Below are 135,345 nucleotides of genomic sequence, written 5' to 3'. Positions count from 1 at the left end.
ACACACTCTATCAGATTCTCTGTGGAGGAGAGACACACACCTCACTAACACACACCTCCACACACAATAACAACACTCTGTGGAGGAGAGACACACACCTCACTAACACACACCTCCACACACAATAAACACACTCTGTGGAGGAGAGACACACACCTCACTAACACACACCTCCACTCACACAATAACACACTCTGTGGAGGAGAGACACACACCTCACTAACACACACCTCCACACACAATAACACACTCTGTGGAGGACGAGACACACACCTCACTAACACACACCCCCACACACACAATAACACACTCTGTGGAGGAGAGACACACACCTCACTAACACACACCCCACACACACAATAACACACTCTGTGGAGGAGAGACACACACCTCACTAACACACACCTCCACTCACACAATAACACACTCTGTGGAGGAGAGACACACACCTCACTAACACACACCTCCACACACAATAACACACTCTTTGGAGGAGAGACACACACCTCACTAACACATACCTCCACACACAATAACACACTCTGTGGAGGAGAGACAAAAACCTCACTAACACACACCTCCACACACAATAACACACTCTGTGGAGAAGAGACACACACCTCACTAACACACACCTCCACACACAATAACACACTCTTTGGAGGAGAGACACACACCTCACTAACACACACCTCCACACACAATAACACACTCTGTGGAGAAGAGACACACACCTCACTAACACAAACCTCCACACACAATAACACACTCTTTGGAGAGAGACACACACCTCACTAACACACACTCCACACACAATAACACACTCTGTGGAGGAGAGACACACCCCTCACTAACACACACCTCCGCACACAATATAACACACTCTGTGGAGGAGAGACACACACCTCACTAACACACACCTCCACACACAATAACACTCTGTGGAGGAGAGACACACACCTCACTAACACACACCTCCACACACAATAACACACTCTTTGGAGGAGAGACACACACCTCACTAACACACACCTCCACACACAATAACACACTCTGTGGAGGAGAGACACACCCCTCACTAACACACACCTCCACACACACAATAACACACTCTGTGGAGGAGAGACACACACCTCACTAACACACACCTCACACACAATAACACACTCTGTGGAGAAGAGACACACACCTCACTAACACACACCTCCACACACAATAACACACTCTTGGAGGAGAGACACACACCTCACTAACACACACCTCCACACACACAATAACACACTCTGTGGAGGAGACACACACCTCACTAACACACACCTCCACACACAATAACACACTCTGTGGAGAAGAGACACACACCTCACTAACACACACCTCCACACACAATAACACACTCTGTGGAGGAGAGACACACACCTCACTAACACACACCTCCACACACAATAACACACTCTTTGGAGAGAGACACACACTCACTAACACACACCTCCACACACACAATAACACACTCTGTGGAGGAGAGACACACACCTCACTAACACACACCTCCACACACAATAACACACTCTGTGGAGGAGAGACACACACCTCACTAACACACACCTCCACACACAATAACACACTCTGTGGAGAAGAGACACACACCTCACTAACACACACCTCCACACACAATACACACTCTGTGGAGGAGAGACACACACCTCACTAACACACACCTCCACACACAATAACACACTCTGTGGAGGAGAGACACACACCTCACTAACACACACCTCCACACACAATAACACACTCTTTGGAGGAGAGACACACACCTCACTAACACACACCTCCACACACAATAACACACTCTGTGGAGGAGAGACACACACCTCACTAACACACACCTCCAGACACAATAACACACTCTGTGGAGGAGAGACACACGCCTCACTACACACACCTCCACACACAATAACACACTCTGTGGAGGAGAGACACACCCCTCACTAACACACACCTCCACACACACAATAACACACTCTGTGGAGAGAGACACACACCTCACTAACACACACCTCACACACAATAACACACTCTGTGGAGGAGAGACACACACCTCACTAACACACACCTCCACACACAATAACACACTCTGTGAAGGAGAGACACACACCTCACTAACACACACCTCCACACACACAATAACACACTCTGTGGAGGAGAGACACACACCTCACTAACACACACCTCCACACACAATAACACACTCTGTGGAGGAGAGACACACACCTCACTAACACACACCTCCACACACAATAACACACTCTGTGGAGGAGAGACACACACCTCACTAACACACACCTCCACTCACACAATAACACACTCTGTGGAGGAGAGACACACACCTCACTAACACACACCTCCACACACAATAACACACTCTGTGGAGGACAGACACACACCTCACTAACACACACCCCACACACACAATAACACACTCTGTGAGGAGAGACACACACCTCACTAACACACACCCCACACACACAATAACACACTCTGTGGAGGAGAGACACACACCTCACTAACACACACCTCCACACACACAATAACACACTCTGTGGAGGAGAGACACACACCTCACTAACACACACCCCACACACACAATAACACACTCTGTGGAGGAGAGACACACACCTCACTAACACACACCTCCACACACACAATAACACACTCTGTGGAGGAGAGACACACACCTCACTAACACATACCTCCACACACAATAACACACTCTGTGGAGGAGAGACAAAAACCTCACTAACACACACCTCCACACACAATAACACACTCTGTGGAGAGAGACACACACCTCACTAACACACACCTCCACACACAATAACACACTCTTTGGAGGAGAGACACACACCTCACTAACACACACCTCCACACACAATAACACACTCTGTGGAGAAGAGACACACACCTCACTAACACAAACCTCCACACACAATAACACACTCTTTGGAGGAGAGACACACACCTCACTAACACACACCTCCACACACAATAACACACTCTGTGGAGGAGAGACACACCCCTCACTAACACACACCTCCGCCACAATATAACACACTCTGTGGAGGAGAGACACACACCTCACTAACACACACCTCCACACACATAACACACTCTGTGGAGGAGAGACACACACCTCACTAACACACACCTCCACACACAATAACACACTCTTTGGAGGAGAGACACACACCTCACTAACACACACCTCCACACACAATAACACACTCTGTGGAGGAGAGACACACCCCTCACTAACACACACCTCCACAACACAATAACACACTCTGTGGAGGAGAGACACACACCTCACTAACACACACCTCCACACACAATAACACACTCTGTGGAGAAGAGACACACACCTCACTAACACACACTCCACACACAATAACACACTCTGTGGAGGAGAGACACACACCTCACTAACACACACCTCCACACACAATAACACACTCTTTGGAGGGAGACAAAAACCTCACTAACACACACCTCCACACACAATAACACACTCTGTGGAGAAGAGACACACACCTCACTAACACACACCTCCACACACAATAACACACTCTGTGGAGGAGAGACACACACCTCACTAACACACACCTCCACACACAATAACACACTCTGTGGAGGAGAGACACACACCTCCACTAACACACACCTCCACACACAATAACACACTCTGTGGAGGAGAGACACACACCTCCACACACAATAACACACTCTGTGAGGAGAGACACACACCTCACTAACACACACCTCCACACACAATAACCACTCTGTGGAGGAGAGACACACACCTCACTAACACACACCTCCACACACAATAACACACTCTGTGGAGGAGAGACACACACCTCACTAACACACACCTCCACGACACACAATAACACACTCTGTGGAGGAGAGACACACACCTCACTAACACACACCTCCACACACAATAACACACTCTGTGGAGGAGAGACACACACCTCACTAACACACACCTCCACACACAATGAACACACTCTGTGGAGGAGAGACACACACCTCACTAACACACACCCCCACACACAAATAACACACTCTGTGGAGGAGAGACACACACCTCACTAACACACACCTCCACACACAATAACACACTCTGTGAGGAGAGACACACACCTCACTAACACACACCTCACACACAATAACACACTCTGTGGAGAGAGACACACACCTCACTAACACACACCTCCAGCACACAATAACACACTCTGTGGAGGAGAGACACACACCTCACTAACACACACCTCCACACACAATAACACACTCTGTGGAGGAGAGACACACCCTCACTAACACACACCTCCACACACAATACACACTCTGTGGAGGAGAGACACACACCTCACTAACACACACCTCCACACACAATAACACACTCTGTGGAGGAGAGACACACACCTCACTAACACACACCTCCACACACAATAACACACTCTGTGGAGGAGAGACACACACCTCACTAACACACACCTCCACACACACAATAACACACTCTGTGGAGGAGAGACACACACCTCACTAACACACACCTCCACACACAATAACACACTCTGTGGAGGAGAGACACACACCTCACTAACACACACCTCCACACACAATAACACACTCTGTGGAGGAGAGACACACACCTCACTAACACACACCTCCACTCACACAATAACACACTCTGTGGAGGAGAGACACACACCTCACTAACACACACCTCCACACACAATAACACACTCTGTGGAGGAGAGACACACACCTCACTAACACACACCTCCACACACAATAACACACTCTGTGGAGGAGAGACACACACCTCACTAACACACACCCCACACACACAATAACACACTCTGTGGAGGAGAGACACACACCTCACTAACACACACCCCACACACACAATAACACACTCTGTGGAGGAGAGACCACACCTCACTAACACACACCTCCACACACAATAACACACTCTGTGGAGGAGAGACACACACCTCACTAACACACACCCCCACACACACAATAACACACTCTGTGGAGGAGAGACACACACCTCACTAACACACACCTCCACACACAATAACACACTCTGTGGAGGAGAGACACACACCTCACTAACACACACCTCCACACACAATAACACACTCTTTGAGGAGAGACACACACCTCACTAACACATACCTCCACACACAATAACACACTCTGTGGAGGAGAGACAAACACCTCACTAACACACCTCCACACACAACACACTGAAGAGGACACCACCTCACTAACACAACACCTCCACACACAATAACACACTCATTCTGAGGAGAGACACACACCTCACTAACACAACCTCCACACACAATAACACACTCTGTGGAGAGAGACACACACCTCACTAACACACACCCTCCACACACAATAACACACTCTTTGGAGGAGAGAACACACACACACCCCTCCCACACAATATAACACACTCTGTGACCCCCCCACACCACCCCACCACACAAGACAAACCAGACACTATAACACACCCCCACACCAATACAGACACCTCCACACACACAATAACACACTCTGTGGAGGAGAGACACACACCTCACTAACACACACCTCCCCACAACACTATGGAGACGAGACACACACCCTCCAACTAACACAACTCTGTGGAGGAGAGACACACACCTCACTAACACACACCTCCACACACAATAACACACTCTGTGAGGAGAGACACACCACCTCACTAACACACACCTCCACACACAATAACACACTCTGTGGAGGAGAGACACACACCTCACTAACACACACCTCCACACACAATAACACACTCTGTGGAGAGAGACACACACCTCACTAACACACACCTCCACACACAATAACACACTCTGTGGAGGAGAGACACACACCTCACTAACACACACCTCCACACACAATAACACACTCTGTGGAGAAGAGACACACACCTCACTAACACACACCTCCACACACAATAACACACTCTGTGGAGGAGAGACACACACCTCACTAACACACACCTCCACACACACAATAACACACTCTGTGGAGGAGAGACACACACCTCACTAACACACACCTCCACACACAATAACACACTCTGTGGAGGAGTGACACACACCTCACTAACACACACAATAACACACTCTGTGGAGGAGAGAAACACACCTCACTAACACACACCTCCACACACAATAACACACTCTGTGGAGGAGAGACACACACCTCACTAACACACACCTCCACACACAATAACACACTCTGTGGAGGAGAGACACACACACCTCACTAACACACACCCCACACACAATAACACACTCTGTGGAGGAGAGACACACACCTCACTAACACACACCTCCACACACAATAACACACTCTGTGGAGGAGAGACACACACCTCACTAACACACACCTCCACACACAATAACACACTCTGTGGAGGAGAGACACACACCTCACTAACACACACCTCCACACACAATAACACACTCTGTGGAGGAGAGACACACACCTCACTAACACACACCTCCACACACAATAACACACTCTGTGGAGGAGAGACACACACCTCACTAACACACACCTCCACACACAATAACACACTCTGTGGAGGAGAGACACACACCTCACTAACACACACCTCCACACACAATAACACACTCTGTGGAGGAGAGACACACACCTCACTAACACACACCTCCACACACAATAACACACTCTGTGGAGGAGAGACACACACCTCACTAACACACACCTCCACACACAATAACACACTCTGTGGAGGAGAGACACACACCTCACTAACACACACCTCCACACACAATAACACACTCTGTGGAGGAGAGACACACACCTCACTAACACACACCTCCACACACACAATAACACACTCTGTGGAGGAGAGACACACACCTCACTAACACACACCTCCACACACAATAACACACTCTGTGGAGGAGAGACACACACCTCACTAACACACACCTCCACACACAATAACACACTCTGTGGAGGAGAGACACACCCCTCACTAACACACACCTCCACACACAATAACACACTCTGTGGAGGAGAGACACACACCTCACTAACACACACCTCCACACACAATAACACACTCTGTGGAGGACAGACACACACCTCACTAACACACACCCCCACACACACAATAACACACTCTGTGGAGGAGAGACACACACCTCACTAACACACACCCCCACACACACAATAACACACTCTGTGGAGGAGAGACACACACCTCACTAACACACACCTCCACACACACAATAACACACTCTGTGGAGGAGAGACACACACCTCACTAACACACACCTCCACACACACAATAACACACTCTGTGGAGGAGAGACACACACCTCACTAACACACACCTCCACACACACAATAACACACTCTGTGGAGGAGAGACACACACCTCACTAACACATACCTCCACACACAATAACACACTCTGTGGAGGAGAGACAAAAACCTCACTAACACACACCTCCACACACAATAACACACTCTGTGGAGAAGAGACACACACCTCACTAACACACACCTCCACACACAATAACACACTCTTTGGAGGAGAGACACACACCTCACTAACACACACCTCCACACACAATAACACACTCTGTGGAGAAGAGACACACACCTCACTAACACAAACCTCCACACACAATAACACACTCTTTGGAGGAGAGACACACACCTCACTAACACACACCTCCACACACAATAACACACTCTGTGGAGGAGAGACACACCCCTCACTAACACACACCTCCGCACACAATATAACACACTCTGTGGAGGAGAGACACACACCTCACTAACACACACCTCCACACACAATAACACACTCTGTGGAGGAGAGACACACACCTCACTAACACACACCTCCACACACAATAACACACTCTTTGGAGGAGAGACACACACCTCACTAACACACACCTCCACACACAATAACACACTCTGTGGAGGAGAGACACACCCCTCACTAACACACACCTCCACACACACAATAACACACTCTGTGGAGGAGAGACACACACCTCACTAACACACACCTCCACACACAATAACACACTCTGTGGAGAAGAGACACACACCTCACTAACACACACCTCCACACACAATAACACACTCTGTGGAGGAGAGACACACACCTCACTAACACACACCTCCACACACAATAACACACTCTGTGGAGAAGAGACACACACCTCACTAACACACACCTCCACACACAATAACACACTCTGTGGAGGAGAGACACACACCTCACTAACACACACCTCCACACACAATAACACACTCTGTGGAGGAGAGACACACACCTCACTAACACACACCTCCACACACAATAACACACTCTGTGGAGGAGAGACACACACCTCCACACACAATAACACACTCTGTGGAGGAGAGACACACACCTCACTAACACACACCTCCACACACAATAACACACTCTGTGGAGGAGAGACACACACCTCACTAACACACACCTCCACACACAATAACACACTCTGTGGAGGAGAGACACACACACCTCACTAACACACACCTCCACACACACAATAACACACTCTGTGGAGGAGAGACACACACCTCACTAACACACACCTCCACACACAATAACACACTCTGTGGAGGAGAGACACACACCTCACTAACACACACCTCCACACACAATGACACACTCTGTGGAGGAGAGACACACACCTCACTAACACACACCCCCACACACACAATAACACACTCTGTGGAGGAGAGACACACACCTCACTAACACACCTCCACACACAATAACACACTCTGTGAAGGAGAGACACACACCTCACTAACACACACCTCCACACACAATAACACACTCTGTGGAGAAGAGACACACACCTCACTAACACACACCTCCACACACAATAACACACTCTTTGGAGGAGAGACACACACCTCACTAACACACACCTCCACACACAATAACACACTCTGTGGAGGAGAGACACACCCCTCACTAACACACACCTCCACACACACAATAACACACTCTGTGGAGGAGAGACACACACCTCACTAACACACACCTCCACACACAATAACACACTCTGTGGAGGAGAGACACACACCTCACTAACACACACCTCCACACACAATAACACACTCTGTGGAGGAGAGACACACACCTCACTAACACACACCTCCACACACACAATAACACACTCTGTGGAGGAGAGACACACACCTCACTAAAACACACCTCCACACACAATAACACACTCTGTGGAGGAGAGACACACACCTCACTAACACACACCTCCACACACAATAACACACTCTGTGGAGGAGAGACACACACCTCACTAACACACACCTCCACTCACACAATAACACACTCTGTGGAGGAGAGACACACACCTCACTAACACACACCTCCACACACAATAACACACTCTGTGGAGGACAGACACACACCTCACTAACACACACCTCCACACACAATAACACACTCTGTGGAGGAGAGACACACACCTCACTAACACACACCCCCACACACACAATAACACACTCTGTGGAGGAGAGACACACACCTCACTAACACACACCCCCACACACACAATAACACACTCTGTGGAGGAGAGACACACACCTCACTAACACACACCTCCACACACACAATAACACACTCTGTGGAGGAGAGACACACACCTCACTAACACACACCCCCACACACACAATAACACACTCTGTGGAGGAGAGACACACACCTCACTAACACACACCTCCACACACACAATAACACACTCTGTGGAGGAGAGACACACACCTCACTAACACACACCTCCACACACAATAACACACTCTTTGGAGGAGAGACACACACCTCACTAACACATACCTCCACACACAATAACACACTCTGTGGAGGAGAGACAAAAACCTCACTAACACACACCTCCACACACAATAACACACTCTGTGGAGAAGAGACACACACCTCACTAACACACACCTCCACACACAATAACACACTCTTTGGAGGAGAGACACACACCTCACTAACACACACCTCCACACACAATAACACACTCTGTGGAGAAGAGACACACACCTCACTAACACAAACCTCCACACACAATAACACACTCTTTGGAGGAGAGACACACACCTCACTAACACACACCTCCACACACAATAACACACTCTGTGGAGGAGAGACACACCCCTCACTAACACACACCTCCGCACACAATATAACACACTCTGTGGAGGAGAGACACACACCTCACTAACACACACCTCCACACACAATAACACACTCTGTGGAGGAGAGACACACACCTCACTAACACACACCTCCACACACAATAACACACTCTTTGGAGGAGAGACACACACCTCACTAACACACACCTCCACACACAATAACACACTCTGTGGAGGAGAGACACACCCCTCACTAACACACACCTCCACACACACAATAACACACTCTGTGGAGGAGAGACACACACCTCACTAACACACACCTCCACACACAATAACACACTCTGTGGAGAAGAGACACACACCTCACTAACACACACCTCCACACACAATGACACACTCTTTGGAGGAGAGACACACACCTCACTAACACACACCTCCACACACACAATAACACACTCTGTGGAGGAGAGACACACACCTCACTAACACACACCTCCACACACAATAACACACTCTGTGGAGAAGAGACACACACCTCACTAACACACACCTCCACACACAATAACACACTCTGTGGAGGAGAGACACACACCTCACTAACACACACCTCCACACACACAATAACACACTCTGTGGAGGAGAGACACACACCTCACTAACACACACCTCCACACACAATAACACACTCTGTGGAGGAGAGACACACACCTCACTAACACACACCTCCACACACAATAACACACTCTGTGGAGGAGTGACACACACCTCACTAACACACACAATAACACACTCTGTGGAGGAGAGAAACACACCTCACTAACACACACCTCCACACACAATAACACACTCTGTGGAGGAGAGACACACACCTCACTAACACACACCTCCACACACAATAACACACTCTGTGGAGGAGAGACACACACACCTCACTAACACACACCTCCACACACACAATAACACACTCTGTGGAGGAGAGACACACACCTCACTAACACACACCTCCACACACAATAGCACACTCTGTGGAGGAGAGACACACACCTCACTAACACACACCTCCACACACAATAACACACTCTGTGGAGGAGAGACACACACCTCACTAACACACACCTCCACACACAATGACACACTCTGTGGAGGAGAGACACACACCTCACTAACACACACCCCCACACACACAATAACACACTCTGTGGAGGAGAGACACACACCTCACTAACACACACCTCCACACACAATAACACACTCTGTGAAGGAGAGACACACACCTCACTAACACACACCTCCACACACAATAACACACTCTGTGGAGAAGAGACACACACCTCACTAACACACACCTCCACACACAATAACACACTCTTTGGAGGAGAGACACACACCTCACTAACACACACCTCCACACACAATAACACACTCTGTGGAGGAGAGACACACCCCTCACTAACACACACCTCCACACACACAATAACACACTCTGTGGAGGAGAGACACACACCTCACTAACACACACACACACACACGCACACACACACACACACACGCACGCACGTTTAAAATAGTTATTTTTTGTAGTCTATATTTAATTATATGTAAACAGTGTTCTGTCCTAATAATTCAATTATATTTTTAACATTCCCCTCATGATACACTAAAATAGAGGAAATACATTAATTTCCATAGAGAGGGTCCACTTTGCATCATGAGCCCATGCTTCAGTGCTCTGCTAGTGTTTATAGTCCTGTGAGTTTAACACTTCATGACTGAGAGCTGCTGCCCCACAAACTTCACCCACAGCAACCATGACTTTGGTCTCCATCTTCATCTGGACACTGGTTCTCTGGACGAGAGGTAGAAATGTGGGGTTGTATTTCAGTTTTGAAGATCAACATTGAAACCCTTTCTTGAATTATTTCATTTTAAAATTACAATAGATTGAATTGCTTTATTTTTGTGTGTATACAATTTAACATTAATATTTATCTCTCTCTCTCTATTAGGTTCCTTTGGAGATATAATAATGACTCAGTCTCCAGGATCTCAGTCTGTTTCTCCAGGAAACACTGTTATTATCAACTGTAAATCCAGTCAGAGCATTAGCAGCTGGCTCGCCTGGTATCAGCAGAAACCTGGAGAAGCTCCTAAACTCCTGATCTATGGAGCATCCACCCGTCAGTCTGGAGTCTCAGATCGTTTCAGTGGGAGTGGATCTGGTACAGACTTCACTCTAAAAATCACTGGAGTAAAGCCTGAAGATGCAGGAGATTATTACTGTCAGCAGGGTTACACTCCGCTCACACAGTGTTAGAGCGTCGTACAAAAACCTCCTTCAGCTGTAGAGGAACTGCTCTGAGTCAGAAACACTCACTGATCTGTGAACAGCTGCTAAAGCTGCACTCAACTGAACTCATCAGCTCCAGAACACTACAGTAGTGAAGAGTGTTCTCTCTTTGGGGAGTTTTCCTCACTGTGGAACAGGGATTTACATCAGGAGATGGAGTATCTCACTAGGAGCAGCAGCAGATAAACACTACACACTGTACACACTACACACAATCTTCACAAGCTCTACACACCGTTACTAATTACATTAGAGCTTGACTTTCAGCTTCATTCTTTAATCTATTCTCACTGCATCATGTAAATATACTGAATTAAATGTTAATATTAACTTAACCAAATAATGTAATGATGTTACACCACTGACCTACAGTGACCTTTGCTCTGGTCTAACATTATGTCAGTTCTTCTACAGTTAGATCTTCTTAATCTGTGTGTTTTTGTATAATATTAGAAACATTGTTCTTCCAAAACCTGTCCATTTCTATCCATCCTTAAAGCCGTCTGTCTGGGGTTCATGATGATTCTGCATCTGTCCAAAAATGTTCAGCTTGTTTCAGTCAGTCACACTCAAGCACATCACTCAGCACCGCACTGAATCTACAGCTACTCCCAATTTTAACAACAGAGATTGTACTTTTTAGTGAACTGTATGATGAAGAATCACTGAGATTTTATTCCTCACCAAGACACTGCTCAAGATTAAAGCACAGTTCAGATTATTGAGCTTTTAACTACACAATAATACTGTGTTTCTATGTGATGTCACTATATGAACAAACAATGATCAGGGGGTCCTGACCACTGAAGAGCAGGGTGAAAGGGGGCTAACAAAGTATACAGAGCAACAGCTGGACTACAGTCTGTGTGTGCACTGCATTCATACATCTGCACAGATCTGATTGGTCTGTGAGTTTACTGCACTACAAAGCCTTTACTATAAAAACAGGAAAAGTTCTGCCACTGAAAATGAACACTGTTAAAGTTAAATCATTCTCATAGTTTATCTGTAGGGGTCCACATTGGACAACGTCTGGGTCCAGACCAGGACCATGGTCTGCCTTTTAGTGACCTCTGCCTTAAAGATAAAAACCCTGCTCAGAACATACACAAATGTAGCAGAGGAGGTCTTTTAGGGATCAGGGTGGACATTCAGGACATTAGACCAGGGCTGGACAACCCGAGACTCTGTGTCTGTACAAGTGTGACCCTTATATTCATAATTAAATTATAGCTATATGTTTGTTGGGTCTGTGTACCTTTTCTCCATTTGATTTTCATTTTTAAATGGAAAATGGAAAATGGAAATCAACCCGTGATCTGAGCTCTGATTTGTAAACAGAAAATCTTAATAAGAATCAGGAGAATGCTTCGTCTGTTTCTGGGGCTGTGGTCACTCCTCGCTCTGTTCACAGAGCTGCTGCTAAGAAGGACAGCTCTAGAGTCACAGTCTGAAATCATTTTACACACAGCACAAAGACCCAGCCCCAGTGTGTTGAAGGATTATGGGGAAGAAACAGGGTTTTCTTTTAGGAGTGTGAGGAGATTCTGCTCTTAAACGTCTGGAGTCAACTCTTCATTTCTGTCGACTAAACCCCTCTTTCTAACGACATGGGGCAGATACTGCTCTGAAATATCCACAATTATATTCAGATTATTGTTCTAAAGCCGTCCTGCTGAGTAGTGTCTCTGTACACAGTGAGAGTGGTGGAATAGAGTCAAAATGAACAGATTTAATGAAGAGGAATCGACTCCCAAAGAATCAATCCTACAAGTGTCTGGGAGTCAGGATCAAATCTTGGTGAATCACTCAGAGAATCTGAACTCTTGGAGTCGACTCAGTCTCTGTTTGTGATTGACGTGAGAAGGTGTAGTTGCTGTAGGACTGGTAGCTGTGTGCAGACAGATTTGTGTAAATGCACAGCCTGTGGCTCTGGTAGTAAATGTATTTCAGAACAGAGGGAAGCAGACTTTTGAACTGATATCTGTTCATTTATATCACTATTATTTTCTGGTCTTTGGCTTTTGATCATATTTCTCACTTTTGATGGTTAAGGAACATTCAGGAATTCTGAACTTTCATTAATTAGTGAATTATTGAAATAACTTTATCAGTCTCCTCCTTCTGTCAGTTCAAAGTGGACGTTAACACTCACCTGTTTCAGTAAAAGTTTAAAGAGGAGTTCAAAATGAAAAATCACACATTTTGTGTTGATTTAAATGCTTTATTTTCATAAAAGAATGTAGCATTATTTTGTTAAAAAGCAAAATTAATGATTGCAGATAAAGACAGACAATAATCAACAAACAGTGTAAGAGTGTGTATATAGAGAGTGTAACTCTGTACTGAGCTGCTCCAGAAGCTGATGTGAAGATCTGAGCATTAATCAGAGACATGTTTGAACACACTGAAGATGAAGAGGAGCTCTATCAGCTCCAACACAGGTGTGGACCCTCACTGTCCAGTGCACTGATCTCTCTTCAGTGTTTCACTGACAGTAGTCTGGCCTCCTTTGGTGGCCTCACAGGTCACTGTCTTCTTCATCCACTCGTCCTCCTGGAGGGTCAGGGTGCTGCTCCAGCTGTAGAGGCCAGTGTCCTTCTGCAGAAGCCCAGGACTCTGACTAAACCCAGAGGTCAGAGGGTTTCCACCCACCTTCCAGCTCAGCTTCCAGTCTGAGGGGAAGCCCTTGTTGGCCAAACACACCAGTGTGGTCTCCCCCTGCCCCAGACTGGAGGAGGGCAGGACTGTGAGGGTGGGGCGGGTCGGAGCTAAGACACACACACACACACACGCACAGTTTCATTTCCCTTATTTCTAACACAGCACAAATGGCTTCAGTGATGCAGTAAAAATCACAATCTAATTACAACCTTCAACTCAACCACTTTCACATATAAACTCATATTTACAATTACATTCAGAGGAGGATTTCAGTTTCATTAAATATTACAGAGTTTTCACTTACAAACATCTACAGAACATTATGATTTCACCAGGCGTCCCCAAACATTTGCATATAACTGTTTTTCTAACAGAGCAGAACTGAGTTCAGTGAAGCATTAAAATAACGCTCTAATTATAACCTTAAACTGAACCGCTTCAAATATGAACTAATATTTACAATTACATTAATAGATACATTTCATTCAGAATACTTTTAAAACTATTTCTTTCATTTAATTCATTATAATTGTAACATTACACACATCCCATGATGTGAAAGTTTAAAACATGATTTGATTTCCTCCAAAACAGTGAATAATCAATAACTAAATCAAGCTGCAGTCTCCATGTACTACGTCTTCAAAGCTTTAGAACAGAAAACACTGCTCATAATAACCTCCACATTGTGGCGTCCAGATGGAGACAGAACGGCTCTAATCACCCAACACTGACTCTACAATCCAGCTTTACATTTGATCTTTTTAAAAAGAAATGTCATCACTGAACACTTCACAGGAAACCTTTAGGAAATATTTGTATTTTAAAGAAAAGAAATCCAGTTCAGAAACAGGAGCTGGTGGTGAAACCTAAAGCTCCACACTCTCCACACTTCAGAGCAGTTCTAATTAAATACATTCACATTTGGATTATCATTTATTCAGAAGATCATCAAGTGCATCTCTACTGTTGTCCAGAATCATTTTAATTAAAGATTCCTTTTGAATAAAGAGTAAAAGTGGACTTACTTCCAACATCCAGTTTTGTTCCTCCACCAAAAGTGTACCACAGTGATACAAACTCGTTTACTGGCGTACAAAAACCTCCTGCTCTAAACACACTGCTCTCTTCAGCCTTTACACACACTATTTCTGAACTAGAACACAATATTAATGGATTCTGCAGCTATTAATAATGGAAAACACTCCCAAACTGTAGAAGCTACAGATTCTCAACAAGGATTATTTTATAAACTTTAAAATATCTAAACCCAGGACACACTTTGTCCTTTTGTATTTCCACAACAGACAAACACTTGATATAAAAGTATAAAACTACATGTAGAAACATGTTTTCATCTCAGATTCCAATTACAATCACAGATACAATCATATCAACTAATATTAAAACCAGATCCAATTAATGACAATAATAAAAACATGCTCCACTCTCTGTGTTGGTGATTATATGTTCACTTTCATCAGAAGTGTTCATAAATAATTCAATCAGTAAAAAGTAGAGCTGCTGTTGGAAACTGTTCAACATTCATTAATAGTTTAAAAGATTCTTACTGTTATCATTGTGTTTCCTCCACCCAAAAGTCCTCCAGCCCTGATCCAGACAGATGGAGCCGCAGTAGCAGCTGCAGAAAACCTCAAATGAAAGGCAGAGACAGTTAGAGTTTAGGATTTTAAACATGAGACTCCACACTGAGCAGAAATGTTTGATCAAACAATATCAAATAAATATGATGATCTTTCCTCAGTGTTGTTAGAAAGATGATTTCCATAGAGAGGGTCCACTTTGCATCATGAGCCCATGCTTCAGTGCTCTGCTAGTGTTTATAGTCCTGTGAGTTTAACACTTCATGACTGAGAGCTGCTGCCCCACAAACTTCACCCACAGCAACCATGACTTTGGTCTCCATCTTCATCTGGACACTGGCGCTGTGGACGAGAGGTGAGACACATGTTTTGTGGAGATATTATATGTCTAATATGAGGATAATAGTTGTAATTTAAATCTGTCTTTTGATTTCATTTAAACCAACTTCAATACAAGTAATTAAACTTAAAAAGAAATCCTAAACCCTACATAATTTAAATAATTTAATTATCTTAAAAATCATACAAAATATCTTTATTGTGATCATTTATTCATGTCACTAATATTTAACTTTTCTATTAGGGTCCAGTGGTCAGGTGACTGTTACTCAGACTCCTTCAGTGAAAACTGTTTCTACAGGACAATCAGTCACCATCAACTGTAGAACCAGCCCTGCCGTGCATCGCTGGAGTGGTGGAGAAGAAGGGATGTTCTGGTATCAGCAGAAACCTGGAGAAGCTCCTAAACTCCTGATCTACTATGTTAACAGGAGACAGTCAGGTATTTCAGATCGTTTCAGTGGCAGTGGATCTGGATCTGACTTCACTCTGACCATCAGTAACGTCCAGACTGAAGATGCAGGAGATTATTACTGTCAGAGTGCACACAGTGGCTATGTGTTCACACAGTGAAATAGAGTCGTACAAAAACCTCCCTCAGTCAGAGACTGCACTGCTGCAGCTGCACCCTACTGCAGGTGCTGAGGAGGAGGATGATACACACAATAACACACTCTGTGGAGGAGAGACACACACCTCACTAACACACACCTCCACATAACAATAACACACTCTGTGGAGGAGAGACACACACCTCACTAACACACACCTCCACACACAATAACACACTCTGTGGAGGAGAGACACACACCTCACTAACACACACCTCCATACACACAATAACACACTCTGTGGAGGAGAGACACACACCTCACTAACACACACCTCCACACACAATAACACACTCTGTGGAGGAGAGACACACACCTCACTAACACACACCTCCACACACAATAACACACTCTGTGGAGGAGAGACACACACCTCCACACACAATAACACACTCTGTGGAGGAGAGACACACCTCACTAACACACACCTCCACACACAATAACACACTCTTTCATATATGTATACTGACAAAGTCTAAGCAATAAACAATAACACATCAGAAACACTTACCTCCAACACTCACACAGAGACAAAATCGAAAGTAAGTATTCATTGTCCCCAAGGGGGAATTCACAGTCACTGTGTCACAGACTTACACCGCTCAGACATAAATAAAACTCAACAATAACACGTACAGCACCACTCACCACAGTTACACTAGCAGACAACTCATCAGTACTGTACACTGCATAACATATTATAAGCAAAATAGCCTCCAATCTATCCAAGCATCTTTATTCAGTTGAAAAACCAACACATGTAGTCATGAATGTAATAGTATTTGTACAAACTGCAGACTGTGAGACACAGATTGGGACGTATTCATTTGTGAATAGTGAAATATATTTGTGACTTGTGTTTAATTTGTGGATTAACATTTACGCATTTGTAAAGCATTAGTAGCAGAGCAAACTCCTGATACTGGATGTGTGTGGAGTCATCTAAAATGTTCATTGCCTCCCTAAATATTGACTTTTCATAGAGAGACTATATGTGGCCCTGGTCTGGGTGACCTACAATCTTTAGTGCAGTTTTGACCAAACACTTGGACTTTAATTCAACTGTCAGATTACCAGACCAGGTCTGCATGACATACTGTATCACACTGTCTAAGATCATTTAAAAAAATAACAGAAGCCTGCTACTGACACCTTACAGTCTCAATATTTTTAAAAAACACATTCTGCTGAAGCTTAGTGCAAAGGCATTCTATAAGGATGTGTCCATAAAACACTTAAATATTTATATGCAGAGACCTGACATATGGGAGTATTATGAATACACACAGCACTCAGAAACCGCTCTAGGGTCAAATATAATTTTACATTGACAACAAGATGATAAACATCACACCAGTCTACAAACTGTTTAATTTCTGAATGGTAAGATGCTGTGTCCTGGTCCCTATGTAATAGGCCCAAGATGGCAGTGTCATCTGAAAATGTAACAATATAATTATGTGGGTGTTTACTCACACTTCTGTGGCAGTTATAGGCAAACTGCCAAGGATCTAATTTTTGGTTTACCTGAATTTTTAAGAGACACCATATACTTTTCAAAATATTCCATAACTATTGATGTCAAAGCTATAGGTCTAAATTCATTATTTTCAGCAGAGCAACAATTAATAGTTCATGGGAAACACTGGTATACCCAAGAAAGATTAACTTAGAATGCATAAAGTAGATATTTACAAATCTGATTCATCATTTTATAACACGTATATGGTGTTTAATAAGTTATCTTATCTACACTGTAATATGTAGCATTTTTTCCTCAGCTTGGACAAGGAGGCCATCATGTTGGGGGACATTACATATAATATAGTGGAATGAGCTAAATGTATGTCCCATTGTGGATAAAATATTTCAGATTTCCGATCACTGGGAGCCTCAGTGTGAAATATCTGAACAAGTTCAAAGACAGAGAGAGAGAGAGAGAGAGAGAGAGAGAGAGAATAGGGAGAGGGGAAAAAACTAAACCAGTGTCTCAGTTGCTGCTGATCCTGACCTTGACGCTGCCCCTCCGAAGAGACCAGCGCCAGTGAGAGACCAGAACCCAGCTGAAGCAGCACACGAACAAGCGGCTGTGAACCAACCTCCTTCTCCCTACATCCAACCATTGGGACATGATGAAACGGACGACTTTCCTCCACTTCCACCACCCCCATCGCCTGAACTCTACCCTGATGTTCAGCAGCTATTCAGGGAACTGGACCATAGGCTGAAAGGAAACATCCCACTCACATATTAAATATTAGCTCGCCCTTCAGCAACCCACCCAACCAAGGAGAGACTGTTCAGGACTATCTGGTTCACTTGACCAGAGTTCACACAGACTTCAACAGACTGGTCGCACCTGCAGCAAGAGCGGTTGATGTAGAACATGTGACCACGTGGGAAGCACATTTGCACATTAGCTTCCTACTGGGTCTAAAGCCAGAACTTTCCAGCGCTATTAAACAACATTGGGTGGGGTATTCCAGACAACCCCTCAGAGTTATAGAAGACCACACCAAGCATCACAAACGACTTCTCAACACCCAAACGAAGAAGAAAGACAAAATGGGGCAGACACTTTGGATCAAGCCATGACAAGGGAGGGGTCGAGGGTGAAGCGGAGGCAGGGGGAGAGGATTTGCAGGCAATGGGCCAGCTTTCCAGCCCAAACATGGATCAGAGAGATACATGGTGGAATCGATGCTTCAATTGTGGCAAACGGGGGCATTTTGTCAAGGATTGCACAGGACAGTATGCTCAGGGGGAAGAAAAGCCAGAAGCAGCACACTGCAAGAAGTGACGGACGGCGGAGGGGCAGGACGGTGAAAAGGGACCCACTGACACAGCAAAAAGGGAAGTGCCCACTTTTTCTCCCCTATTTTTCATTAGTGCAACAACTTACAACATGCCCATTAATAAATAAATAACTAATAACTAATAAACAACTAATAACAACTAATAAATAATAAATAACTTTAACTGTAGGAGGGTAAAACCTTGGAATTTTTTGGTAGATAGCAGGGCCTTTCAGTAATCAGAACTAAGGAATTTTATTGTGAAACTCAAGAGGAAAAGAATCTCAAGCATTAATAGGAGTAGGGGGAGAAGTGGTCAGGAAAAAAAAAGTGTCCAGGGTACGTTTACACAGTGTTGATGAACAGGGGAAAATTGTAAGACATCTTCTATCAGAAGCAGAGAAAATGGTGTCAACTACAGCACTCATATGGAGTGTGAAGGGACATTTTGAATGTATCAAGGACATTTTTTCTGTTTTAACAAGCACAAGATGCAGCTGGTTCATAGAACTTTGTTTCTGTATGGAACTGTTATGTTTTTCTCCCTGACAAGTGGCTCAGCTAAGAGGGTCTCAGAGCAGAGTAGAGGGTTAGTGCATGCTTTTAGCTGCTCACAATAAAGGTTACTCAAAGACCATTTTCAGTCTCATTTATTATTAGTCGATAATTTCCATGACAAACTTGGCGTAGAAAACATTTCTCCCCCTCAGTTTGCAAAGTATCTCAGCAGAATTATATGCGCTGTTAGGCATAACAGGAACTGTCGAAGTGGACAGTTTGGTATACAACGGTATAGCCGTGTGGGGCAGACCACTCGTTAACAACGGTCTTCTAGTATTAGACGTATGCTAGAATAACAGAAGCAGTTTCTCCTGGTCTGTGTATGCATGTTCAGTAAATGGGTTGAAGCTGTTCCCACAGGTACCCAGGATGGCAAAGCTGTAGCTAGAGCATTGCTCAGGCAAATAATCCCCAGGTGGGGCCTGCCACAGCACTTCTCGAGTGATAATGGCAGCTACCACCCTGTTAGCGCTGGGGCGGTAGAAAGGGTTAATGGAATTAAAAATGGGCTTGCACAAAAGCAAACAAACAGGCATTAATTGTGTTAAATGCCTCCCTCTGATTCTCTGGCAAAGCAGAACCAGACCACAGAAAAGAACTGGTCTCAGTGCCTTTGAGATAGTGTTTGAGATGCATATGAGACGCTTCTGCCTGTGTCTAAGCAGGTAAAAGCTGTGCTGCCGCAACCAGCCGATCAGCCCTTCCATGACCATAAACCAGGTGACTGGGTGCTGATACGGGACCTCCGCAGAAGAAGGTGGAACCAGCCCAAGTGGACCAAACCCCACCAGGTGCTCTTAGTAACCCACATGGCTGTGAAGGTGGAAGGACGTGGGTACACCACACTCACTGCAAGAAGGCTCCAACCTCAACTGAAGAAACAACGACTTAAGAATAATGATAATGATGGTCAAACTCCAAAGGGCTAGTGATGATGACAGCAGGACTGGGCTGTCTGCTGGCCATCATAGGCACATTTGTTTGATGAAAATAATCTGTAGATATGATTGATTAGAATCAAAGGGGGAATGTGATTAATACAAGAGGGAATTTTTAATGATAACTACCCATTTCCATCCATCCATTATCTGTAACCCTTATCCAATTTAGGGTCGCGGGGGGTCCAGAGCCTACCTGGAATCATTGGGCGCAAGGCGGGAATACACCCTGGAGGGGACACCAGTCCTTCACAGGGTAACACAGACACACACACATTCACTCACACCTACGAGTCGCCAATCCACCTGCAACGTGTGTTTTTGGACTGTGGGAGGAAACCGGAGCAAACCCATGCGGACACGGGTAGAACACACCAACTCCTCACAGACAGTCACCCGGAGCGGGAATCGAACCCACAACCTCCAGGCCCCTGGAGCTGTGTGACTGCGACACTACCTGCTGTGCCACCGTGCCGCCCATGATAACTACCCTTAATTCTTAAATGCTCTATAGTTTATCCCAGCAATACAACTCAAAACCAACCTCTGAGTTATGAAATTAACCATGACCTTACTTCGTCCCTGGAGATGAGAAGAGATGCAAAGGACTTCAAAGATGACATAGCGGCCATCTTCCATTACTCTTCATTCCTTGGGTTTTGCTCAGAGACACAGCCTTAGCAGGTGACAACTCTAAGGGGGAAAGGGCCTTTACCATTGTGATGGAATTCGTTCATTGAAATGATTCATAATAAATTAAAAGGGTTGTTAGTTTCACCTTTATCAGCAAAAGCCATATATGCTTGTGATAGAACGGACAATACAAGACTACTAGATAAATATTTCTGTTCCCCTCTTATTCCTCATAGCCCTTTCTGTCCCTGTTTTATCTCCCAGTAGCCCACACACACATTATTCTTTTTTCAATTTTACATCCATATAGCTAGCTTGGTAAACAATCTCACCCTTTCAGTTAAAATATACTACTGAGTTGTAAAACAGGTATTTCATACTTACATAGGACTTACTGCACCTTCCTGTTAAATAGTGCCTGAGCAAATTCAGACCTGCCTGTTGGAGCCAGGTTGGGTTGGTCCAGTTGAGTGGGGGCGGGGGGGGGGGGTTGTATGATTGGAAATATTTTTCTTTTATTTTCATTTTAGATTTAACCTTGTTCATGATGTGTGTTTGTAGTTTGATTAGTATCAAGTAGTCACCTTTTCAACAAGGGTTTTGCAGAGTACAATTGCATGGTTTTTATTTTTTTATTTTTTTTTTTTCTTTGATTGTAGCTGTCTCCCCCTGTAGAAGAGGAGGAGTTGTACATACTGAATTAGTTAAGCCACTAGGAGTCTATATAAAGACTCATTTTGAGGACAGAAGGGGGGAGCGAAGGTTGGAGAGTTGGCTGAATAATTGTGCCGAGAAAGTATCTTTATATTGGAAGAGAAAAGATTGTTCTCTCTAATCTCCTGTATGTAATTTGTAACTAGTTTTTTTTTTTCTTCCTCACATTTCACTAAATAAAGCACCCTTGCACTGAAGGTGCTATTGTGGTTTGCCATCATTTAAGTAATTTATAGTTATTTATTTTCTTAACCCATAACCTTGTCGAGACACACTACCCTCACCAGTGAGCAAGGTGTGACTAACGTTGTTTTCCCTTCTTTAACACCCTGTGAAGGCAGCAGGCTTATGTGTGTATGTGTGTCAGATAACGGTGTGCTGGCACATCTTGACCTTCAGTTCCCTTCCTCTCTGTACTGAGTTGAGATAACTGAAGCTAGTTGAAACAGTCTGGAAGGGGACTCTGGGAGCGGAATACATCAGAACATCACAGATAGTTAGAGACAGAGTGAACACCTGCGTAATGTACCTTTGTTCATGGCCATATGAGACAATAGACTGATAGTTGTTGTATAATTAGGGAGGGGCTAGGGGTATAAAGGCTTTGTGAGAAACTGTTCCAGTGGAGAAGGAGATTAGAAGGGTCTATGCATTGCATTTCCTTACTCCAATAAATTTGTTACTCACTTTGATACAGACTCAGAGACTCAGTTTTTCATTTCTGTCACAATCGATGACCACCACACCATCGATGATTTGTCAAAGGAAACAGACAATAGAAATAGAATATTGATAATAGACAATAGAAGTAAGACTTCTCCTGGAATTTCTATTGTCTTGAGGCAATGGCTCTTTTAGCTGAACTGAACATTTTCTTTCTCAGTTCTGGGATCTCCGAGTAACTGCGCCTATTTTCTCAGTCTTCAGAACTGCAATTCATTTCGTTTCAGGAACTAAAGGCCTCACTTGACTGACTGCAAAAACTGCTAAGACTGCTTGACTGACTGAATGCTTCAGCACCAATGGTTTAAAACCAGGCCTCAGAACCCATGCATTGAATTATTGATTTCTTTGTACAACTTTGCACTTTGATTTTTTATTTATTTTTTTGCTGAAATATGTGGATGATGGAAAAGTCAGAAAATTAATTATGGAAAACAATACACATGGCAAATGTGGCAAGGTGGAATGTTGGTGAATAAGTAATTTAAACATAAAACGTTGATTCATTGTTTATCTATTTTGTTGAGATTTTAACTGCTAGACCAACACAAAGTATCACGTAATTGTGGTGTCAAATAAAAATCTGAAAAGTGTGACATCCAAAAGTATTCAGCCCCCTTCACTCTGATTTCCCTAAATAACATCCAGTCCAATCAATAGTCTTCAGAAGTCCAGCTGTGTGTAATTTAGACTCAGTATAAATACATCTGTTCTGGGAAGGCCTCAGTGGTTTGTTAGAGAACACTAGTGAACAAACAGCATCATGAAGACCAAGGAACAAGGAGCTTTGAGCATCCCAAGGAGCACTGTTCAATCTGTCATCCAAACCTGGAAAAAGTATTCTACAACTGCAAACCTACCCAGACATGGCCATGCACCCAAACTGATAGATTAAGCAAGGAGAGCACTAGTCAAAGAAGCAGCCAAGAGGAGCTGCAGAAATCCACAGCTCAGGTGGAAGAATCTGTCCACAGGACGACTAAGTCATGCACTCCACATATCTGGCCTTTATGGAAAAATGGGAAAAAGAAAACCATTGTTGAAAGAAAGCCATAAGTAGTGCCATTTGCAGTTTTCCACAAACCATGTAAGGCACACAGCAAACATGTGGAAGAAGGTGCTCTGGTCAGATGAGACCAAAGTAGAATTTTGGCCAAAATGCAAAGTGCTATGTGTGGCGGAAAATAATACTGCTCACCACCTTGAACACACCGTGCCCACTGTGAAACATGGTGGTGGCAGCATCATGCTGTGGGGATGGTTTTCTTTGCAGAGAAAGCTGGTCAGAGTTGATGGGAAGATCGATGGAGTACAGGTCAATCCTGGATTAAAACATGTTAGAGTCTGCAAAAAAACTTGAGACTGGGAAGGAGATTCACTTTCCAGCAAGACAATGACCCTAAACATACAACCAGAGCTACAGTGGAATGGTTTAGATCTAAGAATATTCGTTCAAGGTGGCTCTACAAAGTATTATGATACTTTTGCACATCACACTTTTCAGTTTTTATTTGATTAAAACTTTGAAAGCCATGTATCGTTTTTGTTCCACTTCACAATTATGTGCTACTTTGTGTTGGTCTATCACTTAAAAGCTCAGTAAAATACATTTACATTTGTGGCTGTAAGGTGACAAAATGTTCAGCACTTGTGTTTACTGTGATATTTACTCTATGTCATTAGCCTTAACCTGTAAGTATAAAATTAGTTTAATTATGTAATTATGTAACATTGTCAAATGGAAAATCCTACTTGAGCTCATTAAGTTAATTTAACTGCAGTCACCATTAGTTAGTCCCATTAGTCTTTGTATAGCTATTAATAGAGCAATGGTGTTGAAAATTGTTGTAAACTTCAGAAATATTTCCTTATGTTAAAAGTTAAAAGCTTTTTTAAAACTTGTGAATTGTGTGCTGCAAACTCTAGCTGCACTTCTAAGACAGACATTTGATCCAGGTTTTTACCCACAGTTTTACAATGGTCAGAGTGTATGACACAATAAATCTCTAAGCAGGAGCTTTAGCAATTGCATCCAGATACCTGTTTTATCATTTCTTTGATTGCATTTTTATGGTGAAAAACTTTGGTTGAAAATCACTGTCTTTTAAATGTGGTATATAAATGAAGCTGCTTTGTCTTGTCCATTATTATTAATATTATTATTGTTACTATTATATCATTTTAACTCTATATTTTTTGTTATTGTTATGAATTTACAAACCTCTTGATGCCATACAAAAAAATAAAAATAAAAAAAATAAAAATCTCCATCTATCTGAAGAAACTTATCATCATGCAAAGAAAACTTTAAAGCATGCAAATGGTTCTGAGTGTTAATGGTTCTATATAGAACCCCTGACCTCAATATAGATTGACATACACTTGAATGATATTAAGACTGTACACAATTGGATATTTAATTACAGTGTGGTGGGGAAAGAGCTGAGGAGCTCACAGGGAAGCTTCCTGCATGATCAGTGGCCATCGTTTTTGTTGTTTAGGGGGCAATTGAACGTTGTTTAAATGTTGTTTTCAGGTTTTTTTGTGTGTTTGGGCTTGGTGTTTGGTGTTTGGTGTTGTGGGGGTTCACCATCCTGAAGAATGAGACCACTTGCATCTCGCTGCATACACACCATCCTGGCAGCACAGATGCGATGAAGTGGGGTGGGAACAACAGAAGACATGCCAACAGGTAGCAGTCTCCTGGCCCACATATAGCCCAATAGTATCCAGGCGGCCAATGAAACAGCCTACACACAAATTGGCCCCAACTGCCAACAGTCAGGTGAACCAAACAAGGCCACAATCTAACCCTGCTTTTGTATTATAGACCATAATTTTTTTTAAAAAAAGAAGAAAATCCTAATGTCAATGTTGAAACAACACAGCCTGAACACTTGACACAAGACCGGATGGAGGAACTGTTCTGGAACCCAAAGACAGAACATGAAAGGTGATATATATTTTTATGCTGTCCTGTTGTGGACAATGCATTCAGCTGCACTACTGACTGATTAGAACTAGACTGATCCACCACCACTGAAGGATAAACTTCAGATTACAAAGTCCCCGGACTTGCTGGACTCCCCATGCCAGACTCAGCCTCTACTGGACAACTCTCAAGGAAGGGGCTGCACAGCATCTGAATAAACTACAGGAGGTGTTGCATCTGAGCATTACTACAGGAGGGGATGCAGAAGACCCAGAGAACCACCAATCAACCCCCTCACTGGAGCCAGCATCCTCCACTGGCAATACTGCAGGGGAAGACCTAGAAAGGCTCACTGGAGGCTCTGCACAAACCTGAGCCTTTAACAGCTCATGATACACATGCTTAAACCTCTGGAGTCGGTTCTCCCACTGACAGGATAAATCAAAACTTATGCAAAAACACTAATGCAACTCATCAAGTTGTTGTCCTAGAAACATAATAAACATACCCCAAGAAACCTTAAAGGGTCTACTTTTAAAGAAAAAAATAATAATTTTAGCTTGTTTTTATTATAGAATGTTAAGTAACAAGAGGCATGTATCTCTCTGGGACTCGTGACCCTTAATAGCCCACACATTCATATTCATATGATAATCTGGCCGCTCTTATTGGAGAATTATGACCGCAAAACTACATGTGGAAATGCCCATTTTAGTCATGTAAACATTGCCATGTTTTCCCACTGAGCGCCAAGCTTCAAGACGGCATAGTCATGCTTTTCAGCTGCCTGCGGAGGAATGGCTTAAATTTGTGATGAGTAATTGAAATATATTTGAGTCAATATTCTAAAGCATGTTTGGTGCTGATTAGCATTGATGCTACATTAGTTCAGTATATAATCCAGCAATGGAATTTGTAAAGCTGGTGGTAAATGTTTTGTAATTGTGCAGAGTGCAGCTGATAGAGGGGAAAAATGCTTATAGTATAATTTGGATGCTCCCTGCTGCTTTCAAGCACTGAAGCTCATATTTATGGCTTTGTTGCTCCAAAGCAGTCTGTGTCGTTGTTAAACTAAAATATCAATTTTCAATTTACAAACAAACAATTCAGTTGGTCTCACTGATGGGGTGGAGGCTAATGGGCCATTATCTCTGACAGCAGGGAGGGATTTCTCACCTGTGTTTCACACCTATCTCATGGATAGTCAATATATGAGTTGCAGGGGACAGAGAGTCTGAGCTTCTTTGCTCGCCCTGTTGCCACCGCGACCCTGAAATGGATAAGCAGAAAAGATAATGGTGATAATTATGTCAGATTACCTCAGACAGAGCTGAAAACCGTAGACTCCAAAGGTTAAAGGTGCATTGTACATTCTCTGGTTATGCCGTTCTTTCTGGCATCCTGCATCCTCCAAAAACAGCTCTCACACCATCAAAGGCCATTTAAAGGTGTGCCTTATGCTCATCTATCCACTTTCATACATCTCCCAGAACTGGGTCATAAACCTGACCAAGCAGGAAATCCACAGGGGGACTTGGCAACCACCCAAACAGAAAGGAGATTCTCCCATGCTCTGATGAGGGGTACTATTATAACAAAAATCCTGTGGTAGGTTAGAAGCCCAGTCTTGTTCCCATGATGAGAAGCATAATGAAGAGCCCAGTATTGGAGTATTAGCTACATGTTCTTATGTAAATGAGGCAGAGCAGAGATGAAAGTGCTTTCAGAGAGAGAAAGATATATAAAAAATATATACAAGAGTAATATATATATATATATATATATATATATATATATATATATATATTTATATATATATATATATATATATTTATATATATATATATATATCACAGTAAGGAACAAATATGCTGATTTGTCAATATGTGCTGTCTAAAATACACGCAAGCCCGTTTAACATATGAAACTTTTTTTTTACAGATGAAAATATTGGTCCCTATAAAGATGTTTTTAATTTTCTGAGCCATATTGTGTATAAACTGCATTATCCGTGGTTTATTTTTACCCTTATGTGTTTTTAATTGGACAGCAATGTACCGCTCATCATTATTGGCACCCATAACATTTAAGTAGATAATGTGGAATTTCTCATAGGAAAAAAAATTATTAAGTGTAACAGCTTGTATGTCTATAGAGAAATAACCTTTGATACAAAAGAGCAAATGAAAAACATTTTGAAAAAACTATGGGATGGTGAAAAATAGAAAAACCTAACGCTTGATGTGGCATCCTTTACAGTAAATCAGTATGGAAACATATTTTGACTCAGAACATCAGAAGTGCTATTATTAACAAAACAAAAAGACCTCCAAAGGGTATAAATCCATCTCCAAAGACCTTGGTATCCCTGTTTCAACAGTGTCCAATATTATTAAGAAGTTTGCCAAGCATGGAACTGTCAAGAACCTCACTGGAGGTGGAGGGAATAGATAGACTGATGAGAGATATCTTCAAAGGCTGGTGGGAATGGTTGTAAAAAACACATAGATAAAACACAGTCTTTCTGGGAAAATGTTCTGTGACTGATGAAATGAAAACAGAGCTTTTTGGTGCAATAATTGCTTGCTTAATTGCTTGTTTAATTGCTAAGATGCAATGAAATGTATGATGAAAAGAACACCTTACCTCCAGTTAAGCAGTTAAGTATGGTGGAGGATCCATAATGCTGTGGGGCTGCTTTGATACGTCTGGTAATGGAGGCCTTAACTGTATCACAGGAATCATGAAATGAAAGAATTACAAAGACATTTTAGAGTGAAATGTCCTACCCAGTGTAAGATAACTTGGTGTGAGTCTAAGATCATGGGTACTCTAGCAAGACAAAGACCTAAATCACACACCCAAAAGCACTCAGGAAGGGTTGGAATGGAAAAAATTAACTGTTTTAAAATGGCCAGCAATGAGTCCTGATCTCAATCCCATTGAAAATCTTTGGGGTGAGCTGAAATATGCCACAGGGAAAAAGAACCCTGCAAACATTCAAGAACTCGACCAGACTGCAAAGAAAGAGTAAAAGAAAATACCAGCTGAGAAGTGCAAGTGCAAGCTTATAGATGGCTACAATATGGAATTTTATTGATGGAATCAATAAAAAAGTAAATATGGAGAAAACATCTCAGACATAATTTATATGGCATAGTGTAAAAGAAGAAAAAAAAATCTAACAAATCTAAAGTGACACCAAGGCCTTACTTAATCCTCTTTTAGATTTTGTACCAGCCAATTCTGCCATCAAATTCAGCAAAGGACCTGACATTGCATGTCCCCATACATTATTTGCATCAAACTCTGAAAGGTACTGGGAGCATTGCAAAAACCAACAGGCAGCAGATTACACTCAAAATTTCCAAACAGCATACAGAAGACTAGGTTTGTCTCACTCTGAAACTGGCACTTGGTTATAACCACTGGCCAAGTCCAAATTAGAGAATCAACAAGCTCCAGCCAAAGCATCCAAACATTCATGAATGTGTGGTAAGGGAAAAGCATCCTTCCTTGTTTTGCTATTAGGCTGACAACCAACACACATCCTCAAGCTTATATCTTTCTTCAAAGAACAATTTGAGCAGCATATGAGTTTCAACATATCTTTTGTTCCCACCAAACGGGCAAAATAATTTATTACACGGCTTATTGCTGTAACAAAATTTAAGAGTAGCATCAGACAGACTTACTTTTCTTGATAATCTCATCTCTAGGATCCATGACTGATAACCCTCTGATAGCAGGCCAAGCCTTTGAGAATTGGTTCAGGGCCAATATGCCGATCAGCAGTAAATAATAATAATATGTTTCATTATTGCTAGTACCATGGACTCGGACTTGGAGGTGCTGATCCTCATTCCTACTGCTTCACACTCGGCTGCAAACTGGTCCAGCAAGAGCTGGAGGTCCCGGCTCGATGAAGCCAACAAGACCACATCATCTGCAAAAAGCAGACATGGAATCCTGAGACCACCAAACCGGACACCCTCTGCCACTTGGCTACGCCGAGAAATTCTGTCCATAAAAATTGTGAACAGAACCGGTCACAACGGGCAGCCCTGACGGAGTCCAACTCCGACTGGTAACCTTACTGCCTTACTGCCAGCCATACGAACCAGACTCCTGCTCTGTTTGTTTAGTGCAAAGAAATTGCATTTTGAAGGAGCACTTATTTTGTTAGGATTACATGCTGATGCTTTGCCACACTGTGATGACAGTGCTATTTTGTAGAAATGGTATGTTCTGCCATTTCTAAGCATATGTGCATTTCAACAATGTTTTGAGGCATTCCTGAGAAGACAATGTGTGCTATTACCCCACAAAATGCAGGTTAACAAAATAGACCAACATATATAAATGAAAAGAACAAAAGAACAAAAAACCGAAGAAATACAATTGCACCATCAGGAGGGAGGGCACATCAAAAAGGGAGAAGAGAGAGAGGTGAACTTGACGTTCCTCCATCCTTTACCACCCTGCCATCCAGAGTCACCATCCAACAACAAGGGAGCAGAAGCTGCAACAGGACGAGGCAACATCCACAAATCTCAGCCTCTCACTTTTAAATGGAAGATGACTGAATGCAAAGACTCTCCTAAAAGGGGATGTCTATGATTGTGGGGAAATGCAGTTCTATGGTTTGTTTATATTCCAGAGCTTTACACTTTTCAAGGTGAAACGAGGTGTTTGGGAATAAAATTAACTGTTGTTTGAACTTGGCTGAAGTTTAACTTGTCTGTAAGTTTTTATTCACTGTTTGAATTACCACAGTTAGCCATCTCCTTAGTTTGGAAACAGTGCCACTTCAAGTAATCTGAAACAGGAAAAATTAGTCAGTATTACCCTCCTATGGAACAGGAATAGAGCAACATCATCATCTTGGTCCATTCATTCATTCATTATCTGTAACCCTTATCCAATTCAGGGTCGCGGTGGGTCTAGAGCCTACCTGGAATCATTGGGCGCAAGGTGGGAATACACACTGGAGGGGGCACCAGTCCTTCACAGGGCAACACAGACACATTCACTCACACCTACGGACACTTTTGAGTCGCCAATCCACCTACCAACGTGTGTTTTTGGACTGTGGGAGGAAACCCATGCGGACACACCAACTCCTCACTGTCACGGGGGCGTGATGAGTGGATATACGGAGGCGGACACACTCGCTACAACACAGAGTTTAATAATGAAATAACAAAACAAATGAACTAGACCAGAAACACGAAATAACATGACTTATAAACATAGGAAAGAGCAGGAAACAACACTACAGGACTGGGGCAGGCAACAGGCAGGAGACCGAACAAGGAACGAGAAACGATATATCTTGGATATATGGAGTCTCTTCATTGTCTACAAACAATGACAGATGCATTTTCTGTGCCATGACCAGAGAGAGAAAGAAAGCCTAGCATACCGGACTGAGAGTTTTATAAATAATTACCTGACAACAGGGCATTGTAAAAACATTAGACCAGTTTCGAGTACATATACAAATGGTGAGGAATCATCTTCTAAATTTATAAAATAAGCTGAGGCACAAATCACACGATCACTGAGAATGCTGAGGAATGAAACTCAGTCTGATTATGCCAAGCTACCTACCATGCTGGCAGCACAGAACATGCCATGAAGGGGGTGGGAACAACAGAAGACACTCCCACAGCTAGGAGTCATTTGGCCCATATATTGTTCAGCCAGCTAATCAAACCTACACACAAATAATAATAATAATAATAATAAAACAATTCTGCCACACATACACCTAGTACACAGCAACATTTTGTTTGGTCAGTAAAGAGTGAGACATTCAGACATTTAAAAGCAGCTGGGTAAAACTCAAATTTGCATGAAAAGGCATCCTCTTTCTCCAAGAATAGGGCAGCATCTTCAACAGATGTTCAACTTAATTTACTCAAACTCACCCAAGCACAACACACAGCACTGCACTGAATCTACAACTATGCACTCTTTCTAGCAACACCAAGGCACGCGGTTATTCACTGTGTGATGTAAAAAAACTACTTGAAATACTGGGCAATTATTGCTCACCTCTGTGACTGTCAAGATAACACATTCAACACTCCTTACCCTGCAACAATCCACACACCTAAGTTTTACGTTTGCCTGATGTTAATTAAAAAATGTTTCCCAACATAGTTGAGGAGAAATCTGTACATCTTTCATCTCATGAAGCTTAGTAGATAAAGGTTAATACATCAGAAACACTGACTTCAAACACACTTGCACACAAACAAGTAAAAAATGCTATAGACAAGATTATGATTAGTAACAGCTTTTAGCTACATTAGGATGTCTTTATTGTACTGTATTTCAACTTGTATAGGTTAAAATAATGCAGGTGTATCTTTATATAAAGTTGCAAGTATAGACCACATGGTCATGCACTTAAAACTTAAAGAAGGTTTTAATATACAAGTGTTTACAGGATTTAACTGGACTAGATGTTAGTTATAGTACAACAATGATAGCAACCACAGCAGACCTGGGTAGGAACAGAAAGAAAAAGTCAAAATCCAGGAGAACAAAACACACAAATTACCAAACCAGAGCTAAAACCAAGAGGGAGAAACGAAGCAACAAGCCAATATTAAAGCAAAAGAAAACAGTCAAATACAAAACACCCAGTAAATAATGTGTAAAGATGGAAAAACTCCACAAGGTTAGACTGAAACAAACAGTGTTTATATACACAAGGGATAATGATTCACAGGTTGTTCATTCAAAACTCAGGTCAGGAACATCTGAAAAACGTGGCCAAGAACTTTCTACTGCTGCACAAAAAGGAATTTGACTGACACATATAGAGGCAGTCTTTCATGTTGGACAAATATCAGAATCAGTACAAAAGGACACACAGAAGTGTGTATATGCCGAGCTACATATAGCCAATCAAAATACAACTGGCAGAATCCAGACAGTGAGGTCAGATACGTGTACGGAAGGTAGCAGACTCTCATTTAACTCGAGTGTCTGTGGCTGAGACTACTTGATCAATGACTTATCATTCCCTAGCAAGGACCTGGAAACACTTTAGCAACCACTTCAAAAGCCAAAGCAACCACATGAGAATTGGTCTGCAGTGTGCTGTTACTCTGTATGACTCATAATTAAATGTACTTTATTATGTAATTATTTTCACATAAAATTATATAGAAAGTTCACAAAACAAACAATCCATTTTTGTTGTTTAAAACTTTATTCTTAGAACAGTAAAGAGAATTATAGAGCTTTTTGTTACATAATAAATGCAAATTTAAGTAAAGAAACAGAAGCAACAAACAGTGTAAGAGTGTATATAGAGAGTGTAACTCTGTACTGAGCTGCTCCAGGAGCTGATGTGAAGATCTGAGCATTAATCAGAGACATGTTTGAACACACTGAAGATGAAGAGGAGCTCTATCAGCTCCAACACAGGTGTGGACCCTCACTGTCCAGTGCACTGATCTCTCTTCAGTGTTTCACTGACAGTAGTCTGGCCTCCTTTGATGGCCTCACAGGTCACTGTCTTCTTCATCCACTCGTCCTCCTGGAGGGTCAGGGTGCTGCTCCAGCTGTAGAGGCCAGTGTCCTTCTGCAGAAGCCCAGGACTCTGACTAAACCCAGAGGTCAGAGGGGTTCCATCCACCTTCCAGCTCAGCTTCCAGTCTGAGGGGAAGCCCTTGTTGGCCAAACACACTAGTGTGGTCTCCCCCTGCCCCAGACTGGAGGAGGGCAGGACTGTGAGGGTGGGGCGGGTCACAGCTAGGACACACACACACACACACACACACACACACACACAGTTTCATTTCCCTTATTTCTAACACAGCACAAATGACTTCAGTGATGCAGTAAAAATCACACTCTAATTACAACCTTCAACTCAACCACTTTCACATATAAACTCATATTTACAATTACATTCAGAGGAGGATTTCAGTTTCATTAAATATTACAGAGTTTTCACTTACAAACATCTACAGAACATTATGATTTCACCAGGCGTCCCCAAACATTTGCATATAACTGTTTTTCTAACAGAGCAGAACTGAGTTCAGTGAAGCATTAAAATAACGCTCTAATTATAACCTTAAACTGAACCGCTTCAAATATGAACTAATATTTACAATTACATTAATAGATACATTTCATTCAGAATACTTTTAAAACTATTTCTTTCATTTAATTCATTATAATTGTAACATTACACACATCCCATGATGTGAAAGTTTAAAACATGATTTGATTTTCTCCAAAACAGTAAATAATCAATAACTAAATCAAGCTGCAGTCTCCATGTACTACGTCTTCAAAGCTTTAGAACAGAAAACACTGCTCATAATAACCTCCACATTGTGGCGTCCAGATGGAGACAGAACGGCTCTAATCACCCAACACTGACTCTACAATCCAGCTTTACATTTGATCTTTTTAAAAAGAAATGTCATCACTGAACACTTCACAGGAAACCTTTAGGAAATATTTGTATTTTAAAGAAAAGAAATCCAGTTCAGAAACAGGAGCTGGTGGTGAAACCTAAAGCTCCACACTCTCCACACTTCAGAGCAGTTCTAATTAAATACATTCACATTTGGATTATCATTTATTCAGAAGATCATCAAGTGCATCTCTACTGTTGTCCAGAATCATTTTAATGAAAGATTCCTTTTGAATAAAGAGTAAAAGTGGACTTACTTCCAACATCCAGTTTTGTTCCTCCACCAAAAGTCCACCACAGTGATACAAACTCGTTTACTGGCCGTACAAAAACCTCCTGCTCTAAACACACCGCTCTCTTCAGTCTTTACACACACTATTTCTGAACTAGAACACAATATTAATGGATTCTGCAGCTATTAATAATGGAAAACACTCCCAAACTGTAGAAGCTACAGATTCTCAACAAGGATTATTTTATAAACATTAAAATATCTAAACCCAGGACACACTTTGTTCTTTTGTATTTCCACAACAGACAAACACTTGATATAAAAGTATAAAACTACATGTAGAAAGATGTTTTCATCTCAGATTCCAATTACAATCACAGATACAATCATATCAACTAATATTAAAACCAGATCCAATTAATGACAATAATAAAAACATGCTCCACTCTCTGTGTTGGTGATTATATGTTCACTTTCATCAGAAGTGTTCATAAATAATTCAATCAGTAAAAATTAGAGCTGCTGTTGAAAACTGTTCAACATTCATTAATAGTTTAAAAGATTCTTACTGTTATCATTGTGTTTCCTCCACCCAAAAGTCCTCCAGCCCTGATCCAGACAGATGGAGCCGCAGTAGCAGCTGCAGAAAACCTCAAATGAAAGGCAGAGACAGTTAGAGTTTAGGATTTTAAACATGAGACTCCACACTGAGCAGAAATGTTTGATCAAACAATATCAAATAAATATGATATCTTTCCTCAGTGTTGTTAGAAAGATGATTTCCATAGAGAGGGTCCACTTTGCATCATGAGCCCATGCTTCAGTGCTCTGCTAGTGTTTATAGTCCTGTGAGTTTAACACTTCATGACTGAGAGCTGCTGCCCCACAAACTTCACCCACAGCAACCATGACTTTGGTCTCCATCTTCATCTGGACACTGGCGCTCTGGACGAGAGGTAACACACATGATTAATTCCATTTCAGACTAATTATGAGTAATATGAAAATGTAAGTAAAACAAACCAATACATTATGGCATCTCTCTAACTAAATTACAGGACTAACATCAATTAATATATAATTAATTAAAGAACTAACAGATCATATTTAAGTTTTTACAGCATAATTTCATCCATTATTTTATTTTAATGTTTAATTTTATTTTTTATTGTTCAGGATCCAGTGGTCAGGTGACTGTAACTCAGACTCCTTCAGTGAAAACTGTTTCTACAGGACAATCAGTCACCGTCAACTGTAAAACCAGCCCTGCAGTGTATCGCTGGAGTAATGGAAAAGAAGAATTACATTGGTATCAGCAGAAACCTGGAGAAGCTCCTAAACTTCTGATCTACTACGCTAACACTAGACAGTCAGGTATTTCAGATCGTTTCAGTGGCAGTGGATCTGGATCTGACTTCACTCTGACCATCAGTAACGTCCAGGCTGAAGATGCAGGAGATTATTACTGTCAGAGTTTACACCAGATCAGTGGTAGCTGGTTGTTCACACAGTGAAATAGAGTCGTACAAAAACCTCTCTCAGTCAGAGACTGCACAGAGACTGCACTGCTGCAGCTGCACCCTACTGCAGGTGCTGAGGGGGAGGATGATACACACAATAACACACTCTGTGGAGGAGAGACACACACCTCATTAACACACACCTCCACAGGTCCATTCCCTCCAGGTTGGTGTCCATGCTGTCCACTCCAGTCCAGGTCGACACAGGGGACGTCAAATGGCTGATCAGTTCATTATTTTTCAGATGTCTATCACCACCTACTGGTGCACTGTCCTTTAATCAGTGTACAGAACTTACACAGCTCCAACACCTGGGCTCCACACCTGAGCACCACAGCTACTGATAATTAATCTAACTTCATGTCACACTGCTCTCTAATAAGAGGAGACTGATCAACATTTCCTCTCACTCTCTAAACTTACATAAGAATTTACAATATAATCAACTCAATCAGAATCAAACAGTCCATGTCCCTGTCCCATCTGACCTTTTCTGATCCCTCATCACCACCTATAGGTTGTTTGCAGATGACATCATGTCACTGCCTGATCTGCAGATGGAGGACAGGAAGTGATGTCATACACAGGGAGCTGTACGATCACTAATAAAACTGATAAATCAATAATCATTGTTACTTTTACCGATAAATCATGAGGAACATAAATTAAATACCAACATTGTTGTTGAAGAGGGACAAATAAAAGTAATAATGTGACTGAAAAAGGCTTATGAGCCAAAGTCTGTGTTCAGGACGAGACTGAGACAGCTTCCTGTTCTGAAACTTCTTGTTGGAATTTAGTTGTGTTTTGTCTATGTTTTAAATCTCTCACCAGCGCAGACCCAGCACCAACACAACTGTGTACAACACACACTCACTTCTCACACCTGCATGAGGCTGCAGTCAGCTTTTAATTCACCTGTGTCCCGTTCCACCTTAAACACTAGAGCATACACCATACACCTGCTGCATCATTTAAGGTGGAATGGAAAGCTTCTTTAATTGTGGGATCTGTGAGGAGCGAGTGTTTTATTTTGCTGAGTTCTGTGGCAGCTGTGTGTCACTGGTGAAGGACTGAATACCTAAAGTTACTTTAAGTAAACAACCATAACATTAATGTTGAGAGGTGATGCAGCACGGGTTGTTTTTGTTGCTCCTTTAATCCACTGGATGATAAAAGAGAACCACACCACAGTCATTGTGGAGTGACCGAACTTCTAAAACCAAGTTGTGTGTCTAAATACTTCAGTGATCTTTCATTAGTGTTTTTGAGTTAAACGACGTCTGGAGAAGAAGACAATAGCTGCTAATCTCACAGTTCAGTTTAAATCTGTCTCCATCATCATCTCCAACATGTGTTATGTTGTTTTGTTTGTACATTTCTCTCGTAATATGGTCTACATCATCACAATACAGGCTCCATTCTGGTTCTCTCGTCCTACCCTCGAGATTTCACACATCATCAGAACCATGAGACTGAAAACAACCTGGACTTCAGCTGAGGGTTTCTCCCTTCAGATTCTCAGCAGGTCTGGTGTCTAATTTCTTTAGGGGGGTTGTACAGCAATGGTAAAAGTCCAAGTGCAGACTGTTACACCTAAGTACTCAGTCTGACGCTCAGAAGGCATTTCTACAGATTGGTCACTAGTTCATCAGCTTCTGTCAAACTGAATATTTAACTAATGGTTCATCATCTGATGCTAAATCATCACACATCTCCCATAACGGTAGTTTAGTTTACTGAGGAATAGCAAACAAATATTTAGGCACTGATTATTTATGAATAAAAAAGAATAAATTTGTCAGTGACCAAGCCTCTGTAGGGAGGAGGACTCTGGGGGCAGCAGCAGTTTGTCTGAATGGTCTTTTATTTACACACCAGAATGGCACACTGTAACACACCCCAAATGACCAGCTTTTCTTCTCAACGCAAAACAAACAACAGTCACTTTCAGTCCCTCTTCTTCTCTTCCTGCTCTCAGTGCTGGCCCTCCTTTGTTCTCATCAGCACATCCTTCACTAGGAGTATATCACTGGTGTGATGGAAACAGGTCATCAGGGAGCGAGAGAGAGAGAGAGAGAGAGAGAGAGAGAGAGAGAGAGAGAGAGAGAGGAAGGATGGATGGATGAGTTGCATGGATTAATTCACATTTCTGGTAGAGGACATGGGTTTGAAAAGCAACGTTCATTATTTTATTCAATTCATTTTATTGGACCAATTCTAAAGTGGGCTTTCATCCGTGAGTCATCATCAGTGAGTGCAGATGGATACACGCACCTCCACACAAAATAACACACTCTGTGGAGGAGAGACACACACCTCCACACACAATAACACACTCTGTGGAGGAGAGACACACACCTCACTAACACGCACCTCCACACACAATAACACACACTCCACCAAAGCTGGAGCTGGAGCGCTACACACAGTGACCTTATACCCAGTCGACTAGCCAGGTGTTCAGCATTACTGAGCTCAGGTCAAGCGAGCCTCACCTGCTGTTGTAGTATGGTGACACCAGCCTCAATTAGGGTTCTAAACAGGACACAGGGTTATGGCTTCGTGAGTATAAGCCTGCTCCATGGATCAGACCCCCCACTGTTTGCAGTATTCCACCTAAAACTGGCCTCCAAACCACATCCTCAGGGCCAGTGAGCAGTCACTGGATGAGCTGGAGCCAAAAGGCAGCAGTTCTACTGACCAGATGGACAAGACCTTACCCACCTTCCTCCTTTGAGAGGTGAAGGATTCCTAGCAGAAACCAGTGTAGTTTGTCCCCCAAGAAATCCACCAGGTTCGCTTGGATAACCGCTAGCATATTCGAGGGGGGGTGGTGAGCAATCTGTTTTATGCCATAAGGGAGAAGCAGCGAGGTCATTTACAATTAAGACCCATCCTTTACATGACATTTTAGGGGCCAGCCGTTTCCATTTCGATAATTGACATTTCATTTTCTCTAGAATGTCCTCCCAATTCTTCTTCATAAACTCACTAGCCCCAAGTTAAACCCCTCACTTTCAGTTGAGGGCATCTGTAAAAACAGGTTCTTTACCTTCCCCCTCACCCACTAAAATCGCCTCGCTCTTCTGCCAGTTGACCTTTGCTGAAGTTAAGAACTTAAAATCATTGAAAAGTTCAGTTAGCACATTTACCTCTTCCTGTGACTTAATAAGAACTAAAAAGTTATCGGCATATGCTGAAAATAGTGGTTCTATAGCAATGGAGAAACAGAAAGAAAGAGCATCCCTCTCTGATGCCCCTGGAAACCTTAAAATCACTCTCAATGTACTCTCACAGTACAACCTTGATCATGGCTATAAAGACAGAGTTGGACCCAATGTTTTCCAGTATTTCCCATAAATATTCATGTTCAACTCTGTCAATGGCTTTTTCCTAGTCTAAGAATAACAACCCAGGTCAAAAGTTTCTCAAATTAACTGTATATTACCAAACATCGACCTTCCAGGAACACAGTACGTCTAGTCAACATGAATGACCTGTCCCATCACCTTCCCCAGTCTTACAGCCAATGATTTTGAGAGCAGGTTGTAAGTCAGTGCACAGAAGGGACATGGGGCTACAGTTCTTCAGTTCAGTGAGGTCTCCTTTCTTAAACAGGGAAAGGGCGGCTCTTCTGCAGCTCAGGGGAGCTTCCCCTCCTTCAGCATGTCCAGCCATCAATGCCAGGAACTCTTCCATTTCCTATGGCCTGTAGGGCAGTGTCTCCAATGGCATCTCACTGTCAAGCTTTTTTGCTGATTCTGGTGTCATCTTTGGCATTTGCCAAAAACAATTCTCAGCTTAGTAAACAGCTTGGAGAAAAGCAGACTATGCGCTCACAAACTGCAGTGGGCTCCAGTAAAAGAGCATGTATGAACATTTTCTGTTCATTTTCTGTTCAAGACCATAAAGAAATTAGGGGCATCCATATCAGGCACAGTTTTAAAGCGCAAGTGGACCAGCACCCCCTGCACTGTGACCCCCTGCAGGTCATCCAATGTATAGTTTTATTTGCACTTTGGCTATGTCCCACCACTGTTGTAATGAGGAGAATGCAGATTTTTGTGCTCTAAAAACCTCCAAAAATAATATAAAGCATTCTCTAAAATGTGCATCACCTGTAAGTGAGTTGAAATGTCAATGAGAGCTCTTGGGTTTCACACATGACTTTTTAAAATTGTACTGGACAATACAATGATCAGTACTACTAACCAAAACACTGTTACATTTAATTTTGAATAATTAACACTTTTCATATTCTGTAACATTGCTGTAACACAGTGGTGTCACCCACGAAAGACATGATCATCACCTGCTGAACAATGAATTAACAAATGAAACACTAGGACTATGACACTGTGACAGTTCTCATCAGCACTATTCACATATTCTGAAAAATGCTATAACAACCATTAAAGACTTGATCATCACCTGCTGAACAATAAATTAACAGGACTATGACACTGTGACAGTTCTCACCAGCACTAAGGAACTGAAACCAAGCTCCAAACAACTGAACTCAACACAACACTTTACACAAACCAGTAAAGAGAGAGAGAGAGAGAGAGAGAGAGAGAGAGAGAGAGAGAGCAGTGAGGTGAAACTCAGATTTAGATGAACAGTCCTGAGTCGTTCTCTTTCTCCCAGAATAGAGGAGCACCTTCACCAGATGTTCAGCTTCATTTAGTCAACTTGTCTGACTTGAGGGTTCTCTATGGTCGACTCTATGGTCCTCCACCGTGTCTGACAATGTCTTTTTATGGACTAATATAGGTCAGGCCAGACTGGACCTGTACTCAATGTCTTGGGACGTGTCTGGTCCATTCGTGGTCACTGGGAGAACTTTCCTAACTCTTAATTTAACTATCATCAGATGAAGAGTTTTTAAAACTGTTTCAGAACTGTTTTAAAACTGTAATTAAAACATGTCAATGTCTTCATACGGAGGAATCAAACTGTCCCCAAACAAGCTGCCCATCATGATCTGAATCAGTGCTGGGGATATTTCTCTCAGCACAAATCAGTGGGAATTTGAAAGGAGTTTATTACTGAATATCAATGTTTATAAAATCCAGACTCTTACTGTGACACAAGCACTAATTTTAATGTTATATGTAATGAACCCGTCTGTTCATTTACATTATGTTTTATATAAATGTGACATTGTTTGAATTACAAACTAAAACAATGAATCACATATTTAACTTTAAAACTCTTAAAATACAATTGTAACACAGTGTTAGTCTGAATTTACTGTATGTGGGTCTTTTTCAGTAAAAGTGATGAGAAAGATTAAATAAGTCTCATGTTTAAACAGAATAAAAGTCCCTTCATTTTCAGACTGAGTTTTGCTCCTTCACTGAATGTGTGACACAGTGCTACATTTCAGTGAAGAGTCATTGTCCATAAACCTACATCACTCATCACACTGTTAGTGATAACACTGTAAAATCTGTGTGTGAGGGGTTTACACACTTTACCCTCAAAACTTATTCATAAAACTCTAACATTTCTAAATGAAGATCTATCTCTGAACTAAACCTTGTTTTCTAAACAATCTAAACATTTTTATGTGTTTATTATGGAGGTGTTTAATGGAGGCATTTCCATAGAGAGGGTCCACTTTGCATCATGAGCCCATGCTTCAGTGCTCTGCTAGTGTTTATAGTCCTGTGAGTTTAACACTTCATGACTGAGAGCTGCTGCCCCACAAACTTCACCCACAGCAACCATGACTTTGGTCTCCATCTTCATCTGGACACTGGTGCTCTGGACAAGAGGTGAGACACTCATTTACCTTTTCAAGAGATGTATACATCTGAAATAGTATATGTATTTACCATTAGAAATTACAGTAAACACACCTTAGAAATAATTAATAATTATTTATTAATAAATAATTAAAAAAATTAAATTCTACTTCACCTAAAGTACCCAACTTGTATATTATTATAAATATTATAAATATATTATATTATATAATATATGTTATATCATTAATATACTTTTACTATTTTTAATTAAATAAATATATTACTTATACTATTGTAAATAGTTTTATTATTATTATTTTATTTTATTTTCCTTTAGGATCCAGTGGTCAGGTGACTGTGACTCAGACTCCTTCAGTGAAAACTGTTTCTACAGGACAATCAGTCACCATCAACTGTAGAACCAGCCCTAATGTCTACACTAATTCTAATGGTGAACATCTTGCCTGGTATCAGCAGAAACCTGGTGAAGCTCCTAAACTCCTGATCTACTACGCTAACAGGAGACAGTCAGGTATTTCAGATCGTTTCAGTGGCAGTGGATCTGGATCTGACTTCACTCTGACCATCAGTAACGTCCAGACTGAAGATGCAGGAGATTATTACTGTCAGAGTTGGCATAGCATCACTGGTAGCTTGTTCACACAGTGAAATAAAGTCGTACAAAAACCTCCCTCAGTCAGAGACTGCACAGAGACTGCACTGCTGCAGCTTCACCCTACTGCAGGTGCTGAGGGGGAGGATGATACACACAATAACACACTCTGTGGAGGAGAGACACACACCTCACTAACACACACCTCCACACACAATAACACACTCTGTGGAGGAGACACACACACACCTCACTAACACACACCTCCACACACAATAACACACTCTGTGGAGGAGAGACACACACCTCACTAACACACACCTCCACACACAATAACACACTCTGTGGAGGAGAGACACACACACCTCACTAACACACACCTCCACACACAATAACACACTCTGTGGAGGAGAGACACACACCTCACTAACACACACCTCCACACACAATAACACACTCTGTGGAGGAGACAAATGCAGGCCGGTGGGAGAGAGCGACTGTAGCTGTGTTATCTCATGGCTCCAACTACTGGTTTCATAAACACTGCTTTAAGAGTTATTCAAGGCAGAATGTCCACTCAGAAAGTTCTGCAATTTAAAAATTATGTCTTTCATGAATTTTGAGAAACCTCAGATGGAGAAACTCTACAGATGTAGAAGTTAAATTTATTATTCAAGTATGTGATCACATCCATCATAATTACAGCAGTCCCAGACCCGTATTCTCTCAGCAGGGACAGTTCCTCCACAGTGACCCTGCCTATCCAGGCATCAGTGATGGTCTGTGTGTGCCTGACAAACCTCTGCCCCAGCCTGGACATCCCCAAAACAAGGCCCACCAAGACCTTCAGTGTCACTGTTCTTGTAGTCCCATCACCAGACACGTCCAGTCGAGCCCCTCTTACCAGAGGCTCTTCCAGCTGCCAGTGGAGGGAGGAGTAATCCAGCTTTTCAGTCCTAAAAAGTCCCCATACTTTAAAAAGTCCATGATAAAAAACAGTTAATCCAGTACAATTTAGCAACTTGTAATCCATAAAAATCTAGCCCCAGTCCATCAACAGAGTGCAGAATGCTGCTAGCCACAGCTCTCCACACTACATCAGCAGAACCAGTTAAATACTTCTGCAGAAACTGCAGTCTAAAAGCTGAAAGCCTGCTCACGAGGTGCAAACTTCTGCCACCTTCCATCCTGGGCAGGATCAGCACAGCCTGGGGGACCCAGTGGATGTGGTCCCAAAAGAGGTCCACAAAAGTGGTGGACAACTGAGAGAGTATATCAAAAGAAGGGTCCACACAGGAGAACCAATGCCACAGAGATGACACAACCAAGTTATTTACACAGCCAAGATATTAACGGGCTATCAACATCCATCTGGTTCCTCACCATTACCTTCACATCATCAGCATGAGAAGAAATCTTGTTATTCTCCAGTTGTACATAAACACATCAAACTCTGAGCAAAGTTTGTTTTGTGATGTCTGTTTCTCTGCCATGTGTAGCAGAGGTTCAATGGCAATGACGTACAGTGTACCAGACAGTGCACAGCCTTGTTGTATACCCCTTAGAACCTTAAAAGGAGCATTCAGTCCACCATTCATTTTCAGCACATTTTCGCTGTCACAGTACAATACTATCTACATGCTAGTAAACACAGAGCCCAACTTTAATTCTTCTAGAGCCAAAGGTAGGCATACTGCACTCGATCAAAATCCTTTTCTTGATCAATGGAAATGAGGCCAAAGTCAAGCCCATGAGTCCTGGAAATCTCAGACACATCCCTAACAAGATAAACATTATCTCTAATGGACCTGCCAAGGACAGCGTAAGGTCCTGGTGGATGACCTGCTCCATCACATCCTTCAGTCTGTTAGTCAGAGCTTTAGAAAAGATCTTAGGATCTGTCCACAGGAGATTCACTGACCTCCAGTTCTTAATCTCCTGCATGTCGCCTTTCCTGGGCAGCAGGGCAATGACTGCATCCTGCAGCTCAAATGTAGGGAACCAACAGCCAGACTCTCATTCAGAACAGCCAGTAGGTCAGCACCTAGCTCTGTCCAAAAGGTCATAGAATACAACCGGAAGTTGTATAGGTAGAATACAACCGGAAGGCCACCTAGACCCGGGGCAGTCCCTCCTCCCATGCCCTGTAAAGCAGCTTAGAGCTCCTGCTCACCCAGAGGCCCACTCCACCAGTGCTGCACTGGAGCATTCTGCAACCCTCAATATTCCTGTGTAAAACCCAGCACCCAGTTCTCTGTGCTCCCTGTGTTCACTTCTGTACAGCTTAGTGTAGAACTATACAGCCCGTTTACAGATGTCTGTTGGCTATGTGAGCTCCTGCCCATCCTCAGAGTGCAGAGAGTGAATGGCTCTGACAGCATTAGAATAAAGAATAACTTAGACAGGGCATCCACCTGTGACAGGCTCTGGAACCAAGACCAGACCAGAGCTCCTTGTGCCCTGATGTCCAACAGATAATGAAGAGCAGAGGATTTAGTTCTAAGGACCCTGACTTGACTATGGTGTCCAGTGGATTCTGTGTGACTCTTGTCATATTCAGGTCTTTCATGGACGGCGTGATGTGCTGAGAGACTTTAGAAGTGTACTGCTGACAAAATTGTTTAATTTGTACTTTTGTAATCCCACCATTCTCGCAGGTTACAAAAACAGTGAATCACAACTATTCCTGTCCAGAGAGTCATCCTCCTTGTTAAAATCACACCCCATGAACAGAAAGTCCTCAGAACTGCAGTTAGAAGATAACCCCCTGTTAGCATATTCACAGGAGCATAAATGCTATAAAAGAACCACTTTAAAGAAGTCAAACTGAGCATTCACGATGCACCTCCCCTCCACCACCTGCTCAGCCTCGAAGGAGATTGGGAATAAGTGAGTATCAAACAGGATCGCTACCCCACCTCTAGCTGAACACGTGACTTAAAAACACCTCCCCGTCAAATTCTTTCTTACAGTCAGCCTTATTATCCCTGTCACTGTGTGTGCTCCTAGTGACCCACAAGGCCGTGAAGGTGGAAGGACGAGGGACGTGGGTACACCATACTCACTGCAATGCTCCAACCTCACCTGAAGAAACAATGACTTAAGAATAATGATAATGATGGTCAAACCCAGTTCTCTGTGCTCCCTGTGTTCACTTCTGTACAGCTCAGTGTAGAACTATACAGCCCGTTTACAGATGTCTGTTATGTGAACTCCTGCCAATCCTCAGAGTGCAGAGAGTGAATGGCTCTGACAGTTCCTCCTCTCTAGACTAAAGAATAACTTAGACGGGGCAGCCACCTGTGACAGGCTCTGGAACCAAGACCGGACCAGAGCCCCTTGTGCCCTGATGTCCAACAGATAATGAAGAGCAGAGGATTTAGTTCTAAGGACCCTGACTTGACTTTGGTGTCCAGTGGATTCTGTTTGACTCTTTTCATATTCAGGTCTTTTCATGGACTGAGTAATGTGCTGAGAGACTTTAGAAGTGTACTGCTGACAAAACTGTTTAATTTGTACTTTTATATTCCCACCATTCTCGCAGGTTACAAAAACGGTGAATCACAACTATTCCTGTCCAGAGAGTCATCCTCCTTGTTAAAATCACACCCCATGAACAGAAAGTCCTCAGAGCTACAGTTAGAAGATCCCCCTGTTAGCATATTCACAGGAGCATAAATGTTAAAAAAGAACAACTTTACAAAAGTCAAACTGAGCATTCACGATTATGCACCTCCCCTCCACCACCTGCTCAGCCTCGAAGGAGATTGGGAAGAAGTGAGTATCAAACAGGATCGCTACCCCACCTCTAGCTGAACACGTGACTTAAAAACACCTCCCCGTCAAATTATTTCTTCCAGTCAGCCTTATTATCCCTGTCACTGTGTTTCTCCCGAAGAAGCATAATGTCAGTAACTTTCTGTGTCAGAAAGGAGAAATAGTACAACAGGAGCAGCAGCAGAGTGAGGAACAGAAAGAGGCTAGGAGCTTTCAAAACCATCCTCACTGTGGAGCTCATTGAGGTTCTGGACTGAATTACCAAAGAGACCCATCAGGAAAAGTGCTCTTTCACTACAACACATTTCATGTTCTCAGTCTTATGAAGAAAAAGACAGAATCTTCTCAAAACCATAAGCTCTGGGACTGCTTTTAGCAGCTGGCAGATCACTCTCAGAGTCATCCAGGGTACCAGAGCCAGAACCAGGGTTCTCTTTATGGTGCTCACTCTGTGCTCCTGATGCCCTCTGAGTCTTCCCTTTATTATCATTTGTTTTAGTCCACTTCATTTTTTGTTTACCAAAAGGAACCCTGACAAAAACCTCCCCAGGAACAGTTCAACAGCACCAGCCTCTTCCTCAGCCAGCTCAGCTCCAGAAATAGTACCAGTCTGACTGTCCCCCTGAGAGTCCCCAACCTCATGCTCAGCAGCTGCACCCCCCTCCACAACCTGAGAGTCAAAGATTCCTCCTCCTTCACATTATCAGCCCCAGCATCAACCTCACTACCCCCATATTAACCAGTCCCAGCCTCAACCAGAGATAGAGAGAGAGAATAGGAGAGAGAGGGGCCCACATAGAGATCACACTCAGAAATGCTGCATACAAGAAAATACCCAATAACATTGCAAAGGTGAATAAGGCCTTGTACTTGCATATGTAAGCACAATTTACACACAGACTGTGAGGAGCCCGTAAATCACAGCTTGTGGCTACATTATGATGTGTTTCTCTGAGACTGAAATACATCAGTGCAAACTAATACATTCATCATGGACCTTACACATGATCTGTTTCTATAAACTTCTCAACTCCTAACAGCAGCAGTACCATGTTCTAAAATTAAAAACCATGTCTGTTATCTCTAAACTAAACTCTGACACAGCAACAGGACACTTCATCTGTGTTTGGTTATTTCTACCCACTCTGAGCCAGTCTTGGACAGACATTTGATCTGACCCCATCTCTCAGTTTATTCTCTAAGATTCACTCAGAGCTGTTTTAAGCTTTATCTTGGACACTGAAGGCTTTTCATATTCTGTAACATTGCTGTAACACAGTGGTGTCACCCACGAAAGACTTGATCACCACCTGCTGAACAATGAATTAACAAATGAAACACTAGGACTATGACACTGTGACAGTTCTCATCAGCACTAAGGAACTGAAACAAGCTCCAAACAACTGAACTCAACACAGCATTTTACACACAACAGTAAAGAGAGAGAGAGAGAGAGAGAGAGAGAGAGAGAGAGGGAGCAGTGAGGTGAAACTCAGATTTACATGAACAGTCCTGAGTCATCCTCTTTCTCCCAGAATAGAGCAGCACCTTCACCAGATGTTCAGCTTCATTTAGTCAACTTGTCCGACTTGAGGGTTCTCAGACCTGTCCGACTCAACACTTCTCCAACATGTCCGACTCTATGGTCCTCCACCGTGTCTGACAATGTCTTTTTATGGACTAATATAGGTCAGGCCAGCCTGGACCAGTGCTGAACGTCTTGGGACGTGACTGGTCCATTCGTGGTCACTGGGAGAACTTTCCTAACTCTTAATTTAACTATCATCAGATGAAGAGTTTTTAAAACTGTTTCAGAACTGTTTAAAAACTGTAATTAAAACATGTTAATGTCTTCATACGGAGGAATCAAACTGACCCCAAACAAGCTGCCCATCATGATCTGAATCAGTGCTGGGGATCTTTCTCTCAGCACAAATCAGTGTGAATTTGAAAGGAGTTTATTACTGAATATCAATGTTTATAAAATCCAGACTCTTATTGTGACACAAGCACTAATTTTAATGTTATATGTAATAAACCTGTCTGTTCATTTACATTATTTTTTACATAAATGTGACATCCAGTCAGGGCATCAGCAGTGAGTTTTCCTCACTGTGGAACAGGGATTTACATCAGGAGGTGGAGTATCTCAATAGGAGCAGATAAACACACATCATACACACTACACACAATCTCTACACAAACTTGCAAATTGCAAAAACGTCACCCAACACTGAATGAACAGCTAAACTCACTGTTCAAGGGTAAAGCGTCTCCTTTTAAGAACTGTATGATGTAAAAGCATTAAGTTTGTATTTCTCACAAACACAGTTCTCAGGACTGTAGAACAGTTCAGTTCTTTGAGCTTTTAACTGCATACAGTCATGTCTTTGTGTGTGAAATCACTCTGAACAAACACATCTTTCGTCTCATCAGGAGAATCCACATATTCTCTTCGGTAAAGCAGGTGCCACAGGTCTGGATTCTTCAGGGGAAAAGCCTACAGAATGCCATGTCTCATTTCTAAACACACAGTACGCTTGGAGCATGGAAATAAACCGATTTGAGCAAAGGGTTTCAGACCAAAAAATCCTACCATCAGTTAAAAAGCTACAAATGTTGATGAAATGTTGATGGATCCTGCAACAAAACAATGAATGAGGCCATAAAGAAAAGTCCCCTGAAGCATGGTTAAAACGAGGGTGTGAAGTTTTGCCATGGCCTTCCCAGTCTGCAGGTTTGAGGAAGGCAGTTCCTGTGACAGTCCGTCAGTGCAGTAGAACTGGAGCAAATGTGTAACACAAGGCCCAAATTACACAGAAATATTAAAACACTCCTCAGAACAAGTACAGAGAGTTCAGAGTAGGACTTTGGGTGTAGATCTGGCAACCCGTTTGGCTGTTTCTGTACCCGTTTGGAAGCTGTTTTGATCGCTCGGGTTTTCCTGTTTACTCGTTTCTATTGTTATTTCTATATTTATATCTGTTTTTATAACCTACTAACCATCCATAGATCTATCTTTTAGATTGTCTTCGCAGGAATATTCATTACAGAGGCACTAAAACTGCCACCGGACCCTGGAGTAACGTTCTTGGTGTAAGTTACTAAAATTCACTAAAAGCGGTAAGTACCTGCAATTCCATGGCTACTACTGGCTGTTTTGCCTGCTCAGAGTGTGGCATGTTTAGTTTAACGCTCTTTTCCACCTCTAGCGATAAATATAGTGGTTGTATTTGTAGTAAGTGTCAGCTAGTTAGCTCTCTGGTGGATAAAGTGGACCAGCTAGAAGTGCGCATCCGGAGCTTATTATTGTTGAGGGATAAACAGCGAGATTCAGTGTTAGCAACTCCGGGTGCCTTAGGGAGAGTTAGCACCCCCACGACTCCGGTGTTAGAGCCCTCACAGCGGGGTGAATGGGTGACGTCTCGGCGTCATAGCCGGAAAGCTAAGGCTGATGCTAACGCTGAGGCCAAAGCTAGCCCACCGGGACACCACGCTCCTCCGATTCGCGTGTCAAACAGGTTTGCCCCGCTCAGCAAAGCACCCGCTGAGGAGCCTGTTAAGAGTGCTCTGGTTATAGGAGACTCTATTGTTCGGCACGTGAAATTAGCTACTCCTTTAGGGGCGCCGGCAGTAACAGTTAGCTGTTTATCGGGAGCCAGAGCGCCGGATATTAGTGGCAACCTTAGACTGTTAGCTAATAGGAGATATTCGAGGGTAGTCATTCATGTAGGGGCCAATGATATTCGTCTGCGGCAGTCTGAGGTAACTAAGGGTAATATTAGAGAGGTGATTAAACTGGCCCAGACGATGTCCGATGCCGTAATCTGCTCTGGCCCCATACCAATGCGGCGTGGCGACGAAGCTTACAGCAGACTTTGGGCGTTAAACTGCTGGATGTCCAAGTGGTGTTCCGAAAATCAAGTGGGCTTTATAGACAATTGGCTATGTTTTGAGGGCAAGCCTGGTCTTATAGGTAGGGATGGTATCCACCCCACGCGGGAGGGTGCTGCCTTACTTTCTTGCAGTATAGCACATAGTCTTTTAGTTAGTCAGCAGAGTAGTGTAGATAGCTGCTGACAATCCAGAGCCGGGACCAGGCCGCAGACAGACAGGCTAAACCGACCGTCTGCGAACTGTCTTGAGACGTCACCCAGGTTCAACTGTATTGAGACTGTGTCTTTCCCCCGAACTAAATGTAAAAGTAGAAAAACAAAATCAGCCTGTTTCAGCAACCTAATCAATATTAAATCATACACAACACCTAGCAGCAACACCTCAGAACTAAAATTTGGGTTACTCAACATAAGATCACTAAACTCAAAAGCACTCATCGTAAATGATATTATAAGTGATCATAAATTCAATGTTTTCTGTCTCACGGAAACGTGGGTTAAACCAAATGAATATTTAGCACTAAATGAAGCCACCCCCATAGGCTATAATTATGCACATAGCCCAAGAATATCAGGCAAAGGAGGTGGAGTATGTGTAATTTACCAAAATACCCTAGAAATTAGTCTTAAACAATGTGACACCTTCTCTTCTTTTGAGGTTCTCTCCACTATTATTACAAATCCGGTCACAAAAAAGGACGCATTTTTATTATGCAACATTTACAGACCACCAGGGCCTTACTTAGAATTTCTGAAAGAATTCAGCGATTTTGCTACAAACCTAGCGGTGTGCAATCATAAAGTTATAATTGTAGGAGATTTCAATATCCATTTTGAGAAGGAAAGTGACCCACTAAAAAAGGCATTTACCTCAATCTTAGACTCTATTGGTATTACTCAAAATGTAACAGGGCCTACACACTACTGCAGCCACACTTTAGACTTAGTTCTGACACTAGGTCTTAACATTGACAAAATTAATATCTTACCGCAATCCTCAGCAATCTCCGATCATTACTTAATTTCATATGAGCTACGTTTTATCCATAATATATGTAAGAACCCTCGCTATTCTACAAGGCGTATAATAAAACCATCTACCGCCCTACAATTTATAGAAAACCTACCAGAACTATCGACCCCAGTTCCAACTCCATCAGACCCAATGGACCTAGATGTACTAACTGATTACCTAGAAAATACCTGTCGATCTACTTTAGAAAAGGTAGCACCACTTAAACATAAAAGTATAAGACAGAAAAAGCTCGCACCATGGTATAATGATAAGACCCGTACTTTAAAACAAACATTACGAAAACTAGAGCGGAAATGGCGATCAACCAAGCTTGAAATATTCTATTCTATTCTGCCTGGAAGGACAGCCTTATAGAGTATAGAAATGCCCTCACTAAAGCTTGCTCAGCATATCTGGCCTCGCTGATCTCCCATAATAAAAATAATCCGAGAGCACTGTTTAGTGTGTTTTCTAGAATTACAAAAAATCAAGCAGGTTCTGAACAACTAATTCCAGCAACTCTCACCAGTAAAGATTTTATGGACTTTTTTAATAATAAAATTGAGAATACTAGACAACAAACTCTAGCCACAGGATCAAATCCATCCTGGCTGCCACCTGATGTGAATGAAATAAAACATAATATAACTGTAAAAGAAAGACTTGAAACCTTTTGCCCACTCCCACAATTAGAACTAGAGAAGATTATCACCTCCGCAAACTGTACAACTTGCACACTTGATGCAATTCCCACAAAGTTGCTCAAAGAAGTACTACCAGCTATTATTGATCCTCTTTTAACTATAGTAAACTCATCCCTTAGTCTGGGCCATGTACCCAAAGCTTTTAAACTAGCAGTTATTAAACCTATGATCAAGAAACCAAATCTTGATGCTAGTACACTGTCTAATTACAGGCCTATTTCTAATTTGCCATTTCTGTCTAAGATCTTAGAAAAAGCTGTGGCCCAACAACTTAGTTCATATCTACATAAGAATCATATATATGAAAAATTCCAATCTGGATTTAGGCAACATCATAGTACAGAGACAGCTCTAGTCAAGATAACAAATGATCTTCTTCTTGCCTCTGATCAAGGCCACGTATCCCTGTTGGTGCTTCTTGACCTAAGCGCAGCCTTCGATACAATAGACCACAATATTCTCATAGAAAGGTTAGAAAACATGGTTGGAATCACAGGGACAGCCCTATTATGGTTCAAATCTTACTTAACGGAACGTTATCAATTCGTAAAAGTAAACAATCTAAATTCAAATTATTCTAAAGTAAGATTTGGAATTCCACAAGGCTCTATTTTAGGACCATTATTATTTACATTATACATGTTACCGCTAGGCACAGTTATAAGAAACCATGACATTAACTTTCACTGTTACGCAGACGACACACAATTGTATATTTCAGCCAAGCCCGATGACAAACACAGATTAAAGAAAATAGAGGACTGTGTAAAAGACGTGAAAGGCTGGATGTTGCGTAACTTCCTCCTTCTAAACAGCAACAAAACAGAGGTCCTGCTTTTGGGTCCAAAAGTGACAAGAAATAAATTATCAGACTTAATTTTAAATCTAGCTAACTTTCCAGTTAAACCTGGTTCAGCAGCAAAAAATCTTGGTGTCATAATTGACCCGGATTTATCATTTGATCAACACATAGGTAGTATCACTAGGACAGCTTTTTTACATCTTCGCAATATTGCTAAGATTAGAAATGCCTTATCCCTCCAGGACGCAGAAACATTAGTACATGCCTTTATTACTTCAAGGCTTGACTACTGTAACGCACTACTGTCAGGATGCACCAGCAGCAATTTAAGAAAACTTCAACTAGTTCAAAATGCTGCAGCTAGGGTCCTCACTAAAACTAGAAAATTTGAACATATCAGCCCAGTTTTATCATCACTTCATTGGCTGCCTGTTAAATTCCGCATTGACTACAAAATTTTGTTATTAACATATAAAGCTCTACATGGGCTTGCTCCTGAATATCTTCAAGATACAATTTCCTATTATGAGCCTCCACGTTTTCTCAGATCACAGAATACTGGATTTTTAAATGTTCCCAGAATTCAGAAGGCCTCAGCTGGGGGAAGAGCCTTTTCTTATAAAGCCCCCCAACTCTGGAATGATCTTCCAGAAAATGTTCGGGACTCAGACACAGTCACAATCTTCAAATGTAGGCTAAAAACTCATTTGTTTAGTTTATCATTTGGTAGCTAATGCTCCCCCATAGATAAAGGCGGCAGATCCGGGGGGTCCATGGACACAGGGAATTATAGTAAACTGAGACGCTGGTGCTGTCGTCCCGCCGCTTCTCGCGATCACTCAGGTTTGTTGACGGTGGAGCGGAGGGATGCCAGTGTTTCAGGATGCTCCCGTGTCTGTGTGTCCTCCTGGTTCTCTCCTTTTAGTTAATGCTGTCATAGTCAGATCTGCCGGAGTCATTAGCCACACTCTGGAAATTTTCATATTTTCTACTTTACAAACACAAAACAGTTCAAAACTAATTCCATCCCTTTACATCTTTCCGAGTAAACGACTGCCCACCTGTCTGTCTGGACACTGATGGATGACTGTCGAGATCCTCCTCCACGCTTCAGACCAGCTGCCCACGCTCCAGCAACCACCAAGTGTCTTGAAGCTGTCCCTACACTGAAGTTCTCATGGACTACTAACTATCATCACCAGTAGATTGACCAGAGGAGGATGGGTCACCCCTTGTGAGCCTTGGTTCCTCCCAAGGTTTCTTCCTCAGCTGGGGGAGTTTTTCCTTGCCACTGTCGCCCCTGGCTTGCTCACTTGAGGGTTTTACATTGGTTTTTACAATTCATGTCAAATCTTTGTCTTACTGGAATTCTGTGAAGCTGCTTTGTGACAACATTAGTTGTGAAAAGCGCTATATAAATAAATTTGATTTGATTTGATTTGATTTGACTTTTAGGGGTAGGGTGGATATACAAGATCTGACAATGTATTTCACAATGTTGGAGTGCAAACCTTTAATCGTATATTATTTTCTGAACAAAGGCTATTGACAATATTTCTTAATTCTGATAATTAAAGAACAGCTGGGAACTCTATATCTTCATTAATTTCTGACTTTCTAAATATACCTATGCTCATCTTACTCCAGTAATTTCAAAATGAATGTTCACAATCGACTGTTTGAATGAAAGGTTTACTTATCTGTTCTGATACAAACTCTATAATTCTGCTTTGTGACAATATCATTAATAAAAAGAGCTATTTAAATACATTTTGATTTGATTTTGATTTTTTTTTTGTTGAAGAGTAAAAAAGAAACATCAACAATTTTTGTGTTAATGAACAAGTTTTATTTTTAGCAAACAATTAAGATTTTATGTTACGAGGGAAAGTTAATGACTACAGTTTAAGGGAAAAAAAATAATAATCCACAAACAGTGTAAGAGTGTATATATAGAGAGTGTAACTCTGTACTGAGCTGCTCCAGAAGCTGATGTGAAGATCTGAGCATTAATCAGAGACATGTTTGAACACACTGAAGATGAAGAGGAGCTCTATCAGCTCCAACACAGGTGTGGACCCTCACTGTCCAGTGCACTGATCTCTCTTCAGTGTTTCACTGACAGTAGTCTGGCCTCCTTTGGTGGACTCACAGGTCACTGTCTTCTTCATCCACTCGTCCTCCTGGAGGGTCAGGGTGCTGCTCCAGCTGTAGAGGCCAGTGTCCTTCTGCAGAAGCCCAGGACTCTGACTAAACCCAGAGGTCAGAGGGTTTCCACCCACCTTCCAGCTCAGCTTCCAGTCTGAGGGGAAGCCCTTGTTGGCCAAACACACCAGTGTGGTCTCCTTCTGCCCCAGACTGGAGGAGGGCAGGACTGTGAGGGTGGGGCGGGTCGGACCTAAGACACACACACACACACACACAGTTTCATTTCCCTTATTTCTAACACAGCACAAATGACTTCAGTGATGCAGTAAAGATCACACTCTAATTACAACCTTCAACTCAACCACTTTCACATATAAACTCATATTTACAATTACATTCAGAGGAGGATTTCAGTTTCATTAAATATTACAGAGTTTTCACTTACAAACATCTACAGAACATTATGATTTCACCAGGCGTCCCCAAACATTTGCATATAACTGTTTTTCTAACAGAGCAGAACTGAGTTCAGTGAAGCATTAAAATAACGCTCTAATTATAACCTTAAACTGAACCGCTTCAAATATGAACTAATATTTACAATTACATTAATAGATACATTTCATTCAGAATACTTTTAAAACTATTTCTTTCATTTAATTCATTATAATTGTAACATTACACACATCCCATGATGTGAAAGTTTAAAACATGATTTGATTTCCTCCAAATCAGTGAATAATCAATAACTAAATCAAGCTGCAGTCTCCATTTACTACATCTTCAAAGCTTTAGAACAGAAAACACTGCTCATAATAACCTCCACATTGTGGCGTCCAGATGGAGACAGAACGGCTCTAATCACCCAACACTGACTCTACAATCCAGCTTTACATTTGATCTTTTTAAAAAGAAATGTCATCACTGAACACTTCACAGGAAACCTTTAGGAAATATTTGTATTTTAAAGAAAAGAAATCCAGTTCAGAAACAGGAGCTGGTGGTGAAACCTAAAGCTCCACACTCTCCACACTTCAGAGCAGTTCTAATTAAATACATTCACATTTGGATTATCATTTATTCAGAAGATCATCAAGTGCATCTCTACTGTTGTCCAGAATCATTTTAATTAAAGATTCCTTTTGAATAAAGAGTAAAAGTGGACTTACTTCCAACATCCAGTTTTGTTCCTCCACCAAAAGTGTACCACAGTGATACAAACTCGTTTACTGGCCGTACAAAAACCTCCTGCTCTAAACACACCACTCTCTTCAGCCTTTACACACACTATTTCTGAACTAGAACACAATATTAATGGATTCTGCAGCTATTAATAATGGAAAACACTCCCAAACTGTAGAAGCTACAGATTCTCAACAAGGATTATTTTATAAACATTAAAATATCTAAACCCAGGACACACTTTGTTCTTTTGTATTTCCACAACAGACAAACACTTGATATAAAAGTGTAAAACTACATGTAGAAACATGTTTTCATCTCAGATTCCAATTACAATCACAGATACAATCATATCAACTAATATTAAAACCAGATCCAATTAATGACAATAATAAAAACATGCTCCACTCTCTGTGTTGGTGATTATATGTTCACTTTCATCAGAAGTGTTCATAAATAATTCAATCAGTAAAAATTAGAGCTGCTGTTGAAAACTGTTCAACATTCATTAATAGTTTAAAAGATTCTTACTGTTATCATTGTGTTTCCTCCACCCAAAAGTCCTCCAGCCCTGATCCAGACAGATGGAGCCGCAGTAGCAGCTGCAGAAAACCTCAAATGAAAGGCAGAGACAGTTAGAGTTTAGGATTTTAAACATGAGACTCCACACTGAGCAGAAATGTTTGATCAAACAATATCAAATAAATATGATGATCTTTCCTCAGTGTTGTTAGAAAGATGATTTCCATAGAGAGGGTCCACTTTGCATCATGAGCCCATGCTTCAGTGCTCTGCTAGTGTTTATAGTCCTGTGAGTTTAACACTTCATGACTGAGAGCTGCTGCCCCACAAACTTCACCCACAGCAACCATGACTTTGGTCTCCATCTTCATCTGGACACTGGCGCTCTGGACGAGAGGTAACACAGTTGATTTTCTTTATGGATATTTGTTTCTGATATAAAACATGTAATTGTATTTAAATCTCATGATTTGCAGTTACAGTGAACACATGTACATATAAAGTTAAATAAATACAAGCAAAATAAATAGTAATAATAATAAAAATAATATAAATAATTAATTAATTAAAACACCTGAGCACATTTTGAATAATTTGACAAGCATATTCTAACAATTAAAAAAATATATTTTTTTACAGTTTTCTAAGTGTATTTATTCATATTAACTCATTTATACTATTTATATTTACTCTTTCCTTTAGGATCCAGTGGTCAGGTGACTGTGACTCAGACTCCTTCAGTTAAAACTGTTTCTACAGGACAATCAGTCACCATCAACTGTAGAACCAGCCCTGCCGTGCATCGCTTGAGTACTTATGACTATCTTTCCTGGTTTCAACAGAAACCTGGAGAAGCTCCTAAACTCCTGACACAAACACTAGACAGTCAGGTATTTCAGATCGTTTCAGTGGCAGTGGATCTGGATCTGACTTCACTCTGACCATCAGTAACGTCCAGACTGAAGATGCAAGAGATTATTACTGTCAGAGTGCACACAAGATCAGTGGTAGCTGGGTGTTCACACAGTGAAATAGAGTCGTACAAAAACCTCCCTCAGTCAGAGACTGCACTGCTGCAGCTGCACCTTACTGCAGGTGCTGAGGTGGAGGATGATACACACAATAACACACTCTGTGGAGGAGAGACACACACCTCACTAACACACACCTCCACACACAATAACACACTCTGTGGAGGAGAGACACACGCCTCACTAACACACTCTGTGGAGGAGAGACACACACATCATTAACACACACCTCCACAGGTCCATTCCCTCCATCTTGGTGTCCATGCTGTCCACTCCAGTCCAGGTCGACACAGGGGACGTCTAATGGCTGATCATTTCATTATTGTTCAGATGTCTATCACCACCTACTGGTGCACTGTCCTATAATCAGTGTACAGAACTTACACAGCTCCAACACCTGGGCTCCACACCTGAGCACCACAGCTACTGATAATTAATCTAACTTCATGTCACACTGCTCTCTAATGAGAGGAGACTGATCAACATTTCCTCTCACTCTCTAAACTTACACAAGAATGTACAATATAATCAACTCAATCAGAATCAAACAGTCCATGTCCCTGTCCCATCTGACCTTTTCTGATCCCTCATCACCACCTATAGGTTGTTTACAGATGACATCATGTCACTGCCTGATCTGCAGGTGGAGGACAGGAAGTGATGTCATACACAGGGAGCTCTACGATCACTAATAAAGCTGATAAATCAATAACCATTGTTACTTTTACTGATAAATCATGAGGAACATAAATTAAATACCATCATTGTTGTTCAAGAGGGACAAATAAAAGCAATAATGTGACTGAAAAAGGCTTATGAGCCAAAGCTTTTGTTCAGGACGAGACTGAGACAGCTTCCTGATCTGAAACTTCTTGTTGGAATTTAGTTGTGTTTTGTCTATGTTTTAAATCTCTCACCAGCGCAGACCCAGCACCAACACAACTGTGTACAACACACACTCACTTCTCACACCTGCATGAGGCTGCAGTCAGCTTTTAATTCACCTGTGTCCCGTTCCACCTTAAACACTAGAGCATACACCATACACCTGCTGCATCATTTAAGGTGGAATGGAAAGCTTCTTTAATTGTGTGATCTGTGAGGAGCGAGTGTTTTATTTTGCTGAGTTCTGTGGCAGCTGTGTGTCACTGGTGAAGGACTGAATACCTAAAGTTACTTTAAGTAAACAACCATAACATTAATGTTGAGAGGCGATGCAGCACGGGTTGTTTTTGTTGCTCCTTTAATCCACTGGATGATAAAAGAGAACCACACCACAGTCATTGTGGAGTGACCGAACTTCTAAAACCAAGTTGTGTGTCTAAATACTTCAGTGATCTTTCATTAGTGTTTTTGAGTTAAAGGACGTCTGGAGAAGAAGACAATAGCTGCTAATCTCACAGTTCAGTTTAAATCTGTCTCCATCATCATCTCCAACATGTGTTGTGTTGTTTGTTTGTACATTTCTCTCGTAATATGGTCTACATTATCACAATACAGGCTCCATTCTGGTTCTCTCGTCCTACCCTCGAGATTTCACACATCATCAGAACCATGAGACTGAAAACAACCTGGACTTCAGCTGAGGGTTTCTCCCTTCAGATTCTCAGCAGGTCTGGTCTCTAATTTCTTTAGGGGGTTGTACAGCAGTGGTAAAAGTCCAAGTGCAGACTGTTACACCTAAGTACTCAGTCTGACGCTCAGAAGGCATTTCTACAGATTGGTCACTAGTTCATCAGCTTCTGTCAAACTGAATATCCCATCTTCATCCCAACTCCATCTTCATCTGGACACTGGCGCTCTGGACGAGAGGTGAGGAAACCTGTTAATATTGTGATTGTTTTTATGTACATTTGAAGGCAACATTTTGGCTTTTAATGATATTTCCTTTATTTTTACCTCTGAAATACAATGTTTGTGTCCATTAATATCTATATATTTATTTTTTCCATTACAGATTCATTTGGAGATAAAATCCTGACACAGTCTCCAGGATCTCAATCTGTTTCTCCAGGAGACACTGTTGCTATCAGCTGCAGATCCAGTGAGAGTGTCAACATCTGGCTTCACTGGTATCAACAGAAACCTGGAGAAGCTCCTAAACTCCTGATCTATAGCGCATCCACCCGTCAGTCTGGAGTCTCAGATCGTTTCAGTGGGAGTGGATCTGGTACAGACTCTAAAAATCACTGGAGTAAAGTCTGAAGATGCAGGAGATTATTACTGTCAGCAGTATAGCAGCTCTCCGTTCACACAGTGTTAGAGCAGTGTACAAAAACCTCCTTCAACTGTAGAGGAACTGCTCTGAGTCAGAAACACTCACTGATCTGAGAACAGCTGCTAAAGCTGCACTCAACTGAACTCATCAGCTCCAGAACACTACAGTAGTGAAGAGTGTTCTCTCTTTGGGGAGTTTTTCTCACTGTGGAACAGGGATTTACATCAGGAGATGGAGTATCTCACCAGGAGCAGATTAACACACTCAGCACATTACACACTTTACAACCAGTCTAAACACAGTGTATATACACTTTATACACACTATACACATTCAACATACAGTCTCCACACATTAATTACACACTTTACACAGTTTGTTTAAATAGTATTTTACTTTATTCACACAGTAAAATCACTACATTTGTTTCAAGTAGAACTTTAAAAGTTAAGTATAAAAAGGAAAGACTATGTCCCTGAACTGTAGTGTCTTGCTTAAGTCTATTATGTGGATCAAGTCAGTTCTTCTAAAATTAGACCGGTTTAAACTACACAACAATTGTGTAGCATATTAGAGGAAGTGTTTTATTGTTATTTTATTTTTCTTCTTCTTCTTCTTCTTCTTCTTCTTCTTCTTATTATTATTATTATTATTATTTCAAAACCTGCTCATCCTTTTTTAAAGTCATCCTTGTAGGGTTCATTATCTTCATCATCTGTGTAAATATGTTCATCTTGACTCAGTCAAACTCAAGGACACACTCAGCACTGAATCTACAGCTGAACTCATTCTCCAACAAGTAAAGGTTCTATTTTGGGGCTAAACATCTATTGGCAATTCACCAGAACCACAAACAATGCTAAAGAAGCACACACATTGGACTATATTTATTTGTATTTACAGTGTGCAGTGTCAGTTATTCCCTCTGCCTCAGCATCATGTCTCTGGGCTGGGTCAAGCCACAGGACAACCTCTACATCTCAGGTAGTGTTCTCCATTGATTAGAAATGGAAAAAGGATCCTGTGGCGTGTTGAATCCAGCCTCTATATGAATCCACACCTACGTCGTCACATGCTGCATCCATTAACTGGAGAAGACTGTCCCAGGTACAGGGCAAATCAGCTGTGATTTAGAGGGAGGACACAGTGATGTTAGTTCAAGCCCCCTGTCCCCAGTTCTCCTGATGCTTGTGGGGATCAAACCAGGGACACTCCTGCCCCAAGCCCACTTCTCTAACCATTACAGCATGGCTGCCCCCAAGAGAAAGAAGTGCAGAGTTCCTGGAGGTTCTGTAATAACGTGTAGATGAAAAGAGTGGATTTATCAAGCCCCTCTTCTGCCCTTTGCTCTAAAAATCTATTTATTTCATAATTATAATATAGAGGAGGTATCAGATATTAAACCTAGAGAACTGATACTAAACTTGATCTTAGCTGAAAGGCAGAGTAGTGAGGAACATCCCACTGAAATGTAGCTGGTGCAATGTGGACAATATCAATCTAACACATAATCACACAGCCCTTCTGTGATCAGGCCCCTGTCCTGCTCAGCTCCCCCACTACATTCTGTCCTCCCCAGACATGTCCTTTTACTTAGAGTTAATAAAAGTGTGGTGTAAGTGTTATTTTATTGTTATTATAAATGTACAGTTACTGTGAGTGTCCTGTAAATTGAAATGTATATTTAGTGTTACTCTAGTGTTTCTCTTGGTGCAGTCTTAGGCAGAGTCCAGTGTTAGTGTAAGACCAGCAGGAGGTATTTTTACTGGTTGTTTAGTCTTTTTCACTGAGACAAAAAGACATCAGTGTAAACTGATACATTCATCATGGAGCTTAAACATCATCTGTTTCCATCACCTTCACAATGTGTGAGAGCAGCGCTGCCATTTTCTAAGATTCTGTTTCTGTTTTCTTCAACTGAACTTTCTTAAATTACACACTGCTTCAATAGCAGAAGAAACCACTCAGTGTCTGATTATTTCCACCTGCTCTGAACCAGTCTTGGACAGACATTAGATCTGCTGGTTTCTCCCATAGTGTATTCTCTAAGATCCACCCAAAACACTGTTACATTTAATTTTGAATAATTAACACATTTCATATTCTGTAACATTGCTGTAACACAGTGGTGTCACCCACGAAAGACTTGATCACCACCTGCTGAACAATGAATTAACAAATGAAACACTAGGACTATGACACTGTAACAGTTCTCATCAGCACTAAGGAACTGAAACCAAGCTCCAAACAACTGAACTCAGCACAGCATTTTACACACACCAGTAAAGAGAGAGAGAGGAGAGAGAGAGAGAGAGAGAGAGAGAGAGAGAGCAGTGAGAGAGAGAGAGAGAGAGAAAGAGAGAGAGAGAGGAGAGAGAGAGAGAGAGAGAGAGAGAGAGAGAGAGAGACAGAGAGAGAGAGAGAGAGGGAAAGAGAGAGAGAGAGAGAGAGAGAGAGAGAGAGGGAAAGAGAGAGAGAGAGAGAGAGAGAGAGAGAGAGAGAGGAAAGAGAGAGAGAGAGAGAGAGAGAGAGGAGAGAGAGAGAGAGAGAGAGAGAGAGAGAGGGAAAGAGAGAGAGAGAGAGAGAGATAGAGAGAGAGAGAGAGAGAGAGAGAGAGAGAGAGGGAGAGAGAGAGAGAGAGAGAGCAGTGAGGTGAAACTCAGATTTACATGAACAGTCCTGAGACGTCCTCTTTCTCCCAGAATAGAGCAGCACCTTCACCAGATGTTCAGCTTCATTTAGTCAACTTGTCCGACTTGAGGGTTCTCAGACTTAGTTAACTTTAAATCTATTTGCAGATTTCTATATGTTTTCAGGTAAAAAATGGAGACAGTGTGTACACACCCTGAGCTCTCAATGCCTGATAAGTCAAATTATGATATTTCCACACCATGCCACATGTAACCATCGTTAATGTTCTTCAAAGAAGTCATCAAGTTGTGAAAAGGCTTTAATCTAAACCTTATTTAAATACTTGAGTACCAATAGTGTTTTAAGGGGAAATAAGTGTTTACACAGTTTTTCTATTGCTGTCCCATATTTCATTTTACTGATGTTGTTGTTCTATCAAATTTAAAGTGGCTTGACATCAAAAAATCAGCTGTGTACATAAATGTCCACTTCATGTGTGTGTTTCACCGTTTTATAAAAACAGAGAAGTAAACAATTTCTTAAAACACTGCTAACAGCAACAGTATTAAATAAATTATATTTTTATTTTTGCTATAATTACAGATGTTTTATTCAGATTTTTATCTATTGGCAGTAAAACCATAAACTATATGAGTCAAGTCAAGTGAATGTTATTATCATTCCAGTGACATACAGTTTACAGTACACAGTGAAACAACACAACTTTCCTCCAGGACCGACAAACACACAACATCTCACACAGGGCTAAAGTGCACGAGGGCAACATGTGCAACAACGCTAGATGCTAGAGGATTGCCTCATGACAATCATCTGGAACACTTCATGATGATGGGAGTGAGTGCATTGGGACAGTATTCACTGAGGCAGGACACAGGAGACATCTTTGACATGAGGATATTGGTGGTTGGCTTGAAGCACATTGGGATGATGGCGCTGCTCTGGGAGGTGTTGAAGATATCAGTGTAGATATGTTAGCTGGTCTGCACATCCTCTGAACACTCAGCCATGAATGTAGTCTGCTCCAGCAGCTTTTCCTGGGTTCATTTTACATAGAGTTTTCCTCACATTAACTCTTCATTGGGAGGAGGGGTGGTCTTCTTCAGCATTGTGTCGTTCTGCACCTCAAACCATGTGTAGAATGTGTTCAGCGCATTGGGAAGGGAAGCATCACTGTCCAGATGGAGACAGAACTGCTCTAAGAATCTGTAGCTTCTACAGTGTGGGAGTGTTTTCCATTATTAACAGCTGCAGAATCCATTTATATTGTGTTCTAGTTCAGAAATAGTTTGTGTAAAGAGTGAAGTGAGCTGTGTTTAGAGCAGGCTTTTGTATTAAATGTAAAGCTGGATTGTAGAGTCAATGTTGGGTTATTAGACATGCATTATAGTTTAACTCATAACAGCCCAGACCCAGTTCACCATAAAGTCAAATTGTGAGAAATATAAAACAGGCCAAAGAAACAACATAGAACATTTTTTTAACAATTTCTTTCTGTAATTTGTAATTCATTTTGAGTTGAAATCGCAACATAACAAACATCACAGCAACCATTTTCTAAACTTGTATTTGCACATTTTGTCCCTGAAAAGTGATCCGAGCGGGTCGTACAGTATGTAACACAGGACAGGTGACTAAAGCAGTTCAACTGTTAAAAGGTTTGGAACACACCTTTTATAAACACAAGTATGTTTTTAAAATAAACATTTCTATGTATTCACCAATCACACCGTCATTCTATAAATGAGGTCAAACAAACACAAATTCACACACTGTCACGTGACTGCATTCAGGATGTTCAGTAAATGTCACTTAGGGACGTCATGATTTAAAGTGAAGGATAAAGCTGTGTAGAGAATTTTTCAGACCTCATCAAGTGTTTGTGACACATTTGTCACCACGGGTTCTTACGGGCTAAAGATTTGTTAACACTATTTCTAACGTTGGCTTCTTAACAGTTAATTAACATTTAACAAGCAGGTAACTCACTAATGACAAAGAAATAACCAAAACCAAGAGTAACACATCAGTTGTAAGCACTCACACATTTGTAAAATGCTATGTATTTATTTAATGTATTTTAAGATTGCTTAAATAGGTTATTAACTGTTTATATATTATATTATTATAGTAATGTCCATTTATGCTGTAATATTCAGTTCAAAGCAGACCTCAACTGCCTGGATATGACATGCTGATCCTACAATATAAACAGGTTAAAATATTTAAATCCAGACTGGTCTAATGTGGTAGTCATTGCTAGTAAATGAACTCATCTGCAGGATCTACAAAGAGCAGGTCAGGATGGAACTGCATTACTGCATTTTTGTTATGAATTCTAGCCTTAATAAGCACTTCCTAAGGGTAAGTCTGTAGTTATAAAGGGTGAATTAGTAACACTGTAGTTATGGTCTTGCAAGTTCCTTAATAAACATTGTATTAATATATGTTACTCATTATGAACTACTTCCACAACATTAAATGCTTATAATAGAGAATATGTACATTCTACTTTAGTTTTACAATTGCTAAATAAAGACTTTCAGTCCAATATCCAGTGAAATGTTACACCATGAAGGTAAAAGAAACTGTAAACACACAGTGCTCCTTGATATCTACAATAACAGTGAATATTCCTTGCAGCTTAAAAACTATAACTGTAATAAAGTAATTACTCTGGATGTCTGTTGAGTTAAAATTATTCAACACACTGTATAAATACCTTTATAATGTTTGTAAATTCTCTTTCATATAATATGCTAATTGTGACTATTAACTGCTTATTAATCATTAATAAACTGCTTGCTAATAGACTGTTAAGAAGCAGACCTTAAAACAAGTTTTACCAAATGTTCTTATTGTTATCATAGTTCCCTTCACCAAAATAAATATGATGATCTTTCCTCAGTGTTGTTAGAAAGATGATTTCCATAGAGAGGGTCCACTTTGCATCATGAGCCCATGCTTCAGTGCTCTGCTAGTGTTTATAGTCCTGTGAGTTTAACACTTCATGACTGAGAGCTGCTGCCCCACAAACTTCACCCACAGCAACCATGACTTTGGTCTCCCTCTTCATCTGGACACTGGCGCTCTGGACGAGAGGTGACACAACTGATTTCCTTTATGGATATTTGTTTCTGATATAAAACACGTAATTGTATTTAAATCTTATGATTTGCAGCTACAGTGAACACATGTACATATAAAGTTAAATAAATACAAGCAACATAAATAGTAATAATAATAACAATAATATAAATCATTAATTAATTAAAACACCTGAGCACATTTTGAATAATTTGACAAGAATAATTTAACAATTAAAAAAAACAAACATTTTATTTACAGTTTTCTAAGTGTATTTATTCACATTAACTCATTTATACTATTTATATTTACTCTTTCCTTCAGGATCCAGTGGTCAGGTGACTGTGACTCAGACTCCTTCAGTGAAAACTGTTTCTACAGGACAATCAGTCACCATCAACTGTAGAACCAGCCCTGCAGTGTATCGCTGGAGTAATGGAAAAGAAGGATTACACTGGTATCAGCAGAAACCTGGAGAAGCTCCTAAACTCCTGATCTACTACGCTAACACTAGACAGTCAGGTATTTCAGATCGTTTCAGTGGCAGTGGATCTGGATCTGACTTCACTCTGACCATCAGTAACGTCCAGACTGAAGATGCAGGAGATTATTACTGTCAGAGTTTTCATGAGATCAGTGGTAGCTATGTGTTCACACAGTGAAATAGAGTCGTACAAAAACCTCCCTCAGTCAGAGACTGCACAGAGACTGCACTGCTGCAGCTGCACCCTACTGCAGGTGCTGAGGGGGAGGATGATACACACAATAACACACTCTGTGGAGGAGAGACACACACCTCACTAACACACACCTCCACACACACAATAACACACTCTGTGGAGGAGAGACACACACCTCACTTACACACACCTCCACACACAATAACACACTCTGTGGAGGAGAGACACACACCTCACTAACACACACCTCCACACACAATAACACACTCTGTGGAGGAGAGAGACACACCTCACTAACACACACCTCCACACACAATAACACACTCTGTGGAGGAGAGACACACACCTCACTTACACACACCTCCACACACAATAACACACTCTGTGGAGGAGAGACACACACCTCACTAACACACACCTCCACACACACAATAACACACTCTGTGGAGGAGAGACACACACCTCACTAACACACACCTCCACACACACAATAACACACTCTGTGGAGGAGAGACACACACCTCACTAACACACACCTCCACACACAATAACACACTCTGTGGAGGAGAGACACACACCTCACTAACACACACCTCCACACACACAATAACACACTCTGTGGAGGAGAGACACACACCTCACTAACACACACCTCCACACACACAATAACACACTCTGTGGAGGAGAGACACACACCTCACTAACACACACCTCCACACACAATAACACACTATGTGGAGGAGAGACACACACCTCACTAACACACACCTCCACACACAGTAACACACTCTGTGGAGGAGAGACACACACCTCACTAACACACACACACCTCCACACACACAATAACACACTCTGTGGAGGAGAGATACACACCTCACTAACACACACCTCCACACACAATAACACACTCTGTGGAGGAGAGACACACACCTCACTAACACACACCTCCACACACACAATAACACACTCTGTGGAGGAGAGACACACACCTCACTAACACACACCTCCACACACAATAACACACTCTGTGGAGGAGAGACACACACCTCACTAACACACACCTCCACACACACAATAACACACTCTGTGGAGGAGAGACACACACCTCACTAACACACACCTCCACACACAATAACACACTCTGTGAAGGAGAGACACACATCTCACTAACACACACCTCCACACACAATAACACTCTCTGTGGAGGAGAGACACACATCTCACTAACACACACCTCCACACACACAATAACACACTCTGTGGAGGAGAGACACACACCTCACTAACACACAACTCCACACACAATAACACACTCTGTGGAGGAGAGACACACACCTCACTAACACACACCTCCACACACAATAACACACTCTGTGGAGGAGAGACACACACCTCACTAACACACACCTCCACACACAATAACACACTCTGTGGAGGAGAGACACACACCTGTCTGCAATATGTTCCTGCAGCCATGTCTCAGTGAAACACATAGTGCTGCATTCCCGGTATTCCCACTGAGTCCTTATCAGTACTCTGAGCTTATCCATCGTATTCACCAGTGACCTCACATTCCCCATTACAACCAAGGGAAGGTAGGGTTTATACTTCCTCCTTCTAGCTCTCCATTTTACACCAGCCCAACATCCCAGACATGTCCTCTTCAAACCATCAGGGATTTGGGGTCTCACTCTGGGCACTAGTACTGCACCATCTCAGCCAAAGACATGGTGCCCCTTTGGTGCAGTAATAACCCTCCTACTACTCAAACACAAAGACTACTCCAACTCCTCACAAAGTGTTGATGGAGAACAGTTACTCTGCTCAAAAGAACAAAGCTATGGAGGTGGGTGCTGTATTTGTTCGCCACATTTGGCTTTGATCATGCTGAACTTAAACTCATGTGCAGCTGCTCCAGTGTATCACATTTCATTTATTGATATTTACAGAGATGCACCAGGTATCTCGTTATAAGAAATCTACAGACGTTTGAGAGTATAGTGTAGACCACTCATACTACACAACAATAGGGGGTCTCTTCTCTCTGGACCTGTGTGAGACTGTTCCTGAGGAAGGACACATTGATAGTGCTACAGTGAGGACCCTGTTACTTTACCAGGGCATGTAACGGGTAGTTTACATTACCATATTAAAATCATGGACAATGTGATATAACAAATCTGCTCTGAAACCTGTTTATACCTGTTTCTGTCAAAAACAGATTTACATGATAGTTACTGTTAAAGCTCAGTGTGGTTTATACAGCTGCTCTGTATAACTCACAACATTCTCAACATTCAAGTACCTCTGTGCAGTTCTGAAAGGGACACCACATATATTACTAGTAACTGTCTAGGTATTATCAGTAACCAAAGTACAGTGCTAATTTTATCGATGAATTTACAGAGATGCTGTCTTTTATGTCTACTGACTTTGACCATTTTGTTATTGCTGGTGACTTTATCATATCAACAATCCCAAGGACTGTTTTGCGAAGGACCTACACGCCATATTGGACTCTTTTGGTCACACACTGGATGTCGTTATCTCAAAGAGACTCAACATATCGGACACTGTGAAGGACGTCGCACTGTCAGATCACTACTGTGTGTTCTTTGATATGTGGACCTCACCAGTCATCACGGACAGAAGAGTTTGTGTCAAGAAAAAGATCATAAAGGACTGCACAGCTACACTTTTCATGAGTAAAATGTGCACTACACCATGTGAACAATCCAACTCTGGTATCTGATGAGTAGTTTTAATTAAAAAATTGTCAGGATGAGATTGCGCCAGTTATAGTGAAGGCTTTGTCTTGGAAACAGAAAGCACCATGGAGAAATGCTTCTGTTGTTCAAATCCAAAAGAGGGAGTGTCGCAAGGCAGAACACAGATGGTGTAAAACAAGTCTTCATATTCACAAAGAAATCTACAAAGATAGGCTACATCAATAAAAACACGATAATATGCAAAACACAACAATCCTACTTCTCTAGCATCATCAACAGCAACATTAACAACAGCAAAATCCTCTTCACCGTGGTCAACAGACTTACTAACTCACCCACACCAATGGCCCCTGAATTAGTATCAACTCAGTGATGTAATGAGTTTGCATTTTTATTTAACACTAAAATCCAGAATATCAGACAAGTGATTAGTACATGTCCATGTCCAACAATGAGTCTGTACCCTCTCCATCACCTCATAAAGACTCCATAGTTGAAATGAATTCAGTACTGTAAACAGTGAAATTTTAATTGACACAGTTAATCATCTCAAACCATCCACGTGTAGTCTTGACACACTACCAACCAAATTTTTAAAGAGCGTGTTTCACACTATAGCACCAGACCTACTCCATATTGTTAACCCCTCACTCATGTCGGGGGTCTTTCTGAGCTCACTAAAAGCTGCAGTTTTAAAGCCTTTTCTAAAAAAGAAAAATGTAGAATCTTCACTGATAAGTAACTACAGACCAATTTCTAATTTACCATTCATTGGCAAAATCATTGAGAAAATAGTGTTCAGGCAAATCACTAGTTTCTTGTTCATAAACAGTAGCCTAGACAAATTCCATTCTGGGTTCCGGTCTAATCACATCACTGAGACTGCTCTAATCAAAGTAATTAACCACATTCACTTAAACAGCTTCAACTGATTCAAAACACAGCTGCCAGAGTTCTCACTAGGAGCAAAAGAAGAAATCACATCACCCCCATCCTCAAATCCTTACACTGGATACCAGTCTGTTACAGAATAGACTTTAAGGTGAGATATGAGTCGAGCAGAGCTCTCAGATCTTTAGGAACTAGTCAGTTAGTCCAGCCTCAGGTGAAAACTAAACATAGAGAAACAGTGTTTAGCTCCAGCGTTATGATTTGAATTATTTCTTTTAATTTAAGAGTTTTTTTTTTTTTTTTCTGTAAAGCACTTTGAATTGCTTTTGCATGAAAGTGCTCTATAAATAAACTCACCTTGCCTTGCCTAGATCCATTCAGTAGTCAGTGTATTACAAGGGCCTAAGGATATGTGAGAGTCAATTTATTCTTCAGAAATGTTACACACCACTTTCACTTAACAATGATATCTGTGGTCTATGGTCTCTAAACATATGTCAGTCTGTTCATGAGAAAGGACTCCTATCCTGGTGCTACAGTGAGTACCCTGACACTTGACCTAGGCATAGAACAGGGAGTTTGAACTGAAAAAATTAAAATCATGAACAGTGTGATTTTACAAACTGTTATTGCCATGAGTTGTTTTATGTTAATGCAGTTTAGTCAAACACTGCTCAGAGCACAATCAATGAAGTTGGAGGAAATCAGAATGGAGATACAAGATACTAGACCAGGGGTGGGCCATTAATTTTCCCAGTGGGCCACATGAGAAACTCTGACTGTTGTGAAGGTCCGGACCAATATGTCAAACTAAGGTTGGCTTAATATTAATTTGATTTATTTACAAAAACTAGTAAATTGTATGGTTATGATAAGCTGTTAATGATTAGAGTAGACTAATTAGTCAATGAAAATATGAGAGGCATCATGAAAATGGCAATATCAAATCACTATTTAATACACGTTCAAGAAAAACTAAAGAAAATGTATGTTTTGCATTAAATGAACTCTATACAATGTTCTATTGCCATTTTGTTTGTGGTCTTACTAACTAGTTTTCTGTTTTTCAGTTCATTTTCTCTAGTTAAATGAGAAATATCTAGTCTGCTTTAGGCTTGAACAAGTGTAGTGAAGACTGGTTTAGTTCTGAGATGGATATGTGAAGGACAGCTGATAGGTGATGGTCAGTAGAGAGGATCTGTGTCTGAATTTGTTAAACTTCATCACTGAGAATGTTTGTTCACATATGTAGGTAGATCCAAAGAGAACCAGCATCTCTTGAGGATGCCTCCTTATGTGTGGCATCTTCTCCTCTTTGAGAGTAGAATAACAATCCAGGAGTGATACTGACTTGAATTGCTCTGCCAGTAGTGTGTTAGACAGTCGATGAGTTCAAGCTGATCAACACTGTGTGCATTATCCACACGGCAAGTGAAATGAGAAGAAATCATATACATTTCACTCTTAGGTGTTTTGAAGACTTCAAATCGCCATTAAAACTAATCACGTAGTGCCCTTAAGATGGATACATTACTGCAGAGGTGATCAGTTAATGGTGTGGCTTCTTCAGTGTTGGCATGTTGGTGAGATGTTACCCTCCAACTGACTTGAAAGAAACTGCAACTTTCTTATGAAAGCCTTCACCAGACGATACACTTCATGTGCAAACAGGCCCTTGCCTTGCAATTTGGCCTTTAGTTCATTCATTAGTGCAGTCACATCAACAGCAAATGTGAGATCTGCCATCCAGTCTGCATCTGAGAGCTCTGGGATGTCTTTGCCTTTCTTGTCACAACACTCTAGAATCTCTGCTCTCAGGTCCCACACTCTTTTAATCACCTTGCCCAGACAGAGCCATCTGACAGCTGTGTGGTAGCCTATGTCACCATGTTCAGTCTCATGCTCCTCCACAACTGCTTCAAACTGTCTGTGATTCAGTGCTCTTGCCCTGATGAAGTGAACTATTTTAGTTACATATCAGTAACATAGTTCATTTATAGCACTGAATTACACAACACCTCCTGATGTATGATGCAATGCAAAAATACCAATTCCAGTTCTGGGTTAATTTCAGTCATTTTATCTTGCATCCGCTCCAAAATTCAGACATTTTTCACTGTCATTTTTGGACAATCATCAATTGTAACACCTGCCAGTCTGTCCCATTGCTGCCAGCTCCTCTGTAATATCAAGGTCTTTTGTGATTCCACGTACAAAGATGAGCAACTGCACAGTGTCTTGGACATCACAGCTCTCGTCCAGAGCCAAAGAGAAAAAGTCAAAACTGTCTGCTTTCTTTTGCAGCTGTAGCTCCAGATTTTCTGCCATTTCCTCACTCTTTCTCGCTACGGCTCACCATGAGAGGGACACATTCTCAAATGCATGCTTCTTTTTTCTCAGGGCAGATTAGCAGAGCAAAATTCACCAAACACTCTTTAACAAATTCCCCATCAGAGGAAGGCTTATTGATTTTTGCGAGTGGGATATCACAAAGCTGGTTTTGCTGCTTCTCTGGAGGTGTGAAGCTTGGTTAAATGTCCTTGTTGCTTTTGCAGATTAGCTAGAAAGCTTCTGGTGTCCGTGTGTGCTCTTCATCAGTGAAGTTCTTGTATTTCTCTGCATGTTTAATCTTGTAATGGGGATTCAAGTTGTAATCCTTAAACAGAGCAAGCTGTTCTCCACAAACTATTCACAGGACTTTGACTTTGACATTAGTAAAATACTTAGAACTCCATGTGCTGTTAAAAACCCTACATTCTGTATCAACCTTTCTTTTTGTATCATGAGGTGACTTTTTTATGAACGAACTGCTGATTCATATCTCTCCTTGTTCAGTCTGCCAGTACAATATGCAAGAATGTACGACTTATGTAACCTGGAATAAGCAACCTCTTCAAAATAAAAGCAGTTTGGTTGTAGTTCTTGCATAATATTCACTGATTTATGTTTAATTTCTAGGGGGAGATGCCTATGTAGTTGTTAAGGACAGCTGGCAGCTGATAGGATCATAAATGGCCACAGTAACCTTAGTATTTAGGTGTAGGATTTAAACAACAGACATGTTGTGGCTGCAGGTAGGAAGAGGGGTGTGTCCTGTGTGAATCTCTAATTGATTGGCATAGGATATTTTACATCTTATCCTGAGTACGCTTATAATTAGCACTGACCTCCCACAGCTGGAAGAGAAACAGCCAAAGGCTTGGATGTGGCCCGGGGGCCATACAGTGGCCAGGTCTGCGAGTTTCAAAATAGGGAGACCTTTTAACTCACATCAATTAACTGATGTCAATATTATTTGCTGGTCGTTGGCCATTGATCATATTTCTTACTTTTTATGATGAAAGAACATTTGGGAAATCTGAACTTTTATTAAACACATTAGAGTTACTAATAGAGCCAAAAAATGAACCGCTACAGATCTTTCAAAGCTTTATTTTTACAAATGAATATAACATTTTTAAAAGAAAGATAGGCCAGGGTTAGGGTTAGAGCAGGAACAATAATCAACAAACAGAGCATTAATCAGAGACATGTTTGAACACACTGAAGATGAAGAGGAGCTCTATCAGCTCCAACACAGTTGTGGACCCTCACTGTCCAGTGCACTGATCTCTCTTCAGTGTTTCACTGACAGTAGTCTGGCCTCCTTTGGTGGCCTCACAGGTCACTGTCTTCTTCATCCACTCGTCCTCCTGGAGGGTCAGGGTGCTGCTCCAGCTGTAGAGGCCAGTGTCCTTCTGCAGAAGCCCAGAGCTCTGACTAAACCCAGAGGTCAGAGGGTTTCCACCCACCTTCCAGCTCAGCTTCCAGTCTGAGGGGAAGCCCTTGTTGGCCAAACACACCAGTGTGGTCTTCCCCTGCCCCAGACTGGAGGAGGGCAGGACTGTGAGGGTGGGGCGGGTCGGAGCTAGGACACACACACACACACACACACACACACAGTTTCATTTCCCTTATTTCTAACACAGCACAAATGACTTCAGTGACGCAGTAAAAATCACACTCTAATTACAACCTTCAACTCAACCACTTTCACATATAAACTCATATTTACAATTACATTCAGAGGAGGATTTCAGTTTCATTAAATATTACAGAGTTTTCACTTACAAACATCTACAGAACATTATGATTTCACCAGGCGTCCCCAAACATTTGCATATAACTGTTTTTCTAACAGAGCAGAACTGAGTTCAGTGAAGCATTAAAATAACGCTGTAATTATAACCTTAAACTGAACCGCTTCAAATATGAACTAATATTTACAATTACATTAATAGATACATTTCATTCAGAAAACTTTTAAAACTATTTCTTTCATTTAATTCATTATAATTGTAACATTACACACATCCCATGATGTGAAAGTTTAAAACATGATTTGATTTCCTCCAAAACAGTAAATAATCAATAACTAAATCAAGCTGCAGTCTCCATGTACTACGTCTTCAAAGCTTTAGAACAGAAAACACTGCTCATAATAACCTCCACATTGTGGCGTCCAGATGGAGACAGAACGGCTCTAATCACCCAACACTGACTCTACAATCCAGCTTTACATTTGATCTTTTTAAAAAGAAATGTCATCACTGAACACTTCACAGGAAACCTTTAGGAAATATTTGTATTTTAAAGAAAAGAAATCCAGTTCAGAAACAGGAGCTGGTGGTGAAACCTAAAGCTCCACACTCTCCACACTTCAGAGCAGTTCTAATTAAATACATTCACATTTGGATTATCATTTATTCAGAAGATCATCAAGTGCATCTCTACTGTTGTCCAGAATCATTTTAATGAAAGATTCCTTTTGAATAAAGAGTAAAAGTGGACTTACTTCCAACATCCAGTTTTGTTCCTCCACCAAAAGTCCACCACAGTGATACAAACTCGTTTACTGGCCGTACAAAAACCTCCTGCTCTAAACACACCGCTCTCTTCAGCCTTTACACACACTATTTCTGAACTAGAACACAATATTAATGGATTCTGCAGCTATTAATAATGGAAAACACTCCCAAACTGTAGAAGTTACAGATTCTCAACAAGGATTATTTTATAAACATTAAAATATCTAAACCCAGGACACACTTTGTTTTTTGTATTTCCACAACAGACAAACACTTGATATAAAACTATAAAACTACATGTAGAAAGATGTTTTCATCTCAGATTCCAATTACAATCACAGATACAATCATATCAACTAATATTAAAACCAGATCCAATTAATGACAATAATAAAAACATGCTCCACTCTCTGTGTTGGTGATTATATGTTCACTTTCATCAGAAGTGTTCATAAATAATTCAATCAGTAAAAATTAGAGCTGCTGTTGAAAACTGTTCAACATTCATTAATAGTTTAAAAGATTCTTACTGTTATCATTGTGTTTCCTCCACCCAAAAGTCCTCCAGCCCTGATCCAGACAGATGGAGCCGCAGTAGCAGCTGCAGAAAACCTCAAATGAAAGGCAGAGACAGTTAGAGTTTAGGATTTTAAACATGAGACTCCACACTGAGCAGAAATGTTTGATCAAACAATATCAAATAAATATGATGATCTTTCCTCAGTGTTGTTAGAAAGATGATTTCCATAGAGAGGGTCCACTTTGCATCATGAGCCCATGCTTCAGTGCTCTGCTAGTGTTTATAGTCCTGTGAGTTTAACACTTCATGACTGAGAGCTGCTGCCCCACAAACTTCACCCACAGCAACTATGACTTTGGTCTCCATCTTCATCTGGACACTGGCGCTCTGGACGAGAGGTAGAAATTTGGGGTTATATTTCAGTTTTGAAGTTCAACATAAAAAAAAAAAAAAAAATATATATATATATATATATATATATATATATATATATATATATATATATATATATATATATATTAGTAATTTTAAAATTACATTAGGTGTAATATAATTGTTTGAGTGAGTATATTTTTTTTTAATTGATATTTCATTCTTTCTGTCTGTTAGACTCCTTTGGAGATATAATAATGACTCAGTCTCCAGGATCTCAGTCTGTTTCTCCAGGAGACACTGTTACTATCAGCTGTAGATCCAGTCAGAGCATCAGCAATGACCTTGCCTGGTATCAGCAGAAACCTGGAGAAGCTCCTAAACTCCTCATCTATTACTCCACTAGCCGTCAGTCTGGAGTCTCAGATCGTTTCAGTGGGAGTGGATCTGGTACAGACTTTACTCTAAAAATCACTGGAGTAAAGACTGAAGATGCAGGAGATTATTACTGTCCGCAGGGTTACAGCTATCCGTTCACACAGTGTTAGAGCGTCGTACAAAAACCTCCTTCAGCTGTAGAGGAACTGCTCTGAGTCAGAAACACTCACTGATCTGTGAACAGCTGCTAAAGCTGCACTCAAATGAACTCATCAGCTCCAGAACACTACAGTAGTGAAGAGTGTTCTCTCTTTGGGGAGTTTTCCTCACTGTGGAACAGGGATTTACATCAGGAGATGGAGTATCTCACCAGGAGCAGATTAACACACTCAGCACATTACACACTTTACAACCAGTCTAAACACAGTGTATACACACTTTATACACACTATACACATTCAACATACAGTCTCCACACATTAATTACACACTTTACACAATTTGTTTAAATAGTATTTTACTTTTTTCACACAGTAAAATCACTACATTTGTTTCAAGTAGAACTTTAAAAGTTAAGTATAAAAAGGAAAGACTATGTCCCTGAACTGTAGTATCTTGCTTAAGTCTATTATGTGGATCAAGTCAGTTCTTCTAAAATTAGACCGGTTTAAACTACACAGAACTTGTGTAGCATATTAGAGGAAGTGTTTTATTATTATTTTCTTATTCTTATTCTTATTCTTATTACTATTATTATTATTAATATTATTATTATTATTATTGTTATTACTAGTATTATTCCAAAACCTGTCCATCCATTTTTAAAGTCATCCTTGTGGGGTTCATTATCTTCATCATCTGTGTAAATATGTTCATCTTGACTCAGTCAAACTCAAGGACAACACTCAGCACTGAATCTACAGATAAACTCATTCTCCAACAAGTAAAGGTTCTATTTTGGGGCTAAACATCTATTGGCAATTCACCAGAACCACAAACAATGCTAAAGAATCACACACATTGGACTATATTTATTTGTATTTACAGTGTGCAGTGTCAGTTATTCCCTCTGCCTCAGCATCATGTCTCTGGGCTGGGTCAGGCCACAGGACGACCTCTACATCTCAGGTAGCGTTCTCCATTGATTAGAAATGGACAAAGGATCCCAGTGGTGTGTTGAATCCAGCCTCTATATGAATCCACACCTACGTCGTCACATGCTGCATCCATTAACTGGAGAAGACTGTCCCAGGTACAGGGCAAATCAGCTGTGATTTAGAGGGAGGACACAGTGATGTTACTTCAAGCCCCCTGCCCCCAGTTCTCCTGATGTTTGTGGGAATCAAACCAGGGACACTCCTGTCCCAAGCCCACTTCTCTAACCATTACAGCATGGCTGCCCCCAAGAGAAAGAAGTGCAGAGTTTGTGGAGGTTCTGTAATAATGTGTAGATGAAAAGAGTGGATTTATCAAGCCCCTCTTCTGTCCCTCTGCTCTAAAAATCTATTTATTTCATAATTCTAATATAGAGGCGGTATCAAATATTAAACTGAGAGAACTGATACTAAACTTGATCTTAGCTGAAAGGCAGAGTAGTGATGAACCTCCCACTGAAATGTAGCTGGTGCAATGTGGACAATATCAATCTAACACATAATCACACAGCCATTCTGTGATCAGGCCCCTGTCCTGCTCAGCTCCCCCACTACATTCTGTCCTCCCCAGACATGTCCTTTTACTTAGAGTTAATAAAAGTGTGGTGTAAGTGTTATTTTATTGTTATTATAAATGTACAGTTACTGTGAGTGTCCTGTAAATTGAAATGTATATTTAGTGTTACTCTAGTGTTTCTCTTGGTGCAGTCTTAGGCAGAGATCAGTGTTAGTGTAAGACCAGCAGGATGCATTTTTACTGGTTGTTTAATCTGTTTCACTGAGACAAAAAGACATCAATGTAAACTGATACATTCATCATGGAGCTTAAACATCATCTATTTCTGTCACATCTTGACAATTTCTGGTTTGTTTTCCTCCTTCCATGTGGCTTTGTTTGTTGTTTTCCTATCTCCGCACATGGCTTTGTTTATGTTCTCTCTAGCTCCACCTCTTGTTCCGCCTCTCTGTAATTGTCCTCGTTATCTGTGTCAGGTGTCTCTTGTTAAGTTCATTTATTTAAGCCCTCTTCCCTCACTTCCTGGGATCGGTCATTGTTTCTTTGTGTATTGTGTTGTCGTTTGTGCATTTGTTTGTTTGTTTTCGTTGTCGTTTGTTCCTTGTTTCACGCTCATGGTTCTTCGTATTGTTTCTCGTTTCTGGTTTCTCGTTTCTCTTGCCTCGTTCGGTCTCCTGCCTGTTTCACGCCCCAGTCTTGTAGTTTTGTTTCCTGCTCGTTAATGTTATCTCGTGTTTCTCTTCAAGTTTGTTTCGTTTTGTTATCTCTTTATTAAAACTGTCTGTGTTATAGCGAGTGTGTCCGCCTCCCATAAATTCCTCTCATCACGTCCCCAGCGTGACAGTTTCCATCACCTTCACAATGTGTGAGAGCAGCACCACCATTTTCTAAGATTCTGTTTCTGTTTTTTTTCAACTGAACTTTCTTAAATTACACACTGCTTCAATAGCAGAAGAAATCACTCAGTGTCTGATTATTTCCACCTGCTCTGAACCAGTCTTGGACAGACATTAGATCTGCTGGCATCTCCCATAGTGTATTCTCTAAGATTCACCCAAAACACTGGTACATTTAATTTTGAATAATTAACACATTTCAGTGTTCTCCCCGTGTCCGCGTGGGTTTCCTCCGGGTGCTCCGGTTTCCTCCCACAGTCCAAAAAACACACGTTGGTAGGTGAATTGGCGACTCAAAAAAAGTGCCCATAGGTGTGAGTGTGTGAGTGTGTGTGTGTGTGTGTCTGTGTTGCCCTGTGAAGGACTGGCGCCCCCTCAAGGGTGTATTCCCGCCTTGCGCCCAATGATTCCAGGTAGGCTCTGGACACCCCGCGACCCTGAATTGGATAAGCAGTTTCAGATAATGAATGAATGAATGAATAACACATTTCATATTCTGTAACATTACTGTAACACAGTGGTGTCACCCATGAAAGACTTGATCACCACCTGCTGAACAATGAATTAACAAATGAAACACTAGGACTATGACACTGTGACAGTTCTCATCAGCACTAAGGAACTGAAACCAAGCTCCAAACAACTGAACTCAGCACAGCATTTTACACACACCAGTAAAGAGAGAGAGAGAGAGAGCAGTGAGGTGAAACTCAGATTTACATGAACAGTCCTGTCGTCCTTTCTCCCAGAATAGAGCAGCACCTTCACCAGATGTTCAGCTTCATTTAGTCAACTTGTCCGACTTGAGGGTTCTCAGACTTATTTAACTTTAAAACTATTGACAGATTTCTATATGTTTTCAGGTAAAAAATGTAGACAGTTTGTACACACCCTGAGCTCTCAATGCCTGATAAGTCAGATTATGATATTCCCACACCATGCCACATGTAACCATCGTTAATGTTGTTCAAAGAAGTCATCAAGTTGTGAAAAGGCTTTGACCTACACCTTATTTAAATACTCGAGTACCAATAGTGTTTTAAAGGGAAATAAGTGTTTACACAGTTTTTCTATTGCTGCCCTATATTTCATTTTACTGATGTTGTTGTTCTATCAAATTTAAAGTGGCTTGACATCAAAAAATCAGCTGTGTACATAAATGTCCACTTCATGTGTGTGTTTCACCGTTTTATAAAAACAGAGAAGTAAACAATTTATTAAAACACTGCTAACAGCAACAGTATTAAATGACTTATATTTTTATTTTTGCTATAATTACAGATGTTTTATTCAGATTTTTATCTATTGGCAGTAAAACCATAAACTATATGAGTCAAGTCAAGTGAATGTTATTATCATTCCAGTGACATACAATTTACAGTACACAGTGAAACAACACAACTTTCCTCCAGGACCGACAAACACAGAACATCTCACACAGGGCTAAAGTGCACGAGGGCAACATGTGCAACAACGCTAGATGCTAGAGGATTGCCTCATGACAATCATCTGGAACACTTCATGATGATGGGAGTGAGTGCATTGGGACAGTATTCACTGAGGCAGGACACAGGAGACATCTTTGACACGAGGATGATGGTGGTTGGCTTGAAGCACATTGGGATGATGGTGCTGCTCTGGGAGGTGTTGAAGATGTCAGTGAAGATATGTTAGCTGGTCTGCACATCCTCTGTCCAGATGGAGACAGAAACCGCTCTAAGAATCTGTAGCTTCTACAGTGTGGGAGTGTTTTCCATTATTAACAGCTGCAGAATCCATTAATATTGTGTTATAGTTCAGAAATAGTTTGTGTAAAGAGTGAAGTGAGCTGTGTTTAGAGCAGGCTTTTGTATTAAATGTAAAGCTGGATTGTAGAGTCAGTGTTGGGTGATTAGACATGCATTATAGTTTAACTCATTACAGCCCAGACCCAGTTCACCATAAAGTCAAATTGAGAGAAATATAAAACAGGCCAAAGAAACAACATAGAACATTTTTTTAACATTTCTTTCTGTAATGTGTAATTAATTTTGGGTTGGAATCGCAATATAACAAACATCACAGCAACCATTTTCTAAACTTGTATTTGCACATTTTGTCCCTGAAAAGTGATCCGAGCGGGTCGTACAGTATGTAACACAGGACAGGTGACTAAAGCAGTTCAACTGTTAAAAGGTTTGGAACACACCTTTTATAAACACAAGTATGTTTTTAAAATAAACATTTCTATGTATTCACCAGTCACACCGTCATTCTATAAATGAGGTCAAACAAACACAAATTCACACACTGTCACGTGACTGCATTCAGTAAATGTCACTTAGGGACGTCATGATTTAAAGTGAAGGATAAAGCTGTGTAGGGAATTTTCCAGACCTCATCAAGTGTTTTTGACAGATATGTCACCACGGGTTCTTACGGGATAAATATTTGGTAACACTATTTCTAACGTTGGCTTCTTAACAGTTAATTAACCTTTAACAAGCAGGTAACTCACTAATGACAAAGAAATTACCAAAACCATGAGTAACACATCAGTTGTAAGAACTCACAAATGTGTAAAATGCTATGTATTTATTTAATGTATTTTAAGATTGCTTAAATAGGTTATTAACTGTTTATATATTATATTATTATTATAACGTCCTAAACATTTATGCTGTAATATTCAGTTCAAAGCAGACCTCAACTGTCTGGATATGACATGCTGATCCTACAATATAAACATGTTAAAATATTTAAATCCAGACTGGTCTAATGTGATAGTAATAATTTATTAATGTATGTTACTCATTATGAACTACTTCCACAACATTAAATATTTGTAATAGAGAATGTGTACATTCTACTTTAGTTTTACAATTGCTAAATAAAGACTTTCAGTCTAATATCCAGTGAAATGTTACACCATGAAGGTAAAAGAAACTGTAAACACACAGTGCTCCTTGATATCTACAATAATAGTGGATATTCCTTGCAGCTTTAAAACTATAACTGTAATAAAGTGATTACTCTGAATGTCTGTTAAGTTAAAAGTATTCAACACACTGTATAAATACCTTTATAATGTTTGTAAATTCTCTTTCATATAATATGCTAATTGTGACTATTAACTGCTTATTAATCATTAATAAACTGCTTGCTAATAGACTGTTAAGAAGCAGACCTTAAAACAAGTTTTACCAAATATTCTTATTGTTATCATAGTCTCCTTCACCAAAATAAATATGATGATCTTTCCTCAGTGTTGTTAGAAAGATGATTTCCATAGAGAGGGTCCACTTTGCATCATGAGCCCATGCTTCAGTGCTCTGCTAGTGTTTATAGTCCTGTGAGTTTAACACTTCATGACTGAGAGCTGCTGCCCCACAAACTTCACCCACAGCAACCATGACTTTGGTCTCCATCTTCATCTTGACACTGGCGCTCTGGACGAGAGGTGAGAAACCATATTAATATTTTATATTTTTTATAGCTTATGTGAGATTAATAATTGATTTAAAGTCCAAATTTTCATCTGAAGTTAATATTTTAGCTTTTAACGAGATTTCAAGATTATTATTATTTTTTTTACCACTGAAATATTGTGTTTGTCCATTTAAATCGAACTGTATTTATTTTCCATAATAGGTGCCTTAGGAGATAAAATTCTGACTCAGTCTCCAGGATCTCAGTCTGTTTCTCCAGGAGACACTGTTACTATCAGCTGCAGAGCCAGTGAGAGTGTCAGTAATAGTCTCCACTGGTATCAGCAGAAACCTGGAGAAGCTCCTAAACTCCTCATAAGATACGCATCCACCCGTCAGTCTGGAGTCTCAGATCGTTTCAGTGGGAGTGGGTATGGTACAGACTTTACTCTAAAAATCACTGGAGTAAAGCCTGAAGATGCAGGAGATTATTACTGTCAGCAGAGTTACAGCACTCCGTTCACACAGTGTTAGAGCGTCGTACAAAAACCTCCTTCAGCTGTAGAGGAACTGCTCTGAGTCAGAAACACTCACTGATCTGAGAACAGCTGCTAAAGCTGCACTCAACTGAACTCATCAGCTCCAGAACACTACAGTAGTGAAGAGTGTTCTCTCTTTGGGGAGTTTTCCTCACTGTGGAACAGGGATTTACATCAGGAGATGGAGTATCTCACTAGGAGCTGCAGCAGATGAACACTAGTCACTGTACAAACTACACACAGGCTTCATAACTTTTCAGTAGCAATTTATACATATTCATATTTAATAATTGTATTCTTTCTCTACACACACTTTACTTGCTGTATATAGGCTTTAAATATAATGTACACATTATACTGTACATACTCTATACACACTATACAGTCTACACACACACTGTACCCACTCTGTACATTCAGCTCATTAAAAACACTACACACACATTATACTCTCTCTAAACAGGCTGTACACACTGATACTAATTCTGTTAGCATTAGATTTTCAATCAATTATTTTAATGAAGACACACAGCACAATATATTCAGACAGAACTCATGTTTCAAGGTTTATTCCCAGTTTTTTGGTACAGACCACACCTGTGAAGGCTGAAATGGAGAGGCAAACTCAGATATATTTTTGGGCAAGAGTTCAGAAGCAGGACAAGACTTCTGAATGTGTGTGAAGCCGCCACCACCCAATCGTTGGATAGATGAATGCAAGAGAAAGAGTGGAAATAGGGTGGAGGTGGAAGTGCATTTGTCTGACATAGCAATTACATGAGTTTGCAGGTTATATAAAAAAAAAAACAAAAAAAAAAACATACTGATGTATTTCTTCAAAGAGTTAATAATGACATATAAATTGGATTTTTATATGCCTGGAAAAAATTGGGATTAAATGGGTTCATGTCTTTCGGTGTGATGTCACTTTGACCAAACAAACCTTTTTGTTCATCAAGAGAATCCACATTTTCTCCACAGTGAAGCACAGTGTGCACAGGTCTGGACTCTTTAGGAGAAAAGTACACAGGAAACTATTGATTAATTCTAGACCAAAGACAGCAGGGTTGGAGTGTGATAAAGATCATATTACAGTTTACTGAATGGATAAAACACTGTTCCTGAAATCTCCTGAATCTACTCCCAGCAGTGAACACCAAACACAAACTTCAAACTACATTCACAAAACCTTTGATATTTCTTACAAAATCAAACAACTGACTCAAAAATAGTGTTGTCATTATTATTATTATTTTTATTATTATTATTATTATTATTTGTAGCAGAGCCAGAGATTTATTTGATTAATAATTAATTAATTAATTCATAGGGCGGCACGGTGGTACCTACCTAGCAGGTAGTGTCGCAGTCACACAGCTCCAGAGACCTGGAGGTTGTGGGTTCGATTCCCGCTCCGGGTGACTGTCTGTAAGGAAGTTGGTGTGTTCTCCCCGTGTCCGCATGGGTTTCCTCCAGGTGCTCCGGTTTCCTCCCACAGTCCAAAAAACACACGTTGGTAGGTGGATTGGCGACTCAAAAGTGTCTGTAGGTGTGAGTGTGTGAGTGAATGTGTGTGTGTCTGTGTTGCCCTGTGAAGGACTGGCGCCCCCTCCAGGGTATATTCCTGCCTTGTGCCCAATGATTCCAGGTAGGCTCTGGATCCACCGCGACCCTGAATTGGATAAGCGCTTACAGATAATGAATGAATGAATGAATAATTCATTCATTTTGTTAATCTTCATGGTTGGGAGCTATTAACCCTCTATGGCATAGTGTTGCCCTCAGGCAAGAAACTACCTTTTTGTCCCTAAAATCTTATCTTTAAATAAAAATAAATATTTAAATAATTCCAATGTCACATGATATGTCAGTGACCAATAACATGGGGTGCTGAAGTGTGTGTCATTTTCTGTCTGAGGGTGGAGCGATCATTTCAGCAAGCAGTGCTGCATAGGACACAGTGCTAGCAAAGTGTAAGAAAAAAAAAAAAAACATTAGTTTTTCATGTTTTTAAATAAACATAAATTCACACAAAAAATATCTACATGTACATACATTTTTAATAAAATATATTTTATTGTTTAAATACATCATTTGTTTATATGCTAAAACTGCATGTTTTTATCTGTTGCCTCAAGGCAGCATTGTGCAATTAGACTACATTTTAGAGCTATATGTAATGCAGAATGTTTGGATATGTGCTAGGGTGCAAAATAATAGTCTCATTCAATGTTTTTGCTGTCCTATCTATCAGTTCTCACAGAAAATGGACACACAGACATTTTATGACCGACAGGAACCTGATCGAGCAGTTAGGGTCATTCCTTCAGACAGTGAGGAAACTTGAGACAAGTGACAGGGAGGAAGAATGAACCCCAAAAATTAGGTTTGGGGAGAAGTTAGGAAGTCAGAAGTCAGTTAGTAGGATGTAATGTGTACTATGTTTTAATGTAAAATAAGATATATCCATGAGCTTTTTGGTGAGGCATTATGCTTCCAGTATGGGAATGAAATTATACAAATAAGTCATGTATGTAATACATAAGATCTAATTTATCCCTGCGTGCTTTCTCTCAAAGCTGATTTGCTTGCTGATAATGACCCTGAGCTGTGGTTGAAGATGAAGAAAATTATGTTGATTATGTATCTGACAATGATTTTCCATGCTTACCACGGTGGAGAACCCAACACAGTGCAAACTTTATTGATTACCCAGAATAGCAGGGCAACCTTGCAATATCAGATGATAACCAGTCCCCCCTGGAGTACTTCAAACTATTTTTTTTTCTGAAGACATTTTGCAAGTCATTGTAGAGCAGTCAAATATACTGTATATGCTATGTAATGAGATTTTATCAAGCCCCTAAATCTCACTGTCAAAGAACTGGAGCAGTGTCTGGGTACTGTAATGTACATGTCATTATTTGGGTTGCCAGGAACCTGCATGTTTTGAAACAACACCAGTCGTGTGTCCCAGGTAGCTGACCAAATGCCACTGAATAGATGGGAGGCCATAAAAAAAACCTGCACTTCTGCAACAATCAAGATAGAACAGAGGAAATATTTGATCCACTGAATAAGATCCGTCCACTAGTTACTCATCTGCCCTCAAAACTGAACATGCTTCCAATGGGTGAGAAGCTGTCTGTAGATGAGCAGATGATTCCATTCAAGGGAAGAAACGGACTGAAGCAATACCTGCCAGCAAAACCAAGGAAATGGGGATACAGGGTACTTGTCTTAGCCAGCTCTGTAGGTGTCCCACACAACCTTGAGGTTTATATGGGGAGAGTTGTACAATTGAATTAGCAGATGTAGGAGCAAGCAGCAATGTTGTCCTCCGGCTGGCTAAACCTGTACTAAAGCACAAGAACCACAGGCTTTTCTTTTACAACTGATTTACCAGTGTCCCTCTTGTACTCCCCCTCGCTCAACAGGAGATTCGTTATATCGGTACTGTCCGTAGCAACAGATTACCAGGCAGCAATGTAAGGGGTGATAAAGAACAGAAGAAAACAGGACAAGGGTCTTTTCAAGAGAACACTTCCATGGTTGGAGAAACTAACTTACGTGTTGTGAAGTGGTATGATAATCGCTCTGTGACCCTGCTTAGTGATTATATTGGACCATACCCAGTCACTGAGGCTGAAAGGTGGGACGGCAAGCAAAACCTCAAGGTCCCCTGTCCTGCTGTGGTGAAGGAGTATAATAAGCATATGGGTGGGGTGGATCTGTTTGACTCACTGATCTCACTGTACCAAAGAAGTGGTACCACCGACTGGGGTTCCATTTCTTGGATACAATCTCTGTGACTGCATGGCTGCTGTACAGAAGAGGTTGTGATGCCACAGGCATGAAAAAGGAGGAGCAAATTAGGCTTTACACATTTAAGTCTTACATTGCTGAAGGCCTTTGCAAAAGTGGAAAAACTCTCAAGCACAAAAGAGGCTGTCCAAGCTCAACAATTGCCAGTGAATATATGGCACAGAAGAAAAGAGGACCCACGGCAAGAATTCCAGTCCCAGATGTGCGTCTGGACACCATGGTACACTGGATGATTATGTCAGACAAGAAGGGGACATGTAAAGTACCAGGATGCACAGGCACACCAAAAGTTTCCTGAAGTTCCACAGAGAATAGGGATGCACAGTTAGCTAAAATTTCCTCAAACAATGCCCCACAAAAAAAACACATTCCAACACACACACACACACACACACACACACACACACACACATGTAACAGAGTATACATCCTTGTTTTATGTGAATATTATGTGAATTTCATGAAATTAAGCACTTAATCACTCAATTTGAATATAATACATCTTAATTAGCATTTTCACTGAGAATCCAGTGTTTTACCTCGTAGTTAAGAGGTTAGGAGCTTATTTTTGTCAATAATTGAGTAAGGCTAATGTGAGGTGCTATTTTCTCTGGGAAAACTAGCAGTAAGCTAAGCCATTTGTTTTAATAAGGAATATTTGTGTTGATTTGCTCAGCATGCTCTGATCTGCAGTCACTTCGCCACACTGAATATTCTGATAAAATTTTAATGTTTTCCAGGTATGTTCTTATAAATATAATCACATTCATTTTTATGTTAAATGTAGTGTAGATTGTTAAATGTGCACTTATTTAGCCATTTTTAGTGCATTGACACAATGCAGAGACAGTAAACATGTATTGTTTTGAATTGGGTTTTGTTAGAAACTGTGTGTGTAAATCCATATACAGTGCTATTGGCTTAAAGAGCAGTCTGTGTTTTTCATGCTGCTGCATGCTATGATCTGCAGTCACCGCACCACACTGAAGATTTTAATAAAATTCATACTGTTTTTTCAGATTGGGCATTACTGTGCTCGTCTTTAATCCAGTAGAGAGGGGTATTTTATTTGACCATACACAATCCGTCTCACACACACACACAATACCTACAGTAAAGAAAGAGTTCCAATGTTACAGTTTTGATGTATATGTTTTATTTTGTGGTGATTAACAGATTCTGGATGAAGCTTGTTGTAATAAAACATTCTAATGCATATATTGCATGTTTCTATATTATTTCACATATTAAACATATAGAAATCCTTGGTGTTGTAGTACAACTGTTGCACACTGTTGCTCTGAGGCAACAAAGTAACACTGGGTTGTGGTGTGGGGGGTGTGTCACATTTTATTACTGATACATTATTAGGGAACACCAGTCTTCCAAAAAAATAGGCTGAAATATATATATATATATTTTTCATAAAAAAGTACAGCTGGGGACTCTATATTTCCATTAATTACTGACTTTCTAAATATAGCCCATCTTACTCCTGTAATGTCAGATTGAATGCACATGATCACTATCTGCTCTGATACCAATTCTGTAAAGATGCTTTGCAACAATTAGTTATAGAAAGTGCTATATAAATGAAGTATGATTTGATTTTATTTTTGATGAAGAGTCAGAAAGCATTCATTTTCAAAACTTACCATAATAATAAATTCTTTGCTTCATGTCTAGACAAAGACAGTCAAGGAATCAATGAACAAAATTGGCTGGTTATTGATAAAATTGCTTTATTTTGAGGACACATCAACATTTTATTTGAAATAATGAACATTTAAAAGTGAAATTAATACAGCTGAAAAATTAAAAAAAGTAATAAACAGTACAGGTCTGTATTTACTGAGACACTAACTCTTCAGACTGTATCCTGTCAGAAGCTGATGTGAAGATCTGAGCATTAATCAGAGACATGTTTGAACACACTGAAGATGAAGAGGAGCTCTATCAGCTCCAACACAGGTGTGGACCCTCACTGTCCAGTGCACTGATCTCTCTTCAGTGTTTCACTGACAGTAGTCTGGCCTCCTTTGGTGGCCTCACAGGTCACTGTCTTCTTCATCCACTCATCCTCCTGGAGGGTCAGGGTGCTGCTCCAGCTGTAGAGGCCAGTGTCCTTCTGCAGAAGCCCAGGACTCTGACTAAACCCCGAGGTCAGAGGGTTTCCACCCACCTTCCAGCTCAGCTTCCAGTCTGAGGGGAAGCCCTTGTTGGCCAAACACACCAGTGTGGTCTCCTTCTGCCCCAGGCTGGAGGAGGGCAGGACTGTGAGGGTGGGGCGGGTCGGAGCTAGGACACACACACACACACACACAGTTTCATTTCCCTTATTTCTAACACAGCACAAATGACTTCAGTGATGCAGTAAAAATCACACTCTAATTACAACCTTCAACTCAACCACTTTCACATATAAACTCATATTTACAATTACATTCAGAGGAGGATTTCAGTTTCATTAAATATTACAGAGTTTTCACTTACAAACATCTACAGAACAATATGATTTCACCAGGCGTCCCCAAACATTTGCATATAACTGTTTTTCTAACAGAGCAGAACTGAGTTCAGTGAAGCATTAAAATAACGCTCTAATTATAACCTTAAACTGAACCGCTTCAAATATGAACTAATATTTACAATTACATTAATAGATACATTTCATTCAGAATACTTTTAAAACTATTTCTTTCATTTAATTCATTATAATTGTAACATTACACACATCCCATGATGTGAAAGTTTAAAACATGATTTGATTTCCTCCAAAACAGTAAATAATCAATAACTAAATCTGCAGTCTCCATGTACTACGTCTTCAAAGCTTTAGAACAGAAAACACTGCTCATAATAACCTCCACATTGTGGCGTCCAGATGGAGACAGAACGGCTCTAATCACCCAACACTGACTCTACAATCCAGCTTTACATTTGATCTTTTTAAAAAGAAATGTCATCACTGAACACTTCACAGGAAACCTTTAGGAAATATTTGTATTTTAAAGAAAAGAAATCCAGTTCAGAAACAGGAGCTGGTGGTGAAACCTAAAGCTCCACACTCTCCACACTTCAGAGCAGTTCTAATTAAATACATTCACATTTGGATTATCATTTATTCAGAAGATCATCAAGTGCATCTCTACTGTTGTCCAGAATCATTTTAATTAAAGATTCCTTTTGAATAAAGAGTAAAAGTGGACTTACTTCCAACATCCAGTTTTGTTCCTCCACCAAAAGTCCTCCACAGTGATACAAACTCGTTTACTGGCCGTACAAAAACCTCCTGCTCTAAACACACCGCTCTCTTCAGCCTTTACACACACTATTTCTGAACTAGAACACAATATTAATGGATTCTGCAGCTATTAATAATGGAAAACACTCCCAAACTGTAGAAGCTACAGATTCTCAACAAGGATTATTTTATAAACATTAAAATATCTAAACCCAGGACACACTTTGTTCTTTTGTATTTCCACAACAGACAAACACTTGATATAAAAGTATAAAACTACATGTAGAAAGATGTTTTCATCTCAGATTCCAATTACAATCACAGATACAATCATATCAACTAATATTAAAACCAGATCCAATTAATGACAATAATAAAAACATGCTCCACTCTCTGTGTTGGTGATTATATGTTCACTTTCATCAGAAGTGTTCATAAATAATTCAATCAGTAAAAATTAGAGCTGCTGTTGAAAACTGTTCAACATTCATTAATAGTTTAAAAGATTCTTACTGTTATCATTGTGTTTCCTCCACCCAAAAGTCCTCCAGCCCTGATCCAGACAGATGGAGCCGCAGTAGCAGCTGCAGAAAACCTCAAATGAAAGGCAGAGACAGTTAGAGTTTAGGATTTTAAACATGAGACTCCACACTGAGCAGAAATGTTTGATCAAACAATATCAATTAAATATGATGATCTTTCCTCAGTGTTGTTAGAAAGATGATTTCCATAGAGAGGGTCCACTTTGCATCATGAGCCCATGCTTCAGTGCTCTGCTAGTGTTTATAGTCCTGTGAGTTTAACACTTCATGACTGAGAGCTGCTGCCCCACAAACTTCACCCACAGCAACCATGGCTTTGGTCTCCATCTTCATCTGGACACTGGCGCTCTGGACGAGAGGTAACATAACTGAACTAACACATATAATTTGAAAAAAAAAAAAAAAAAAAACAGGCAAAGTGTAAATTAAAAAATATAAAAAAATGTTATAGAACTGATTTTCTTCATGATGAGGACTATTTTATTTTAAAGTTGGGATTTAGAGAGAACATATCTGCACATCATTTTAAATACATATTTAAAAAAACAATTAAAAATAATAATAATGATAATAATAAAATAATGGAAAGTTTTGAGTACCAGTTTAATCAGAGAATCATTGTAAAATACTGTTATTATTATTATAATGTTATATTATTGTTACTGTTATACTGTTATTCACATTACTCTAAATGTATTCATTATTATACAATTTATATTCACCTTTAGGGTCCAGTGGTCAGGTGACTGTGACACAGACTCCTTCAGTGAAAACTGTTTCTACAGGACAATCAGTCACCATCAACTGTAAATTCAGCAGCAATGTTGATACTTGCTATTCTTCAGGTTCTTGGGTTGGTTGTTTGGCCTGGTATCAGCAGAAACCAGAAGAAGCTCCTAAACTCCTGATCTACAGGACTAACAATAGAGAGTCAGGTATTTCAGATCGTTTCAGTGGCAGTGGATCTGGATCTGACTTCACTCTGACCATCAGTAACGTCCAGACTGTAGATGCAGGAGATTATTACTGTCAGAGTTACCACAGTGGAGGAGTGTTCACACAGTGAAATAGAGTCGTACAAAAACCTCCCTCAGTCAGAGACTGCACTGCTGCAGCTGCGCCCTACTGTAGGTGCTGAGGGGGAGGATGATACACACAATAACACACTCTGTGGAGGAGAGACACACAGCTCACTAACACACACCTCCACACTGTGAAACTGAACTGTGTGTGTGATCATGTTGGAGACATTCCTTCACAGAGTGTGTTATTGTTGAACCACTGAAAAGTTAATGATGTCTCTCTAAATCTAATACTCTGTTTATTGAACTTGTAAGAGATGATCACCTCAGTTTCTCAGTAGAGTGTTCAGTGCTAAACACGTCATATCTGCAGGTAGGTGTCCACTTCTGTCCACTGGATATTTATGGTGGTCTCCTGAAGGTCTATGAGATTCCTACAGCATCCAGAACATTATCACTCTCCCATTGAACTGTGGCCTCTGCAAGAATCTACATCATTCTAGTCCACAGACCTACTTTTATATAATGAACACCACATAGAGATAACTATAAAGAGTTAGAATGTGTGTCTGAAATGACAAATTCATACCATTCATAACTGTCAACAGAGGGACAGACATCATGCTCTTACCAATAGATGTCTTTTGGTTGAGTGCAAAGGCATCACTGATTATGTCGCTGTCCAGTGCTCTTGGACTCTCAGTGTTTATAGTCAACAGTTCCAGGTTACTGGTTCAAGAGTTCCCACTGCTGGTGCTCAAATAGTTTCCTTATTTCCAATCTCTGACCTTCCATGGTCCTGCTGAGTGACTGCTAGTATTGCTTCTACACCTTCATTAGACTGATTAACATCAGGTTTACCATCACTCTCTAATCCTTCTCCACCTTCATTAGACTGATTAACATCAGGTTTACCATCACTCTCTAATCCTTCTACACCTTCATTAGACTGATCAACATCAGGTTTACCATCACTCTCTAATCCTTCTACACCTTCATTAGACTGATTAACATCAGGTTTACCATCACTCTCTAATCCTTCTCCACCTTCATTAGACTGATTAACATCAGGTTTACCGTCACTCTCTAATTCTTCTACACCTTCATTAGACTGATTAACATCAGGTTTACCATCACTCTCTAATCCTTCTACACCTTCATTAGACTGATTAACATCAGGTTTACCATCACTCTCTAATCCTTCTACACCTTCATTAGACTGATTAACATCAGGTTTACCATCACTCTCTAATCCTTCTACACCTTCATTAGACTGATTAACATCAGGTTTACCGTCACTCTCTAATCCTTCTACACCTTCATTAGACTGATTAACATCAGGTTTACTGTCACTCTCTAATCCTTCTCCACCTTCATTAGACTGATTAACATCAGGTTTACCGTCACTCTCTAATCATTCTACACCTTCATTAGACTGATTAACATCAGGTTTACCGTCACACTCTAATCCTTCTCCACCTTCATTAGACTGATTAACATCAGGTTTACCGTCACTCTCTAATCCTTCTACACCTTCATTAGACTGATCAACATCAGGTTTACTGTCACTCTCTAATCCTTCTCCACCTTCATTAGACTGATTAACATCAGGTTTACCGTCACTCTCTAATCATTCTACACCTTCATTAGACTGATTAACATCAGGTTTACCGTCACACTCTAATCCTTCTCCACCTTCATTAGACTGATTAACATCAGGTTTACCATCACTCTCTAATCCTTCTCCACCTTCATTAGACTGATTAACATCAGGTTTACCGTCACTCTCTAATCCTTCTACACCTTCATTAGACTGATTAACATCAGGATTACCGTCACACTCTAATCCTTCTCCACCTTCATTAGACTGATTAACATCAGGTTTACCGTCACTCTCTAATCCTTCTCCACCTTCATTAGACTGATTAACATCAGGTTTACCGTCACTCTCTAATTCTTCTACACCTTCATTAGACTGATTAACATCAGGTTTACTGTCACTCTCTAATCCTTCTACACCTTCATTAGACTGATTAACATTAGGTTTACCGTCACTCTCTAATCCTTCTCCACCTTCATTAGACTGATTAACATCAGGTTTACCGTCACTCTCTAATTCTTCTACACCTTCATTAGACTGATTAACATCAGGTTTACCATCACTCTCTAATCCTTCTACACCTTCATTAGACTGATTAACATCAGGTTTACTGTCACTCTCTAATCCTTCTACACCTTCATTAGACTGATTAAGTCAGTGCTGGACTCCACTCTCTGCTTCTCAGCAAATGCTGAAGGAGGGGCCCACATAGAGATCACATTCAGAAATGCTGCATATAAGAAATACCCAATAACATTGCAAAGGTGAATGAGGCCTTGTACTTGCATATGTAAGCACAATTTACACACAGACTGTGAGGAGCCCGTAAATCACAGCTTGTGGCTACATTATGATGTGTTTCTCTGAGACTGAAATACATCAGTGCAAACTAATACATTCATCATGGACCTTACACATGATCTGTTCCTATAAACTTCTCAACTCCTAACAGCAGCAGTACCATGTTCTAAAATTAAAAACCGTGTCTGTTATCTCTAAACTAAACTCTGACACAGCAACAGGACACTTCATCTGTGTTTGGTTATTTCTACCCACTCTGAGCCAGTCTTGGACAGACATTTGATCTGACCCCATCTCTCAGTTTATTCTCTAAGATTCACTCAGAGCTTTATCTTGGATACTGAAGGCTTTTCATATTCTGTAACATTGCTGTAACACAGTGGTGTCACCCATGAAAGACTTGATCACCACCTGCTGAACAATGAATTAACAAATGAAAAACTAGGACTATGACACTGTGACAGTTCTCATCAGCACTAAGGAACTGAAACTAAGCTCCAAACAACTGAACTCTACACAGCATTTTACACACACCAGTAAAGAGAGAGAGAGAGAGAGAGAGAGAGAGAGAGCAAGACAGTGAGAGAGAGAGAGAGCAGTGAGGTGAAACTCAGATTTACATGAACAGTCCTGAGTCGTCCTCTTTCTCCCAGAATAGAGCAGCACCTTCACCAGATGTTCAGCTTCATTTAGTCAACTTGTCCGACTTGAGGGTTCTCAGACTTATGTAACAGTAAAACCATGAGCCATATGAGTCAACTCAGGTCAAATGTATTTTAATATCACTCCAATGACACAGTTTACAGTACACAGTGAAATGACACAACTTTCCTCCAGGACCGACAAACACAGAACATCTCACACAGGGTTAAAGTGCACGAGGGCAACATGTGCAACAACGCTAGATGCTAGAGGATTGTCTCATGACAATCATCTGGAACACTTCATGATGATGGGAGTGAGTGCATTGGGTCAGTATTCACTGAGGCAGGACACAGGAGACATCTTTGACACGAGGATGATGGTGGTTGGCTTGAAGCACATTGGGATGATGGCGCTGCTCTGGGAGGTGTTGAAGATGGTCAGTGAAGAAATGTTAGCTGGTCTGCACATCCTCTGAACATTCAGCCATGAATGTAGTCTGCTCCAGCAGCTTTTCCTGGGTTCATTTTACATAGAGTTTTCCTCACATTAACTCTTCATTGGGAGGAGTGGTGGTCTTCCTCAGCATTGTGTCGTTCTGCACCTCAAACCATGTGTAGAATTTGTTCAGCGCATTGGGAAGGGAAGCATCACTGTCCAGATGGAGACAGAACTGCTCTAATCACCCAGCACTGACTCTACAATCCAGCTTTACATTTGATAAAACAAAAATAATACAAAAAGAATAATAATATAAAAAATAAAATATTCCTGCTCCAAACACACTGCTCTCTTCAGTCTTTACACACACTATTTCTGAAGTAGAACACATTATCAATGGATTCTGCAGCTATTAATAATGGAAAACACTCCCAAACTGTAGAAGCTATAGATCCTTAAACATGCATTATAGTTTAACTCATAACAGCCCAGACCCAGTTCACCATAAAACCAAACTGTGACCACATAGAACATTTTTTTCAATTTTTTTGCTGTAATTTGTAATTAATTTTGGGTTGAAATCACAATATAACAAACATCACAGCAACCATTTTCTAAACTTGTATTTGCACATTTTGTTCTTGAAAGTGGGTCGTACACTATGTTACACCAGACAGGTGACATTTCCACTGTTAGAAGGTTTGGAACACACCTTTTATTAACACAAATACCCTTTTAAAATAAGCATTTCTATGGTCTCTATGTATTCACCAATCACACAGTCATTCTGTAAATGAGGTCAAAGAAACACAAATTCACAAACTGTCACGTGACTGCATTCAGGACATTCAGTAAATGTCACTTAGGGACGTCATGATTTAAAATGAAGGTGTTGTTTATTTTCAATGTTGTGAAGAAGATGATGAAGAAGACTTTTTTGCTGACACCATTCTTACGTTGTGAATAAAAAGGTTTTATTACAATGAACAGAACGGCATTGAACAAGCACCAATGGACTGCTTGTTGAGAAGTTTAGTGTTACGACCTCAAATGAAATAAAAGTGATTTTATGAAGACCATTTGCATCAGCTATTCAGTGATGGTAAAGAAGAAGTAACAACTCCAGGGGTGAGACAAAACCAAAATCCAAAACAACTAAAAATAAACAAGATCAATTAACTCACCTTATTCCCAAAATAAAATTACAATAACTACCCATCCTCCGTACTCCAAAACCAGGAGAAAAGGTATCAAAAAAATTTAAATCATAATTTTCTAAAGGACATATAAATAAGTTAAAGCTAACACACGGGTACTCTACAAAGATGGGTAGGTTGGACTGGTCTGGTCAGACTAGATAAAAACGACAGACTGGAAACAGTACAAAGGAGAAACAACACAACTGGGAAACTAAACGAAACTACATGACTTGACTTGGACAGAGCAAAACAAAGGTGAAATGTTCGACAGGAGGAAATGGTACAAGGGGACTTAAATACTTGACACAAATGAGACACACCTGAGACAGATAACGAGGACAGCGGACAAATGAAACACAGATGAGGAGGCGGAACAAAGGCGGGACTAGGGTAAGAACAAAAAGAGCCATGTGCTGAGAGCGGGCACATGGCCAGGGAAACAGACATGACAGGACGAAGGCGTGACAGTCGGTGGAAGGACTGATGGTACAAATGCGACCACTGGAACAGACTCTCCCTTCTGCTGTCATCTCTCCCACTTTTATCGTTTCAACGTTACCATGACAAACACGGAATTTACATCTTCATTCCCGAGTGTGTACAACATAATCCATCTCACTCATTTTTTTTTTTTCAATTTCATGAGGACCCATAAACTTAGCTTGTAGTGCAGAACCTGGAGCTGCCAACAAAGCTAAAACCTGATCCCCAGATTTAAATTGCCTACAACAAGATTTCTGATCATAGCAAATTTTCATTTTATTTTCTGAGAGAGCAACAATGTGTTCTTAGCCATGGAATAAGCTTGATGCAAGCGTTATTGAAAATCACTAACATAATCCACATAAGTTTTTAGGACATGCCTGGTCTGACTGATCAGCGAGAAATTGCTCTTTCAATAGTCTCAAAGGTCCATGAAAAAGTGCACGGAAACATGATCAGAACGACTAAAACCTAAAGACCACGGAATGCCCTCATCCCAATCACAACCTGATTCCAGACAATATTTTCTGAGCATAGATTTCAAAGTTTGATGGAAACACTCAATCACTCCCTGGGACTCTGGATGGTAATCACTTGATACATTATGTTTAATAGACAACTGTTCCAAAACTTGACAAAACACACATGACATAAAATTAGAACCTTGATCTGTTTGAATAAATTCTGGTAAACCAAAAGTTGAGCTAAACCTTACTAAAGCCTTGATGTTACCATTTGATTGTACGAGCACAATGGAAAAGTTTCTGGATAACATGTAGAAATGCACATCAACGTCAATAAACACTGATTTCCAGATTTTGTTTTAGATAGTAGCCCTACACAATCTCAAATTATTTGCTGAAACTCATTACAGGTATTGGATAAAGTGGAGCAGGTGGAATACACTGGTTAGGCTTTTCTACCATTTGAGAGATATGGCATGAACGGCAACATTTTGAAACATCAGACTTCAAACCCGGCCAATAAAAATACTTTACAATGTGGTTATATGTTTTCTTATGCCCAAATGAGCGGACAAACAATACTCATAAGCCAGACTAAAAATCTGTTCTCTATAAGCTTTAGGAACTACAACCTGATATGCATAATTCCAATCAAAATCACCTGGATTTGATGAGCACCATTTGTGCATCAATACACCACTATCCAAATAAAAAGTTGTGGAATGTTTATCAAGATGTTCCTTTAAAACTAAAAAAATCTCTATATGTTTTTAATGAAGAATCTGTTCTCTGTGCATTAATATGTTGATCTCTAGTCACTGGAGCAACCTGTGATGTAGAGACTCTGTCACTGTGCTGATGATGAAAAAGCTGACTTATGTGTCAAACCTTTTTCATCAAACAGCAGCATCGGCTAATGATAAAACCTTTCATTCGTTCAAATTAACAGTTCTCTCTGGCAAACTACCTTTAAACTCTTCCATTAAAATCAATTCTCTCAACTTATTGAAAGTAGTGACTTTCCAACTAAACCAACTAAATTACATTGCAATAACAATGACCACCACAAAGCTGTAGTCACACAATCAAATGTGATAAAAGACAAATCAATTTCAGACTCCCGAAACTGAGGAACTAAACGAATGCATTTACTCATATCAAAATCACAGAAGCTGCAGAAGCAGAAGCAGGAGCAGAAGAAAACACAGGGACAGGAACGGGAGCAGGTTGAACTTCAGGTTGCTGCACAAGAGAGGATGGTAGCTGAGCAACCTGTTCACCTCTGTGAAGGTGCTGTAGCTCCAACTCACACACTTTCAAACCTTGTGTTTCCCTTTTCTCTCGTTCAGTCAGAAGTTCCAATTCCTTGAGCCAAATCAGCTCTCTTGTATCAATGAAGATTTACGATTTAGCAGGATCTATTCTTTGAGAAGGAGAAGGAGCTGAAACCATAGTCATTGCCTCCGCACCGGCCTCTGCTTCCTCCACGCCCACAGCAACACCTGTGACCAACTCAGGGTCCCATGGCAAAACCCGGCCCTCCATCAGCTGATGATACAAAAAAAAAAAGCTTAAGGTCACGTTTCTTTGAGGTTTCTCAGAATAAAAATATGATAATCATCAGCCACATAATGAGCACTCGCCCCTGAATTATTAACAGTTTTCTAAAGGACTTAAAGCTAACACACAGTACTCTACACAGATGGGTAGGTAGGACTGGTCTGGTCATTGGGAGGACTGATAGCACAAACATGATCATTGGAACAACCTCTTCCTTCCACCTTCATCTCTCCCCCTTTTATCGTTAGAGCGCCACCTGCTCTGGGAGGATGACAGAAAGAAAAAACATACAAAAAAAGGTAGAACATATGAGGGTTGTCACATTAGCCAATGCACTTCTGACTTCACCCCAAAGGCCACTTGTTTATATAGGTTATTTTGTGTCTATATGAGGTAATGGTATAGTGTCTTGTTTACATTATTCCCTGCTCTGGGACTGAGGACACTAAAAGAATTATAGCTTCTCTCTAACTTTCAGGAACTTAACCTAAATATTCCCTTCTAAGACAGTTCTATGTGCTGCACACACTTAATAACATATGCATATAAAATATACGTCAAGGATAGAGCTGTATAGGGAAGTTTCCAGACCTCAAAGTGTTTATGACAAATATGTCACCACGGGTTCTTATGGGCTACAAGATTTGGCTACACTATTTCTAAGGTTTATTCTTAGCAGTTAATTAACATTTAGCAAGCAGTTAACTCACTAATAATAAGGAAATAACCATAACCAACAAGAGTAACACATCAGTTGTAGGCACTCACAAATCTGTAAAATGCTATGTATTTATTTAATATATTTTAAGTTTAAATATGTTATTAACTGTTTCTATAGTAATGTCCTAAACATTTATGCTGTAATGTTCAGTTCCAAGCAGACCTCAACTGTCTGGATATGACATGCTGATCCTACAATATAAACAGGTTAAAATATTTAAATCCAGACTGGTCTAATGTGGTAGTCATTGCTAGTAAATGAACTCATCTGCAGTACTTGTACATGGTAGGATTAGTGTATATTCAGGCGTCCTGTTGATCAGAAGTCACTATAAACCATTTAAAAAAGAGCAGGTCAGGAAGTGTATAGTTATAAAGGGTGAATTAGTAAAACTGTAGTTATGGTCTTTTAAGATCTTTAATCAAATCAAATTTCTTTGTTTAGCACTTTTTATAACTGATGATGTCACAAAGCAGCTTCACAGAATTCCAGTAAGACAAAGATTTGACATGAAATGTAAAAAACCTCAAGTGAGCGAGGCCAGGGGCGACAGTGGCAAGGAAAAACTCCCCCAGCTGAGGAAGAAACCTTGGGAGGAACCAAGGCTCACAAGGGGTGACCTATCCTCCTCTGGTCAATCTACTAGTGATAATAGTTAGTAGTCCATGAGAACTTCAGTGTAGGGGCAGCTTCAAGGCACTTGGTGGTTGCTGGAGTGTGGGTAGCTGGTCTGAAGCGTGGAGGAGGATCTCGACAGTCATCCATCAGTGTCCAGACAGACAGGTAGGCAGTCGTTTACTCGGAAAAAAGTAAAGGGATGGAATTAGTTTTGAACTGTTTGATGTTTGTAAAGCAGAAAATGTGAACATTTCCAGAGTCTGGCTAATGACTCCGGCAGATCTGACTATGACAGCTTTAACTAAAAGGAGAGAAACAGAAGGACACACAGACACGGGAGCATCCTGAAACACTGGCATCCCTCCGCTCCACCGTCAACAAACCTGAGTGATCGCGAGAAGCGGCGGGACGACACCAGCGTCTCAGTTTACTATAATTCCCTGTGTCCATGGACCCCCCGGATCTGCTGCCTTTATCTATGGGGGAGCATTAGCATATATATATATGAGTGAGACATTCAGACATTTAAAAGCAGCTGGGTAAAACTCAAATTTGCATGAAAAGGCATCCTCTTTCTCCAAGAATAGGGCAGCATCTTCAACAGATATTCAGCTTAATTTAGTCAAACTCACCCAAGCACAACACACAGCACTGTACTGAATCTTCAACTATGCACTCTTTCTAGCAACACCAAGGCACGCGGTTATTCACTGTGTGATGTAAAAAAACTACTTTAAATACTGGGCAATTATTGCTCACCTCTGTGACTGTCAAGATAACACATTCAACACTCCTTACCCTGCAACAATCCACACACCTAAGTTTTACGTTTGCCTGATGTTAATTAAAAAATGTTTCCCAACATAGTTGAGGAGAAATCTGTACATCTTTCATCTCATGAAGCTTAGTAGATAAAGGTTAATACATCAGAAACACTGACTTCAAACACACTTGCACACAAACAAGTACAAAATGCTATAGACAAGATTATGATTAGTAACAGCTTTTAGCTACATTAGGATGTCTTTATTGTACTGTATTTCAACTTGTATAGGTTAAAATAATGCAGGTGTATCTTTATATAACGTTGCAAGTATAGACCACATGGTCATGCACTTAAAACTTAAAGAAGGTTTTAATATACAAGTGTTTACAGGATTTAACTGGACTAGATGTTAGTTATAGTACAACAATGATAGCAACCACAGCAGACCTGGGTAGGAACAGAAAGAAAAAGTCAAAATCCAGGAGAACAAAACACACAAATTACCAAACCAGAGCTAAAACCAAGAGGGAGAATCGAAGCAACAAGCCAATATTAAAGCAAAAGAAAACAGTCAAATACAAAACACCCAGTAAATAATGTGTAAAGATGGAAATACTCCACAAGGTTAGACTGAAACAAACAGTGTTTATATACACAAGGGATAATGATTCACAGGTTTGTTCATTCAAAACTCAGGTCAGGAACATCTGAAAAACGTGGCCAAGAACTTTCTACTGCTGCACAAAAAGGAATTTGACTGACACATATAGAGGCAATCTTTCATGTTGGACAAATACCAGAACCAGTACAAAAGGACAGACAGAAGTGTGTATATGCCGAGCTACATATAGCCAATCAAAATACAACTGGCAGAATCCAGACAGTGAGGTCAGATACATGTACGGAAGGTAGCAGACTCTCATTTAACTTGAGTGTCTGTGGCTGAGACTACTTGATCAATGACTTATCATTCCCTAGCAAGGACCTGGAAACACTTTAGCAACCACTTCAAAAGCCAAAGCAACCACATGAGAATTGGTCTGCAGTGTGCTGTTACTCTGTATGACTCATAATTAAATGTACTTTATTATTTAATTATTTTCACATAAAATTATATAGAAAGTTCACAAAACAAACAATCCTTTTTTGTGGTTTAAAACTTTATTCTTAGAACAGTAAAGAGAATTATACAGCTTTTTGTTATATAATAAATGCAAATTTAAGTAAAGAAACAGAAGCAACAAACAGTGTAAGAGTGTATATATAGAGTGTGTATCTCTGTACTGAGCTGCTCCAGAAGTTGATGTAAAGATCTGAGCATTAATCAGAGACATGTTTGAACACACTGAAGATGAAGAGGAGCTCTATCAGCTCCAACACAGGTGTGGACCCTCACTGTCCAGGGCACTGATCTCTCTTCAGTGTTTCACTGACAGTAGTCTGGCCTCCTTTGGTGGCCTCACAGGTCACTGTCTTCTTCATCCACTCGTCCTCCTGGAGGGTCAGGGTGCTGCTCCAGCTGTAGAGGCCAGTGTCCTTCAGCAGAACCCCAGGACTCTGACTAAACCCAGAGGTCAGAGGGTTTCCACCCACCTTCCAGCTCAGCTTCCAGTCTGAGGGGAAGCCCTTGTTGGCCAAACACACCAGTGTGGTCTCCCCCTGCCCCAGACTGGAGGAGGGCAGGACTGTGAGGGTGGGGCGGGTCGGAGCTAGGACACACACACACACACACACACACACAGTTTCATTTCCCTTATTTCTAACACAGCACAAATGACTTCAGTGATGCAGTAAAAATCACACTCTAATTACAACCTTCAACTCAACCACTTTCACATATAAACTCATATTTACAATTACATTCAGAGGAGGATTTCAGTTTCATTAAATATTACAGAGTTTTCACTTACAAACATCTACAGAACATTATGATTTCACCAGGCGTCCCCAAACATTTGCATATAACTGTTTTTCTAACAGAGCAGAACTGAGTTCAGTGAAGCATTAAAATAACGCTCTAATTATAACCTTAAACTGAACCGCTTCAAATATGAACTAATATTTACAATTACATTAATAGATACATTTCATTCAGAATACTTTTAAAACTATTTCTTTCATTTAATTCATTATAATTGTAACATTACACACATCCCATGATGTGAAAGTTTAAAACATGATTTGATTTCCTCCAAAACAGTAAATAATCAATAACTAAATCAAGCTGCAGTCTCCATGTACTACGTCTTCAAAGCTTTAGAACAGAAAACACTGCTCATAATAACCTCCACATTGTGGCGTCCAGATGGAGACAGAACGGCTCTAATCACCCAACACTGACTCTACAATCCAGCTTTACATTTGATCTTTTTAAAAAGAAATGTCATCACTGAACACTTCACAGGAAACCTTTAGGAAATATTTGTATTTTAAAGAAAAGAAATCCAGTTCAGAAACAGGAGCTGGTGGTGAAACCTAAAGCTCCACACTCTCCACACTTCAGAGCAGTTCTAATTAAATACATTCACATTTGGATTATCATTTATTCAGAAGATCATCAAGTGCATCTCTACTGTTGTCCAGAATCATTTTAATTAAAGATTTCTTTTGAATAAAGAGTAAAAGTGGACTTACTTCCAACATCCAGTTTTGTTCCTCCACCAAAAGTGTACCACAGTGATACAAACTCGTTTACTGGCCGTACAAAAACCTCCTGCTCTGAACACACCGCTCTCTTCAGCTTTTACACACACTATTTCTGAACTAGAACACAATATTAATGGATTCTGCAGCTATTAATAATGGAAAACACTCCCAAACTGTAGAAGCTACAGATTCTCAACAAGGATTATTTTATAAACATTAAAATATCTAAACCCAGGACACACTTTGTTCTTTTGTATTTCCACAACAGACAAACACTTGATATAAAAGTATAAAACTACATGTAGAAACATGTTTTCATCTCAGATTCCAATTACAATCACAGATACAATCATATCAACTAATATTAAAACCAGATCCAATTAATGACAATAATAAAAACATGCTCCACTCTCTGTGTTGGTGATTATATGTTCACTTTCATCAGAAGTGTTCATAAATAATTCAATCAGTAAAAATTAGAGCTGCTGTTGAAAACTGTTCAACATTCATTAATAGTTTAAAAGATTCTTACTGTTATCATTGTGTTTCCTCCACCCAAAAGTCCTCCAGCCCTGATCCAGACAGATGGAGCCGCAGTAGCAGCTGCAGAAAACCTCAAATGAAAGGCAGAGACAGTTAGAGTTTAGGATTTTAAACATGAGACTCCACACTGAGCAGAAATGTTTGATCAAACAATATCAAATAAATATGATCTTTCCTCAGTGTTGTTAGAAAGATGATTTCCATAGAGAGGGTCCACTTTGCATCATGAGCCCATGCTTCAGTGCTCTGCTAGTGTTTATAGTCCTGTGAGTTTAACACTTCATGACTGAGAGCTGCTGCCCCACAAACTTCACCCACAGCAACCATGACTTTGGTCTCCATCTTCATCTGGACACTGGCGCTCTGGACCAGAGGTAACATCACTGATTTTCTTTATGGATATTTGATTCTGATATAAAACACGTAATTGTATTTAAATCTTATGATTTGCAGTTACAGTGAACACATGTACAAATAAAGTTAAACAAATACAAGCAAAATAAATAATAATAATAATAAAACTTTAATTAATTAAAACACCTGAGCACATTTTGAATAATTTGACAAGCAAAAATAAAAAAAAAAAAAAACATTTTATTTACAGTTTTCTAAGTGTACTTATTCACATTAACTTATTTATACTATTTATATTTACTCTTTCTCTTAGGATCCAGTGGTCAGGTGACTGTGACTCAGACTCCTTCAGTTAAAACTGTTTCTACAGGACAATCAGTCACCATCAACTGTAGAACCAGCTCTAATGTTCCTACTTGCTATTCTGGGAGTTCTTCTGGTGGCTGTATGGCCTGGTATCAGCAGAAACCTGGAGAAGCTCCTAAACTCCTGATCTCTGTGGCTAACATTAGACAGTCAGGTATTTCAGATCGTTTCAGTGGCAGTGGATCTAGATCTGACTTCACTCTGACCATCAGTAACATCCAGACTGAAGATGCAGGAGATTATTACTGTCAGAGTTTACACAGTGGACCAGTGTTCACACAGTGAAATAGAGTCGTACAAAAACCTCCCTCAGTCAGAGACTGCACAGAGACTGCACTGCTGCAGCTGCACCCTACTGCAGGTGCTGAGGGGGAGGATGATACACACAATAACACACTCTGTGGAGGAGAGTCACACACCTCACTAACACACACCTCCACACACAATAACACACTCTGTGGAGGAGAGACACACACCTCACTAACACACACCTCCACACACAATAACACACTCTGTGGAGGAGACACACACACCTCACTAACACACACCTCCACACACAATAACACACTCTGTGGAGGAGAGACACACACCTCACTAACACACACCTCCACACACAATAACACACTCTGTGGAGGAGAGACACACACCTCACTAACACACACCTCCACACACAATAACACACTCTGTGGAGGAATGTCTCCAACATGATCACACACACAGTTCAGTTTCACAGTTTGTTGAACCACTGAAAAGTTAATGATCTCTCTCTAAATCTAATGCTCTGTTTATTGAACTTGTAAGAGATGATCACCTCAGTTTCTCAGTAGAGTGTTCAGTGCTAAACACGTCATATCTGCAGGTAGGTGTCCACTTTTGTCCACTGGGTTTTTTGATGGTTTCCTTGTCTGTAAGCGCTTATTCAGGTCAGGGTCGCGTGTGCCCGGAGCCTACCCAGAATCAGTAATTGCAAGTCAGGGACATACCATGGATTAGGGTGCATACTTTTATAACCTTAAAAAGGAGGATATCACACCACCAGGGGAAAACATCCTTCTAAAGATTGCATTCATCAATTTCAAGAAACTCACAGTATGATATGGTGTCTAGCTGAAATGCTTTCACGAGTGTACAGAATAATTTCAACATTAGGTAACATCAAAACCTATGTAAAAGAGCTAACCAACTTGAGCTACAAATCTCTAATATAATTTAGAATATTTCTCACCAATCCTGTGTAGTGTCTTTACCTGTCCAATTTTAGCTTAGACAAGTAAGTCATCATATTAGATGACTGCATATTATATTAGCTAGAATTAATTATTATTCATGAATTATGCTCAATGACCCACTGTTGGTCTTGGCTCTGAAATTGAATGTGAAATAGAAGGAATTATTCTGTACAAGAAAAGTGCACACACAAATAACCAAGGATTGGTTTTATCACACAACTGGTTTATTAATAATAATATTGAATAATGAATATTGATTATACATTCATATAATGAAATTAATTATAGCAATAAATGAGGGAACATGGATTTTAATATATGAGGAAATTTCTCTATGATAATTATCCTAATTTCTAGAAAGGCTATTGTTTATCCCAGCAAGCATTCAGCATTAACCTCCTGAGCAATGAAATAAATAAAACCATGTGACCTTACGTAGCCCGGGAGATGGACTGGGAGCATGTCACTGACGCGCTGTGCTTTCCGGCGCGGCTTCCTGGAGAACTGCAGACACGGGCCTTGTAGCATTGCAGCTGCTGGCGTTCCTTTTCTCCCCCTTTTCAGAGACACGGCGACCCCTCCGTCGGAGCTGGTGGCATTCTGAAGTTCTCTGTGGAGATTCTCCGTCATCGCTGACCTGCTGCCTTGTGAGAGACACATCCATGCAGGTCTCTCCTGGGCCTCATCTCAGAAGGTCATTCTGAGGGTGCGTGTGGCCGTCTTCATTGCTGTTCCGGAAGCTTTTATTATCCCTTTGAAGGTCTGAGGTCTCCTTCATGCTCTGGCTGTGGCGTTGAATTTTGCTGGAGTTAAACTACAGCTTTCCTTAAACTATAGTTTTCTATAAGAGATAACAGTTAAATAGAACTTCTGTTATATCTGGACCACGCTTGAGGGGCTCAAGGCTATTTAAGATAGCCATGAGAGTCTGACGCCTGCAGAGGAGCCTGCAGAGTCATTTCAAAACCCGAGTCATTTTCCTCTTTAGCCTTGAAAAAGGATAAAAGAGAAAAAATGTGAAGTGAAGCAAAGGTGTGTTAAAAGAGGAGGCTAAGTGGGGAAAGAAGCCTTTCTCATTTGGCACCGCTGGGCTTTTTAACCAGAAATTAGAAAACCTGCCTTGAATATCTGATTGGACCTCTAAGATTGAGGATTGGAGCCTCTCTTGCTCCTGATTGGCTGTTTTCAGTACCTTTGTACAGAAAATAAAATTTATGAACCTTGATAAGACAAAGACTTAAAAACCATCCCTTTTTGAATGAATGTCCCAGGATTCTGAATCATACTTTGCAATATAAAAGATTATATGTTAACACAAAGTAATATTATTAAGACAACCATGTTTTACATAATTATTAACCAAATATACACATAATATGTGGCTACCTTGGTTCTACATAAGTTCATATAAAAAAAGAAATGACTTTAAACACATGTAAATTAATCCCACCCATTTTGATTGTCCAATGGTATTAATTTCAAACAGTTGTGCACATAGGCAACTTGTTGTTTAAACCAGTGGGAATTAAGGTTTAATTCTATAGTTTGAGAAGTTCTTCATTAAGCAGTTTTATACAGAGCATAAACTGATCTTTTTGATCTCCCAAAAGATTCTTCTCTTGACCCTGTGTGGCCTTGGGTCATAAAAAGGGTCCCTGGAGAGTGTTTTTTATGACTCTGCTCTGTGTTATCTCAGATTCCAACTGCTGGTGCAAGGAGGGAATGTCTGTGAGAGCCAGCTAAAGTCTGGGTGTTAGAATCAAATCTCAGAAAGTCAAATTTCTTATTTGAAATTAATACACATTCATCATATCACACTACACCTGTGTACTTGCCATACGTAAGTCCTTTCCTTGCTGCCTCCATGAGTTTATTAGCCATCTCTTTACACCCTTCTGTGAAGTTCATACAGATCTGCAGCTCTGTTTTGACACTATCCACCTCAAGACAATTACTCTCATTTCTCCATGCGGTGCTCACTTTCACAGTGTTGCAGTTGTTGTTAGACCTTAATAATTGACTAGCACTTAGAGGGCGGGTTTTCTGAGGTTAGCTGGTTGGTGGGTTATGATATCACATGGCGATGCTGTTAAACCAATTAAATTCAATGTATTTGTTGTGAAATGTTCATGAACCAATAACATGCAAAAAGCATGCAACCTCGGCTGCCCTCCAATAGGAGGACTAATAGGTGTCCATCCAGGCACTGAGCCAGACAGAGGACAGGGAGCAGAAAAACCAGACTGTCCGAACTAAAGCCAAATGTCTGGCCACCCTACTTTGGATGGAGCACCAGCCCATCACAGACATTTATTTTTTTTTTCTTTTTAATAAATTAGCTGTCTTTATGTAGCCACTTTTCCTCCCAATAATGATTCCCTGTCAAAAGCACAAGCCAAGTACAGTTCCTTTTCAAATTATTGCTAACACTGTGGACAGGAGTCAAACAGCAGGAAGCAGGAAATACATCACAATGCTGAACACATCTGTCCATCCATCCATCCATCCATCTATCCATTTTCTGTAACTGCTTATCCAATTCAGGGTCACGGTGGGTCCAGAGCCTACCTGGAATCATTGGGCACAAGGCAGGAATACACCCTGGAGGGAGCGCCAGTCCTTCACAGTGCAACACACACACACTCACACCCTCACACCTACGGTCACTTTTGAGTCGCCAATCCACCTACCAACGTGTGTTTTCGGACTTTGGGAGGAAACCAACTTGATTGTTAGATATAATAATGCAGAACTGACACATTTTATACTGAATCTTCTCTTATGCCTCATACTCGCCCCAGCCTGAGAGCTGTGCATCATCAAGAGCTGGCGAGTCATCTCTAATACTTCAGAGAAAATGGCCCTTTTGAAAAAAAAGAAACACAGATCTGTAGAAAGATAAAATAAAAAAATTAAAAAATAGTAAATTAACTTTGGAACCGTGTTCCTCCTCAGCATATGTTTCACTGACTGTTGATGTGTGAATTTGTCAAATTAACTAAATATGTTATGCCCTTTCAGTACAATTGGACTTACCTTCACTTGCAGAATTCCACAGATCTGACTGTGTTTATATTGTCTTTTTAAAGCCGGAAAATACAGGAAGCACTAGTGTTGTCATATCATCAGATTCCGAATAAGACTTTCATGAATTGCCCTGTCTAGTGTGTTCCTGCTCTGTCATTGTTTCCTTTGTTTGTCATGTGCGTAGAAGCACGTCTCTTTGTTTTGTTTTGTTCCTGTCTCCCTTGTCTCCGCCTTAGCTCCACCCACTCATGATGCCTCCTTTGTAGTCCTGCCCCCTCATTATCTTTCCCAGGTGTTCCTAGTTAGTAGGAACTGTCTCATTATGTCTCATGTCTGTTTATTCTACTCTTTGTGCTCATTTGGTTTGTCTGTTTGTTTCTCTCTAATGTTAGTATCTCTCTTTCTCTCTAGACTGTTAGTATGCAACTCTCTTCTTAGTCTGTTAGTACTTGCCTCTCTCTCTCTAATGTTAGCATTTTTCTATTTCTCTAGTCCGTTAGTATTTCCCTCTCTTTGTAGTCAGTTAGTAATTCCCTGTCTCTCTAGATTTATAAGTATCTCAGCTTCAGCTAACATGCCTAAGTATCATCTGTCTATATTGAAGTTTCACTATCTCAGTCTAGGTCTCTTTGTATCTGTCTACCAGTGTGGGTCTCTTTGTATCTGTCTCCCAGTCTAGGTGTCTTTGTATCTGTCTCCCAGTCTAGGTCTCTTTGTATCTGTCTCCCAGTGTGGGACTCTTTGTATCTGTCTCCCAGTCTAGGTCTCTTTGTATCTGTCTCCCAGTGTGGGTCTCTTTGTATCTGTCTCTCAGTCTAGGTCTGTTATGTATCTCTCTCAATCTAGGTCTACATATATCTCAGTATCCTTACCTAGCTCTCTCTCTTTGTCTCAGGATCTCTGTTTAAGTATCTTTTAAGTGTCTCAGTTCATTATATGTGTTCTAAATAAAGTGCTGTGTTATAGCGTTTGCGTCCACCTAACTCAGTCCACCCAGTCCCGACAGAGATTCAAGATGTTACAGTAACTTGATGCATTTTGTTTACGTTTTCTTAGTTTTTCATGTTTAACTGAATTTATTATAAATGTTATCAAAGAGGGAGACAATAAGGCAGTATCTGATCTAATGTCCAAAATATTTTATATATATATATTTTTTATATTTTTTAACAAATAAATGTAGATTTTAATGGACATTGTCTTTAGTGGGGGTTTGATGTTTGTATTTGTGTTTATCGCTTCAGTACCAAAAGGTTTTTGAATGTTGTGAGCCTGGCCAGCACAAGTGTCTGCTAAGTGTCAGTGGACATTTAAAACCAATTGAAAAAGAACTTTCTCCTGGTGGTGTTTAATGACTCAGTCGTTTGTTTTTTTGTGTGTGTGTTTTTTTTTTTTTTTTTGGGTCTTTCAGCAAAGTTGAGGAAAATAATTGTAGACTTTTATTTGTAAGTTACTTTAATACATGGCATATAAACACCTCTTATGAAAGCCATGAATAATTTAGTAATATGCGTTTTATCTTCTCTCAGTAGTTCTCCACTCCTCCACTGTCCTGAATTTAGTTAGTTAGTTAGTTAGTGTTTATTTCGGTTTTCAAAATGAATGCAGTATATATATACACAACAATAATGGTAACAAATAATAAATTAATAAACATGACAGTCAAAACAAAACAATTACAAACCAAAAAGGTATAAGATGAAGCATTGGCTTATTGTGCCTACCCTTTGTACTTAGCTAATTAACATTCCTTTTACACATAAAAAAACATAAAAATATACATACATACATACACACACTTATATATCCATTTAGTTATTTAACAATAATCATTCCTTGGTTTTATAAGTGCTTACCACCTTATTTTTTAACATTTTTTAAACTTGCCAAGTGAGCATAGTTCCTTATCAAAACTATTACACAAATTAATGGATATACATCTATTTTGTATATTTGTCCTTGGTTTTAATTTTGTAAACATACCTGTTCATATCATACACTCAGTTCATATTTGCTCTCTTTAATTTCAAACAACTTCTGAACACAGTTGGGAAGTAAATTGCATTGTGCTTTGTACATTATTTGTGCAATATTAAAGTTAACTAGATCACTGAATTTTAAAGCCTGTAATTTAATAAATAGTTTGTTGGTTGGTTCATAATAATCCTTTCAATTTCCAATTCATATAGCTTTCTATTGTAGCATGATAATTGGTTTAGTTATGGTTTTATATGTGTTTCCCCATACCTCCACACATGTATGGAACTATGAAAGAACAGTACAGTATATAAAGTGATTGCTCATTCAGAACATTTTTAATTTGATATAATACTGCAATTATTTTAGAGGTTTTTGTTTTTACATAATTTATATGTGGTTTCCGGGCGGCACGGTGGTGCAGCAGGTAGTGGCGCAGTCACACAGCTCCAGGCTCTCTTCATATATTCTAGAAAATTGCTGTAACACAGTGGCAGCTTCAAGCTCCCATCACAGAGAACTTCACACAGTCAGAACATACCACACAGGTGTTGAAGAAAGCACAACCTCACCTCTTCTACCTCAGATGGCTGAGGAGGTTTGGCATGAACCCCTGCATTCTCAGGACAGTCTACCCCTGCACTGTGGAGAGCATTCTGAAAGGCTGTATCACCACCTGGTACTGGAACTGCACCGCTCTCGAGGGGAAACCTCTGCAGAGGGTAGTGCACAAAACCCAGCACATCACCAGGATTCAGCTCATAAAAATCCTGGATCTATACAGCAGCCGCTGTCTGAGGAAGACCAGGAGAATCATAAAGGACTCCACCCCCACAGACTACTCTGTTCTCACTGCTGCCCAGTGGCAGGAGGTACAGAAGTATGCAGTCCAGGACCCCAGGCCAGTAGCACAGTGATCTGGACAACAGTCACAGCAATAATCCATCTTACAAACTCAATCCACATGTATACATTTAATTTTGTCCTAGTAATATAGAACAACCCTTGTATATTTCAAAAGTGCAATATTGAGTGTAGTCTGTATACTGTGTATTTGGTATCATTTTTATTTTATGTTTTTATTTTTTTTTTCTTTGAGAGACTATGCACCCAAGTTTTTCACTCACCTTACACTACTGTTATATGATGTGACAATAAACCTGATTTGATTTGATTTGATGTCACCCAGAAAAGACTTGATCATCACCTGCTGAACAATGAATTAACAAATGAAACACTAGGACTATGACACTGTGACAGTTGTAATGAGAGACAGAGAGAGAGAGAGAGAGAGAGAGAGAGAGAGAGAGCAGTGAGGTGAAACTCAGATTTACATGAACAGTCCTGAGTTGTCCTCTTTCTCCCAGTATAGAGCAGCACCTTCACCAGATGTTCAGATTCGTTTAGTCAACTTGTCCGACTTGAGGGTTCTCAGACCTGTCCGACTCAACACTTCTCCAACATGTCTGACTCTATGGTCCTCCACCGTGTCTGACAATGTCTTTTTATGGACTAATATAGGTCAGGCCAGACTGGACCAGTACTGAACGTCTTGGGACGTGACTGGTCCATTCGTGGTCACTGGGAGAACTTTCCTAACTCTTAATTTAACTATCATCAGATGAAGAGTTTTTAAAACTGTTTCAGAACTGTTTTAAAACTGTAATTAAAACATGTTAATGTCTTCATACGGAGGAATCAAACTGACCCCAAACAAGCTGCCCATCATGATCTGAATCAGTGCTGGGGATATTTCTCTCAGCACAAATCAGTGTGAATTTGAAAGGAGTTTATTACTGAATATCAATGTTTATAAAATCCAGACTCTTATTGTGACACAAGCACTAATTTTAATGTTATATGTAATAAACCTGTCTGTTCATTTACATTATGTTTTATATAAATGTGACATTATTTGAATTACAAACTAAAACAATGAATCACATTCAGTTTAGAAAAATAACTCTGGTTTGTATTTGTTATTTATATTTAACTTTAAAACTCTTCAATTACAATTGTAACACAGTGTTAGTCTGAATTAACTGTATGTGGGTCTTTTTCAGTAAAAGTGATGAGAAAGATTAAATAAGTCTCATGTTTAAACAGAATAAAAGTCCCTTCATTTTCAGACTGAGTTTTGCTCCTTCACTGAATGTGTGACACAGTGCTACATTTCAGTGAAGAGTCATTGTCCATAAACCTACATCACTCATCACACTGTTAGTGATAACACTGTAAAATCTGTGTGTGAGGGGTTTACACACTTTACCCTCAAAACTTATTCATAAAACTCTAACATTTCTAAATGAAGATCTATCTCTGAACTAAACCTTGTTTTCTAAACAACCTAAACATTTCTATGTGTTTATTATGGAGGTGTTTGAAGGAGGCATTTCCATAGAGAGGGTCCACTTTGCATCATGAGCCCATGCTTCAGTGCTCTGCTAGTGTTTATAGTCCTGTGAGTTTAACACTTCATGACTGAGAGCTGCTGCCCCACAAACTTCACCCACAGCAACCATGACTTTGGTCTCCATCTTCATCTGGACACTGGCGCTCTGGACGAGAGCTAACACACTCAGTTACCTTTTCAAGAGATGTATACATCTGAGGTGAAATAGTATATGTATTTACCTTTAGAAATTACAATAAACAAACCTTAGAACATAGCAGTTCAATTTATTAAATAATTAAACTCAAACATAAATCATTTAAAAGATTATGAAATAATTTAAATTCTACTTAATCTAAAGTACCCAACTTGTGTATTATTTAAAATATACTTTTTAATTAAATAAAAATATTACTTATACTACTGTAAATAATTTTATTATTATTATAATTTGTTTACACATTTTTTTTTTTATTTTCCTTCAGGATCCAGTGGTCAGGTGACTGTGACTCAGACTCCTCCAGTGAAAACTGTTTCTACAGGACAATCAGTCACCATCAACTGTAGAACCAGCCCTAATGTCTACACTGATTCTAATGGTGACTGGATGGCCTGGTATCAGCAGAAATCTGGAGAAGCTCCTAAACTCCTGATCTACTTGGCTAACACTAGACAGTCAGGTATTTCAGATCGTTTCAGTGGCAGTGGATCTGGATCTGACTTCACTCTGACCATCAGTAACGTCCAGACTGAAGATGCAGGAGATTATTACTGTCACAGTTGGCATCTTATCAGTGGTAGCTGGGTGTGCACACAGTGAAATAGAGTCGTACAAAAACCTCCCTCAGTCAGAGACTGCACAGAGACTGCACTGCTGCAGCTGCACCCTACTGCAGGTGCTGAGGGGGAGGATGATACACACAATAACACACTCTGTGGAGGAGAGACACACACCTCACTAACACACACCTACACACACAATAACACACTCTGTGGAGAAGACACACACACCTCAGTGTGTCTTCTCAGCATTTTAAAGGGGACTTTAACTGGTACTTACAGTGTACCTCCCCATAACCTACAGATTAAGACTGACATGAATCAGTATAAAATACTTACCTGTTCCTACTGGTACTTTAATTATTGGGGACTTGTTTTATGCTCTTATTCAGCAGGCAAGCTTCACTCACATTCCAGGTTCTTATTATGCTTCTAATTGTCTTGTACTTCATTGTATGGTTCTGATTAATATGATGAGCATTGGCTCTGTACTTTTGAAATGTCCTCCCAGGTCTGTAGGTTCAGTCCTGCAGCAGCTTATGACAGGACGAGTAGAAAGAAGTTACCTCTATGGAAGGCTTGTCATCCAAAGACAAATAACTGAATGCAAGTACTGGGAAACAATGGGGAATGGGCTGGATTATGTAGTTCCTCACATTTCCCTCCTTCTTACACTGTAAATACAGGGAAACAATGGGGAGTGGGCTGAATTATGTAGTTCCTCACATTTCCCTCCTTCTTACATTGTAAATACAGGGAAACAATGGGGAGTGGGCTGGATTATGTAGTTCCTCACATTTCCCTCCTTCTTACATTGTAAATACAGGGAAACAATGGGGAGTGGGCTGGATTATGTAGTTCATCACATTTCCCTCCTTCTTACACTGTAAATACAGGGAAACAACAGGGAATGGGCTGGATTATGTAGTTCCTCACATTTCCCTCCTTCTTACACTGTAAATACAGGGAAACAATGGGGAGTGGGCTGGATTATGTAGTTCCTCACATTTCCCTCCTTCTTACACTTTAAATACAGGGAAACAACAGGGAATGGGCTGGATTATGTAGTTCCTCACATTTCCCTCCTTCTTACACTGTAAATACAGGGAAACAACAGGGAATGGGCTGGATTATGTAGTTCCTCACATTTCCCTCCTTCTTACATTGTAAATACAGGGAAACAATGGGGAATGCGGTGGATTATGTAGTTCCTCACATTTCCCTCCTTCTTACACTGTAAATACAGGGAAACAATGGGGAATGGGCTGGATTATGTAGTTCCTCACATTTCCCTCCTTCTTACACTGTAAATACAAGGAAACAATGGGGAATGGGCTGGATTATGTAGTTCCTCACATTTCCCTACTTCTTACACTGTAAATACAGGGAAACAACAGGGAATGGGCTGGATTATGTAGTTCCTCACATTTCCCTCCTTCTTACACTGTAAATACAGGGAAACAATTGGGGAATGCGATGGATTATGTAGTTCCTCACATTTCCCTCCTTCTTACATTGTAAATACAGTGAAACTACAGGGAATGGGCTGGATTATGTAGTTCCTCACATTTCCCTCCTTCTTACATTGTAAATACAGGGAAACAATGGGGAATGGGCTGGATTATGTAGTTCCTCACATTTCCCTCCTTCTTACATTGTAAATACAGGGAAACAATGGGGAATGGGCTGGATTATGTAGTTCCTCACATTTCCCTCCTTCTTACATTGTAAATACAGTGAAACTACAGGGAATGGGCTGGATTATGTAGTTCCTCACATTTCCCTCCTTCTTACATTGTAAATACAGGGAAACAATGGGGAATGGGCTGGATTATGTAGTTCCTCACATTTCCCTCCTTCTTACATTGTAAATACAGGGAAACAATGGGGAATGGGCTGGATTATGTAGTTCCTCACATTTCCCTCCTTCTTACACTGTAAATACAGGGAAACAATGGGGGAATGCGATGGATTATGTAGTTCCTCACATTTCCCTCCTTCTTACATTGTAAATACAGGGAAACAATGGGGAGTGGGCTGGATTATGTAGTTCCTCACATTTCCCTCCTTCTTACATTGTAAATACAGGGAAACAATGGGGAATGGGCTGGATTATGTAGTTCCTCACATTTCCCTCATTCTTACATTGTAAATACAGGGAAACAATGGGGAATGGGCTGGATTATGTAGTTCCTCACATTTCCCTCCTTCTTACATTGTAAATACAGGGAAACAATGGGGAATGGGCTGGATTATGTAGTTCCTCACATTTCCCTCATTCTTACACTGTAAATACAGGGAAACAATGGGGAGTAGGCTGGATTATGTAGTTCCTCACACTTCTCTGCTTCTTACATTGTAACTACAGGGAAACTACAGGGAGTGGGCTGGATTATGTAGTGGACAACTATTATCAAATCAAATCAAATCAAATGTATTTATATAGTGCTTTTCACAACTGATGTTGTCACAAAGCAGCTTCACAGAATTCCAGTAAGAAAGATTTGACATGAAATGTAAAAACAAACGTAAAACCCTCAAGTGAGCAAGCCAGGGGCGACAGTGGCAAAACTCCCCCAGCTGAGGAAGAAACCTTGGGAGGAACCAAGGCTCACAGGGGGTGACCCATCCTCCTCTGGTCAATCTACTGGTGATGATAGTTAGTAGTCCATGAGAACTTCAGTGTAGGGGCAGCCTCAAGGCACTTGGTGGTTGCTGGAGTGTGGGCAGCTGGTCTGAAGCGTGGAGGAGGGTCTCGACAGTCATCCATCAGTGTCCAGACGGACAGGTGGGCAGTTGTTTACTCGGAAAGATGTAAAGGGATGGAATTAGTTTTGAACTGTTTTGTGTTTGTAAAGTAGAAAATATGAAAATTTCCAGAGTGTGGCTAATGACTCCGGCAGATCTAACTATGACAGCTTTAACTAAAAGGAGAGAACCAGGAGGAGACACAGACACGGGAGCATCCTGGAACACTGGCATCCCTCCGCTCCACCATCAACAAACCTGAGTGATCGCGAGAAGCGGCGGGACGACAGCACCAGCGTCTCAGTTTACTATAATTCCCTGTGTCCATGGACCCCCCGGATCTGCCGCCTTTATCTATGGGGGAGCATTAGCTACCAAAAGATAAACTAAACAAATGTGTTTTTAGCCTAGATTTGAAGATTGCGACTGTGTCTGAGTCCCGAACATTTTCTGGAAGATCATTCCAGATTTTGGGGGCTTTATAAGAAAAGGCTCTTCCCCCAGCTGAGGCCTTCTGAATTCTGGGAACAATTAAAAATCCAGTATTCTGTGATCTGAGTGAACGTGGAGGCTCATAATAGGAAATTGTATCTTGAAGATATTCAGGAGCAAGCCCATGTAGAGCTTTATATGTTAATAACAGAATTTTGTAGTCAATGCGGAATTTAACAGGCAGCCAATGAAGTGATGATAAAACTGGGCTGATATGTTCAAATTTTCTAGTTTTAGTGAGGACCCTAGCTGCAGCATTTTGAACTAGTTGAAGTTTTCTTAAATTGCTGCTGGTGCATCCTGACAGTAGTGCGTTACAGTAGTCAAGCCTTGAAGTAATAAAGGCATGTACTAATGTTTCTGCATCCTGAAGGGATAAGGCATTTCTAATCTTAGCAATATTGCGAAGATGTAAAAAAGCTGTCCTAGTGATACTGCCTATGTGTTGATCAAATGATAAATCCGGGTCAATTATGACACCAAGATTTTTTGCTGCTGAACCAGGTTTAACTGGAAAGTCAGTGAGATTTAAAATTAAATCTGATAATTTATTTCTTGCCACTTTTGGACCCAAAAGCAGGACCTCTGTTTTGTTGCTGTTTAGAAGGAGGAAGTTAAGCAACATCCAGCCTTTCACGTCTTTTACACAGTCCTCTATTTTCTTTAATCTGTGTTTGTCATCGGGCTTGGCTGAAATATACATTTGTGTGTCGTCTGCGTAACAGTGAAAGTTAATGTCATGGTTTCTTATAACTGTGCCTAGCGGTAACATGTATAATGTAAATAATAATGGTCCTAAAATAGAGCCTTGTGGAATTCCAAATCTTACTTTAGAATAATTTGAATTTAGATTGTTTACTTTTACGAATTGATAACGTTCTGTTAAGTAAGATTTGAACCATAATAGGGCTGTCCCTGTGATTCCCACCATGTTTTCTAACCTTTCTATGAGAATATTGTGGTCTATTGTATTGAAGGCTGCGCTTAGGTCAAGAAGCACCAACAGGGATACGTGGCCTTGATCAGAGGCAAGAAGAAGATCATTTGTTATCTGGACTAGAGCTGTCTCTGTACTATGATGTTGCCTGAATCCAGATTGGAATTTTTCATATATATGATTCTTATGTAGATATGAACTAAGTTGTTGGGTCACAGCTCTTTCTAAGATCTTGGACAGAAATGGCAAATTAGAAATAGGCCTGTAATTAGACAGTGTACTAGCATCAAGATTTGGTTTCTTGATCATAGGTTTAAAAACTGCTAGTTTAAAAGCTTTGGGTACATGGCCCAGACTAAGGGATGAGTTTACTATAGTTAAAAGAGGATCAATAATAGCTGGTAGTACTTCTTTGAGCAACTTTGTGGGAATTGCATCAAGTGTGCAAGTTGTACAGTTTGCGGAGGTGATAATCTTCTCTAGTTCTAAATGTGGGAGTGGGTAAAAGGTTTCAAGTCTTTCTTTTACAGTTATATTATGTTTTATATCATTCACATCGGGTGGCAGCCAGGATGGATTTGATCCTGTGGCTTGAGTTTGTTGTCTAATATTCTCAATTTTATTATTAAAAAAGTCCATAAAATCTTTACTGGTGAGAGTTGCTGGAATTAGTTGTTCAGAACCTGCTTGATTTTTTGTAATTCTAGAAAACACACTAAACAGTGCTCTCGGATTATTTTTATTATGGGAGATCAGCGAGGCCAGATATGCTGAGCGAGCTTTAGTGAGGGCATTTCTATACTCTATAAGGCTGTCCTTCCAGGCAGAATGGAACACTTCAAGCTTGGTTGATCGCCATTTCCGCTCTAGTTTTCGTAATGTTTGTTTTAAAGTACGGGTCTTATCATTATACCATGGTGCGAGCTTTTTCTGTCTTATACTTTTATGTTTAAGTGGTGCTACCTTTTCTAAAGTAGATCGACAGGTATTTTCTAGGTAATCAGTTAGTACATCTAGGTCCATTGGGTCTGATGGAGTTGGAACTGGGGTCGATAGTTCTGGTAGGTTTTCTATAAATTGTAGGGCGGTAGATGGTTTTATTATACGCCTTGTAGAATAGCGAGGGTTCTTACATATATTATGGCTAAAACGTAGCTCATATGAAATTAAGTAATGATCGGAGATTTCTGAGGATTGCGGTAAGATATTAATTTTGCCAATGTTAAGACCTAGTGTCAGAACTAAGTCTAAAGTGTGGCTGCAGTAGTGTGTAGGCCCTGTTACATTTTGAGTAATACCAATAGAGTCTAAGATTGAGGTAAATGCCTTTTTTAGTGGGTCACTTTCCTTCTCAAAATGGATATTGAAATCTCCTACAATTATAACTTTATGATTGCACACCGCTAGGTTTGTAGCAAAATTGCTGAATTCTTTCAGAAATTCTAAGTAAGGCCCTGGTGGTCTGTAAATGTTGCATAATAAAAATGCGTCCTTTTTTGTGACCGGATTTGTAATAATAGTGGAGAGAACCTCAAAAGAAGAGAAGGTGTCACATTGTTTAAGACTAATTTCTAGGGTATTTTGGTAAATTACACATACTCCACCTCCTTTGCCTGATATTCTCGGGCTATGTGCATAATTATAGCCTAGGGGGGTGGCTTCATTTAGTGCTAAATATTCATTTGGTCTAACCCACGTTTCCGTGAGACAGAAAACATTGAATTTATGATCACTTATAATATCATTTACGATGAGTGCTTTTGAGTTTAGTGATCTTATGTTGAGTAACCCAAATTTTAGTTCTGAGGTGTTGCTGCTAGGTGTTGTGTATGATTTAATATTGATTAGGTTACTGAAACAGGCTGATTTTGTTTTTCTACTTTTACATTTAGTTCGGGGGAAAGACACAGTCTCAATACAGTTGAACCTGGGTGACGCCTCAAGACAGTTCGCAGACGGTCGGTTTAGCCTGTCTGTCTGCGGCCTGGTCCCGGCTCTGGATTGTCAGCAGCTATCTACACTACTCTGCTGACTAACTAAAAGACTATGTGCTATGCTGCAAGAAAGTAAGGCAGCACCCACCCGCGTGGGGTGGATACCATCCCTACCTATAAGACCAGGCTTGCCCTCAAAACATAACCAATTGTCTATAAAGCCCACTTGATTTTCGGAACACCACTTGGACATCCAGCAGTTTAACGCCCAAAGTCTGCTGTAAGCTTCGTCGCCACGCTGCATTGGTATGGGGCCAGAGCAGATTACGGCATCGGACATCGTCTGGGCCAGTTTAATCACCTCTGTAATATTACCCTTAGTTACCTCAGACTGCCGCAGACAAATATCATTGGCCCCTACATGAATGACTACCCTCGAATATCTCCTATTATCTAACAGTCTAAGGTTGCCACTAATATCCGGCGCTCTGGCTCCCGATAAACAGCTAACTGTTACTGCCGGCGCCCCTAAAGGAGTAGCTAATTTCACGTGAGCAGGCAAAACAGCCAGTAGTAGCCATGGAATTGCAGTTACTTACCGCTTTTAGTTGATTTTAATAACTTACACCAAGAATGTTACGTTACTCCAGGGTCCGGTGGCAGTTTTAGTGCCTCTGTAATGAATATTCCTGCAGAGACAATCTAAAAGATAGATCTATGGATGGTTAGTAGGTTATAAAAACAGATATAAATATAGAAATAACAGTGGAAACGAGTAAACAGGAAAACCCGAGCGATCAAAACAGCTTCCAAACGGGTACAGAAACAGCCAAACGGGTTGCTATTATCCCATTTTACTCTGTAAATACACACAAACAACAGGGAGTGAGCTTTACTTCTGTATTTTGGTGTTCAAGATTTGCTCTGCCATTGGATTTAAGACACCCCACATCAGTAATGTGGAACATTCATTTTCCTTGTCTACACTAAGTGCACAAAAGTCGGTTAAACCATATCAGTAAGTATCAATTTAAGATAATTATATTCAACAAAATCCACAAAACAATGTTCTATGAGCAATCAGTACCTGTAATCTCACTTAATAATTTACATTCCACCTTAAATGACACCTTAACTCACCTCAGACTCCATCGCGAGTAAGATTAAACATATTTAAAACAAATAAAACCACCTTTTAATTGAACATAACATACTCAGTAAATACCTCGAAGTTGGAAATAAGTGGGTTAAGGTGATTTATGTCGACAATTAGAACATATAATATATTTTTAGGTCTAAAATTAAGGAGCGGCACCAAACCTGCTCTGAACACAATGTTATAACGAGAGTTGGGGAAACGGCCTACTTCCCACATGGTAGGGCTATTGAAACTCCGCCCCTTTTGACAGCTTTCTCTAATAAGCTTATTTATTTATTTATTCACTGTAGTGAACTACATTATATAGTCCACTCAGTGAAGTACAGGATATCATTTATTAGAATCATAATAAATACCTGGAATATGAGTGAAGCTCGCCGTCTGAATAAACACATAAAACAATGACTGTCATGCACAGAGAATGTACACCATAAGATGTACTGACATACATAAGGAAGTTATGGGAAGGTACACTGTAACTACTGAGTAAATACACTTTAAATCACGGGAAAGTACACCATAAAATGTGTGAAGGTACATTGTAAGTTCTGGGTAAGTACACATTAAGACGCAGGCTGTATTTTAAAGTGTTACCCACTCCTTCACACACAATAACACACTCTGTGGAGGAGAGACCGTTTTTTAAACATTTATTTACATATTCTTTATTTATTTTATTTTTGCCCCATTTGCCATTAGCCACAGCAGACCTAGGACTGTTAAAAACCATGTGATTTCTCCTGAAGGTTATGGAGAGTCCAGAGCTGTCTTTTTTGATACGTGTGATATTCTATTGGAACACAGAGGGGAACTAATAATCAAAGTGAGTGTGAAAGCTGACAGCATGTATATCATTATTCACTGTAAATGTTCATCTTTGAATTGTAGAGCTCTAACTTTGTATATCATTTCATCTTTGAATTCCATCACAGTGGAAACCTCTTGTTTTTTTCATAGTATTTCAGTCTACTTTAGCTTTACTACATGAGTACATGCAGAAATATTAATTTTAAAATAACTACCTATGGGCTTGGATCTAGTTCTTGTACCAAACATTATTAGTTCTGTCTCGTTGTTCTGTTTTAGTGATGATGCTACTCAGTGATGACTCTTATTAATTATTAATAATGATAATTAATTCATTCATTACCTGTAACTGCTTATCCAGTTCAGGGTTGTGGTGGGCCCAGAGCCGGGTGCCAGTCCTTCACAGGGTGACACACACTCACATATTCACTCACACCTAGGGATACTTTTGAGTCACCAATCCACTAACCAACGTGCGTTTTTGGACCGTGGCAGGAAGCACCCGGAGAAAACCCATGCGGACATGGGGTGAACACATCATGCTCCTCACAGACAGTCATCCGGAGGAAACCCACGCAGACACAGGGAGAACACACCACACTCCTCACAGACAGTCACCTGGAGGAAACCCACACAGACACAGCAAGAACACACCACACTCCTCACAGACAGTCACCCGGAGGAAACCCACACAGACACAGAGAGAACACACCACAGTCCTCACAGACAGTCACCCGGAGGAAACCCACGCAGGCACAGGGAGAACACACCACACTCCTCACAGACAGTCACCCGGAGGAAACCCACGCAGACACAGGGAGAACACACCACACTCTTCACAGACAGTCACCTGGAGCGGGACTTGAATCCACAACCTCCAGGACCCTGAAGCTGTGTGATAGTGACACTACCTGCTGCTCCACCGTGCCACCATAATGATGATAATGTAAAATGTAAACAATCACAGTAGAGGTAAAACCCCCAAAACAACAGGTAGTGTCTCTGTAATAGCTCCAGGGTCCTGGGGTTATGGGTTTGAGTCCCGCTGTGGATGACAGTCCTTAAGGAGTTTGGTGTGTTCTCCCCGTGTTTGCGTGGGTTTCCTCCATGTGCTCTATTTTGAGAAAACTACTTTGGGAGAAGAATAAATATCCAGAAGTGATACTGACTTGAAATGCTCTGCCAGTAGTGTGTCAGACAATCGATGAGATCAAGCTGAACATCAATGTGTGTGTTATCCACACTGCAAGTAAAAGGAGAATAAATATACATTTCACTCTCAATTGTTTTGAAGTCAAATGCGAGATCTGCCATCCAGTCTGCATCTGAGAGCTCTGGGATGTCTTTGCCTTTCTTGTCACAACACTCTAGAATCTCTGCTCTCAGGTCCCACACTCTTTTAATCACCTTGCCCAGACAGAGCCATCTGACAGCTGTGTGGTAGCCTATGTCACCATGTTCAGTCTCATGCTCCTCCACAACTCCTTCAAACTGTCTGTGATTCAGTGCTCTTGCCCTGATGAAGTGAACTATTTTAGTTACATATCAGTAACATAGTTTATTTATAGCACTGAATTACACAACACCTCCTGATGTATGATACAATACAAAAATACCAATTCCAATTTATCTTGCATCCGCTTCAAGATGCATTTTCTTTCGTAAGATACATTCTGTAGATTGTCCTATTATTAACCATTCTATTACCAGTAATTTTCCTATTGATTCTGCACCCCCCCCCACCTTCTCCTGAGGAACATGCCACACTGTTCAATTTTACACTCTTTGAGATTCTTAATACCCTAGACCATGTGAAATCTAGAATGGTGATGTTTATTTCTTCTTCTCCCTGGTACACTAAGGAATTACGCACCATGAAGCAGACTGGCCGCCAGCTGGAGAGACTCTGCAGGAAATCTAAGCTTTTTTGTTCATGCTGAGGCCTATAAACAGCACCTAGCTGCCTACAGAGATGCCTTACATGCTGCCAAATCATCCTATATGTCCAGCCTTATTAACAATGCTAATACAAATACTCCACATCTTTTTTCAACAATCACCAAACAATTTAAACCTCCTGACAGTGCTATAGCTGCTTCTCTGGCTCTTTGTGATTAATTTCTACATTTCTTTGAATCTAAAGTTGTGAAGATCAATAGTGATCTTGTGTCTGAGAGAAACTATATGGTCTTTTTGCATCTTTGTCTGACCTTTTGTTATCCCCTCATAGTCCCATCCCCCATTCCCACCAATCATTCCCCCACTTACATCATACCCTTCCTTCCTCTATCTGATCATCTTCATCATCCCCTTTACCCCTCCTCAAATTCCTCTTCTTCCTCCAATTCCCTTCCCCCACTATTCCAATTTATATAAGGCCCTTCTAAAATGTTTGGTGTTAGACTGGATTGGGAACAGACTGGACTGGCAACTGTCACAGAATGGACTGAGGACAGACTGGATTAGGTACAGAATGAACTGGCTATAGACTGAACTGCTGACAAACTGATGACTAAGCTGTGTCCGTGCTTTTCTGCATGCACGTGAAGAAACCTCTGAACCTCCAGTTTCCAAACTTTTCCAAACTGGGAACAGTTTCCAGATCATCCTGAGATAGAACGCAATCACCCAGTTGTACTAATACAAACCGGATTCCAAAAAAGTTGGGACTCTAACCCAATTGTGAATAAAAACTGAATGCAATGATGTGGAGATGGCAAATGTCAATATTTTATTCGTAATAGAACATAGATGACAGATCAAAAGTTTAATCTGAGTAAATGTAACATTTTAAAGTAAAAGTATGTTGATTCAAAATTTCACAGTGTCAAGAAATCCCAAAAAAATTGGGACAAGAAGCAATAAGTGGCTGTAAAAAGGAAATTGAATGTATAATGAACAGCTGGATTACCAATTAAAACTAATTAGGTCAATTGACAACATGATTGGGTCTAAAAAGGACTTCTCAGAGTGTCAGTGTCTCTCTGAAGCCAAGATGATAAGAGGAACACCAATTCCACCATTGTTGTGCAGAAAGATAGTGCAGCAATACCAGAATGGTGTTACCCAGCGTAAAATATCAAAGACTTTTAAGTTATCATCATCAACCATGCATAACATCATCAAACGATTCAGAGAATCTGGAACAATTGCTGTGCGTAAGGGTCTACTGGATGCTCGTGATCTCCAGGCCCTTAAACATCACTGCACCTCAAACAGGAATGCCACTGTCAAGAATATAACAGAATGGGCTCAGGAATACTTCCAGAAAGCATTGTCAGTGAACTCTACAGTGCAAAGAGGAAGCCATTTCTAAGCAAGCTCCATAAGCTCAGACATTTGCACTGGGCCAGGGGTCTTTTAAAATGGAGTGTGGCAAAATGGAAGACTGTCACGATTTGAAGTTATTTATGGAACACTGGGACGCCATGTCATCCGGACCAGAGAGGACAAGGATAACCCAAGTTGTTATCAACGATCCATTCAGAAGCCTGCATCACTGATGGTATGGGGTTGCATGAGTGCTTGTGGCATGGGCAGCTTGCATGTCTGGAAAGGCACCATTGATGCAGAGAACTATGTTCAGGTTCTAGAACAACATATGCTCCCATCTAGACATCATCTCTTTCAGGGAAGACCCTGCATTTTTCAACAAGATAATGCCAGACCACATTCTGCAGCAATCACAACATCATGGCTACGTAGGAGAAGGATCTGGGTACTGAAATGGCCAGCCTGCAGTCCAGATCTTTCACCTATAGAGAACATTTGGCGCATCATAAAGAGGAAGGTGCGACAAAGTAGGCCCAAGACGATTGAGCAGTTAGAGGCCTGTATTAGACATGAATGGGAGAACATTCCTATTTCTAATCTTGAGAAACTGGTCTCCTCTGTCCCCAGACGTCTGTTGAGTGTTGTAAGAAGGAGGGGGGATGCCACACAGTGGTAAAAAATGGTCTTGTCATAACTTTCTTGGGATTTGTTGATGCCATGAAATTTTGAAACAACATATTTTTCCCTTAAAATGATACATTCTCTCAGTTTAAACTTTTGATCTGTGATTTGTGTTCTATTCTGAATATAATATTAGATGTTGGCACCTCAACATCATTGCATTCAGTTTTTATTCACAATTTGTTTAGTGTCCCAACTTTTTTGGAATCCGGTTTGTACATGATCCTGTGTATGTGTTGTAGTGGAGTATGTATCGAATAAAGAAATGAAAAGTTCTGAATGAAAGACTCTCCACTCTGATAAGGATTTTTTGGAACATAATCCCACATTCTACAGAATGCTTGTGTGCTGAGAGACTCTGCACCCCCCCCCACACACACACACACTCACGCACACACATATGTCTACACCAAAAGACTGGGCAGGACACTTTCCAGTGACCCCCCCGTCTCCTCCAAGAATGTGAAGAAAACAGAACCAGTTTATGACGCTTTTAAGCCGAAGGAGATGAAACAAGGTGTTAAAGGCCCGGATTAAATGAACCCGTTTATGGCCCTCGGCATCAAAATGGCGACTCCTTATCTTATGCAAAATCAACAGGTGACCCCAGAATTGACCTTGCACTGAACTCCTGCAACCCCGATCCAAACCAAACAAATAGCATGGACCAACAGCGCCCCCAAGTGGACATTTGCGAAATAATGTTCCTGCCACCCTTTAAATCCATGACGGACGCATCGAGTGTTTATAACCATGTTTATGCAATATGTATGTATGTTACTCTCTGTTATTCTCAAGTGAATGTCTACTAACTAATGAAGTGATGTGCATTACTGTTTCAATCATGAAGGAAAATTTCTGTCTCTGATTAGGAAAACTAATTAGTTTCTAAACATCTAGCATAATATTGTAATTGGATGTGATCGTAAAATACCCAAGATATATATACATAGATATTTGATAAAAATAATCCAGGACACTCATTATGCTATACCACAAGTATGTATAAGTATTTTTTACTCTATTCAGTTTTCTATGTATATGTGACTCTCTTCCCTCTCTGAAACGTGAAACAAGTCACGTGAACCTCAGACCCAGGATCCAATCAAAGAAAGGAGACCTCCCAAAAAGGAGTGCCCAGCTTTAAGCTCGCTCTGTTCTACTCTTTTTCGCTTCGCTCTTTTCCGCTACATTCTCTTATGCTCTTCACGTCGCTCTCTCTTCACTCTTCTCTTCATGCGATGCTCTTCTTCTTCATTACGCTGACAAGATTCTTCAACGAACTTTATAGAGGACCTCAGTCAACGCTCAAGGGACGCCTTGTGCTAGTTAGCAGTGTGATACAGAAAATACAGAGTAACGTCGAGAAATTTTCAGTAATCTTTTCTTTGTTTATTTTTGTTCATGTTTGTCGCCCAATCAAAGTTTTAATTTTATGACTCATCAAAGCAGGTGAAACTTATTTTGGCCAGAATAAGATACCACCCCTGAGATTAATTGATAGCTGATATGTTAGTGTTATTCTCTGACTTCTGAGGGCGTCACTTCTGAGGATTTGAGGAAACAGCGAGCTACGCTTCGACGCCCCCTCACTCCGGGGACAATCCAGCCAGGCCAGCAGTCCTCTGTGATGGGAATCCCCCGATCGACGTCACACCGTCTAAGGCCAAGAGTGACTGACTCATCCTGGAAGGAATACCTTCCCTAACAAGCCTACCTTCAGTGACACGGGGAGGACAGGAAGCCAAGACCCGGAGAACGGAGATTGAATCTGCTGGACCCAACGGCTTGGTTATAACAGCAACAAGAGTAAGCAAGCATAAATTACTCATTTTTCAGAAGCCGATGCCTAATTAAGTCTCTTGATAAATGTATACATTAATTAAATCTCATTTACCAACACATTAGTCACAAGCCTTTTCGCCTAGCCTATCTTTAAATTAGAATCGGTTTCACCTGCATTGATGCCGTGAAATTTTGAGATTGCACAATGTTTATTAAATATTCTCTTTTCTCTTAATAAAATATTTCCATTATTTGAAATAACAGTGTGTGGAGTTTGTTCATTAAGAGTCTGAAAATCCTGATGACAGTATTCACTCTCTAATTAATTGTTAAGGTTTTGCCATTTAAGTCAATCCTAATAATAATAATTATCATCATTAGTCAAACCATTATTAATCAGAACGAGTTCGAATAAGGTTAAGCCGCTACAGTGTAAATAAACTCCAGTCAACGCCGAACTCCAGTCTCCTGACTCTTCAATGCCGAATATCTAACAACATCAACCTTCCATTCTTTTGAAATTAACAATCTCTTTGAACCATTCCATTCCGGATTCTGTCCCTTCCACAGCACTAAAACTGCCTTAATGAAACTATTGAATGATCTTCTTTTAGCTGTGGATTCTGGCTCTCTCTGTATCCTATTACTATTAGATCTGAGTGCAGCATTCAGCACAGTACACCACCCCATTCTTCTATCCAGGCTGCGGGAGCTGGGCGTTGATGGTTCCGCACTGGATTGGTTCACATCCTATCTAACTGACAGAAAACAGTTCATTACCCTTTCCGCTCACACTTCTTGCACTTCTCCTGTTACTCAAGGGGTACCTCAAGGATCAGTTCTTGGGCCCCTTCTTTTCATTGCATACATGCTTCCCCTTGGACATATCTTGCATCATTTTAATCTCAACTTTATCTTGTGTCATTTTAATCTCAACTTTCACTGTTATGCAGATGACATCCAGATTTATTTTCGTATTAAATCCATTAATAACCCCCTCTTGACCAGTTATAAACCTATCTATCAGAAATCAAGAAATGGATGAATCACATCGTTGTTAAACAGTAACAAGACTGAACTCTTGCTAATCTGTTCCAAATCAATCCTCAAAAAAGTTGGTTCCCTTTCTCTCTCCATTGATAATTCAAGTGTATCTCCTTCTTTCCTGGTTCAAAAACTGGGTGTCATCCTCGACTCAACTCTTTCACTTAGTGCTCACATCAGTTCTATAATCAAAACATCTTATTTTCATTTGTGTATTATTGCCAAAATCAGGCCATCTCTTTCTCAATCTGCTGCTGAAATCCTTATTCATGCCTTCAGCTCCACCCGTTTAGACTACTGCAACTCTCTTCTCTTTGGCATCACCTCTTGCTCTTTCCACAGACTTCAGATTGTCCAGAATTCTGCTCCCCGCCTTCTCACTCGCACTTGCTCTCACCAACACATCACACCTGTTCTTTAACATCTTCACTGGCTTCCCATAAAGTACCGTATTCAATTCAAAATACTTCTTCTCACATACAAAGCTCTGAATAACCTTGCTCCTTCATACCAGTCTGCTCTTCTGCATCCCTACAGACCCATGCAAACACTCAGGTCTTCCTCAACCGGGCTGCTCACTGTCCCTCCTTCCAACCTTCACAGCTATGGTGATCGCGCTTTCTCTACATCTGCTCCGCGACTCTGGAACTCTCTTCCCCCCTCAGTCCAACATTCTCCAACTCTCTCTATATTCAAATCAAACCTCAGAAAATATATTTTCTCCCTTGCTTATAATACTTCTCAAATGTAATCTTTTCATGCTTGTACTGTTTGTTAATGTTTTGTATTCTGTATTTGCTCTGTTTTGCATGCCTTTGAATGTGTTCTATGTAGTAACTACTTTAAGCATCTTTTTGTTCTTGAAAAGCACTATATAAATGTAATGTATTATTATTATTCAAAAATCCGACATTTTTCCCTGTCAGATTTGGAGAACCATTGGTTGTAAGACCTGCCAGTCTGTCCCATTTCAGTCCGTTTGTCCAAGCTTGCAATTACCTCTGTGAACAAATCACTCTCAGTCATTGTACCTTTCATTGAACAAATTGCTGCCAGCTCCTCCATAATTTCAAAGTCTTTGGTGATTCCACGTACAAAGATGAGCAACTTCACAGTGTCATGAACATCGCAGCTCTCATCCAGAGTCAAAGAGAAAAATCAAAACTGTCTGCTGTCTTTTGCAGCTGTAGCTCCAGATTTTCTACAATTTCTCACTATGGCTCACCATTAGAGGCACACATTCGCAAATGCTTCTTTTTTTCCCAGGGCAGATTAGCGGAGCAATGTTTACGAAACACTCTGTACAGAATTCCCCTTCAGAGAAAGGCTTACGGTTTTTTGCAGTTTTGTGGGAAATCACAAAGCTGGTCTTGACAGCTGCTTCCCTGGATGTGTGAAGCTTGGTAAACAACCTTGTTGCTTTTGCAGTTTAGCTAGAGAGCTTCCGGTGTCCATGTTTGCTCTTCATCAGTGAAGTTCTTGTATTTCTCTGCATGTTTAGTCTCATAATAATGATTCAAGTTGTAAACCTTACGCACAGTGACCATTTCTCGACAAACAAAGCACACAGTTTTGCCTTTGACATTAGTAAAATACTTAGAATTCCATATACTGGTAAAAACCCTACATTCTGTATCAACCTTTCTTATGTAGCATGTGTGAGTGTAAACGCTCACTCGTGCAAGAATATATGATTTTCTGTAACCTGGAAAAGGCAGACCCTTCAAAATAAAAGCAGTTCAGTTTGTGCATAATGTACCCTTATTTATGTTTAATTCCTAGGGGAAGGGTGGCTACCTGATGACCCCTGTGAAGATCTAGTGATGTAGTGGATGGTTTGGGTACTCATGAGATGGGCTCAGTGAGTAACTGTTGTTGTTAAGGGTAGCTGGTTGCTGACAGGATGACTTACCCTGTTTATGATTATAATTACCACTGACCTCACGAGGGGATGGTGAGGTGCAGCCAATGAGCTGGATGTGCCCTGGGGGCCGTACAATGCCCAGATCTGCACTTAACAGAATTTCAAAAGACGGAGACATTTTCACTGAAATCAATGTATTGATGTCACTATCAGTTTCTGATCGAACATATTTCTAACTTTGGATGATGAAAGAACATTTGGGGACTTTAAACTTTCACTAAGCACTGAGTTAATAATAGGTTTATAAAGAGCCAAAAAATGAACAGTCACAGATCTTTTTAAAGCTTTATTTTTATGAATGAATACAGCATTAAAAAAGATTAGCATTAAAAATATTTAGAGCAGGAACAAAAAGCAACAAACAGTGTAAGAGTGTATATATAGAGAGTGTAACTCTGTACTGAGCTGCTCCAGAAGCTGATGTGAAGATCTGAGCATTAATCAGAGACATGTTTGAACACACTGAAGATGAAGAGGAGCTCTATCAGCTCCAACACAGGTGTGGACCCTCACTATCCAGTGCACTGATCTCTCTTCAGTGTTTCACTGACAGTAGTCTGGCCTCCTTTGGTGGCCTCACAGGTCACTGTCTTCTTCATCCACTCGTCCTCCTGGAGGGTCAGGGTGCTGCTCCAGCTGTAGAGACCAGTGTCCTTCTGCAGAAGCCCAGGACTCTGACTAAACCCAGAGGTCAGAGGGTTTCCACCCACCTTCCAGCTCAGCTTCCAGTCTGAGGGGAAGCCCTTGTTGGCCAAACACACCAGTGTGGCCGTCCCCTGCCCCAGACTGGAGGAGGGCAGGACTGTGAGGGTGGGGCGGGTCGGAGCTAGGACACACACACACACACACACACACACACACACACATTGTTTCATTTCCCTTATTTCTAACACAGCACAAATGACTTCAGTGATGCAGTAAAAATCACACTCTAATTACAACCTTCAACTCAACCACTTTCACATATAAACTCATATTTACAATTACATTCAGAGGAGGATTTCAGTTTCATTAAATATTACAGAGTTTTCACTTACAAACATCTACAGAACATTATGATTTCACCAGGCGTCCCCAAACATTTGCATATAACTGTTTTTCTAACAGAGCAGAACTGAGCTCAGTGAAGCATTAAAATAACGCTCTAATTATAACCTTAAACTGAACCGCTTCAAATATGAACTAATATTTACAATTACATTAATAGATACATTTCATTCAGAATACTTTTAAAACTATTTCTTTCATTTAATTCATTATAATTGTAACATTACACACATCCCATGATGTGAAAGTTTAAAACATGATTTGATTTCCTCCAAAACAGTGAATAATCAATAACTAAATCAAGCTGCAGTCTCCATGTACTACGTCTTCAAAGCTTTAGAACAGAAAACACTGCTCATAATAACCTCCACATTGTGGCGTCCAGATGGAGACAGAACGGCTCTAATCACCCAACACTGACTCTACAATCCAGCTTTACATTTGATCTTTTTAAAAAGAAATGTCATCACTGAACACTTCACAGGAAACCTTTAGGAAATATTTGTATTTTAAAGAAAAGAAATCCAGTTCAGAAACAGGAGCTGGTGGTGAAACCTAAAGCTCCACACTCTCCACACTTCAGAGCAGTTCTAATTAAATACATTCACATTTGGATTATCATTTATTCAGAAGATCATCAAGTGCATCTCTACTGTTGTCCAGAATCATTTTAATGAAAGATTCCTTTTGAATAAAGAGTAAAAGTGGACTTACTTCCAACATCCAGTTTTGTTCCTCCACCAAAAGTCAACCACAGTGATACAAACTCGTTTACTGGCCGTACAAAAACCTCCTGCTCTAAACACACCCCTCTCTTCAGCCTTTACACACACTATTTCTGAACTAGAACACAATATTAATGGATTCTGCAGCTATTAATAATGGAAAACACTCCCAAACTGTAGAAGCTACAGATTCGCAACAAGGATTATTTTATAAACATTAAAATATCTAAACCCAGGACACACTTTGTTCTTTTGTATTTCCACAACAACTAATATTAAAACCAGATCCAATTAATGACAATAATAAAAACATGCTCCACTCTCTGTGTTGGTGATTATATGTTCACTTTCATCAGAAGTGTTCATAAATAATTCAATCAGTAAAAATTAGAGCTGCTGTTGAAAACTGTTCAACATTCATTAATAGTTTAAAAGATTCTTACTGTTATCATTGTGTTTCCTCCACCCAAAAGTCCTCCAGCCCTGATACAGACAGATGGAGCCACAGTAGCAGCTGCAGAAAACCTCAAATGAAAGTCAGAGACAGTTAGAGTTTAGGATTTTAAACATGAGACTCCACACTGAGCAGAAATGTTTGATCAAACAATATCAAATAAATATGATGATCTTTCCTCAGTGTTGTTAGAAAGATGATTTCCATAGAGAGGGTCCACTTTGCATCATGAGCCCATGCTTCAGTGCTCTGCTAGTGTTTATAGTCCTGTGAGTTTAACACTTCATGACTGAGAGCTGCTGCCCCACAAACTTCACCCACAGCAACCATGACTTTGGTCTCCATCTTCATCTGGACACTGGCGTTCTGGACGAGAGGTAACACACATTATTATTTTTTTCAATTAAACCACCATTTAAAAAAATAATATATTATTGTATTTAATGTTTTCTGTGTTTATGTTTTTTTATTTACATTTACATACTAATTTTACATTTATATATATATATATATATATATATATAGTTTGTATTATTTTATCATTTTATATTAAAACTTTTTAAGAAACTAAAAATTAACACTTTAATGATAGTTTTTAAAAGCAATTTTTTATTTTATTTTATTTTTATTTTATTATTAGAACTCACATTTTATTTTGTACTTTTTTTCCCTTTAGGATCCAGTGGTCAGGTGACTGTGACACAGAGTCCTGCAATAAAAATAGTTTCTGCAGGACAATCAGTCACCATTAACTGCAAAGTCATTCCTGCAGCATCAGGTTGTTCCCCTCGAGATTGTTTCTACTGGTATCAGCAGAAACCTGGAGAAGCTCCTAAACTCCTGATCTACTGGACTAACACTAGACAGTCAGGTATTTCAGATCGTTTCAGTGGCAGTGGATCTGGATCTGACTTCACTCTGACCATCAGTAACGTCCAGACTGAAGATGCAGGAGATTATTACTGTCAGAGTAGGCATAGCATCAGTGGTAGCTATGTGTTCACACAGTGAAATAGAGTCGTACAAAAACCTCCCTCAATCAGAGACTGCACTGCTGCAGCTGCACCCTACTGCAGGTGCTGAGGGGGAGGATGATACACACAATAACACACTCTGTGGAGGAGAGACACACACCTCACTAACACACACCTCCACACACAATAACACACTCTGTGGAGGAGAGACACCTCACTAACACACACCTCCACACACAATAACACACTCTGTGGAGGAGAGACACACACCTCACTAACACACACCTCCACACACAATAACACACTCTGTGGAGGAGAGACACACACCTCACTAACACACACCTCTACACACAATAATACACTCTGTGGAGGAGAGACACACACCTCACTAACACACACCTCCACACACAATAACACACTCTGTGGAG

The 135,345-nt window shown here is 40.5% G+C and overlaps 1 non-coding gene, 4 pseudogenes and 5 gene segments (V, D, J or C); 5 read left to right on the top strand and 5 right to left on the bottom strand.

The window, feature by feature from the left end:
- Positions 1 to 15,100: 15,100 nt before the first annotated feature.
- LOC136694183 (Ig kappa chain b5 variant C region-like) lies at positions 15,101 to 17,222 on the bottom strand. The segment is given in 2 exon segments: positions 15,101 to 15,417; positions 17,210 to 17,222. Coding segments are annotated over 2 exon segments (330 nt in total).
- LOC136695467 (immunoglobulin kappa variable 4-1-like) lies at positions 17,203 to 17,826 on the top strand. The segment is given in 2 exon segments: positions 17,203 to 17,269; positions 17,498 to 17,826. Coding segments are annotated over 2 exon segments (378 nt in total).
- A 16,790-nt stretch (positions 17,827 to 34,616) lies between these two features.
- LOC136694182 (Ig kappa chain b5 variant C region-like) lies at positions 34,617 to 35,821 on the bottom strand. The segment is given in 2 exon segments: positions 34,617 to 34,933; positions 35,806 to 35,821. Coding segments are annotated over 2 exon segments (333 nt in total).
- An 884-nt stretch (positions 35,822 to 36,705) lies between these two features.
- LOC136695636 (immunoglobulin kappa variable 4-1-like) lies at positions 36,706 to 37,355 on the top strand (annotated as a pseudogene).
- Positions 37,356 to 43,052: 5,697 nt separating this feature from the next.
- LOC136693760 (immunoglobulin kappa variable 4-1-like) lies at positions 43,053 to 43,786 on the top strand (annotated as a pseudogene).
- Positions 43,787 to 62,290: 18,504 nt separating this feature from the next.
- On the bottom strand, positions 62,291 to 62,479 carry LOC136695769 (U2 spliceosomal RNA). The gene has a single exon (XR_010802362.1). It is a non-coding gene; the product is annotated as a U2 spliceosomal RNA (small nuclear RNA).
- A 4,205-nt stretch (positions 62,480 to 66,684) lies between these two features.
- On the top strand, positions 66,685 to 67,423 carry LOC136695598 (immunoglobulin kappa variable 4-1-like; annotated as a pseudogene).
- An 11,182-nt stretch (positions 67,424 to 78,605) lies between these two features.
- Positions 78,606 to 78,778, bottom strand: LOC136695763 (U2 spliceosomal RNA; annotated as a pseudogene).
- A 4,357-nt stretch (positions 78,779 to 83,135) lies between these two features.
- On the top strand, positions 83,136 to 83,686 carry LOC136694181 (immunoglobulin kappa variable 1-39-like). The segment is given in 2 exon segments: positions 83,136 to 83,184; positions 83,376 to 83,686. Coding segments are annotated over 2 exon segments (360 nt in total).
- A 48,543-nt stretch (positions 83,687 to 132,229) lies between these two features.
- Positions 132,230 to 133,433, bottom strand: LOC136694180 (Ig kappa chain b5 variant C region-like). The segment is given in 2 exon segments: positions 132,230 to 132,543; positions 133,418 to 133,433. Coding segments are annotated over 2 exon segments (330 nt in total).
- Between the last annotated feature and the right edge of the window lie 1,912 nt (positions 133,434 to 135,345).

Source organism: Hoplias malabaricus, chromosome 4 (genome assembly GCF_029633855.1).
Source record: "Hoplias malabaricus isolate fHopMal1 chromosome 4, fHopMal1.hap1, whole genome shotgun sequence".
NCBI classification, from domain to species: domain Eukaryota; kingdom Metazoa; phylum Chordata; class Actinopteri; order Characiformes; family Erythrinidae; genus Hoplias; species Hoplias malabaricus.
This window is presented reverse-complemented; position numbering and strand designations above follow the sequence as displayed.